The sequence below is a fragment of the Melospiza georgiana genome, chromosome 12 (assembly GCF_028018845.1).
Source record: "Melospiza georgiana isolate bMelGeo1 chromosome 12, bMelGeo1.pri, whole genome shotgun sequence".
Classification (NCBI taxonomy): domain Eukaryota; kingdom Metazoa; phylum Chordata; class Aves; order Passeriformes; family Passerellidae; genus Melospiza; species Melospiza georgiana.
The window spans coordinates 6,681,297-6,813,693 of record NC_080441.1 but is presented as its reverse complement, the minus strand read 5'-3'; the positions used below and the strand labels follow the sequence as shown (position 1 = coordinate 6,813,693).

General features: G+C 45.0%; 4 protein-coding genes across 8 annotated transcripts; 2 read left to right on the top strand and 2 right to left on the bottom strand.

Moving 5' to 3' along the window:
- Positions 1-7,528: 7,528 nt before the first annotated feature.
- On the bottom strand, positions 7,529-21,507 carry MOSPD1 (motile sperm domain containing 1). Its single transcript, XM_058032657.1, has 6 exons — positions 21,430-21,507; positions 16,239-16,495; positions 15,977-16,052; positions 13,044-13,270; positions 10,941-11,102; positions 7,529-8,596 (listed from the first exon to the last, which is right to left on the bottom strand). The coding sequence occupies exons 2-6, from the start codon at positions 16,390-16,392 to the stop codon at positions 8,565-8,567; spliced, it is 651 nt and encodes a 216-aa protein (XP_057888640.1). The 5' UTR covers positions 16,393-16,495; positions 21,430-21,507; the 3' UTR covers positions 7,529-8,564.
- A 20,450-nt stretch (positions 21,508-41,957) lies between these two features.
- On the top strand, positions 41,958-81,620 carry LOC131088498 (integrator complex subunit 6-like). 5 transcript variants are annotated; one of them, XR_009115114.1, is made up of 19 exons: positions 41,958-42,152; positions 42,236-42,313; positions 59,946-60,095; positions 60,550-60,639; positions 60,946-61,129; positions 61,926-62,054; positions 63,873-64,036; positions 65,089-65,241; positions 66,847-66,979; positions 72,763-72,857; positions 73,614-73,724; positions 75,383-75,598; positions 76,075-76,198; positions 76,729-76,871; positions 77,521-77,752; positions 78,362-78,754; positions 80,119-80,212; positions 80,634-80,935; positions 81,372-81,620. XR_009115114.1 is itself a non-coding variant. In XM_058032614.1 (18 exons), exons 1-18 carry the CDS (start codon positions 42,042-42,044, stop codon positions 80,731-80,733), a joined length of 2,700 nt encoding a protein of 899 aa, XP_057888597.1. In that variant the 5' UTR covers positions 41,958-42,041; the 3' UTR covers positions 80,734-81,620. The 5 variants fall into 5 exon arrangements, 3 of the variants coding, with proteins under 3 accessions (XP_057888597.1, XP_057888598.1, XP_057888601.1); XR_009115113.1 differs by having other exon boundaries at positions 80,634-81,010; XM_058032614.1 differs by having other exon boundaries at positions 80,634-81,620.
- A 9,818-nt stretch (positions 81,621-91,438) lies between these two features.
- MMGT1 (membrane magnesium transporter 1) lies at positions 91,439-96,052 on the bottom strand. Its single transcript, XM_058032647.1, has 4 exons — positions 95,971-96,052; positions 95,378-95,430; positions 94,469-94,572; positions 91,439-93,533 (listed from the first exon to the last, which is right to left on the bottom strand). Exons 1-4 carry the CDS (start codon positions 96,050-96,052, stop codon positions 93,371-93,373), a joined length of 402 nt encoding a protein of 133 aa, XP_057888630.1. The 3' UTR covers positions 91,439-93,370.
- Positions 96,053-97,093: 1,041 nt separating this feature from the next.
- On the top strand, positions 97,094-120,669 carry SLC9A6 (solute carrier family 9 member A6). Its single transcript, XM_058032845.1, has 16 exons — positions 97,094-97,370; positions 103,651-103,850; positions 104,189-104,266; positions 104,911-104,987; positions 105,911-106,023; positions 107,587-107,692; positions 110,437-110,578; positions 110,805-110,910; positions 111,137-111,225; positions 111,444-111,557; positions 113,146-113,257; positions 114,161-114,314; positions 114,652-114,682; positions 115,832-115,911; positions 116,575-116,680; positions 117,347-120,669. Exons 1-16 carry the CDS (start codon positions 97,109-97,111, stop codon positions 117,620-117,622), a joined length of 2,046 nt encoding a protein of 681 aa, XP_057888828.1. The 5' UTR covers positions 97,094-97,108; the 3' UTR covers positions 117,623-120,669.
- The last annotated feature ends 11,728 nt before the right edge of the window (positions 120,670-132,397 follow it).

The following is a 132,397-nucleotide window of genomic DNA, read 5'->3' as shown; positions in this document are numbered from 1 at the left end:
ATTGGCTCTTAATAAATTTTGTGTTCCAGTGGATGTCAGAAAATAACAAGTTGGTAAATTGTCAGATTTATATGTTGGATTTCATTCATGATCATGACTGCTGTTGTGACTAAATCTAAATTAGGTGTGGAACATTCTTCTGGGGTTTTGTATCTGGCATTTCTTTCTTTTTCTTCCCCATTTAGATTGTGTATAGGAGTGGTAGATGCTCTGTTAAAGGTCTTTTAATAGGGAAAAATAGTGACAATATTTGGAACAATGCATTAAATCTTGAGATTGTAGTATTTAGTACTTCAGAAATGCATTACTTTAAGTCAGTATTTGTCCTCATATATGACAGATACGGTGAGGAATCTTGAATACCTTTTTACAGCCTGAGGCCATCAAACATATTTAATCTGTATTTAATTTTCTGATGTTGCTTCCTCAAACAATGACATCAAGTCATTTCTGCTGTTGAAAACTTCAGATACTGATTGGAAGCCTGGAATCTGGTAATCTGAGATGCTTGAAAAGTTGATGTGTTGAGACATCCTGATCTCAACTCTGAAATTCCCCCACCAGGAGGAAGAATGTGCAGACCCCCCCATGGACAGCTGTCTGGGATTTGGCAGTGACAGCCTCACTGGGGTTGTGCAGCTGAACTCCCCCAGCTGAGTCCCTTTTTGTACATGTCTGTGCATCTGTGCTGTGTGGTTTCCAACCTCTGCAGAGAGGTTAAGAATGAAGCAAAATGTTTTATTTTTAAATGCTAAATCTTTGTAGTGTGTCATAAAGTGAGAAAAGTATGGAAACTTCCTCAAGTAGGAGAAAAACCTGCCCTGAACTCTGCTGTGAAAGATTCACATGGATGAAGCTTTGACTGACAGAATGAGAAAGGGATGACTCGGAGTGCAAAGACCTGGTGACCTGAGGGCCAGTGACCCATTTCTGTGTGTCCTTATTGTAGAGAGAAAATAGAATGTATTTAATAGTCTGACTCTGTTCTAGTTAACATACAACATGGTTTACTTCTGGTATCATTCCTCTTAAATTATTGTAATAATCACCCTGCAGGTTGCAGCCCGTGCCCAGCTGCCCTTTGTCCCTGGCAGAGGCACTCGGGAGTGCTGGGCTCTGTTTGCTCTCTCTGCTGAGGCAAAGTTTGGCTTTGCAGTTTCAGGTTTGTGCCAAAGAGTTGCTGTGCCACCACTCTAATGTGGTGACAGCAAGACTCTTTTTTTTTTTTTTTTTTAATCTTGCTTATTTCTTAAGAAGGAACCTCCTGGTGTCTCTTCCAGTCTTTGTTGGAAGACACATCAGTATAGGGGGGTTTAATAGCTGAGTGTGGGTCAACTTGTCTCTTTTCTGTTGAATATTTATGCTATTTTTCAAATAAGTGCCAATAAATGGAAAAATAAATGTGTTTTGCTGTTTCTGCACTTTTTTAGATAAGCATATTCTTGTTTTCTTCTGGGATTAAATGCTTTCTTTTAAAACCAGAATATCTGTTGTAATTTACTTCCACCCAGTCTAGTTAACATGCAAGCAGGTATGAATATCTGCAGCAGACTTACCTTGTTTTCCTCGTGCAATGCTGTCTTGCAGGTCTGTGACAACTCTAGGAATAAAGAAGAATAAACCTAAACACTTTTGAACACAAGTTACATGTGTCCCTAGTTTATACCTAGAGGAAGTTGTAGTGAAATAAAGAAGCTTCTGCCTGCAGGTGGGAAATACTGAAGGTCTTAACTCTTGGGAAGAAGTGGGGAGCTTTTATCTTTTGCTTTAATAGGGCATTTAACCATAGAATTGTGGGAAGGTTGGAAGAGATCTTAAAAACCATCTCATCCACCCCCTGCCAGGGGCAGGGACAACCAGACCAGATTGCTCCAAGCCCTGTCCAACCCAGCCTTGACCAGTTCCAGGGATGGGGGATCCACAGCCTCTCTGGGTCAATTAATGCTGTTTGAGGAGAGGGAAATGGTTATTTATCTGTATCTGCTCCTTTCCCTGCTTTTGAAAAACAGAAACTGCATTGAAATTGTGGGAAAGCATCTCAGTGTTTTATATCCATGTCACCAAGAAGCTGCAGTTCCACTCCCTGGAGTCCAGAGACACATACAGAGGTTTTTTCCACAGAAATGAAAAATTCTGGAATCAATTGTACTCCAGAATATGTATCTGGGAAATATACAGGGATGTTATACTATGCACATATTCAACCCTGTACTTGTCCATAACTCATACTTTTAATATTGCCTCTGTGTCTCTCTGCGATTCTGCCAAGATGGCACCTTCCAGAAATCACACTTGGGTTTGGCACTTGCTTGGTCTGGTAGAAAATTATCCTGCAGGATTTGTTGGCAGTTAAATCAGCTCTGGGGCTGCTGTGTCCTCCTTGACAAAGGATGGGTGTTTTCCTTCCTTCACCTTCTCCAGAGTGACACAGCTGCTGAGGGAACGCCGCTATCCGTGCCAGCGCTCAGGGGCTGTATTTTTGGAATGAACCCTTCAGTGGTTGCTGCATTTAGCAGAGGGATAGATACTTCCCTCTGGAAGAGGTACAAATGCCAGGAAAAATGAGCCTCTGCCTCAGATTGACTTGCAGGATCTGTGTGCTGCCAGCGAGGCAGGTGACCTCAATGCTCAGCTGAGCAGCTGCCCAAGGTCCTCCTAAGATCAGGGTAAGAACTCAATCCTAAATTCTTACTTCTCACCTTTTTTTTTTTTTTTTTCAGAAAACTTGCATGTAAATGATCACCAAGCCATAGAAACAAAACAAGTCTCCAAAGCCTGGTGAGACTGAGATATTTCCATTTATAGATGTGTGCTGTGGTTCCAGTATCAGTGCTGTTTGTGAGTCCAGCCCTGCTATTGTGCAATGATTTGCTGGTGAAGTGACTGGAGGGACCTCCAGCACTCCCTGAGCTTGAGAACAGCTTGTGCCTGCCTTAGCAGTCATCATTTCAGAAATGTTCACTTTATGCTGTTGTATTCTTGCATATGCTGGAGTCGTAACTCATTTACTTAAAATAGAGAGCTTCAGGAGTCATAATTAAACTGTGTGAGCTCTTCCTATCCTCTTTTAAGCAACCTTTCTCATCACCAACAGGCAGATGGAGTTTAAGTTGATCCCTCTTCTCCTGGAAGCAACAAGTTAAAATATTTGTACATGAAGCTGAATGTTTACAGCTACAGCACAGTAATTAAAACCTTACTGACACAGAGAGGAGTGCTTGGCAAGAATCCTTTTCAATAACTGGGTGTAAAAATTGTCACCTCGGGTTCATTTCCTTGGGAGTGATTGTTTTACCAGTACCAGTGGAGCCTTCCCTGGCATATCTGGTGGGAGCATCCTTGTTTATAAACTTGAGAGCAGCTGCCATCCAGCCCAGGCCTTGCTCAGGAGATTCTGTTCCTCTGGCATGGAGCACTCGAGGCAGACACCCTGCATCCCAGAGACCCAGACCCCACGCACGCTGAGACTGCTTCCACCACCGGGGCTTTGTGGTAGAGACACAAGAGAGAAGGTGAAAAAAATAAGCTGAGGCAGAATAACCTTGTTTGACTTGCAGGAGCTGGCTCGGGAGCAGAAATTTCAGAAGGGAGGAGGAGCATTCAAACCAAAACCCAAGGCAGCCTCCACACCCCTTAGCGCTGGCTCCCCTGTGTCTCTCAAGGAACTGGTGAGACATCCCCAGTGCCACAAAGATTCCTCAGACAAATCTGGCATTTATCAAATTTAAAACTCTTCTGTTTGTTTGGTTTCTTTATTTGCTTCTTAAGAGCCTTAGAAAATACTTGCTATTTTAAGACTTCTTTCCATGACAAATAATTGTATTTAAAATGTTTAGAATTTTGCTGGATGTCAACCCAGGTAGGAAGAGCTGCTCAAGAGGAAGCAGGTTTTGCTGCAGGGACTAATCTTTGGAAATGTGGCTCTCCTGGTTACTTTCTGTTCTTGTGTGGAGAAAAATCAAACCCATGATGTGCACAGCACACGTCAGGGTTTGTGGCACAGAAATCAGGTACCGTGTTGTCTCTCAAGCCAGTTTAAATACAGCTCGCACTGAAAGAGCTGCAAGAAGCTTCCTGCTAAAAATACATCAACATCCTTTCGTTTAAAGTGCATTCACTTCAGCAGTCGGTTTGGATTGTGGAGATTCCTGGCACATTCCTGAGGGAAAGGCGCTAATGGGTTTGGTGATGCTGATGGAACACGGGTTGTCTCCCTGCTGCAGTTCTGTCTCTTGATGGTGGCTTTTTGTTTGCTGAAGCAAATGTTCCTCTAATGCCTTCATGTTCATTCCTCAAGCCACTGAGTGTGCCGTTTTCTAGAGAACACTCTCATTTTGTTACTGTAAATTATATTTTGCTATTGAAAATGTTATGGTTATTTTTTTTTTTTTTACTGGAAACATGGATTTAAGTTCCATTACATGGTGCCTGTTACTCAGCTATACCTTAGGAGCCTTTTTCCTCACACTGAGGAGACACCCATAGCTGTAATCGTGGTTGTGCTCTTGCTTAAATTACTTCTTTGCAGTCTCTGTTGTTTTGAAGACCAATGTGGTCGTTTTGCCTGCATGTAATTCCATATTATATAGTCAGCGTGGTCACACAGCTTTGCAGATTTCCTAAAGCTGATGTGCATTAGCTGCAGCTCATTATCCAAAGCAAAGAGCTCGTTAGCGTTCAGTGCAGAGTTTCTAAAGAAGACAAAGATACACCAAAAGTGGGTGAATAAACCCCTTACTCGGCTTTACTGAGGTGCTGCGGGTGTCACCTGCCTGTGTTCATTCCTGCTCTCCCCTGGGGAGGATGAACTTGTTCTCCAGGCTCCTTCCACTGAGGTCCTTATCTGGAAGTGACTCCTGCTGCCTCTTGGGGTTCCCGATCCTCACCAGCTCCTGCGGGGCAGCAACGAGTGAGTGACGGCTGCTGGCATCAGTGAACGTCACTTTCCTTCAGTCTTAATTGAATTTCCTCATTATGCCTGCAGGAAAGAGACTCCAGCACTGTTACCTTTGGCTGTTTCTCCTCCAGCCCTGTGAGAAATGGTGCCTTCCCTACCCGGCAGCGAGCAGAGAGTGCCCCATTTCCCAGGGACACAGGAGGGAACCTGTTTTCCATGGCACTTGTCCCCTCTCTGGGCACACCGGTGGCAGGAGGGGCAGCCCTGCTCAGCCCTGCGTGCTGTGTAGGACATCACTGTTCCCTTCTCTCTGCCCAGAGGGGCTCATGCAAGGTCAGAGGGCAAAGCAGCTGAGCTGCTCCAGCCCAACAACTCAAAACCCACCTGGCACAGATGATTCAAGGTTTGGGGTTTCTTTAAGGCCTCCTGTACAAGAGGTTTTTTAAGACCTGATCCTTAAATTTGATGCTGCCCTGAGTGTGTTTGAAATGTGAGATTCACATTCCTGACAAAGGAAAGGGGCGTTGGAACTTGACATTTATAAGGAAAGCTCTTACAAGGAAAGCCAGGTATATTAAGTGTACATTGACAAATAAGGACTAAAATACAATGATTTATTGCCAAACATATTTGGCAGCCTCTTTCCAGTTTAGGCTTGTTGGTCATCAGATACTTGTACATACTAGCATAAGATAAAATAACACATGATTGGCTTTGACAGTTCTTAATTAGCTGATTGCAGGATTTCCCTGTTTTTATTTGTGTTGAAGGCACAGTTCTGTGCATGGGCTCCTCTTGGAGCTGCTGCAAACATCCCTGTGGAGCTTTTCAAGAGGAGCAGTGACAGCAACGTTCCATTGTCTTCCTGGGGCATGTTGAGCCATGTCAGCAGCAGCAGCAGCTCAGCTTTTCCCTTTGCAGAGGCTGATTTGGGGTTGATTTGTTCCCAGGTGGTGGCCCTGAACTGATTCCCTGGCAGCCCCTCTTGTCCCTGCTGCACCGGGTCTGCTGCAGTTTCAAGCACTCTGTGATTCACTCCTCCAGAGAAACACGATCAGCTCAGGATTTTCTGACCCAGACAAGTGCAGACACCTCGGGAGGATCATGTACCAAGCCAGGGGAGTGACGCTCGCTCCCCAAAGCGCTCCCACTTCCCTTGAGGCACCCGTGCCACGGCAGGCGTGGGTAAACAGCAGGATTGCTTCTGCTGGATGATCTCAAACCCTCCCAACTGTCTGCTGAGAACACTTGCCCATTGCAAGGAAATGACTGTTTGTTTGTGCTAGGAGTCAGGAATGGGAAATGACGTGAACACTTAACTGTTTTTCCTGGTGTTTCCAAGAGGTAGATTCAGTGTCTCGGGTCTTATTTCCAAAGGTGTTCAGTGTTTTCTGAAACTCTAGTATGTAAGTACAAGAGGTATGTGCATGGACATGAATATACATAAAATCAGGAAGTATCTTCAAAATCTTGTGTATCCACCTGGTAACATTTTACTGGTGCCCTGCTGTGATTGTGCTGTAACATAATTTGATATGTTCTCCCTCAGTGCTGAACTGAAACAGTCCCCAGGTCTTGTTTTCATAACTGGGATAAATCTGTGATTCTGCAGTGTGCTGCAACCTCCCTGAAGGAGAAAGAAGTCAGAATTCACACTTGTCATCCTTATTTCACCCAAGCACCAGTTTTATCTACATCTGCTGAATTACTCTGTGCATTTAATATTTTTTTTTCCTGTGTATTTTTCCTCTGTTGCCTTGACAAAGAAATGGTCCAATGTTTTTAGTCTTTTTTGTTGACAATAACTTTTTGTTCTGATTTCTTTGGTCAAGGTGTTTTTCTACACCAATCATTTCCCTTCAGATTTCTTGAAAATGACTGCTGGCACCTGTGTCCTGTGTTCTCCCCTGCCATGCAGGCACTGTCCTGCAGGATGAGGCAGCTGCAGGTGTCAGACCTGGTTACAGCCACTCAGTGACTCTGGGTTCCTACAGGTGAGATTGTCACTTCTGCAACTGCCTGGTAAAACATCATCCCAGCCCATTACCAGAATTCCAGGACACAGGGGAAAAAGGGTTTGTGTTGGGCTTTTTTGACCAGCTTGGGCACAAAACAAAATGTTGAGTCTGGCTGTTGGATGCTAAGATAAGGCACCAAGTGGCACTTGTATCTCCCCAACTTCTGCTCCACTCCCTCACCTTTCCCCAGGCAGCAGCAGGTTAAACCACCTGGGGAAAATCAGAATTCACAGTGAAGGTACTGAGGAGCAGTGAAGCTACAAGAACAGAGCCCTGCAGTGGCAGGAAAACACTGACCCAGCCAGAGCTCAGGGCTGTGCCTGCAGCAGGCTCTGGGACACAGCCTCCTAAACCAGCTGGGAAGTTTTTTTGGTTTTTGTCCTTAGTCAATGTTAATGTTTGACTCTATCATCTGATGCTGATCGATGGATGACACAATCTCGGCTCTTCTGAGAATCAAACTGGAGTAGCATTGTACAAGAAAAAATGTAGTGGTTAACAACTTTTTACAACTTTTTTCAACTTCTCTTTCTCCTTTTTTTTTTTTTTTAAGAAACACTTTTTTCATGGTTTTTTGTGTTTCCATGCATAAGCAGAAAAGTGACCCAAAACATGCGGGGGAAAGGTTTGATTTCCAAACTTTATTATTCATATCAGAGCATACTCTATAGACTTCTTACAAACAAAGATTTGTCTGTATGAATCCAATGCAGTAATAGCTGCCCTTTTAGAATTAACATCTCGACAATGAAATGTCAAATAAAGGGAAATACTTGTTGTATGAAACAAGATTAATGTTCACCTCAAATATGAAACTGGCATTTAAGCAGGAGTTTCTGATAGAAAAGAAGTTCCTGTGGTAGCTGTGGGGGGAGGGATGTAGAGAAATGCCTTTGCTATTTCACTTAGTTTGGTCTCTAAAATAGAGAAAATGATTAATTTTGTATTAGTATGAGTTCAGCTTCCATTAATGCCACTTCCATGCATCCCTAAGAAATGAAGGATCTGATTACAGAACTTGGTTTTATTGTCTAGTAATTGTGGTACAAAATGACTGTTGCAAGAAATTATTTCCCCAGGTAAGAAAATGAGCACTCAACGACATATTGGTAATGATGAAGTAAGAAATTTGAGAATTACTTCTTCACCTAAAATTCATGGTTTATTTCAGTTCCACTGATGGAATTTTTCATTTTTCTTCAATGATCAGTCACGACTCTCACCCCTTGGTATGTATATACAGAAGTGTTATGTGCCAGCCTCAGCAGGTACATCCACAAACCAAATGAGCGTTTTTACAGGAGACAGTTTGCTTTTATAGTGATCACGCACTGATGTGAACATAGACTAAAAATAACAAATGTTGTTTTAATAAGGATTTTTTACAGTAGGCATAGATATAAAAGTTTTTTTCAAATTATTTTCACAGGTATCACTGAACATTTCATAGCTGTCTGTTACAGAAGCACCACCAAGTGCTTTGAGTCTTTCATTTATTATACACAGTTAAAATATATTACACTTCTGAAGTATCTTAAATCACTGAACAGTTTTGCTAGCATCTTAATGAGCCAAATGGGAGTAAAAGGCAGTCCACATTCATGATGTGAATATACAGTAAGGTGTTTGACATCCTATGAACTCATTGCTCATGTTCTCAAAATAACCATGGTGATGAGACCTGAAAGACAAGAATTAAGAACTAAACACTTCTATTTCACTCAAAATAAAACATTTAAAATAAAGAGTTTACCCTGTCAAAGGCCAGAAAGTATGGTAGAAGTGCACAAATGCATGCAGAATTCATTTATACACACACTTAAATATTAGAAGTATTGCTCCAAATTTTGACATAGTCAAAAATCAACACTGACGTGTGGTGTATCTAATAACTGAATGTCAAAGAAGGTAGAAATACTCCAAACAATTATTGCCCTCTCTGCTGGAAAATCTTAGCACTGAACTTTTGACTGAGCTAACTGTAACACCAAACCCCATTCCTCATGGGGGCCAGTTATGGGCAGGGTCATTGGAATGCTGAATCATCAGTAAGGCAGATCAGTTGAAGGCTCCAAGGCTTTTTTCTGCTCTGTGAATAATAACTGATCAAAGACCAGTTTTAACAAAGATGTTAAGCTTCCTTGTCAATTTGCAGAGAGAGCTTTCAACAGACTCTTTGTTGTGACCTTTAGAGAGGGAGGAAAAAAAGGACTGCTCTGATAGAGGTTAAAAACTATTAAAACCAGATGAAAACAGGAAGCAGGGGCTAATAAACCTACCCACGACACACTGAAAAGTTCATTTTAATTATATGCTGATACAGGAAAAAGTACAAATCTGCAGGTTTTAGCCATGGGTTATATTGCACAAGGCGAGGTAGATGGAAGAACACAGGGGCTCCCTGAATTCCAGCTTTATGTAACATCAAAATAACAATTTATCAGTTCTTGAGCAATCTCACTTTCTTGCAGGCTGAGATGATGTCACTCTAACAGCTTTTCACTGCAGAAAGCTCAGCTAAAACCTACAGATCTCACCATGGATAAAGACATTTCTGAGACTGTTTTATCTCCTGCCACTCCACACTGATGGAACTTGGCTACTTTATGAAGATGGTGAAGGCAGAAGCACTGTCTTCCATTAGATCAGCAATTTATCCCTTAAAGAGGAACTACAGCTCAGCTATTTATCAAGGTCTCTACTGGTTCAGACAATCAGTGCTCCCACAGCTGCTGGATCCTTAGCTTGGATCAATTCCATCACCTCAGAGGAACAGCACAGGCTTCTGCAGAACAGCCTGCACCACTTGTACAGGGCCCTCAGACAATAAAGGGTTTAACTCACTTTTGTAAATCAGATACTTCTCAAATATCATAGACTCCTGTTGGTGTGGTATAACAGCCCTTTCCAATTAAATGCTCCACAATCCAGTTGGAGCAAAGTGGAACAAAGTGGTTTCAACTCCTCAAGAGCAATTGACTTTCTGCATGAGCAAGAGCTGCACACAAAAGAATCTGTCCATGAACACTAAAAGCACTGCCAGCAAAGAAGTCAAAACCTCTCAAAACTTCATAGGGAATCTAGAAACAAGTTCAGTTCTTGCAAAAGTATAAAGTCAAAAGGCTTAAAACTGACACCAGCAGAACCTGGAGTAATTTTCAAAAGCAGAGATAAAAACCAAGTGAGGATTACTGCAAGGTCCTGATCTGAGAATCCATCAGCATCAGCCTGGGCAAAGAGCCACAAGTGAGATTTCAAACCACTTCAGCAGATGGACCTTTGTGAGTCAGCAGAGTGCACATGAACCACCAGAACTTGCACCTTTCCCCACCACTACCTCACCTCTAGCTATCAGTTTGGAGCTGCCTAGCTCTTTTCCTTTAAATCCTCATTTCTGCCAGGTAGTGGGAGAGGAGAACTGAGTTTAGTGGGACTGTTCTTCAAATCTGAAACAGTTATAGAGAAATAGTCATAACAAATGAAATGTGCAACTCATCCATGCTAGCTAATGCAGGAGCAAGTTACAAATCAGGAAGAACTGGGGATGGTAGTGGTCTCAGACAGGGTTTACAACAACTTACTGCTACACATATCAACTCCTTATTAAACAGGCACTGAGAATCAAGTCTTGAAAAACAGCTCAGGGGGCTAGAGAGAAACACAATAACACATTCTACATTCTGCAAGAGATTAACTACTGCTATGCAGGGGTAAGAAACAGCACATTCCGTTCAGGTGTGTTGGCAGATGACTGTTACTGGCCCATCATCAAATAAAGCTGAAATTAGCATGTAGGGGCCTGTGTGCAATAGGTATCAACTCAAATCTGGTCTAAAACACTTAGAGTAACTAACTTACCCTGCTATCACCATGGCTACAAATTAAGATGTAAGATGAGATGCAAAACAAAACTAATGTGATGCTTTGTTTCCATCCAGTTTCCCAAGGCTGCTGGCAGAGACAGGTAAAGTTTTCCAAACTCAAAGATTTTGCAGGAAAATGTTTCTAAAATCCAAAGTACTCACCTAAAACATAAGCAGCTACTAACTTTTGATTCACACTTAAGTGGAGGTAGAGAGGCACCAGGGATTCCATTTCCCCCAATGTAGGTAGCATTAGTGCTGCAACACACACCACTCCAAGGAAGACTGTGAGTAAACTAGGTCCCGACGAGGCAGTTCTGTTTTCTGAAAAGCAACAAAGTCCCAATTGTAAAGAAGATCTAAATAATATAAATATTAAATATTCTGCAAAAATGCCTGCAGTACATGGGAGCTGAAATATCCTCAGATTTTCCTTTTTGCTCTGCAGTTTGCAGGGGGTGGAAGCCAAGTCTTAAACCCACTCTTCTGAACCTCCTGCATTCTGCAGTGGAGGAGGCTGCTCCCTGTTCTGATGCTGGAACTTGTTTTCACATGACTTCCCAAACCACTCCCTTGTGGAGGAACAGAGCCTGCCAGGCCCAGTTGCTATATATACACACTCAGGACAGCTGGATGGCTCAGCAATGCTGAGGTTTCCCTGTGCATCCTGACTCCCTTCCTTGATATGTTCCTTCAGTGATCAGTAATCCATCACTTAGAGCACCCAAAAGACCTGCAGAGGCAGGTAACTGCTCACACCTCCTGAACAAAACCTGCCTGCAGCAGGAGCACAGGTTCTTGGGCCAGATGAGCTCCCCTTCATTCTTGACAGGGTTCAAGGGCTATACCTGAGCCAGTCAGCTTAGATGCTACAAATCAGTAAAATTTGAATCTTACTTTAAAAAGTGTGAGAGTGAGCCACTCTGACAGTCCAGTATTACCAGAATAAGAAAATGCAAACCACAGACAATAAAGAGTCCTTCATAGTCTTTACTGTCCTGCACTTTAACAGCTGGAACCTACTCAAAGGCCCACTGTGTCATCTTTGAAAAGAGCTGTTAACATGTTAGCTGAATACCTCTAAACAAATCCTTATTACCACTGGAAAATAGCCAATGTTTTTATCAACTTCTATCCTCAGCAACCAGCAATATGTGCTCTATTTTAATTCCATAAATCTTATTTCCAGGTTGCAAAACTGCAGTTTCTTTGATAACTGCTGCTTCTTTTACTGCAATATACCACAGTCAATGAGGTTTCTAAGCAGAGAAACAGCATTTGGAATAAGACCAGTATGAGATTGTTCAGGGTGGCTTAGGCCTTCTGTCCTGGATCAACTATCACAGGAACATTTTGTTCTGTGAGCCCAGAGACCTTTGTAGGTTTGCTTTAACTGTGTATCCTACTAATATCTATTATGAAGGGATTTTTTAATAAAAGGTGTTTCACCAGCCAACAAACTCAGTATAAATAGTGAAACATTCACTTTAACAACATGAATACTCTCAAGGAGGTTCATCTATTTTCTGGAATTGGTTTTTGTTGTCCTGAAAAATATAACAGTGACAAGAACATTTCAGTATGAATCAGTAAAAGTAAGAAGAATGTAGACCATCAAGAATCAGTTCAGATTCATTTCAGGTACAACTTGACACTTTATATCCTATCCCTTCAATTTAACTGTCTGGCCCAGGTTTTCAAGACTGTTGATTCACTTCCTCAATGTGTGTATGAAACACACAGAGTTTTCAGCCACCAACTGTGCTCTTCTGTTCTTGTGGGACAGACAAAGCACAGGGCACAGAACAAGGAGCACTTTAGAAGATGTTCTGGCAATATTTCCTGCTCATCAGGAAATGGGGGATTAAGGGTTTGGAACAAACTCACAAGGGGCATATATTTTGAAAGAGCCCAAGGGAAAAAGTAACTAGCATCCTTTCACAGATAAATTCCCATTGTCTGTGTGAGAACTCCTGCTCCAGAGAACAGCGGATGCACTCTCCAAGGTATGACACACAAACACAGGGCAGCAAAGGGCCTTGATTGATCAAGACAGCATAAACAGAATAGCCACAGTTTGGGTTCCTGAATACAGTCATCCTCAAGTGATAAAGACAGCAGTCTTACAGGTAGGCAAAATGAATTATTTAAAAAAAAATATTTTAAAATGTATTTCTTTTTAATTTAAAAAATGTTTTTGAGTCTAGTCATTTGAGCTATTCAAAACTGATTCAGAACATAAGAGTGGAAAAAGATATCAGCTACCTGGTTGACACAAAGTCTGCTCAAAAAAGACACTTTCAGCCAGGTGTTCTTTTATTCGTTTTTCCTCCTCTTCCTTTTGTTGTTGCTGTTCCTTTGCAGATGGAAGCAGAGTAGCAATAATCTCCTTTTTCCCCAATGCTTTCCTCTGGCTCTGCTCAGACACTTGGAGACGGAATTTATCTATGACACCATAGTAAGAAGCCCGAACGTCTCTGTGACGAATCACACTGCAGGAAAACAACATTTTCAAACAGATGAACTGCTAAGAATCATGCCTATTGAGAATTACATTCTATATATCACAAAGTCTGCCCTCTGCCCCCCCTCCTTCAGATAAACTGGAATAATCCAGACCTCCTCCACCACTCAATGTTCTTGAAGACTTGATCTTACCTCCTCTCTTCCCTCCTTATGTTTACTTTAATTCCCAAACATAAATGCTCTTGGCCAGTTAAGTCTTTATCTCAAGCCATCTTTACCCCTGCTGCCAATTGATGAAAAATGAATTATCTGAAAGATGCCTCCTCCTCCTTTATCAAAGTTGTTTGATGCTGGCCAGTGATTTTAAAAGGACTGAGGGGACTGCAGTGGCCAGGGAAGGAAAGGAGTTGGGCAGGTGTTTGGCAAGCAACAGTCCAGCTTCTGGAGGAAACCAGGCTCAAAGCTTTACAATTCTACTTTCTCAGAAGCAAAACTCATTTTCCCTCTATAGACAAGAGTCAGTTAGGGATTTTCAAAATCAGAAACCCACCACTGAGAGCATGTTTGGAACCTATAAAAAGCACAGCTTTAAAATAGCACTGATCAACAGCAAAACAGACCTCTGAGCAGTGCTGTGCTCAACTGCCTCTTCTCTGCATTTGTGATTCATCATGAGAATACATATCTAGCTTTGAAAAGCTACAACATTTGGGTTTTGAAGTGATATCAGCTCTTAGGGTAAATAAGGATTTCAACTATTTTTCCAGATATTTTTTGTTAAAGGTTATTCTAAGTTTCCAAGATAACAGCAGTTGAAGAACATACATACAAAGAAGCAGGTAGTCATCTCATGAGGGGGAAAAAATGACTGTACCCTTAGAAACACAGAATAGGAGTCTTAAAATTGCTTCCAAAAACCAATGTTTGTGATACTGTATACATTAAAATGCTGCAGGAAATGGATTTTTGTTTTTCAGTCCTTTTTTAAAGGAACTATATCACATCAAGATATCTACAAGCATGAGCACGTAGCCAGTGCTTGCAACTGGTAAGTGGTTTGAATGGACTATTCACCACAGAAACAGAGACCAAGTCATCCCCTCAGCAAGAGGCTGCAGTGATGTTTTATGTCACTCCAGAGGCAAAGGACAGTGCCTATGACAGGCTTCCAGCAAGTGGAGTGTTGGCTGGGCAACTGCCTTCACTAAAACAAAAGGCTTTTTCCCCCCACAAGCCTAATTCATCCAGCTCTCAGCATATCAGCACAGCAGATCAACTCTGATTTCTTCCTTTAACACTTCCTTTTAAATTGGTGTTCCTACTCCTAGTGCCATGGTACCAACTACCAACCTAAACAGAATCTTTACATAACACTGTGCTAGGAGAACATGTATCTGCTGCCAAGCAAGGAGATATTTTCTGCAGACCCTTATAAACAGATACATTCTCCTGTTTCTTTTTAGAGATCATTGCATAATTGGAAGCTCTGTAGAATATCTGTTTATCTGGCAAATGGCCACACTTGCATAGTACTGCTCATATCCTAGCAGTAAACACTGTCCTTAGACAGCAACCACTGGAGTGGGATGGGGGGTTTTGCTGCACAGAAAAATCCCTTGGAACATGTGTCTGCCTTATTTTCCTTTATTTAATAAAACCCATTTGTTTCACCAAATGTAATCAAGCTTGTGTAAATGTCTTCTGAAGAATGGAATAGCTCACTGGTACACTGGTATATTCTGACCTGTTTAGTTCTATTTTTAGCATTGCTGCCCCTGTTTACTGAAACCTTCCAGTTTCATGTTCTAAACTTCCTTTCTATTTAGTGAGTCTTTGGAATTTTTCAAATTGCACCTAAAGAAAATAGTCTATAGAAATAAAGAGCCGTTCCCCAAGAACAGTTATTATTTATCGGACAAAGGGTTTCTGTATATGGCCATTTGTTAGACAGAGAGTCCAGGTGGTGTTTTACAGTTTGGAAAATGTCTATTCAAAAAGTTCAGTCTGCTCTTTTAGGTACTTCAGATTTTCTTCAGCTGTATCTGTACATTAGCAGAGAAATAATGTGGCAAATAGAATATAAAAAGAGTTGGTCTATTTTAGCTTTTACACCTACTCTGTTTCAGCAGCCTACAGACCCTGTACATCACTGTGGTCACTTAGGCAGCCTCCTTCTGTTCTGAGTTACTGGGCTGAGACCTGACAGGAGAGATAAAGGGCAGGCACAGAGATCTGAGAATGAGATGGGTGGTCAGGGTGAAAGGTAGGCAAAACTACCTTTATTTACATGGCCCAGGGAAATGTGCTCAGTAGAACTGCACACATTTCTATTTTACCAATCTGTAAAGAAATATTTCTCACAAACAAATCTCAGCCCTGGGGGTTTTGCTTTTCTTGTTATTTCTAACAAAAAGGTTCTCAGAGAAGGCTCATATTACTCTCACTCCTGGTTTACAAACTACATTACAAGATGCATTTACTGGCATTTTATTTATGCCCAAAGGCAAAATTAAAGAAGGATATATCTCCAGTATTGTAATACCTCTGCTCTAGAGGGACAGAACAGCAAAAATCAGAACCACAAGTATATACAGGAGATTAGGAAAACATATATTTCTCCAACTTATGTATTACAACATGCATGCTGTCATTTACAACCTCTTAAATAACAAAGGAAATTAAGGTAATAAAATGCTGTATATTAGGAAAAAACCCAACCAACTTCTACTTACATATCAACACAGCACTGAGGCTTCACTGCACCAGTAGCATCCACCACCGCATATTTATTAGGAGTTGTACAAAGAACTGCAAGGAAAAGGACAGGAGTGGTAACAAATCATGAACTAATACATCACCAGTTCAGCAACAGATACATGTAGATAGACATGTAGAGTTTGGTTTTGGCACAGATATGATTTTTACATTAATTATAATTGGACTGTTCAAGATCATCAACTAGCCCTTAAATAGAACTTAACCTAAGAAACCCACCTTTGAATTTTAAGGCAAACTCATAGGGGTTATATAGAGTCAACACCTGCTTGTGTGTTGACTGGTCATCTGCATAAAATATAAGTTCTGTAGGAAAAACAAAAACAGGAAGATTTCCTTCCACTAACTCTGGCTGTCTTTTTTGTTGCTGCATTGGCACTGAATCCTCCTTGTTGCTTCTTGTGTTCTTATGCTTTTGTATCCTCAGAGACTTCAGCTTTTGAATCGTTTAAGAATTCCAAAGCATTTTGGCAATTCTAAAGGAAAAAAAAGGGGAAAAAAAAGAGAAAAGGCAAGAAGATTATTTCCATAAGTCTGTACTAAACTGAGGCAATTAACAAAGGTGCAAAAATATAAAACATGATGCTTGACTATGAATCTACCTCTACTTAGGCTCCTTCAAAAATACTGAAATAGAAAAACAATATTTGCATTGGGCTTCCGTCTATTTAACAAATTGCTACAAAATAAATGGATAAACACCTCTCCAGTGTATCATGGCACATCTGGGGGCCCAGTCCATGACTAGGGCTGCTTATGCTGGGTCCCTGCAACACAAACCCAACAATGACAGCAGAAAGAAATCCCATCCTTGCCTCAGGACAGCAACACATCAGAACCACGAGGGCAGAAATGAGGAAATGCAAGGACACTGAGGCAGCAGGAGTCACTGTTTGGGCAGGAACCTTCCCATGGGGATGACCTCCCTGGATGAGGTATAACAGGTTAGGAATCTCCTCACCTAGGCACCCAGGTATGTCAAATCCCAGGGACTCAGAACAAAGGAATGGGGAACACCTTCACGTCTTGTTTAAACCAAACTCCCTGCTCCAACTGCATAGTTACAGGTAATGAATGGAAAAATAACTGGGATGAGTAACAGCAAACAGATTTGGGATTCACTGCTTTATTAAGACATGACAGGTTCTCTACCACCTCTACCCAAAGTACAATCATCACAATTCTCCCTCTGCCACCCCCCACAGTTCTGTTTTATTTTGAGTGACATTACAGAACTAAAACCAGAACCAATGACCCAACCAAGAAACAATCCCAAATGTAATTCATAAAATAAAATTAAGGCCAGACTCCTCAGCACACATACCATTGACTCAACACGTGACAGAGAGAACAAAGTCTTTCTCCTCCCCCAAGAAGGTAATATTTTACTGCAGCTTCTATAGATTAATTATCAAACTGAAGGTGTCCTTTGAGGTCTAACTTTATAGCAAAAAGCATTGAAATAACAAAAAGTTCCTACTAACTCATTAGATGTCATTTCCACTTCCCATAGAGCTTTTAAAAATAAGGTACATTTTACCTGTTCTCCAGCTCAATACACTGGATAGGTGCACCTTAAAGAATTTATCTTCTGACATTTCTAGCAGCAAATAGCCCAAACATTATGAACAATCAAAAACAAACACTTGTTTCCGCATTCTAAACATCACAACGATCACATTTCCAAGCACCAGATACATATTCCATACTTGAAACATGACACACATTCATGTGTTTACAAAGTACATCTGTCATACCATCAGGTTTACAGGTTCTGATTCTTATTCACAAACTAAGCTTTTAATTTTATTTATTTAGTTATTAAAATAGCAAATTATCGCTGTAGAATTCAAGTTCATGGATCTCACAGGAATGTCTTTCCCCATGATCCAGTTCCTTTTCAGAGCACAGGTTTGTTTCCACTTCACTGAAATGCTACTAATAATATTCTGAAAACAAATCCCCAATGACAGTGTTCCAAGCTGATGTTCTGTTACCTTATTAAGAAGAGTCTAGAAAAAGAAATGGCTCTCTAAGTGGCAATTTGGGTTCTGAGTGCTTCTTGGAATTACAGTGAATCCCTTTTGTTTCAGAAGAATCAACAAACTCTGGAATGACTTTGCACAGCAAGTGTCAGTATTATTTCTTGAACAGCTTCATGCACTATTGCAAAGTGAGTTTCCTTGTTCCAGTCAAACATATTAAGACTATATGAAAAGCTAATGTGGAAAAACTGCCAGCATGCAGGAATACAAAATACCTTTTGATGCTTGTCATAGGCAGAAGATGATTTATTTAAATTTATCATACCAAAGTTAGCTCAATGCAGTAAGAATATGTTGGAATCTTTGGTTCTCACATCTATCTACACTTTGCACACCATGTGTAACAGAAATACAGGCAAATTTTGACATTAACAAAAGGGATTTTTTTCAAATAAATGTTTTCAGCTACCATTAAACCAACAGCAAGCTACTGCTACACAACTTAATTGACTATGCTTAATAAAATCTTCAAGTATTATTTATAATAATCAGTATGATTTTGATGCTTTAGCTTTTTATTTAAACACTGCATGTTTCATTCCAATTCCTGGCTTCATCCCACATCTTCAGTTTCTTCAGCTCAGTCCATGGCAAGTGTTCAGTGTCCAAAACCCCACAATTCTCAGTATCATAGGAGGTATGGATCACTATGCCTACCAACAGGCTCATTTTTGTTAGACATCTGTGTAAAACACTGTGCAAACCTCCCAGGTTCCCAAAACCTGCATGTGGAAAGCCACCAATCTTAAAAAAGAATATCCCATTATTGCTTCCTTTTCCTATTTAACTTGGCTGGATGAGGAGCTACTTGCCCCAACTTACAAAAGTCATGTCTGGCAGGCCCATAGCAGACACATCTGCTGACACAGCAGTGTCATTCAGGGTATAAATTTCTGTATTCCTAAGCAAGCAAATCAGCATCCTTTTTTGGGACAACAGCTTTAGCTTAGAAGTCACCTTGCTGGGACATCTCACCAAGTGACAGCAGTAAAAGCACTTTTCCCAAAGACTGATGGATAAACCACACATGTGATAGGGAGATGTGATGGTTTAGTACTGATACTCTTGATAACAGCACACCCTTCCCATCAACGAGAAGTGGGCAACACTTTTACAGAGGAAGTTTGTACCACAAATACAACAAAAGTTCTATCACCACAACTTCTTTGCCCAAATTAACCCCACAGCAGCTCTAATGGTGAGAACAAGGTCATGTACCCCAGAGAGTTCATGAGCAGAAACCCAGCTGCTGCTCTTCTGCATCCCCACTGCACCACAACCACTGAATTTTGTGGTCAGCAGCCACCACGATTACTCGCAGCACATAAAGGTAAGCACAAGCAAATCTGTCCCAGCCCAGGATCTGCAGTGTCAGCCTGTGACCTGCACTGCACAGATGGGCTTCTCCCAGGATGGAATTCCCACAGCCAGGGCCAGCGTGCAGCACCTGAACAATGCCAGCTCACTTCCCAGTGCCCTTTGAAGTCCTGACAAACAATTGTCACTGGTATTTTTGCAGCACAATAGGGATCTTTCCTCCATGAAGTTACTAAATATATACTGCTGGTGTCACAATAGCACAGATCTGCCAGTGTTTCCTTTGAAATCCCTTTCTTCATAAATTTAACTTGACAGAGAAAAACACAAAGCGAAACGTAACTTCTCTCCAAGGTCAGAAATAACATCCATTGTGATTTGTTTTTACTTAACAAGTATCTGTTGAATAAATAAATCAACTGAGGAACTTTTTTGTTCCCATTTTAACTTCCAACAGCCTCATCACCATGGCTTCCCAGGGCATTTGTTGGTTGTTTTTCTTCATAACAACTGCAAATAACTCTACAGAATGTCATCAGGTAAACACTTCATTCAGAAGAAAACCTCTTTACAGTCATGCCTCCACACTGCTGCTTTAAAAGTTGCCTAACTACAGTGTAATCTACTTTTGTTCCATCTCATGATCTACCTCCTAAATCTACACAAGTCTTTCCACACTTTATACTCAGTAAAACTGATGTTTTTTGAGCATATATTTACCAAATAAATCACAAAGCCTTCAAAATTCCTTCCTATGCCAAGCTGAGCAATCACGTTAAGCTACATGCAAATGCAGCATGGGATCTGAAGCACACCATAAACATTTTGTTTCTCCAAAATGTTTTGAAGGCCTCAACGAGCACTTACGCAAATCAATGTTTAAACTACCTGCAATTATTTGGGAGCGTCACTCAATGATGAGAGCACAGAGCCAGCAGCCAGGATGGCTGGATTCCATTGTTGCTAACTCTGTCACTGACACTCCATGACCTTGAGCAAGTTGGTTAACCTCACCTCAATTTGCTGATCTATGAAGGTGCACACATTCTACAAAGTATTTCAGTAGGCGGAAGGTCCCCTCTGAACCTGCAGAACTGCTCTGATACTTTGCAAAACTGCTACTGTTTACCCCTCCACAGGATGATGAGAAATGTCACCAGTAACTGTGTCCAGGATGCTGTAAAATGAAATAGTCTCAGAGCATTAACTATTACCATGGATGACCACATGCATAAATCATGCTGACACTGACAACAAAATTTATTAGGACCACATTATTGTTTTAAATGCTGAAAAGGTGACTAACAAAAGGAAATACCCAAATACAACTAAGATGCATGAAAAGCAGTGAAAAATTAAGTTACAGCTGTGCATTGCTTCTGATCCATTCTGCTACAGGCTCGCAAGGATCCTAGAGAAGACATTCAAGGGCACATGCGCTTTAGTCTCTATTTCCCCACTTTAAGTTTGTGTTCAATGCACTAAACTGGCTGATTTTTAAACGTGTGTTGTGCTCATTAGCGCTGCGTGGCCCCAAACCGCCCCGGCTTAACAGAGGGGAGCACCCTGCCCTGGGAGAGGGACGGGAGCCAAGGCGTTCCGAGCCGTGCCTGCTGCCGGCAGGGCACGGCGGTAATTGCACACTCTTAATTGATCCTCTTTGTTCTCCAGCGAGGAGCGGCAGCGATACCGGCAGAGGCAGCTGCGCGATAACGGCGCCTCCCGCAGCCGGCCCGGCCCCGCCGCACCGCCCCCGGCCCGGCCCCGCTCCGCCGCCCCTCGGAGCGACCCCCGGCCCCGCCGCCAGCCCCGCACCGCCCGCAGCGAGCCCCGGCCCCGCGGGGCAGCGGCTCCAGGCCGGAACCTCGGAGCGCGGCCGCCGCCCCGCTCCCCGTCCCGGCCCCGCCGCGCTCCCGCAGGGCCTGCGGAGGGCAGGGGCGGTAGACCCGGCCCGCGGGGACGCGCGGCCTGGGACAGGCCAGGCCGGGCCGCGGGTGTCGCTCCGCTCGCCCGCCCCGTGCCCGCTGTCACCCCCCGGCCCGACTCACCCGCCCGGGGCCGCTGGTGCGGGCTGGCGCGGCGCCCCTTTGTCCGCCCGTCACTGCGGGCAGCGCTGGGGCTGCTGGGACCGACCGGCCGCCGCCGCGTCACCGCCCCGCCCGCCGCCCGCCCCCGCCGCCATGTCGGGGCTGCCCCGGCACGCCGGGCTCCGGCGGGCTCGGTATCGCGGCCTTCGGCGCTGCTCCGGCAGCACCGCCGGCTCCCCGGGCAGCGGCCAGCCCGGCGCCTCTCACCTGCGGAGGTGTTTTTAATGATACTGCGCCTCATGGCACGGCTCCCGGGGTCTGGCCCCGTCCCGGAGGGGCTTCTGCCCCTCTCCCGGCTCCCGTGTGTTCTGCCCTGCGGGCTCGCCCCGGTGCCGCCCATGGCGGGCAGGTCCCGCTGGAAGGATGGGCCGGTGTCACCCCCGGGCCGAGCCGGAGCGGGAGGGTTTGCGAGCGAGCACCCAGGCGTGACCGCCTGCTCAGCCAGCAGCACGGCTTAAACGGGACACGCTGTCCCTGTAAACACTTCCATGCTCGTGCCTTTGTTCTTTATTCCTCTTATTTACTTAATGTGCTTTCATTCAGCTAGGCACTTTGTGGACTTCAGCTCGTAGTGTGCATTATCCACTATATCATGTGAGTTATCCACTATACCATCTTCCTTTGCTTTCTTCCCCAACTTCCCCTCTGTATAATATAAACAAATTCATGTGTAATCACCACCCAGTATCACCCCAAACTTCAAGATCTTTAGTACAGCAAAATGTTTTTGTTGCAAGTCAAGTGGATAATTAAGGTTTATGTTGAGCCACCCAGTACAGGATTGCAAAATCTTTTACCCATTACCAAGCTTTACCCTTCAGTGAAATGAACACACGTCCGTGGTGAAATAAACACAGCAGCCATGAGTGTTTCACAATAACATCATTAAACAATCCAGAACGGGAAGTAACATATTTAAAATAATGGAAGACATTAAATAAAGAAATTCTAAGAAGTATATTTTCCAACTTAGGCAAGGTGTGTGTTACAGCACTCATTTTTTTTCTGCAGATCTAATGGTTCATTAAGAAGTTCAGTCTTTCAGCCACAAATTACATAATATTGTTAAATTATTATATAGAGAAATCATAATTTTTTCTTGAATTTCTGAAAATGTATGCAGTGAAAACTGGCAAAATATTTTCTTTCCTGATGAGCGTAAATCAGTTCAGATGTTTACATGTTTAAAAATAAACTGGAATTCTTGTTTTTAAAAAGATTATCAGACTTCAGCCTTTCAGGATTTCAGAAAATTATTAGGATTTTACTGAGTATTAATCCAATGGAGGGTGCTCCTCATTTTGGAAACCTGTCTCAGAAGAAGCAGCAGACATAAACATGCTTCAGAGATATTCAAATTAATAACAAACAGAATGATCAAATAAAAACATAAATGGCTAGACTTAAAAGCACAATAATTAGACAAATTGGTATTTTCCAGTTCATCCAGTTCATTTACAAAGTTCAGACTCTCTAAATGCAGATATTATGTCTGCCTCTGTAAGCTCCCCAGGACCCAACTTTTTTCAGTCACATTTGATAAGGCTTGCATCCACCTGTTGAAAACTGAGCTGGTCTCCTTCCTCTCTCACCCATGCTGTGAGTTACCTCAAAGCATTGGCTAGTCTTCTGTTACATAAAATATTGCCTCCTTATAGCATGAAACCTGACAGTGTGTGTGCAGAGATGAAATGCTCCTGAATGACTCTGTGGTGGTTTTGGTTGCTGTGGTGATTATCCATCTGTTTAAATACTTCTTATGGGAGATTCACAACTCATTTATCATGGGAAAGATTTACCTAAGTTGTCAGAAACACAGCATTATGCCTGACTCCTGTCATTTCTGACTTGATTAGTAAAATATTCCACTTTATCTGTCATGGCACAAGGACATGGTGCAGCATTTATAACAGAGGGTACCAGCCTGGGTTCTGTATTCAGCACTAGCCCAGAGGGCCTGGGACATGGGCACTGTGCAGCTGCAGAGGCTGACTGCACACACTTCTTGAGGAGTCTCCTTTATTGAATCCTCAGTCTGAAGAAGTCACACGGATTAAATTGTATTTTTACAAAATCTGATGTGAAAACAATGAGCAGATAGGAGAGAGCTAAACACTTTATATATCTGAATCTTACCTATGGCTCATAATGCATTTAATTCTTACTAATCAATATGCTTAATGTGATGTTTTGGGGTTTTTTTGACAGTTCCTCTCTCCATGGCACAATGTGGCAGATCCTCTTTGGCTTTGAATTAAGTCAGGAAAGGGAGTGGCATGTCTGACTTTCCGTTTGGCCTCATGTTGTCTTTCTGTAGAAAATTATTGGAGTTTTCTTTCTAATTACTAACAATTTACTTAAAAGTCTCCATAGCAATTTTTTTTTTTTACTTTTAAAGACTAGCAAAAGAAACAATACTGCATTTAAACTACCACCCTAAAGCAGCATACATGTTCTGACTTACAATAGATGCAAGAATTGTTTACCCTAAATTGTCTGAGCTGTTTGTGTAACTTTAATTCACCAGCAAAAAGTGTTTTGGTTTTTTTTGACTTGCTTATGTGGCAGGTTTTCAAATTTCCCCCCTCCAGTGGCAGTGAGCTGCATTTCCATTCCCTGTCACTGGGGACTTAAACGAACTTGTGTGTATTTTTTGTTTCAGTTGTTTGTTTTTATGACTAATGATGTGGACCTTGGGAGCCACATATCACAGCACCATTGAGGAAATATCTAGACTTCTGTTAAAATGTAATCCTTTCCAGGGCATGCCTCTACAGGAGAGTTAAAGACAGCTCGAAGCTCTCTCTGCCACGCTCTCCACTGGCTGGAGCCAAGCCAGTTCCATCTTAGGAATCTTTTAGCTCAAATCTCTGCCTGTGCTGCTGGGTCCCTGAGGTGTGCCTATGGACACAGTGAGCACAGCATGCCCGAGAGCCACATTTGCTGCAGAACAGATAAAATTATTTGAGGAAAATGCATCTTAAAGTGTTGCTGGCTTTAAAATACTCAGTGTAAACAAGGGCAGGTTTCATGCATGCTCAGTGAATAAGGCTAAGTGTAAGATCTAAGGGATCAAGTCCCCCTATCAGATCTCATACTGAGTGAATTTTGCCCAAAATGTGTTTGCATTACACCTCAGGCAGGCATCAGGGTTCACTTCCTTGTACTTGGTGTTTTATGGTTCTTCATGTGGGAGCTCCTGACGTACTGTGCTCCTAAGCTGTATGAAAGAAGCCATAATTGAGTCTTAGACACCGTGGTATTTATAATCATTTTGAAACCTCAGAGAGAACAAACACTTAGAGGTTTATAGACAGTCATCATCTTTATGAAGTGTAGGATCTATTTCTGCATTGTCTGCAGGACCCTGCTGAGAATCTCCATGTCCTGCTCATCAGAAAGCTGCAAACCCAGCATGGGCTCTACTTTTTTCCAAGGATGTGCGCATACATCTCTTATAAATAAGCAGTTATGGTTGTTTCATTAGACCTCTAATAACATCTCTATTTTATTTTCCTTTCAAAGATGTTTATTCAGTGTTGACACATATTTATAATATCATCTCAACAGTAAGAGTCTATCCTGTCAGATTTACAGCTATTATAAAATATGATGCTATCTGCATACAAATGGATGGTGGGAGCCCTACAGACATTTCTCCTATTATTACTGCCTAAGGAAGCAATAAAAATTTAACATTTACCATGGGGAAACACCTGCAGAGATTAAATTAAAACTAGATTATATGCTTATCAGTTATATGTTACAAAAGCAAACTCTTTAGAGATTAACATAAAAATCATTGTTATCAAAATCTTATTAAAAGCTTCAGTTAATACGCTCCATTTTGCACCTCCACTGCTCAAGCATTCTCTGTGTGTGACTTACTGAGTCTTTGTGCAGCTGTGGGGAGGGGAGGCAGGGCAGCCTCACAACAGCTTTGCTATCGCCTCAGCAAACGCCTGCCCTGATATTTGGATTTGCTGCTGAAAGCTGCTGCAGGTACCGTTTGTGCTTCCCCCTGTGCTCCTGGCTGCTCTCTGAAGGGCTCTCCACACTGCACGCTCTGTTTCTTGAGCATGGCGCCAAGGCAGGCTCCAGGCTTCCCCATGGGGTTCTGCTGGGAATTACTCTGGAGAGCTCTCGTCCTTCCTGCTGAACTCGTTCTTAATGTGGTCAGCAGGACCAAGACAAGGGATTTTCTAAGGCTAGAAGTCGAGGACAAGGAGCTGCTGTTGCTGCTAAGCAGATGGTCTTGTGTTTAGTTTGTGCAGCTTTTGACACGTTCCAAACATGATGCATAAAAGAGAGACCAGGAGGCAAATGGGCTGGAGCTGATCTCTGACCTGGAATTCAAAATGCTTCTGGATTTGGGCTTTGCTGCCACCAACGACTGAGAAGCTTAGAGAGCAGATAATCTACCTGCTCTGGCTCAAAGAGGACATGCAGATCCTACCTGTGCCTGATTTGCACACACACTGGTTAGGCTTTATTTCTCCATCTGGTATTACAGTGACCCTTTTACCTCCAGGAATTAGAAGCAACCTGCCTTGGCATGTTCCAAACTGTGCATGGGAGGGTATCACTCGTGAACAGCCTGAACTGCTTATGTGAAAGCCCAGGCGAAAACCCCCTTTGTGGAGAACCTGCCAAGTTTGGTGGATCTGGAGGAGGTCACTAAGAAGAAGTTAAGATCATTGTTTCTGTGATTGTAAAATAACCATGTAGTTTACCAAAGGCCAAACCCAAAAGAGGATTAGGGTGTGTTAGACCATGGTTTCCTCAAGACATTTATTCTAAACACAAAGATGATGTAGGGAATTTTTTGGTAATTTTTTCCAACCCCTCTGATGTGTTGGCACAGACTGTAACATTTATTTAAGTGAATGAGGAGTGTTGGGGGAATCAAACTTAAAAAAAAACCCCAACAACAACTTAGGTTTACAGAAATAGACAAAATAGTGCATAGACCTGTGGGGTGGGAATGCAGAGCCAAAGCATACCCAAAGAAAGGGAGATTGCTTTACAGGGAAGAAAAAATGTCTGTGCAACCATGGCCTAACATTTTAAGTAATAATGGTTTGCTGGCCCAGCTGATTTTTTTCTGAAATAGGTTAAGGAATGTTCAAACAAGTATATCCAGATCAGAGGGGTGGTAACCTATTGCTGGGCAATGCTCACCAGCCTCTGGGCAGACTGGGGGAGGACTGTGCTGTCAACAGAGCTGCATTTGGGAGGAGACACGTGTCCACAGCCTGACTCTCAGCCCTGTCACAGCCTCACCCAGGCCTGCTGTGTGTGCCTGCCTCTCAGAACAGCTGGAGTGTGCAGTCTGCCTTCCCTCCTGCCTGCAGGGACAGGCTGCACATTTGCATTTTTATAACAAGCTCTCCTTTGAGGGGAGGCAATGGCCAGATCCCATCGCTTCAGCCCAGCCACGGGTGCATCCCAGCTCTGTGCGGAAGCCTCAGTTCTGTCATTTTACTTGGGCAAATCACCATATTTAACTTGGAAAGGCTTGCTCATCCTCTCTTGCTCCACTTTCGGGCTCTGAGCAATGTGAATTATTGACAGGGGGATTTAAGGTTTCATTTTTCAAAACTGACGCACATTTTTGTATGTACACACCTATAGCCAAGATGTAGAAACTCCTTTACTGTAGTCTGAATTTTCCATCGTCATTATGCTAAATAATTCACTTCTGCTGCCACTAGAGGTATAACATCCACTTGAACAAATACCAAAGGAAACATTTAGTTGGAAATCTTGCCCATATTAATATTTCATTTTTCAAATAATGTTTTTGATCTTGGTTCTTTTGGAGGCCTCAGCCTACTTTGCCTATTCCTGTTGGGCAGCCTTTCTTTTATTGAACTACAGCTGGCTACTCCTGAGATGAAATGCCACTTTGTGATTAAAGGGTACAGAATTGAGTGCTCATTTAAACTGCATAAAAAGCTAAATTATAGTATCAGTCATTGTATCAATCATCTGTGACTACCTCATGTGCAGCTGTGTACCAACACATTTGTAAGTCTCATTCCACATCAATTCTGGTGCAAATTTACATTTATTCTGAAATGCAAACATAACAAAATTTATTTTAAATTACTTTGTTTTTTTTCCCCCCCATGTAATAACCAGCTCTCAGATATAATCTCCCTCTTGAAAGTCATGAAAATGGCAGTGGGGACAAGAGTAGCAATGAAGTTCCCAGATTTCTTTTGGCACTGGCAGGAGAATTGCTGCATAACCTGGGTTTTCACAGCAGATCTGCAGTGCCTACATGGGATGGCTCAGCTCAGGGGTGATGGCTTCTTGTAAGGGATCTAAACTACACCTGGTGGCAACCTATTCTTTGTCTGTCTGAAGTGTGTAACCCTTCTTTCAAAATGCTCTGCCGTGCTCAGAGCCAGGCTCTGGGTGCCGAGGGCCTCGGGGAGGTTCCTGTGGGCATTGCCCGCTGTGCCACCACCAGCAGCAGCTCTCCTGCTGCCTTCCCACTGCAGTCCCACGTGCTGCTTCCCACCTCCCCCTCAGCTGTGCCCCAGCAGCCCGGCCAGACGCCAGCCCCAGCTCGGGAAGGAGCGTGGGGACAGCGAGTGACGCCAGCTGAGCTGCAAACCTGTGTGGAGAGCAAGCCCCAAAACTGCCTCCTGCCCTGCCGTGTTCTCCCTGCTGGGCTGCACCCACCTCACCCCAGGGACGGCTGGGAGAAACAGAAACAGCGTCAGCAGTGCCACAGGGAGAGATCTCTTGCACCTGTTTTGTGAAGTTTAATTTGTTATTTGGATAAAATTGCAGCGCTCAGAAGGTGCAGGTGTGATGGTTAGACTGAAACGTGGGCTTTAATTTAGAATGCCCTGCACTGCAGCATGGTGTTCCCCCTGTTTATAGGCACTGTGCTACTTGTCACAGGAAAATTATTTTGGAGAAAAAATATAGAAACAAGACACCAGATGATCTCAGAAGTTTTCCTCTAAAATGAAATTTTGAGAAAGTTATTGATTGCTTGAAGCATTTAATTCCAGTCAAAGTGGGTTTTAGCTGGGAGAGGTGTTCCCAGCATAAATGAAACACAGATCCTCATAAAACTCCTGGCCTAGTGCAGTCTTTCCCCAATATAACTCTAATAGCACAGTTCAGTATAGAGCACATACATATTGCAGTTGGTATCTTATTTTTAGTTTCTTTGTATTTTTTGTAGTAATACTGATAAATTCACCAAAGTCTTCCTACACTCACAAGAAATATTTACTAAGAGAAACAATGAACAGTCGGGATACTTTGGATTATATTAGGATAAAAGTCGATAAAGCAATACCACTGAAATTATAGTGATGGGAGATAAAAATTAGATCCACTGAATTCAGTGAAAACAACAGCACTGCTGCCTGACCTTATTTCTGCCCTCTACACAGCCATTAGCAAGACTGTGCCATTTATTTACAGCTTCCTCCTGTTGCAGGCCCAATCTTAGGCAGTAAATTCAATTGCAGAAGTATTTTCACTGAAGCAGTTGCATTTAGAATAAAGTTACCAACATACTTTCTCCCAAAATTCAAGAAAATGTGTGGCAACCTTGTATGCTTTGTTTGCAATTTTGATAACTCTTCCCAGTGATACAGTTTAGAGTCAAGTTGACCTTTATGGGTTTCACAGCTGAGGCAACAGTTACATAAAAAGGATGAACGAGCAACAACAAAACAGGAAGGCTGGGATCGTGTAATCTGAACACCAGAACTGCCTGCACTTCCATTTTACTGTTTCAGTGAGGGAGGCAGCACTGGAGAGTGGTAAAGCTCACAACTTTGGGTAAGGAAACGGAAGTTCTGCTTTAATTTCTGCCTTTTATTCTCTGTATTGCCCTACGTCATTTAAACTGCAAATGTTACCTGATTTAGATTAAAAAGGTAGAAAGTGTACAATTAAAAAGAACAAATACCCAAACCAAACCTGTTACCGATAGTCAAAGAAAAGGGGGCACACAGCAAAGTGATTTTCAATGACAAAAGTGCCTTTGGCTCCTACAAATTAGACACTGATTTCTTCCTCAGTGAATGAGAATAAAACACTGACACCACATGAAACATGTTGGATGTGAATTGATTTATACAACTGTTAACAGTTGGGACTAATATCTGTCACTAAACTAAAATATTGGCAACTGCACCAGTAACAGGAGTGTCTCTGTTGCTCAGTCTCACTGGTTGGTTATGCTCCCTGCTTTAGTTTTTTGCTAAGATACAAAAGGCTCCATTTCCAAGCCAATTAATAATTTAATTATGACAAGAGATGTATGACATGCCCATAGCCATGGCTGGTAGAAGTGTTTCCATTTGTTATGATCCTAGGCCAGGTCCAGGCTCATCTGGAGATCTTCTTCCAGCATGGTGATACTTGGTTTTTATGGGACTTCCTTTCCTTTCTCTGCAGGATTCTGGGGCACACATCTGGGATGGCTTAAGGACTGGATAAAGTTTGGGTCCCCTTGGGGGAGCAGCAGAGAGTCCCTAGCCTCTGAGGGCAGAAATTCATGCTTTCTTCATTGAGTTTGCAAAAATTGACCTGTTTGTCCTTCTCTCCCAAGATTCAGAAAGGAAGGGACACTTTTGGAGAGGCAGCAGATTGGCCTCAATGCCACTCAAGCCAACAGAGTTTTTGTTCTGCTGCTGTATTTGAGGCCTGCCTACTTCTGATTTTAACTGTTCTTAAAATATTTCTGCACGAACAATGAGGAATATTAGCACACACAAATCTGCTGGGCTTGCTGAAACAGTTTGCTTATAGTTTCACTGACCCTGACAGCAACAACAATAGTGTTTCCAGGGGGAGAGCTGACTTTTTCTGTATGTTTGTTGTGCTAGTTCTTGGTTCAGAAATTTTTTCCACTATTGTCCGTTAAAATTTGTTTAATGGCCTGTGTGACACAGTGACTGATGCTGAAATCCTCTGATGTCTTTTGGAAATGCAGTAGAAGCAATTTCCAGCCCATGTCACAGGAAATTTACATATTCCAATGAATAAAAATTAAGATGAAAGCAGGATGTGTGGGAAGACCTGGTAGTGACAGAATCATTCCCAGCTGCTTTCTCGGTTGCAGAGTAATCACAAAACGAGGTTTTTAACCAAGCTTGTTTAATCCTCATCACTGGATTTTGGAGGGATGTGGCCACTGCCAGCTGTCTTGCTGAGTTATGTGTATATTCTGTACCACTGGAAAACTCATGATTAGGCTCTGGCCAGAAAACAAACCTCAGTGAGAAAGAACTGCCACCAAACCCCTGAAGTCCACTGTCTACAGGGTCCTATTTCTTAGATGAGCTGGCTTTGTTTTAATGGTGTTAGGGAAAAGCTCTGTTTGGAGGCAGAAGGCAGAGTGCAGCCCTGGCCTCTGAAATCAGATCACACTCCTTTGCCTATCTGCTGGGAAAGGAGCAGCTGAGGATAAAGCTTGCACACAGGCAGCTCTGTCTAGTGTTTCAAGGAAAGCTTTGGGGAAGATAAGATTCTCATTTTGTACTTTGACAAAGAGCTGCACTGACTGCAGGAGTCTCCATGTTACACTCACAGCAAGGGCAGCAGTTTTCCATGGTGCTGCTGAAGCACTGCCCCACCTCATTTTATTGCCCTCCCTGTTTGCCACATCACCAGCTCCAGGGAGCTGGGGGTGCTGTGGCTGTGCCAGTCCCAGAGCCTGGAAGCAAAATGTTCACGGGAGAGTTCTGAGTCTCTGCAAGCAATGGGAAGAGTCCAGACAGCCTTTGCTGCTTTTACTTGAAAATAGTAAACAAGTAAGAAAAATATTATGGTCATAGCTGGTATACAGTAAGGCTTTAAATTTGAGTTTACTTAACTTTCAAGTGTTCCACATATCCTATATTTGACCAGAGGTTTGCAAACGTGGCCCTGGGAGGGTTGCAGGGGTAATTGGCTGGCAGCCTAGGACTGTATTTAATTAGCAAGGAATGCACCGGCCCTAACTGCATTCCCTGCAGGAGCCACAACCCACATGGCTACAGGTGCTGTCCTGCTGGCTCCTCACCCCTGGGACTCTTCCTCAGGCAGGGGTGCTGCATGTTGCAGCTTGTGCTGCATTTGGAAAAGAACATATTTGGCTATCGCCATCAGGACATAGGTCTTTGTATTTTCTGTATTCTGCTCTGCCACGATATCAGGCAGTATCATCAGATTTATGATCTTGCTGCCCTCTGAGTACACAAACCCCTGGTTGCCACAACCTTGCTGGATTCACATTTTTTAATGCCTCTTTGATTAACCATTTTGATACAGCTGGGCCTGACTCTGACTATCATCAGCTGCTGATATTCCTGAGTTCATCTGGAGTTTCGAGTGATTGATACCTCAGAGAATTAAGCTCAAAGTGCACCAGGCGAGACTGCCTAGAGCTAAAATACCCACAGTCAAAGCCCATTAACTGAAACGTCTGTGTTTCACTGAAAGTGTCTTTGGAAAGCTGAGGCTAATTTTTCCTTTGTTACCACCGCTCTAAAGTGTTCTGCCTTGATACACTAAGATATAATGTACTGTTCTGTTTTTTTAAGCAGTCTGATGGCTAAATATTTTCTTTAGTGCTAATTTCTGAATTTAAAAAGTTAACTTCTATTTTTATGGTGATTTTAGTTTTATCAGCTGATTGTTCTCCTGAGACATGATTCAGGTAAGTTCCTGTTATGTGTATCAAAGGGTAATTTATGGTTTCAACACATTAAGTTATGTATTTTGCATCATAGTGATTCCTCCTCAAAACAGCAGGAACCTTGTCCTTGTAGAACTGTTTTTCTCTCTGCTTGTTTTCCTTCTGATCTATGCTGTTTTTTTCATAACTCCTTTTCAAACGTTTATTCCTTTAGCTTGTCTCTATCCATTTTCCTGCATTTTATTTTCTGTGTTCCTTAATGTGTGAGCACTGAGGAGACCTGAGCAAGTGCAGAAGGGAAGAGGCTTTGCGAGCACTTAGCTGGAAACCCCACGGCATTGTGCTGAGATACAAACCCCTGAGGGGCACAGTCCAGTCTCAGTGACTCCCTTCCCAGAGAACCCAAACCACCAGGGGTGCTGAGCAACTCAGGATCACCCTGCCTTAGTGTAAGTCTAACCACTTGCCTCTATTTTTCATTTTAACCTGCTCCTAAACTGAGAATACAAGTGCTGTGGAAACCTTGATCCACCAGCAGCTCATCACAGCTTTCCACTGTGCCACACTGTCACTAGGCTTTTGAGGTCTTCCCCCTTGAATTTTTAATTACATTTCTCATCAATATACATATATAAAGCCTGTACCCAGCACTGATTACCCACCATGTGCTTTTCCCTTCCTCCTTCTTTCCCTTTTCCCTTCCTCCTTGTCTGCTGCTTTCTTCTCTCCTCTGCTCTTCTGCTGGATGGTAAAAGAGGGAACAGGATGTGTGTGCTGGGAGGAAAGGGGAGATGGCACAGGGGGTGGCAGGAGGATGGGGCTGCTGGGGATAAGGGACAAGCTGCCTGTCCCTGGCTCGGTGGTGATGCAGAGTGTGTGTTGTGACATGGGAAAGGGCTGGCACAAACTCCCTGTTCACTTGGATTTTCCCTGCAAACACAGTGGGTTTAGCTGAATAGGGAATAATTGAAGTTTGAAAATGTTTGGATGAGAACTGGTGTTATTACAGTTGGTTTTTTAATAAAAGGGTGAGCATAATCGTAATTGGAAAATTTCGTCCTTTATATGAATGTTGAATATAAAATCTTTTATTGCAGATACTGTTTTGTAAAAATTAAACTGAGTGACTTCAGGGTGGAGTTTCTTGTTTTTCTGTTTGGTTGGTTGGTTTTCCTTGCTGTCTGAGGTAAATCATTACTTTCACTTGGCTATGGAGACCAGTTGTTTGGTTGTCTTTCTTTATTTTGTAGAACGTACTGAATTATTATTTGGGACTGACAAGCATTTTGATGAATAATGGGGGTAGCTACATTTTCTACCCTTTAAATATGAGATAAATGCTACAATTAAATACCAAAACATAGGATTGAAACTTTCTTTGGTTTAAGCTGAGCTAACACAATATTCTCTCTTTGCACAAGTATAAGTGTGGTTGCTCTAGGGAAAATGTGGGGAGGGTTGGATTGCAAAGCTCTGTCAGCAGCATCTCTGAGGGAGTCTGCTGGAAGTCAGAGTCAGGCAGGAGAATGCAGAGAACATTTCTGCTCTCAGTGATGTGCAAACCCGGCTCACAGAACAACAGGAACTGCCACGCTGCTTCCAGGAACAGCCAGCAGCGCTCAGGGAGGGAGGAAAAGGCCACACACCGAATCATCATGACTTGGTGCCTCCTCCCAGCTCGGGGGAAGGGTTTGAAAGCACAAAAGTTTCACCAAAGCTACGGTGTTTATTCGCTGTTGATCACACCGTCCCCCATGAATTTCTTTAATGCCTTTTAAAATCCATTTTCAGTCTCCACAACCTCCTGAGGCACTGAGTGCCACAATGCAATTATGGATGGTAGGAAGGAGTATTTCCTTTTGGGTGTGTCTGTTTTAAACCTGCTGCTAAATGCCTTTGTTGGATGCCCCCTCAGCTTTTGTACTGCAAGAGAAAGTGAACAATTACTCTGCATTTACCTTCTCCATTCGGTTTTACAGACTGCCATCATTTTCCTCTGCAGTCATCTTTTTTTTCCAACCTGAAGGGCCTTTGTCTATTTAATTTCTTCTTGCAGTGAAACTTCTGTATCTCAAAAAAGATAAATGTGAGCTTTTTATTACTCCTCTCTTTTTTTTCTCCATTCAGACAAAAGTGTCAAGGAAACCCTATACAGGAATGCCATGGTTAAAGGTTTCTTTGGTGATTCTTTGTGCCAAAATAATTAGCTTTTGGCTCTTGGAAATTACCAAAAGGTTCTGAAAGGGGGAGAAAATGTTGTTCTTGTAATCTCCTCCAGTCTGAGATTGTGTTCATGTACAAAACTAGGAAAGAGAATGCAGCAAATAAACAGAAGTGTCTGGGTTTGAAGTTCTCCTTTGTTGCCAAGAAACCTTCCAACTTAATATACAAAAATTGAGTGAGTGTGAGGAAGTGACAAAACTGGGACCTGAGAGTTCAGGAAGTTCAGTAATTCAGTCTGTACTGAGCAAGGTCGGCAGCACTACCAGGACACAGCATCTCCAGAGAGAGTGGGGCTGTTTTATTCTACTTAGGCCAGAATAAGCACAGTGTCTTCTATTATGTCTAAATCTGAAGGGACAGAGGAGTAAAAGAGAGCACATTTTTATTTGAAGTTTCTGTGCTCCTATCTGGCACAAATACTCCATCTGAGAGAGACAAATGCAAATGTCTCCAGATCTGAGCACAGCCATCTGCAGGGAGCACCTTGCTGTCCTTTCAGTCTGGCAAAGTCACAAAGCTCCTCCACCTTGTGCCCTTTTTTCCTACCTTGTCGCATTCGAGCTGACTCTTCAAGACTCTGTACACCTACTTCTTGCTTCCTGCTGTGTCTCAGTTCTTTGGATTTCCCATCTGCCGTGTGCTGCTGGCAGTGCTGCTGCCCTGCACTGTCTCCTCCTGCCATCTCTCCTTTCCATGCCCCTACACAGAGAGCTGCTCTCAAAAGATGAGCTTGTGTCCCTGCCTAAGGTCTTCCTGGAAAATTGTTTCTTACAAACAAGATACCAGATATATCAGGAGAGGAGCTTTCACTTCTTCTTCATCACTGTCTATCTAAAAAAATATATTTTTAAAAAGATATGTTTATAAAAATATATATTGAAGAATGAAAAGATCTTTGTTTCATTTTCCCATGCACTTGCTTTTTGCTGAGTTTCCTGCTAAGCTTCCAGTGCTGCTTGGGCCTTTCCATCCTGTCCCGCCTTGTGTTCTTGTTACCACCCACTCATTAGATCATGGCTGAAATTAGCTGGTGAGAACTACAGGGCAGGGCTGATATGATTTTGTTTTTTTTTTTAAATAGTGAAAACAACAAAATTAGCACTTTTTCAACTGGGGCAACCAAGGTAGGAAACCATGGAAAGTGCTGGTGAATGTCTGTAATAGAATCAGTGAGAGCTCACGTGGCACCTTGTGTTCCAAGCAGATCATTCTGTTTGCTTTTGTAACTCTCTTTAATGATAAATAGTCTTTAGGATTAAATATGGGATACCTTTGGGAGAAAAAAAATATTTTGTGAAAATTGCTTACAGTAAAATGCAATTATAATTAAACAATTAAATCATGATAAACATACTCCCTTCATGGAAGTGTTTGCTTTCAGTAAGATGATGATGATCTGTTAAGGATATGTTGGAAATATTAATATTCATCCCTAAATGATAATATTTCCTGTTTGGGACCAGTAAGTTACTTTGGGTGCCCTGAGCACAGAGTTAACATCCCATGGAGTGGTGTCCCATTAATATTTTGGAAACTGTCCCCAAATTTTTTTTAAGACACAAGGTGCCATGGCAGTGAGGGACAGTGGGTGCTCCCAGTGCAGTGAAATGATGGTGAGGGGTGAAAGGTGACTTGCTGAGCTGAAATCAGAGTGCTGGGGCTTCCAGCAGGGTCTGATCTGCTTTGGATCAGGCACAAGCATCATGTGGAGTGCAGTCAGGTTAGCTAAACTTTCTCTGTGGGAGATACTTTGAACTCTGCAAGGGAGAATTTCTGTTGCAGGCAAGCCATGTATATAGTAAAAAATCATAACTGTGTCCAGAAATGAAACAGCCAAGTGTGGCTTTTGCTTTATGATAAATCCTGTCAGTTCAGAGCAGGTCCCCAGCCCATGAGTATTCTTTGCCATAAAATAAATTCTGATAGGTAATAGATGGAACAGTGTGAACTTCTCACTTGGTGGCACAAATCTGTGTAGCACAGCCTGGTAAAACGACTCTCCCAACCAGTCCCTGTTGGCTCCAGTCTATTTAAACATATGTATTTTCAGGTTTCAGTTCTGGTAACGAAATGCTGCTTTTACGACTCTTCCTCACAGGAACCCAGGCAGAAGGATGTAGTTTTCCTCAGAAGTGGCAAGTTTTTAGTCTGTCTTTATATTTTACATTGTAGAATGTAATAAAATCCAAATCCTACCACTTGTGCATTAATTTAATTCATATTGTTGCTTTCCACATTGGTAATACTCTGGATTTTTTTTTCTGTTTCTTTTTTTCTTTTTTTTTTTTTTTTTAATGCTTTTCATCCCAAGATCCCAAGCTGATTTGGCCTGATTCCCAGGTACAGCTTAGCAACACTTAGCATAAGACCAGTAAAAGGAAGTAACAGGGAATTTCACGCAGTTCTTGGCTGGCTGTCAATCCAAATGCACCTACAGTGGGAGCATCCCCTGCCCGTGAGCCCCTGCTTCCCTGGCTCTGACTGCCTGATGCAGGGCTCCTGTCTCAGCCACAAATCCCTCTCTCTTACCCCACAGAACAAGCTCTGTTGTCTCCCAGTGTTTATCAGCAAGAGATGATAAATCTTTCCTAGGGGAGAACTTGGCAGGACATATGGCAGCTTGGGGCTGGGGCCATTAATCTGATGATGTTTGCTGCTGGATCACAAACATGCACCAGGCTGAAGCACACACTTTCGGTTTTGTGTCTCCCTGCATAGGTATGTGCACAATTTTAATTTTTTTCCTTATCTTTTGAGGTTTAGAGTAACACAATTCTCCAGTTTGCTAAACAGGAGAAGGTTTCAGTTTCCTTTTCAGCAGCCAGAACATTTTTCAAACTTTTATTCTGAGTGTTGTTTCTTCCTTGGCGAGACTCTTGGACTTTGAAACCTGTTCTCATATGGAAAGCCTTGCCTATCTGGAAATCTGTTCTGGCTTGCTTCACTGTTCAAAGTGCTGCTTCGTGGGTTCATTTCATGCCTTCTCGGAGACATTTTGTCAGAATTTTGCTTATCTACCAGTATTGCAAAACGATCCCCCATCTTAGGCAACCAATCACTTCCTCATCCCCTTCTCATTGGTCTTTTAAGCAAAATGGAAATTAAACTGTCTGCTGTTATGCAGGCTGTGGATCTGGCTTTCACCTTTGGACTCTGGGCAGTGTTAGCTGTGCTTGCATAAAAACTTTGCAGGAAGAGGAAACCTTGCTGAACTGTGCACAGCAAAGGGTTAACACATCTGAGGGAGAAGGGGAGAAAATCAGGATGGCTGGACTCTGCCCCTTTGCTAAGTGGCTGCTTTTTCTGAAGTACATGGAAGACAGATGAAAAACCTCAGAGTTGCCCTGAATTATCTTCCTGAGCATAGAGCTCTCTCTTTTTGTAGTTAAATATGACAGTTATAGTGCAGTATTTATGCACAGTCAATAAATCAGCAGAAAACGTGCTGCAGTCAGGGCATGTATCCATAGCCTGTTCTTTATATTTTAGCTGAAAATGGAATTCCTGAATTTGCTGAAGCTTGGAAAAAGAAATTCAGGTGCACATCTGCACCGGAGGCTTACACAAAGTCTGATGGCTCACAGTAGCCAGGGTTTGCTCCTCAGCTTCCATTACTGTCCTCCCATCTGCAAATCCACATTCCTGAAAAGCAGTGAAAAGGCAAATTTTGAATCAGGCTCCCAAACTCTTGAGTGGAATCATTGCAGAAAGGAGACAGAGCAAGTGAAAGGGGCAGAAATCTTTAAGGATGAGTTACAATTTTGTGGAAGTCTGTAGTGTAGTAACAAAATAGAAAAAAGGTCTTGCTGAGCAATATCCTGGAAAATACTGGTTTGGGGGTTTTGTTTGTGTTTGTCGGTTTGGGGGTTTTTTTTCTGTTTTGTTTTTCCAGAAGGGGCTGTGTGACACATTGGCAGAAGCAGCCTGGCCTTTTCTAGAGTGTGGCTTAAGAGCAGCTAACTGCTGACAGGGGAGAATATTTTGCCCTGATACAGCACACACAATATCACAGGACTTGAATTTGCTCAGCTTCTGCCATCTTGAATATAACTGTGAAGGAGCTGTTATTTAGAACAATTTCTTACCTTCCACACCCAGCTCCAGCTGCACACAAATTCTTTAAGTTAACAGCGGATTTCACCTTTATGAAAGGGACAGCACAGATCTATGATTGCCTAAGAGCTAAACCCTTCTAAATTCTCACTGTGGTACTGAAAAATAGACCTTGTGTGGTGCCAAATAAGTCCCTTAGATGTGGTGACAGCCTCTTTTTTTGTGTGTGATAGGGGTCATACGTCCCAGCTCCCAGCATGGATTAATCTGTATTTTTGCAGTGATTTAGCAGTGACCATTTCTGTTCTGGCTGGAAGTGTTTTAAATTAAGCAAAAAGTCATCAGGGCAGCTGTATTACGTGACCAAGACAGGGAGCCACAGCAGCAGAGGGAGGTTTGAAGGGTTTAGCTGTTGATCCAGATTTTAAGTAGATAATTTCTGCCTAATGTATCCAGTGTGCCCCAAATTCAGGTGGCTACTCAGTGCCAAAGCTGAGCGCCTTCAGTGTCTAAAGCAGCATGGCTTCTGTCTCACAGGTGTATTACTTGTTCAGGGCAGAAGGCAGCTAGGTGAGAAAAAAGTAAGGTGAAGCAATGTAAAAGTGTTAAGAAACAAACTGTTAGTGCTAAAATCCTGTTAGAGGCAACAGCTTAGATATTAAGCTGTGTTAGAACAAGAAACAGAAAAATAATACTTTATCAGCACAACAGGGAAAAATACCACTGATCTGTTTTGTTCAAAAATTGACTAGAATTAGCAATCCAGAATCCTGTTCCTTTTTATTATGGGATAGAATACCTACACAGAAGTTATTTCAAAATATTTAATTATAGGAGAGCTTAACCTGCTGTACCTGTTGTGATTAATTTCCCCATAAAAACAATTTCTTTAACTATTGCAGCTGAAGAAATGTAGTAGATGAGCATATTTTCAATTAAAAACCAAGAAAAGTTTAAACTTTATGGAGATGATAAACGTCCACTGCCACAGCTGACAGAAAGTCAGCACTGAAAAAATAAACTGTATGCAGGAGGAGTAAAAGCCACTCTAGCTGTATTCATGCATGTTAGCAACCACGGTGTCTGTAATCTCAGGAACAAAAAGTGTCTCATTAAACTAAATAAATGTCTTGCATTGTACCTAGAAGATTGCTAGACTTTAACTCTTGTGGAGTCCAGCTGGAGCAGGATCTAAAAACAAGATCCTTAAGAGAGAAAGAGGAAGAGTATGTGAAGCTTGCCTGCTGCTGCCCTTGGAAAGGTCAGCCTGTGAATTGGGAAACAAGAGTTTCATCTTGACCTTTAAATACTATGTTTGGATAGCAAAGAAGCAGCTTTTAGGTATCTGGTGGTCTGGAGTTATAAAAAAAAATGGTGAGGATATGAACTTGTAATTGTTTAGCATTTCATAGAGCCAGTCAGGGAGGCTGCAGGACACGGGCATTGGGCTGCCAGCTGGAATTGGCTGAGGTCAGCTGGAGGCAGAAGGAGTCTCTGAGCTCATCTGGCTGCCATGAGAGCAATGCATAGGTGGCCTCATCGAGTTCCCCGTGCCAGGACCTGGTGGTGTTAGGTGGCATCTTCTACCAATCCTTCAGTTTCCATTCAGGCCTTCGCAAATCCATTCCTGACCAGGAGTTATCTTTCCAGGCTAACATGCAGCAGTACAAAAATACAGTATCTGCATTTTTATCTTATCTATAGAGATTCAAATCCCATTTGTTTCAGTCTGGCTCCATTCATGTGCACTAATGACTTGCGTAAAAATATTTATCTGTTTATCCCTCCTGGTCTTTCTGCTATGATTGTTAAAATTCAGAAACCTTAATTGCAGATACACATGCACAACTTATGGAGGGCCTGGATAATGGAATGGAGTCTCCATGTTTGACAGGATTCTTTTTCAACTATTTAACTTACCTACTTTTGGTTCAATAGAATTAATTAATGAGATAATGTTATTTGAAAAATATCTGCAGAGGTTTTTTGAAAAGACAATAGTCTTTCTAAAGTCATTATGGAGATGTGGCAAGTCCTGTGTGCAGGTGTTGGGCTTTTTCTGGTGACAAAAGGGATGAGTACATGCCTGAATCAAATTAGCTTACATCTCTCGATTATTCTGAGCAAAATGGTATCTTTACCAATATTTGTATTTTGTAATGCTTTGTAATGGGGCATTAGAATTCACCTGTGATGTTGTGCAACAACAGTATTGTCCAAGTGCTTCACAAAAATGGAGTGAGAACTGAAACTGACTCTGCCTGCTGTTGAAATGAATGGCAAAAAAAAAAAACGGGGAAAAAGCCTTTGAATTTAAAAGCACTGGAAAATATTATCAGTTTCTTTATTAATTTAAAGTAAGATACATGCTGGCAGTGTTTCTTTTGTGTGTTTTGGATTTGCTCCTAGAAGAAAACAAGCATTCATGAGTGCACATAGTGCTAAATACTTCCTCAGCCTCCTTCCCCTTATCTGGTTGCTGTCGGTGGTGGCTGCCAGGCCTGTTGGAGCAGGACACCTTGAAGAGGAGGCTCAGGGAGGACTTTATTTCTCTCCAAAATTACCTGAAAGGAGGCTGTAACCAGGGGCAAGCTGGGCTCTTCTCCCAGCGGCAGGACAAGGGGACATGGCCTTGAGCTGTATGGCGAGGTTTGGGTGGGACATTAGGAGGAATTTCTTCACAGAAAGGGTGATTAGAACAGGCAGCCCGGGGAGGTGGTGGAGTCACCGTTCCTGGAGGTGTTTAAGGGAAAACTGAACGTGGCACTCGGTGCCATGGCCTGGCTGACAAAGTGGTGTTGGGCCATCAGCTGGACTTGATCTCAGAGAGACTTTCCAAGCCAATTGAGTCTGTGATCCCTCCTTTCAGAATTTTTGTTTTGAATTTTTCTGAGTGGTAGGAAATAGTGTAGGGTTTATGTATTTTCAGTTTTGCCACGATTAGTTTGTTGGCATCCTTCATTGATCCAGGTACACTGAGGTGCCCTGTCAGTGTGTGATGGCCAGATCCAGGCACTGCCTGTGGGAGATGTTACCTGACCCGGGAAAGGATCGCATATGGGGATTGGGGATTCAGTGCTTGAGTGAAACGTCTGGAGAGCAGGAACGGGGCCGATTATGTCACCGGGTGAGCTCTGAGCGGCTTCGCTCGGGTCCCCGGAACCCTCACACAGCTCCTGCATACTCCCCAGCCATGGAGGGCAGCGCGGGCCGAGGTGGGGCGGCGGCGCGGTGACTCAGCCGCGGGTACCGGGGGCACACGGCGGGATCGGGACGGGGACCGACCGCGAGGGGCCGGGCGGGGCGGCCCCTGAAGAGCGGGGCGGGGGACCCCGCAGAGGGGCGGGGCGGGCGCTGTGTGTGTGACAGGTGCGGCGCGCGCGCGCCCGCCGCCATCCCTCTCCCCCCCTTCCCTCCCCCCCGCCCCGCGCGCGCGCGCGCGCCGCCATGAATATGCAAATGTCGGTATAATTGCCAGCCAATGGCGTGCGCGCTGGTCACATGGTGCTGGTGGAGGCTCAGGGAAGAGAAGTTGAGTCCGGGCGAGCTCGGGCAGCGCCGCCAGAGCCGAGCGAGCCGCGGGCGAGCGCCGCGCCTCCTCCGCAGGGAGCCCGCCGGCCGGGGCTCTGCCTGGACCATGCCGATCCTCCTCTTCCTCATAGACACGTCCGCCTCCATGAACCAGCGGGCGTACCTGGGCACCAGCTACCTGGACATCGCCAAGGGCGCCGTGGAGATCTTCATGAAGGTTAGTGCGCGGCGCCGGGGGAGCCGCCGCCCCCCTCGCCCCCTTCGCCCCGCTCACGCCGCTTCTCTCCGCTCTCTCCGCAGCTGCGGGCCCGGGACCCCGCCAGCCGCGGCGACAGGTACATGCTGGTTACGTTCGACGAGCCGCCCTACTGCATTAAGGTAATGACCCCCCCGGCCGCCTCGGCCCCGCGGCTGGGCCGCCCTTGGCGCGGCGCGGCCCCGTCCGGCCCGGCGGCGGCAGCAGCAGCCTGTGAAGATGGCGGACATTTTGCTTTTGTATGGAGGAGAGAGGCTGAGGGCGCTGCTGAGATGGAGGAGGGGGGGGGAGGAGACGGGCGGGCCGTGATTCACCGCCCCGGCGCAACGAGGGGCGGCCGCGCTCCGCCCCCCGCGGGGCGGTGGCTCCGGCGGGGCCGTCACCGCGCTCGGGCCCCGCGCAGCCCGAGCCCCCCGGGACACGCGGGCAGGGTGGGGCGGGCCGGGGCCGGTTACCCCTCACGGCCGCGGGGCAGCGCGGGGGCCCGGCCCTGGCGCCGCTGTGGGTGTGGGACAGCACCCGCGGCTGTTTCCGCCTCTGCGACTGAAGGAGCCCCACTCCGTGTTGGGGCTCTGTGTCCCCCTGCCCCGCTCCTCCCGCCCCGTTCATCCTGCTGAGCACGGTAGCCTGCACCAGTTCCGTGGAAGGGGCTCGCAGCCGCTGCTCCCTGCAGGGTTGTGGTGAGCTGGATGTGGAGCCATCGAATCATCGAGGTTGGAAGACACCTTTTAGATCACCAAGTCCAGCCATCAACCCCGTACTGCTACTGTAATTCCTAAACCACTAAATCACATCATCCAGTGCCAGCCTCTTTAACACTGCCAGGGACAGCAACTCTGCCACCTCCCTAAACGGCCTGACCTCCTGAATGCTGAAAATTTTCTTTCTAATATTTGATCTGAATTCCCTCTGTCCCAGCTTAAGGCCATTTTCTCTGGTCCTTGCTGCAGGCACAGCAAAAGAGACCAGCCCCTCTCTCACTGCAGCCTCCTGTAAAGGAGTTGTAGAGAATGATGAGGTTTGCCCTGAGCCTCCTTGAGAGTAAACAAGTCTGCCCGGCTGGCTCCTCTTGTCCCTGTTGTCTGATTCCTTGAGTTTGAGGCAAGCACAGCCATGCCATTCTCCACTGCACCACGAGGTTTAGGCAGAAGTAAAAAAAACCCCATGGTGCTGCACCCCTTATACTGAAGGCTGCAGCTTGCTGATGGAGACGTCCTAACTGAAAACACTTAGGTAAAGTGTGTCACAGAAAGCATTGCTGGGGGACTTTTAGAATCCTCCTGAACAGTCCTGGATTAAAACTGTATTTACTCAGAGTAACGCACTACTTGTAATAACTGTTGACCCATGAAGTTAATGTACAAATACATTGTTGGTCATCCTCGAGAAAAAAGGAGAATACTCTAGATCTCCCAGCTAGAACTTCTTGAGATGTTTAAGAAGTAAGTGGGCTCACTGGTGCTGTGAGCTTATTCACTAATTCACATCTTTGATAATGAGGAAATGTAATTATCATGAGCTATGAATCTTGGCTCCTTTCATCAGTAATAAATTTACACAGCTTTCCGAAGTGACAAGTCACAGAGTAAGTATTTATTGTTTGGTATTGCACCTTTCATTTTCTAGAAGAAGGTGTGGAAATAATTTCTGTGAATTGAAATCATCCTTGACTTACAGAAAGTTACTGTCAAAAAACCTCCATCTGCCTAGGAGAGGTGTTTTTTAGACACACTGCACACACCATTTTCCCAATCCATGTTTGTGCCTGGATGCAAACCCTAAGTCTTTGTTATGCCAGTGTTAACTGGATTTCTTTTGTCCTAGATTTCTTCTAGTTTTGTGTCAAATATTTCACAAGTGTATCTTATCTTTGAGGAATGAACTTGCTCCCTGCAGTGACAGCAAGCACACTGGTGATTTAATGAAAAAATGACTTTGCTGCTGGAGCTCTGTGTGGTAATGCTACAGGTTATTACCACGTCTGTACTCAGATTTGCTGAGGAAGATCCTTGTGTTTAATAAGCATCTGTGTACATTCTGATGTGCTAATGAGCATCTGACTGTTGACAGTTTTAGTAAATAGTAATTGAAATAAATGGGGCTGTGATACCCATCATAGCATTCAGTCATATTTAATATACATTAAATAGCCGAGGGAAAGGAAAAGTACTGTGCTGCTTGTAACTTGCTAATGCTTCTTCTTAGAAATTTTTATTTCTGCCTTTAGCACACTGCTTTCTAAATTGGACCTTAAACAATCTTAAAATATTTTTTCAAAAATTAGTAACTTTTCTAGGAACAGGCTGCAGATTCAATAAATATCTGATTATAGTAATTATGATCACAAGTGCAGCTCAACTATTGCGTAAAGGCTTCATGGAATAATGAGTGTTACTGGGCTGTCATCATGTCTGTTCCTTGAGCAGAGAAAGCCTCACAGCAGTGATGACTCCCTGGTTGGAGACTTGTTCTCAAGACCTGCTCTGGTATTTATGATGTTCCCTCTGTTGTGTTTTTTAACAACCACAGTTGTGCCAGGAAAACTTCCTAGTCCAGGCCAGATTCTCTGTGTCTTAGAGAACATGCCTGTAAAAGATATAAAATCTGGCTTCTTTACTAATGCTGCTGCAGTTAAACACTTTATTTCTCTTGATTTAGAGAAAGTAAAAACAAACCTGGCAAGTGAATGCATTTTGCAGGCTTGCTTTCCAAGTATGTGCAGCAGTGGCTGCTTTATGCTCTTGTTTTTCTTGATGATTTATATTAATTAAATACATAGTCTCTCAGTTTACCAGTGAAGCACTTGAGGGAAATAATGTGGTGGAGTTAGGACCACCTAGAAAGCAGAGGAATTACAGGAACTTGAGCTTTGGAGCAGGGGTAGCTGAGATATGTGCCTTGGGTTGGTTTATTTCAGAATTTGTCTGTAGCATTTAAGTATTTAAAACCAACAGCACTGGTTCACTTTTGATGGACAAGAATATATCAAGAAAGTATTATGCACATGTATTGTATTGTGCTAACGGAAGAATCATGCTATTGCAGAAATGATTTGCCAAAATCTGTGAAAGCAAGGTGCTGTTTTTGAAACTGTCTTTTGTATAGATGGTTTGAAATAATTTACAGGACCTGTTGATTGTGTTTGGCTGCTTGTAGCTCTGTGCCATTTTTTAAACATGGAATTATTTAGTCTGTCAGTTTGCAGTGGGGCTCTGCAAAGAGCTGTGATTACAAATGTCCAAACAGGAGTCAGGATGTTGTCCTAGGAAGATGGGGATGGCAGGAATCTCAGCCCCACTCTGGCAGCAGATTCCTCTGGAACCTCGTCAGCTGTTTGGCTCCTATTTGTTATATAATGTATAGGTGGTGATTTGTGACAGTAATTGTGGTGCAACCATTTATAGCTCTTACTTTATTCCAAAATACTCTACAGAAGGAGACAAATATCTAAGAGCATGTTACGAAAAGTAATAACCTTGTAATTGTCAAGTGATGTGATCCTGTTTAGGTCAGTGGAAAAATACCTGTACATTCTGTTGGATGTTGGGTCAAACTCTCATTTCATGAACTAGGAGGTAAAATTAGTATGTTACTTCATGAAGTAAGGATGTTCAGCCTAATGTTTTTAGTGTATTTTTTAGATTGAGATTGTGATAGGGTGCTGTCAAGGGAGTCTGTCTAGTTAGTGCCATGTTAACATGGAAGTGAGCCAGTCTGTTCTGGTATTTGGGTATCTGATTTTGGGTGTTTGGCATGCATGGCAAGGTAATAAGATGTACAGTAAAGCACCTTTGTAAAAGGTGTCTATTATTACTGAAACACTAGTGCCTAAATTTAGTTACGGAAGGAATTTATTTACAGTGTGTATCCAGTTGGACAAGAAAAATGGCTTCAAGAGCAGCCTTGCTGCCTGGCAGGGTGTTTGATGTTCCTGGCCTTCTGGCTAAGAGAAGTTCATTGTCCTGTTGAGGGAACAGTTCCTGATGTGTCCTTGTTGTGAGGACTTTGTGTCCAGGGATTGCTGGAGCCCAGATCTTGCTCCATGCCAGCCCTGTTGTGTCCTGGTGCTGCAGCACCTCCAAGCCCTGTGTGCCACCCCACCCTTCTCACCCTTCCTGCAGGACGTGGCTGTTCTGGAGTGCCTGGGCAGGAGGGTGGCAGCGTGCCAGGCGTGGCACTGGCAGCTCTGCAAGCACTGCCCCAGCTCCCAGGGCAGCTCCTGGCATGGCCCTCATGGCCTTCTGTGGCTTTTTTCATAGATTTACCCAGTAGATGTTTTTCTGAAATCACATAAATTTCACCATCGTCTGTTGAATATAGATATTTCTCTGTACATAAGCACATGCTGTGGTGTAAGTGGGCAGAATCTTAAACCATTTTTTTTTTTGGTGAAGTAATGGTGCTAGAGTAAAAGTATGGAGAAAAGAGAACAGTCTTCTCACCTACCCTTTTCCCTGCAAGCTTTTCTTATTTTCCAGTGATGATGTTTCAGCAAGATCTATCTAGATTTGTCTGAAAATGGAGCTCATGCCAAAATCTTAGCCCAAAGAGTTTTTGAAAAGGAAAGCAAGGCTTAACTCTTCATTTATTTTTTCCATTCTCAATTTTTGTGAAACCTCACATCCTGCAGTTTGTGGTTTTCTTGTGGATTTGGGCTGTAACTGGCGAGTTCAGGCCCAGACCAAAAACACAATGGTGGCCTTATGTGAAGTTATTGATTAACTGGACTGCCCTGTTCCCTTGTGACTGATATCTGGCTGTTGGCAGTGATATGGCCTTTCCTCAGGGCTCAAGGAATATTATTTATTATCTGGTCACAGAAATATGACTTCTGTGTTATGTTCTTCTGAGACTCTATCGTCTGACCTTCGTAAATGATCTGGTCACAAGTCAGAGGACTGAGAGAACATAAGTTATATTCTGAATTACATATTTTCCTCCTTCTGTTGTGTTATACTGAATGCAAGAGTCAGCTGTGACTGCACTGCAGAAATAGTCTCCATGAGTTTGAGTGCAGAAATATGTAGCTGTCTAAGAAGGAGCTCAAATTACTTTATACAGTGTGTGTGAAGCACTGCACTGTTTGAGATGTGCAAACTGGGACTGATGGATAGGATGCCTTCCAGTTCCACTGCTGTTCCCTGCTAGCCTGAACATATGTTTCAGTGCTAAAGAGCTCCCTTGTGGAAACAGCTCTTCATGATGGACTCTGAGCAACCTCTTCTTTTTTCCCCTGAAATTCTGGAGTTCAATTGGGTTATTTTAGAGGCTGGAGCAGGAATTTATAGAGGCTTTTTTAAACATTTGTCAAAGAGTACTTATTGTATGTAAATAACCTGTTAATTTATGATATTGAAATAGTGCTTCAAAACAGGAAATTCATAAGGTCACACTTGAGGAAAGTAATTTTGCCGTCTTCTATTTCAGTGGCACAGAAGCTTCTGCAAGCATTTTTAAATTTTGCTTTCATGGAGAACCTGTGCTGCTGCAGAATGGAACTGATTGCCACTCACTCTGCACAGGGCAGAGGCAAATGAATAAGCTGTGCTGCTGAAAGAGAGATGTGAGATCTGTTTGTCTGTTTCTGGAAGAAATTGGATCAGAGCTCCTGACTCTGAGCTGCAGGGAGAAAGAGGAATCCAGCCATGAAACCTGTTGGGTTTGAGGCAGAGATCTGCAGGAATGCTGCCTGAGGGTGGTAGCAAATGCATTTTGTGTTTTTCCACTTTTGTGAATGGAGAAAACCTGAGGGATACCTAGTAAGCTTAACTGTAGCGGCTGCACAGAATAAGCCTGAGTTAAGTTTTTACAGGAACATTTAGACACTGAAAATCATTGGGTTTTACATGTAAAAGATCTGACTTTTGGCAGGCACGAGTTCTTGGTGGCCTTTGCTGTGGAAGGGCTGGTGTGAGCAGCTGGGAATACACTTGGAGGTTTACAAGCTGGCCCTGGGGTGTGCAGGCAGAATTTTTGGTGCAAGGCAGATAGCGGCTGCAGGGGCAAGAGGGAGCTGCTATCTGAGAGCTGAAACAGGGAAGGAGAGCTGAGCTCAGTGGGAGAGGCCTATCTTTGTCTCCAGATATGCTGTTAATGAGGAGCACACTTGGTGAACCCACTAGCCAGGCCTTGTTGGAAAGGGGGAAAAAGGTGCTGAATGTAGGACTGAGGGACTGGATGGAGGGTAAGCAGCACACACAGTGTCTGTTCTTGATAGCTAATTCAGTAATTCTGTACTTGTTCAGTGCAGAGAGATAACCATTCCTGTTCTACCACTACACACTTCTTGGGTCAGTTACAGCAGTATTTTTATTTCTGAGCACCAACATCTTCCATTGCCTGGGGAGTACTGCACACACCTCTCCTCTGTGTCTTCCACTGTGCTTGTTTGAGGCTTTGTTGTGAAATTTGTGTGTTTTCAGAGGCTGTCTTCCTGCAGAAATGACTGGCAGGTTAAAGCCAACAATTGCTTTTCCTCTGTTAAACACAATGACTTAAGGAAGAGAAACAGAAGTCAGTTGTTTAAGGAGCACTCATGCAGATAGGATTGTCTAATTTTTTTTTGTGGGCAAAAGAAAATCAACTCAATACTGTTTGAGAATAACCACCAAACAGTTTTTACACACTTCTTTCAATTTAACTGCTTTATCACTAAATCTGACCAAAGAATGTGTACAAAAAAGTTCCTTTTTTTAAATTAGGCATCTATTCTGAAATTGGATAAGTAAGGCCATAGCCAGAAGGTTCTTGTTGGTGCAGGTGGTAGGTTTGTATTTTACATACTGCAGTGCATGTGTCTTAGAATCTGAAAACATCTAAAAATGTATTTTAGTAAAATCTTGGGAATCATCAATTGGCATCCCTGCAGCTAGCAAGGAAGTATTGTAGTCCCTTTCAGCTTATAAAGGTACTAAATTGATTCCTGTAGAGAGTGTCCTTTAAAAAGCACATCCCCATTCCTGAGAAACATCATACTGGGTAGTGTCAAACATGTTAAAATGCTTTTAAACATGCATAAGCATGCTGCTTCACTTCTTTGTGTCCTGGTTGTGAGCTGTAGTAAGCAACCTCTTCCAGGAATTGGTGTAATGAGGACAGAACATTATAATGAGGAATTTTGTGAAAAGTAATGTACTTTTTGCTTTAAAAAAAACCAAAGCAGTAGTAATCAGGGTGATTCATTCTTCTAAAAGGTATAGAAGAATGTGCCTTCTGAAATTGAGGTATTTTGTAAAAAATCAAATTCATGCAAGAACTTAAAGGTGATGGCTAAAATTTTGAAAGGAATCAATTTAAATGGAAGGACAGTTCAGAAATTAACTTCTTGATAGATAGGAGGGACTGAACTCTGCTTAGCTGTCCTTTTTATTATTATGATTTTGAAGTAGTTAAATGCTGGAACTTGTGCTTTCACCTGCTGCCTGTCTTCACAGAAGGCCAGGTGTGTGTTGCTGGGTTAGTTCTTAATGAAAATATTTTAACTGCTTCTGCTCCTCCAGGAATCTGCAGAGTCAAAGCTTGCTTTTTCATGTGAGGTGGGTTTCTGCTTTGTGCTGTGCAATAGATGAGATGCCAGAGGCCTTGAATGGAAACCATTCATCTGTTGTTCAGAGCCACTATAGCAATTTATATTTTCATCTTGTTATTTGGTTCTGTATTTGGGCTTGGACACATTCAAAGATGTAAGCCCTTAAGACTACAGGATAAACTAGACAAAAGTAGATAGGTTTGCATTAAGAGGCTTTACTCATCCTCAGTGCAAAGGTCACTTTTATTTTAAAAATAGAAGCTTAAAATCAAACAGTTGAGTTGGATCTCCTGAGTTACATTTTTGTATATTTTTGTTCTGTAAGGAGGAAGGTGCTTTGTGAAGTTGGTGGTTCCTGGCACATGGAGTCTCTTTTGTGCTGTTAATATTTCAGTCTCACTTAGAAGTTGAAAAAAGACATTTTTGAAATACGTCTTTTTTGTTGGTATATGTATGTAAAAAGGCCTGGGCGTTGCACCCTGGCTGTGTGGTGTGGCTGTAAATATGCACACAGCACATGTGTGATACCTTGAGAAGGGGCATTCATTTTTTAACTTGATGAGAGCTGATGTGGTATTTGCTTGGCTCACATTTTAACAGTGGAAAAAGGTAATTAAGATTGCAGGCACTTCCACCTTGTTCACCCTTGCATATTTTATAACAACTCGCCAGGAGGAACTATGATTTGCAGCAGTGGTGCAACAATGATGTTTTGAGCTTGCTGTGATCTAGAAAAGATGTATCTTAGAGCTGTCTCCTGCAGTGTTCTCATGGCTCAGGCAGCTGGGATCCACGTTCTGTACCGTGTGACCTGGGCTCTGGAGCTCAGTGCAACTCCAAGGGCCCTGGCAGAAGGTTCCAGATGGCTTCAGCCTTAGAGATTCTCTTCACTGTCTGTATTTTGAATGCCTGTATCCTTGATTTTATTTAATAACACAGGCTAACAAAAAACCCCAAAACAAATAACAAAAAACCAAAAACCCCCACCAGAAATAAAAAAAACCAAGCAATGTGAAGAGCAGCTGGTGCCGTTCTGATTGTTACTTAAATAATTTTAAATGCAGATTGTTACTTAAATAATTCACTCTTGTAGGTTGACTCTTGGAATTTCTTTTTCTTTCTCAAACTTTATTTTTACAGCTCCCCTCGTAATAATGGAACTCTTAGGCTTTTACACCCCCCAAAAATATAGCAGGCAATAATTGAAAGGAATTTTTTTGCTTTGTATTTTTTCTGGCTAATTTCAGAATACTTAAAAAACACGTAGCAATCAATTTCAGCTGTAAGCAGCAGGTTTTAGCATCGAGGTTTTAAGAATGTACCAAGAGATTCATTCTTGTAAAGGGACTCTTATTGTGCAGATCAGAATCTGGAGTTGCCCATAGACTTGTATTGATCTGTATATTCACTCTGCAGAGCATTAAAAAAAACAAACTTTATTTTGGTGTAAGAACTGAGATTGACAAGGATCTCTGAAACTTGATCTGCTTATTGTCAGATAGGTAAACAAGTCTTGCTTTATTTTTAAATAGCTATTATTATTACTATTATTATTTTATGTCCCACGCAGTTATTATTCTTTCCTTGTGTATCTATGCAAATTTCAGCATAAGCAGCACTAAATTTATTGAATGTTATTCTAGACTAAAAAAAACTAACAGTTCAGAATGCCTTAATTTTACTTTTTAAAGATAAGGCAGTTGTTGGTTTGTCTGTGTTCTCACAGATGCTTTTAAAATCTTAAACGTGTGAAATAGTGTTTGGAAAAATAAGGATCTTGATAAGATGGATGTTGTGGAGCAATTAATTGGACAGAAAACAAAGATCTACAGTGTGGTTAAGCTGGTGTTGCTATGCTCTGCTTCTAAGTGAGTATAATGCATTAGCACTGGTCTTCATAGCTTGTTAATGGTTCAGCCAGTGAGTTTTGATTAAAAAAAAAAAAGTTAAGCTCTGCTTTGTGGGAGAATGTGCATCTGTTGAGGCAGAACACTTGGTGCCTTTAGCTGCTGCCAGGGCCCTGATGCTTCTCCCAGGCTGGGGTGGGATGGGAGGGCTGGATCTGGACCATGTGCCCTGCCCTGGCCTGGGGGAGCTTTCTCTAATCACAAGAGCTTAAGCCCAGGTGGCTACTTTTGGTCCAGATGACTCTTGCATTAAAAAGAAATCCAACCTTGCCATCATCTGAAATAAAAATCTGACCAATAGTAATGCTCCCAAGGCTATCAGTGTATTTTGGCTGTATAAGAGTGAAGTTATTTGCTAGGCTGGCTAATTGATATTTCATATATCAATTGATCAATATATCATATATCAATATTCATTGATATTTCCATGAGTGTATGGATTTAATGGTCATCTAAAGTATTTTCTTCAGCAGTGCCTTGAGCAGCATTTCAGACCTGAATTGAGGAAAGCTGGTGATTAGATGACTCTTTTAGATTCTTGAGTTTTGAAGTAAATTTGTAATACCTGTAGCACTTTGGTGTGGTGCTCTAGTTCTGCGATGTACTTTTGGAAGGAAGGAGGAAGGAATGTGGCATTTTGCAAAATAAATGTGAAACATACTGTGTTGCTTCAGCTCTGGGCTGTAAAGATAGAGTATCATCAGTAATGGTTTTCCACTTGATTTCCAGAAAAGTGCAGTGAGGGATCCCTTGTGTTGGTAGCAGCTACTCTGTAACCTCTTAGCTGCTGCCTTTGTTCCTTTGACTTCTGCAGCCATGCTGAGTGTAGGAAGGGACCAGCAGAAGGGCAGAGCTGGGGCTGATTGGCATTGAAAGCACATTTGATAGGCTGAAAGAGCAGCAGGCACTGTGAGAAGCTGAAAATCTTGGATTGAAACCTCCACATTTGTGCAGTTGCCCTCTCTGCAGTGTTTGGATAAGATGCACCTATGATGGTATTTCTGCAATGACTGCTATGCTGCTGAACAGGAGCATGGAGCCTCTTGTTATGCTTACTGTGCTAAGGCTGCAGACTGTGATTACTTCTGTGTTCCCTCTCCATTAAGCTGTCGTGTGAAATGTGGCTTGTTCTGGTTCAGCTCTGTGCTGAAGTATCCTGGCTTCTCGAGTGTTCCTCAGAAATAGGTGCTTTTTAGCTGGATAGTGTTTTTCTATTTAAATAAGAATGCTTTTTGGAACAGGGTGATCCCATGATCTCTTTGGTATTTGTACTTTCCTTTCTTCATGTGTTTCCTTTTTTCCTTGTACAAGAAAAAGTGCAGTGAGAGTAACTGTCAAAATACATGAAATACTGATGACCAAAAAGCTAAATCCAGAGATAGATTGAAGCAGGAGCAGCAGGTAATAAATAAAAAGGTAGTGTAGGCTTTTTTCTTTCTACTTGGCATTGATTATTATCCCTTGGTTCCAAGCACTTTCCAGCTTTGAGTTGTTCATACAGCTTCTGCATTTGGCATTCCTATAGCAGGTGCTGCTTCTCTCTAAATGCTGTTATTAACAAAAGGCCCCAGTACTTGTTTCATAACTGGAGATTGAGAACCTCTCTGCTTGTGTTTTGCAGGGGTGTTGTGCTTAAAGATTGAGTTGTTTGTAACACAAACATCTTGAATTCTTCTTGAAGGAAAAGCATTTCTATGTCTTATTTAATGGTGAAGTCACCTTGAAAGGACAGGGAATTGCATGGTGTAGTTTGACTGAGCTTTCTTTGGGTTTGGTTTTTTTATTTTAAGGTTTCATGGAGAAATACTTCTTTCTATACAAGATGAAATAGTTTTCTGTGTGGCTGACTGCCTGTAATAAAAACTGGCACTTACATGCTGTGCTAGGATGTAGTTAACAGTCACTAATGTGCTTTAGAAAACCAACTGGTTCAATCTGTCTCTAGAAATTATTCAGTCTGATGGGTGCAGGTACAGGAGAGTTCATCCTAGAAATGTGCAAGTGCAGGGATCTCCTGGCATCTCCCTCCACACTGCAGCCCTTCCTTGGAGTGCAAGGCCTGCATTGCTTTGAGGGGAGGTGAAACTGGAGGGTGCTGCACCTGAGGGGTGTCCAGGAGGGGCTGCAGTGTGGCTGTTGTGTCCCCAGGGACAGCTGGAGGGTGACACCTTCCCTGCACTGTAGTGTGGGTGAGGGCAGGAGAGATTCTGTGTTATCAAGGTCCATCGTGTGACCCAGAGAAAAAGGAAGAATTGTGGTACCTGGAGGTGGATGGAGATAGAGGGGTCTGCAGAGTGACAGCTTTCTGCTAAAAATCTGATGTCAGACTTTATCAGCTGTGTGGGATCAAAGGAATCATCTACTTTGGTGTCTTCTTTAAGATGTATTTTTTTCTAAAGATGTTTTAAAGCAGTTTATGCTTCTCTGGTCTCTTGGAGACGTTTTATGTATATTAAACTTGTGTGATATTTTATTTGGCTGGAATTTAGGTGCTTTTAAAAAACCTAAATTTTCAGAAAATGCCCACTGGATTTCAAGAGGGACTTTTGATAGATGGTTTTCAGTTTGAGTGTCCTACAAAAGCAGCAGAAATAACTTCACAGGAAGAAACAATTAACTTACTATTCACAATACGTAGCCTTAACACTCTGACCTGGTGCTCACTAGCTGTGATATGAGGAGGAGCAAGTGATGCTTCTGTAGACTCTTCACTGTACTTGACTGCTCTGTGGGATTGTTGAGGGAGTAATTTAAACCTGTGAATTGGTTACCTGCTCAAATACTCCTCAGATGAGAACTGAGGAGAGTCTGTGTTAGGCAGGTCCAGAGCAGCCAGCAGTGAGCCCTGCAGCTCCCTGCTCTCAGCACCACCCCAGTGATGAGCTCAGTTCACACTGTGTGCCAGTGTCCTGGAGCTGTGCTCATCTCAGGTACCAGAGGTGGCTGCTGTGCTGCTCTCCTGTGCCAAGAACAAAAAATAATTGATCTTGGGAGTCTCTTTGCTGTGTGCAGTGACAGGACTGGTGTGTTGCACAGGACAAACTAGAGAGTGGAAGTGCTGAAACGAGAAGAGTTCCGCAGCCAAAGGTACAGAAAAACTGAGAGCTCTGTTGCCTCAAAAATGGCATTCATAAGTATTTGGAGGGGAGTCAATGTCTGTAAGTGTCTCTTAGAGCTGTTTTCTGCCCCATTTGCACAGAAGAACGTTTGTGAGGATGAAATTAGTAGGTGATTGGTAGATCATATGATTCTGAATTATTTTAGGAAAATGAAAATGTTAAATAAAAATATATTTGGTGTTCATAATGCAGTCAGTACCTTTCTTCTCCTGTGTGCTATTTTTAGCTAGCAAATCTTCAAATAACGAATCAAACACATGGGGGTAGCATGGGCATTGGCAGCTCTGTAGTGACAAGCAGCCTTACCCTGTCCTTCATGGGCAGGGGACACAGGTGCCAGCACCTCTCCTTTCCCTGTTTGTGGCGGAACTGGGGTGACCAGGACAGTCTTGGCTTGCTAAAATTCCTCTGCCAAAGTTGTTGGCACTCAGGCAGGGAAGCTCAAGGCTGCATAGGAGGTTATTCCCTGCTGCAGAACCCACTGAGCAGTGCTGGGACTGGGTTCAGGAGATTCCAAAGAGGTGAAGATACTTGGGCATTTGGGAAGCAACCCCCTGAATTGTAGGGTGTACAAAAGCATAATTCACTTCTGTACAAAAGAAATACCTGCTTGACTTTGGCTCAGACATGAGCAGGTCTGAGTTGTGATCATGTGTACAGTCACCAGTGAACAGAGAGGTAATTTAAAAATGAATCATTGTGGTGATTTGGGAGGCAAAATGCTCTGCTGGTTTCACTGTCTTCCTGTGGTACTTGGAAATTCCATTACAGGAGTGGAATCAGATTTCAACAGCTGGATTTTTTTTCTTACCTTATTTTTTCCAAATGATTGCTGCTGACCAGCTAGGATGCCACAGGCATGTTGTGTTAAGGTATTCTTGTTTTCCTAAGATGGGTACATTTAATAATGGCTTGAATTATTGAGAAACTTAAATACTTTAAACAATTTGTAGTATCTGAAATGCATTTGTTCTTTCTAGGGAAACATTAGCAGAACTCTTAAAAATCTGTATCTTTGACTAACTATTGAGTATGTACTGTAACACAGGCTGTTGTGATTGGCATGCAGGATTGCAAATTGTCTTCTTGGAAGATTATTTTTAGAAATGTTGCAATTTTTGAATTAGATCTGAAAGCAATCCAGTGAACAATAAACTGTGCAGTTCAGTCTTATGGCATTGCTTATTAGAAGCTCTGAAGATGAAGACTTGCAGCCTCCACATCACCATGTCCCAGGATTTCCTGAAGCTGGTGAAACTGGGAACTGCTTTGGACCTGGAATTCTTGTGCTCTAATGCCCAGCCTTTGGCTCTGCCCCTTTTTTTTTGCAAGCTGACAAAACTGTGCCAAGAAATAGTTGGAAAGAATAAAAGAAAAAAGCATAGCACCAATCAAAGCCAGAACAAACCAACAATGAACCAGTAAAACACTACAGCAACACCAGTAAACCTGACAGACAAACCAGTGTAGCTGAGATTTCAAGATCTGTGTTACATGTATTCAAAACTTGGTACTGTTTTACTTGTACATCAATATTACCCCTTTTATGTGATAAAGGTGGGATGGTTTGTTTTTGTTTTTTAACTCCTGCTACAGCATTTTAAAAGATTTTCTTTCTTTCTCTTGCAGCTAAAATCTTCTGTTTCTCCAAAGTCTTTTTAAGCTACCAACCAATCTTTTTAAGCTGCCAAGATTTTCTTTTGCTGCTGAACTCTGTCCTTTTGATGTTCAGTTAGTCCTGATTCTGCTTGGTGTAAATAAGGCCTCCTTTTCCTCACTGGATTTTTCACCTTGCTGTTTGAATTCTCGTTAATCTGGGCCTTTCTCCTGCTGAAATAAGCTGGTTTGACCTTACGTGCTTCTTGAAGCAGCTGAAATACTTCTGGAGCTGTGTGGTGAAATATAGAGCAGGGCATGGATTTGGCTGAAAACTAAGTTAGCAGAGAAAAATGTTACTTTTGAAGTATGTGATTTCTTGTCAGTATGATTTGCTTGCCAAGGCCAAAGCCAGGAGCTGGAGGGTGGTGTGATGCTTCCAGATCTCTGGGTGCTTTGTAGGATGGTATCCAGAGCTTGCAGAAGGCCAAATGACAGTGCATTTTTGTCTGGTGTTGGCATAAGCAAAGAGAGTGAGATTTTTGGTTTTAGTACTTGTTTTTTCCTAGCTATATTTGAAAGTCTTCTGGTATGTGTTTAGAGTCTAAAATTATTTGTTCATATAAATTATCAAAGGAAAGGCCAGTAATATACTGGCAAGGTAAAGGCTGCTCAGATTGCTATTAATAAATTCTGGGCATAAAAGTGACTGAGTCGGAATGTAATATTGAAGATTAGAAGCAAATACTCTCACTGCTCAAATTGGTTCATAACAACTGAAATAACTAATATTCAGTTCTGACTTCTTATTACTGACCTGTGGAGGATTTGTAGTTTTGTGGAATATGTGTTTGCTCCTTTAAGGTTGTAGAGTTTTGGTTGGGGTTTTTTGGTCATTAGTGTTTATCCTGGCAAGTAAAGCCAGTGAGTTTTTTGTAAGCAATGCTAGTGGCAGTATTTTAAATTTAGGAAGGATTATTATTTAATCACATCAACGTGAACTCATTGTGCATCTGCTCAGTGTGGGGTACTTGACTCTGTTTTGCCCTAAGAATGTTCCTACTGTATCTATGGAAAGGGAAATATACAGACTCTTTGGGGCTGCAGTTTCTGTCCCTGAAATGCATGTTTCATTATATACATTGGCTTGAGTCTTTCTGGAGAAAAACATTTTACAGAAGTAGACTTTCTTGTCATTGATTTAAGTGGTTTTGATTCAAAAATCTTTTTTTTGAGAATGGAGTACATTACTACTAATCAGACTTTTAGTTAGAGCTGAGTATGGATATCTTGCATTTGCTGCTCTTGTTCTCATTATGAGAAGTTCTTCCATTTTACTCTGTTTATTTCAAAGGTACAGTTCTCCTTGACTTTATAAAGATCCTGTGAGAGCTGTAAGATGAGAAAGTTTCCTTGGACAGCCAACCATTGGTGATCAGCTGCTCCTTGTACCTTCAGCTTCCCAACTTCTGCCTGGGGAAATGGTACATGTTTTATTTTGCAGGCAGTTGACCACGCTGCAGCAAGATCAAACAGAGAGCTGGAAGCTGAGCAAACATTTTCACAATGGGAAAATAGCAGAATCTCCAAATACCAGTGAGGAAGACTCTTACTGTTTATTTTATAAAGAATACTCTTAAATTCATTGGAGTTCAAATCAAGAAATGTAGACTGGGAATAATGTTTCTTTTGTAAATGTTTTGTTCCCCCCTGTGCTTTAGTAACAACATAAGGCAAATGGTCTTTGCAGGAAAACACTTTCTGAACTCCAGCCTGGCTGTTCCCAAGAACACTGATGGACTCACTGATGGGTGTTTTTGCCAGACAAAAGGGAACAGTCTCACCTGCATTTATGGATCCATAGAGTTCAGACAAAACAATTTTGGTAACTGTTCACTTAAGATTGTTTAAGAGAAGCTTTTTTACGATAAGACAAATCATCCTGTTGAGATTTGGTGCTATTTCACTCTGGAAAAGTACCATTAACTAAGTCACTTTTATTCCAGAACAGTGACTCTCTGCTTGCATTTCATTTTTGCCTTGAGCTGACCACAGGCGTGGGAGGTTGCAGTGGCTCTGCTGATGAGATGCTGTATTTTAAGCTGTGGTTGTTTGTGAGTGTTGGTGTTCTATTGAGAATTACCTGGTTCTGTTGAGCTTCCAGGGCAGTTTAATCATAAAGCTGAAGCAGTCTTGGTGAAAGTCTGTTTTTTCTTCGTCCCATTGCAAAGTTTTCTCACTTGTATCCCTTGCATTCATCTCAAGCTTGAAGAACAGGTTAAGGGAGCTAAACTTGACCAAAATGCTTTTGTTGTATCATCTTATGATAATTCTCCATTCTGAAAAGAAATCCACCCAGCTTAGGCTTGTCAACTCAACAGAAGTGTTGATCATCACAAGTCCTTTCTGCTCAATTCTTCTATCTTTTACAGTTCTGAACATGTTTGTCCTAAGCTCATTCACAGAGCCCTCAGTGTGTGCTAAAGGTTGGCAATGGGCTGGAGCAGCTTAAAAAAGCCCAGGAAGATCCAGTCCTGGTGTTCTTGCACAACTTGGCACAGGCAGCAGGAGCTGCAGAGCCAGGGCACAGGGAGGAGAAGCTGCTTCACCTGGGGGTTGTGTTGCTCAGAGGCATCCCAGCAGCAGTCAGGCTTTCTGAAATGATCCTGTCCATGTCTGCAGAGCTGGGATTCCTGCTGGAGCACAGGGAATGTCTCTGGTGCCAGATGAGAGTGAGCCTGGGTGAAGAGCTGCTGCCTTGCTGCAGGAGTATGGAGAGTGTGCTGTAATAGCAAGGCTGAGAGTTATAGGAGGATCCAGGACTTTGAGCTTTTAGCTGAGGCATCTTAAAATCCTGTACCAATTCCCTGTGAGCTGGTCTTCTCTAAAATAGCTTCTCAACTGTGCAGCAAACCACTTTTAGGGGAAGGGTGTGTGAATCACACCTGTTGGGCCTGCTCACCAGAGGGTCCAGAGTCCAGATGAGGGTGATCCACCCTCATCACTTGCTCTTCCTTTCATCCCTAGGCTTTGTCAGCAATAACTTTTTTAAAGACCTCCAAAATTTTAAGCTGTTACCCTGAGATACTAAACAGTGATTTGATTCTTGATAGGGTGTTTGCAGCCACTCCTTTCTTTTGTTCCAGACTTAATTTAAGGAAGAAAAGACAAAAAGGAAATGGGTATATGCCAGAAGAGTCAGTGACATTATGGTGCTTTTATCTTGGTTTTACCTTTGCTGTTACTTTGGCAGCTGCATTTCTGATTTCCAAACTTGGCAATTTCTCCTAAAAAAGTATTTATGTGCTAAATCCAAATACTTCTATTAACAGCATCATCTCTACAACAGTTCTCATGGTGATGAAAAGTTTTCCCAGTACTTGGCAGTGTGTGTGTTTCTTGAGTCTCCCATTTAGGTGTAACCATGTTTCACATCAGGCTGTGCATACCTGGATTAGGTGTGTGCAGCATGAAAATGGTGCAGTGCATCCGTTAATCAGGAGCATAATTAATTTTTTGTTGGGAAGAGAGATAAATGCCAACTTGCAATTGATTGCAGTTTGCTGCTAGAATAACTAATAAGCTTTTTTGTTTTATGTAACAGGCTGGATGGAAGGAAAACCATGCAACATTCATGAATGAACTGAAAAACCTTCAGGCTTCAGGACTAACAACCCTTGGTCAGGCACTCAGGTCATCGTTTGACTTGTTAAATCTCAATAGATTAGTGTCTGGGATAGACAACTATGGACAGGTAACAAATCTATCTGTAGTCTTCTGTCTATATTTCTATGTTTTTTTAAAATAATAGTTGGTGAGGGATTTTGATGGTTCAAGTTCCTTTTTGCATTTAACTTTTTGTTAATGTTGCATAGTTCTGTGTAAGAGCTTGAAGTGGGAACTCAAGCTTTTTTGAATTTTTTAATAATAAGAATTTTTTCTTATTATGGCTACTGAAAAGACTCTGGAAAATGCTGGCATTTTTTTCCTTACTGAAGTACAGAGAAGCAGAGTATAAATGCCCCAAGTGTAAACACACAGAAGTGGCCCATCTTGTATAGTTCTATTGGTTCCACACATATTTACAAAATTACAGGATTATTTTGAAAGATTGCTTATCTTACTGTTTATTTTATAATGACAAAAATGCAAGCCTCTCATCCTGTGTGTTAAGGTTGCTCTTAGCATTCTTGTGCTTTTGTTTGTAGGGAAGGAATCCATTCTTTTTGGAGCCATCTATTTTGATTACCATCACAGATGGAAACAAACTGACAAATACAGCTGGAGTCCAAGAGGAGGTAAACTTTCATTAAGTTCTTTCAAGTTATGATTGTGCAGGTTGGGGCTATGCTGAGATGAATATTAATCAGTTTTTTCCTGCTAATTGTACTTTTTCATAGTTGACCTGCTTTTATAGAGAATAGAAACCAGCTATCCTGTCACTGCCCAGCTCCTAAATTCATAGTCTGTAAGGGTTTTGAGAACTTCAGATAAATTAGTGGGTTGCAGAAAATGGGGTCTTTTACAGATAAATGAATTTAGATATGATGTTTTTAGCTGGTTTGTCAAATACTGGAAAATGTTCTTCAATCTTTTTTTACCAGCTTCATCTTCCATTGAATTCCCCTTTGCCTGGAAGTGAACTAACCAAAGAGCCGTTCCGCTGGGATCAAAGGCTGTTTGCTCTGGTGCTGCGTCTGCCAGGGGCTGCATCTGCTGAGCCAGAGCAGCTTGGGAGTGTGCCTACTGATGAATCTGCCATCACACAGATGTGTGAGGTCACAGGAGGTAACTGCATGCTTTTTTGCTTTGCTTCACATTTGGCATTTTTTTCCTTTAATTCACCTTCACCTCTGTTTTGTCTGTCTCACTCTGTGTCCGTGTGAATCCATGTGGTGCTTTCTTGGATTTCAGTAGCACAGGAGAACTTTAAAATAAAGCAATATTCCTATTTCAGATCTAGAGGTGAGAGCATTTTCTAAATGCAGTAGGAGGTTTTGGAAAATTTCTTTGGTTATTCTGGATGTTGGCTTTGCTCATCATGAGGGGGCTTTGAAAAAATTTTTTTGTTATTTAAGTGTTGAATTGAGCAGGACTGCTATTAGTGAGATGATAATTCTGCTGCAGGGCTGATAAGCTAAATTTAATCTTAAAAAAATTAATTCTGGATCCTATTGCTTGATATGTTGATAAGACTTTTTTTTTAATTGGTGCTTGGGGAAGTTGTTGTGTGGGAGGAGGAGGTTTGGGTAGACAAAAGCAGATAGATTACATAGTCTTGGTGAAATCAGGCCTTTCTAAGGGCCTGTGTAAACTTGGCCTTGGTCCAGCCTGATGAAGCCTTAGTGGCCTCTTTTTAGTAACAAAATCTCAGCAGGTTGTGGGGTTTTGGTGCTTTTTCTTGGTTGTATTGCATTTGCAAAGTACTTTGCCTTTTGCATAAACTTGTACAAGGTTTATTGCTGTTATTTTGGATAAAATTGCAAGCCTTGGCAGTGTGACTTAGGTAATAAAAGATCTTCCTCAAGTAAGATTACTCAAAATTTGCTTTTCTCTTTCCCCATGTAATTTCTCTCTTGCACAGGTCGTTCGTACTGTGTCCGGACACAAAGAATGTTGAATCAGTGTTTAGAATCTTTAGTTCAAAAAGTCCAAAGTGGAGTTGTTATTAACTTTGAGAAGTCAGGACCAGACCCAGCTCCTATTGGAGAAGGTACAGTGATTATTGTTTTTTTACCTGTTCCTAATGTTTAAGACAAAATGTTTTGTTTGTGTGTAGATGTCCTTAAGTGTCTTCCATGTCCTTCCTGCCAGCTTTTCCCTGTAGTGTGCAGGATACACCTTTTACCAGTGTTAGTTTGATCCTTGCTAAGTTAAATGATGCCATATGTCTGCACATGCTTGTATGGATCATCTACTGCTGGCTGGCTCTGGGTCACTCTTTTTACCTGTTTGGGTGGCTGAGGAAAGGGAATGTTTGCAGGAAGCATTTAAGTTTGAATTAGAGTGTTGTCAGGACTGTACTTAAAATAATTAAATCTAGCAGTAGTGTGTTTAAACACTTAAACATCTCTAAAGCAATCTCAGTGCTTAATTTTCTGTAGATTTTCATTCTGCTAAATGATCACAGATCAGTAAATGCAGGTGAACGTTCTTAACTGCGAGGGTAAAACTGTGCAAAGAACAAAGAGTTACTTTGCTCCCTTGAGTCAAGTGCATAAGAGAAAAAGAGGAAAGTGCACTCCAAATGTGAAGCAATTCTTCAGATTTACAGAAGTTCATGGCTTAAAGGAAGAGGAGAGGGCTGACCAGTTTAGGATCCTGGAATATCAGAAAACATAATAGCTTTTAGCATCACCTGAACATTCTAGCAAAGCCAGCTTTATTCTTGCTTTCATTCTGGAATCAGCTTTTTCTATGTTTGTTTTCTCCTTTTGCTTATTTAAAGAAGGCTTTCCTGTAATGCTGTGCTGGACAGCAAAGCAGCAAATTCCCAAATGTCACTGGTGGCCCCAATGTTCTCTCCTGTGTAGCAGAATGGTGAAATTTGGGGGTTTTGTTACCTTCATTTCTGTCACATTTGGATGGTGATGGATTGTGGATATGAATGTATAAAAATGTCAAGCCTTTTCTTTCCTATGGAAATTGAGAAAATCCTAAACTAGAGAGAGATTGATAGGATGTACCCAAGCTGTAAAAATCACTGGTTTTATAATGCAGAGGAACCAAACTGATGTGTCACTGAGACATAGTTTCCACAGTATTACTGGCTAATTCTCTAAAGCAAGGAAAACTAGTAATGTAAAATCTTTTTAAAACAAGGAAGATTGGTTAAGTGGGTGATCTCTGCTGTGCTGTTTGCTTTGAAGAGCAGTCTTTGAGAACTGCTGGTTACATCTGTAGTGCTACAAAGTTCCTTATCCTCAGCATGCAGGAGTCTGTGCTGGTGGGCTGGCAGGGAATGCTGGCCTGTGCAGCCCCTAAACTCAGGCTGTGGGGTTTAAGTGATCTGTGGATTGTTTTAATTAAAAATATGGCAAAAGCTGCCTCCTGCAAGATGGATCCAACTTCTCCAAGGAACTTTGCTCCTCTTTGAGTTTCTATGTGTGGCAGCATCAGTCAGTGAGCCCTGCAGCCTGTGTAGAAATGAAAATGCCAATTCTCAGCCTTTCCAGGTGCAGCAGAAGCAGCAGCAGTGGCTTGGTGCTGCTGTGGGAGCTGTGTCAGACACTGATCTTAAGCAAATTCATTTTCCATAGTATGTGAGTAGGCCTTGCTGCACTCACTGTGTGATGGCTGTGCCACAGCAGCAGAAGGGAGATCAGGGCAAATATTGTAATGGTTTCTCAGATGATTCTGTGATACCCCTGGATGCATAGGTTATTTCAGCCTGTGATGTAAATATCTTTGTCTTTAGAACAAGAGTAATGAAATGCCTTACTGACTGCTAATACAGAAATTTTGCTAGCAGACAAATGCGTGCATGTAGCTTTTCATTTTCTTTTTTTATTTTGCTTTGTTTAAATTTTAGATGGACTTGTTGATTCATCCAGGCCCATCAATTCATTTGCTTCTCAGCCGTGGCATAGTTGTCATAAACTCATTTATGTACGGCCTAACCCTAAAACGGGTGTTCCTGTGGGGCACTGGCCAATCCCAGAATCTTTTTGGCCTGATCAGAATTCACCAACACTGGTAAGTAAAATAAAAACCGAAAAAAGGATTTTACACTAATAGTTGAATAGACTGGAAATACATAATGACAGTGTAGTTTTTACTTTCTCTGTTTATAATATGATGTGACTTTGCTTTAAAAGGTTAACAGAATGGTATTATCTAATGTGGATACTGTAACCTGTGCCATTTCTTGTATCCAGAAAGTTCACTTCCATGTGTGTGGTTAGTTAATTTGCTGAATGGTTTTAAAAGGTTAAAAAATTGAGCTCTAAGTTACTTCATGTAGCACAAATCATAGTGAGCCTATTAAATTTTAATCAAAGCTTTATAAAATTCATTAACATGGAAAAAGGAGTATGTGTTTTTGAAAGAAGATCAACCATGGGTTTTCTTCCTTACTATTACTTCATGTGTGGACTCTTTCACTAGCAGGAAGAATTAAAACTGAAACGGAAGAGCTACTCCCTGCAAGAAAATGAGGAGAAAGCAGTACTAATTTCTCCTTTTCTTACTGAGGTGTTCATACATTTGGCATGCCTTATTAGCCTATCTAAACATCTCCTTTTGTTAGGCATGTTCTGTTCCTGCACTTTGCAAGTGCACCAGGTACTGTCTGTCCATTCTCCTTGCTCCCACCTCCTGATTGAAGAGGGGAAAAAAAAAGAAAGAGATTTGTAGAGAGTTCTTTGAGAGATTCTTTGTGAATTGAGGGCCCTCTCCCATCTGTTTTTCTGTCAACTTGAAGATGGGAAGAAGAGTTGAAGTCTCCTTTAAGCCTGTGTTGTAGCTCAATTGACATGAAGGCTTTTAAATATAAAGATAAATAGTGGCATATTAACCATGTTTTTCTCTTGGTGGGAAGAGTGTGTGAGCATTTTTTTCAGTTAGAAAAATATTTATTTTAAATTCTGTTGTGGGAGCTTGTATTTTATTTTCTTCAAAGGAATACTTCGGAAACTGAATGTTTTAAGACTTATAGGATGGTGAAATACCCACTTATGGATGTTTTTAAGAGAATTGGTTTGTTTACCATAAATATGTGAAAACTGATACCCTTTTCCTCCTTTCAGCCTCCACGCACAGCTCACCCTGTGGTGAGGTTCTCCTGTGTGGATTGTGAGCCCATGGTCATAGACAAGCTTCCTTTTGACAAGTATGAGCTGGAGCCTTCACCCCTCACCCAGTACATCCTGGAACGAAAGTCTCCCCATACCTGCTGGCAGGTACTTGTCCTTTATTTGATTCTGGAAATGTAATGGGTTATCAGTACAGATTCTAGAAATATAATGGGTACTTCCATCTTTGCAAGCCTGGAGAATTGGGGTCTGGTTCAAACTCTGCAGCAGATGAGAAGAAACATGTCAAGGTTTCACTTACCTCCTTTCTAAGAGAATTATTAGGAGTCAGAATTGAGTGTTCCCTCCACAGGCTTTGTAATCTCATTTAATTCTCTTTCTAGGTCCATCTCATTTTGCTAAGAAATACGCCCCCCAGGTTCCATTTTTGGCTAAATTGAAACTCTCTGCAGGCTTTCATTTGCTTACAGGGAAAACCCAGCACTAGTTTCCATCATGTTCCCTAATGAACAGCTGCAAATCATTTTCACTAGATGCTTGAGGCTGCTAATGGGAATTGAATGGAAGCTGTTGATCCTGTTGACTAGATTGGCCTTGAAGAGGTCGAAGTTCTGTTGCTGAAATCCTTTGTCACGTGATACTTTTGTAATTTTTTAAATAAGTTTCTGTGTCCTCTCTAAAATCAGGCTCCCTTCTTGGTGGTGTGCTTTTAAATATTAGCCTAATGTGTACACCAGGAGTATGCTTAGTATGATACTTCAGCTGGAAAGGTGAATTTGGAGGTCTGTTTTTATATCCCAAATAAATGCTACAATTTAGTTGAAAATATGACATGCATATTCAAAAGAAAAATTCAAGTTACTTAAAAAAACCTAATTTCAAAAATGTCCTTTATATTCTGTTAGGGACATTATTTGCCTGAGTTACTAAAATTACTGCTATTTTTCAAAAACTGCTTTTCTTCTCCCAGCTACACATCAGACCTTTACAAATCAGAGAAATAGGCTCATTGTCATAGAAACCATGCAACAAACCCAGTTTCTTTTGCCCTGAAAAAACAGAGGAAAGCCACTTGCTATTTGCTGCAAGGTTTATTTTTTTCTAGGAAAACTATTTTTGACTTAGATGTGGGTTATTTTGCTTGCCTCAGTCAAGAAGATCTACCATTTTTATCCTGTTGAAATATTGTTTACATGTATTGCTTTTCAGGGTTAAAACCCTCATATATGTGCACTTAAAAAGATAAAGTCAATTTTAAGAATGTTGGCACTAGGCATAATCAAGACATTTCTTGAGTGGTTGTTTGTTTTGTTAAATTTCTATGCTTAAAAACGTTTTGCATTTCTTTTTATCAGTGTTGTAAACATGAGTTGTGCTATTTTTGAGTCAGAAGACTAATTTCAAATAGCTTGCTTATTTAACATTCCTTCAACAGATGTCCCTAACCTGTTTTAAATAATTCCAAAAACTCTTCAGGGCATCACTTCACAGTAGTTTGACTAAAGCAGTAAAGATCACTCTGTGAAGAGCATTTCCACACTTGCTGGGTGTTCACTAAATGTTGCATGTCTCAGTTCATGACTGGGGAGTGTAGGTCCATACTCACCCTGATGTGTTCAGATTCATCTGTGCTTGATAATTTACTGTCTTAATGCAGTTGGATTCAGATTGATTTGAATTTTTAAATGCTCCATGTTTACTGTTCTTCCCATTCTTCATTCTAATGCAGTGCTCTCTCTTATTCCTTGTCAGGTATTTGTGAGTAGCAGTGGAAAATACAGCGAGCTCGGCCACCCGTTTGGGTATTTAAAAGCAAGCACTACTTTAACCTGTGTAAACCTCTTTGTGATGCCTTACAACTACCCTGTTTTACTTCCATTGCTAGGTAGGTAACACCTCTGCATTGCACTGCCAGTGCAGCTGCTCCAGAGTAAAAGCAAAACAATAATGGTTGGTGTTCTGCCTTAGTTTGAGACGTTATAAAATAATGGAGATCAGAGAGTAGAGAATGTTGCAAACTCTTTTAACCTACTTTGGGAGGAGAGGATTTTCATACCCCCTCTCCCTTTTTTTCTCTCCAGCAGAGGAGGAGAGCTACCTGCTTCCAGTGCATGTTTGATGCTGTTCACCTCCTAGACACGTAGCCTCTTCCTTAACCTGGAGTAAGCTTCAACCTCCATTCTTTTCCCTCATTTAGGGTGTGGTGTATCCAGGTTTTGCAGTTGCTCTTGTAGCAGCTTATTTTTTACTGGAAGATGAGATGCAGTGTTTGTCACGGGTGTTGGGAAGAGGGAATTCCCTAATGCAGTTCAGAGCAGTAAGAAGGAATTGAGCAGTGAAACAGTCTGCATTTCTTTCCTGCCCAAAGGACCAGGTTTTGGTTTTGTTCTTTTTTTTTTTTTTTTTTTACTCCCACAATGAAATTATTTTCTATATTTTCTAAGGAAAGATAATATGAAAAAGTGCTGTGTGAGTAACTGGCATAAAGGTAATGGCAGAGAGGAGTTTCCAGAGTGCCACTAACCCTTTCAGTTGCAGACGCTGTTATGGCTTTTTTGTTCTAGATTTTGTGGATGTTTTTAGTGATACAGAAGAACAATGACCAAGAATTGAGTCTTATTGCTTACACAGGATTTTTCTATTCATTTTTAGGAGAAAATAAAAGATCAGAACACAATTCAGGAATGCTTTTTTGTAATCCTGGTCATAACCAAAAAAGAAGAAACTTGTGCTTGCTCATAATGTGTCTTTTATAGTTTTCTGTGTAGCCTGGTAATTGTCCCAAAGTATGCAAGGAGGATGAGAGTTTCAGTGACTTTGTGGTTCCTGAAATACTGCAGCAGACCCACTAGCTGAAAAGCCATCACTGATCCTAAGTTAACTTCCCTGTTCATTTTGATGTTGACATTTGCAGTTCTGCTGAGTCTTCCCTGGCAGCTCTTGTCTTCCCCCTGCCTCTTTTTTACAGGGGTGTAAATCTCTTCCTTCTCTTTGAGGAAAGGCACTTCTCAGTGTGTGTAGTGCTATTCTGCAGTTTACTCACCTGGTAATCCATTTCTTATATTTCTGAAGGCTCTTCAAAGGAAAATGCAGAGTTTCCACATTGCCTGAGTTGTAAAGTGGATGTTTTCTTGAGGTCATGAATCCCATGCATTCCATATTGTTCATACAAACACACAGTGTTACCTTCAGATCTCCTTCCAGGGCTCTGTTTGTCCTTGGTCTCTAAGGCATGGTAGGATTAAGTTCTGTGGAATATACCTTAAACACAAAAGTAGATCTGGGTCCTTTTCTGCTTGGCACAGAAGATGAGTGAGATGATAAGCAGCATGCCTGGTAAATTATTTGTAGATGATTTTAGCAGTACTGACTCTGTATTTGGCTCTGTAGGTAGGTGGAACACTCCCCCTGTTCTACCTTCATACACACCAGTAGTGGATACTGATGGTTCAGCAGAGGACTGATAGGAGTGTGTAAAACCAATTTTTCATTACTCTCATCCAGATTTAAAAGGATGTGGAGAAGTCCCAAGACCAGGAGAAGTCTGCTCCATTCAGCCCCTACCTCCCATATTGATCAGTGTGGTTCTGGTGGCTCCTGCCCTACTGGTAGAATACTGTGTTGGAGGACTGGTTGGGACAGTACCATGGATAATCTACCTCTGTTCCTTCTGGTGTCTCTGTCAAAGACAAAACCACTTTACAACTGTATATTTGTATGTATTATCAAATATGTTCAACCTTAGAAACAGATAGTAAGATGTTTAAAGTTTTTTTTGCTTGCATTTTTGTTTTCCTCCTGTATTACTGAGCAGGTGAAGTTTGAATTCTCTTTTTGAAAAATAATGTAAGACAGCCCTACAAACAGGTAAGGTAGGTAGGCATGAGGCAGCTTGCAGGTGATACTGGAGAAAACTGGAAGAAGTTGTACTGGTCCATGGCTGAAGGAGGTGAATTGTACCACATTCTATAGCTTTGGTGATTTTATGTCTTGGTTTCTGCAAGAGTGGATTGGGGAATGCTCTAACTCCTGCTGGTGTTTAACTCCAGGGCCTGCATTCAGAAGCTCTGTAAGGGAAAGGAGCCAGTTAACAGGAGTTGATAAAACAGTGGAGGCACACAGTCTGTTAATGGACTCATGCATTGTGCTGGGTTGGCTGACAAAAGCCCTGGTCTCTGGTCCATTCCCAGCCATGATGGACATGTGGGATGAGAGCTCCAGTTTGCTTTCAGACAGCTAGAGAGAGTCCTGATAGCTTGGTGGTGGTTTACTCCCAGAACTGAGGTGGGCTGCAGTTCCTTCTGTTCAGTGGGAGGCTGCTGAAGGCAGAGCTTTTCACAGGCAGATAGATGCTGATGTGCTTCAGTGCTCAGTGCTTGGCCCACAGATGATAGAATTTTCCTCTTGAAGGATTGTGCAAAGCTGTTGTTCTTCAGGTGCTGTTCTGTTTAAAAGCATTGTACAGCCAAGTTCATGAAGCAGAAGTTGAAGGAGGGGTTTTAGGGAGAGCTGAGTAAAGATGAGATATATTTCTAAATGCTTCTGCCTTGCCTAAGATGTTTCCTTGGTTCCTTTTAGCTGCATGGGTGGGAGGGCAAGCACTGCTGGGCAGTAGGAGTGACTGTGCATTGGGAGTGTCAGCAGAAGCAGCAGTGAAACAGCCATGCAGGAAATGCCTTGAGAAAGTGGTTAAATACCCTTTTCCTCTGGGTCTAAATATGCAGCAGGATGAGCATTTAGAAGATGTCTGCCTGTGAAGGACTGCAGCATGCAGTTTCCTTTGATGCTTTGACAGGCTCTGTGAGAGAAGCTGCAAGTTATGATTTTATATTTTGGAAACTAAGGGCTGTGTTCTCACCAGGGTGAACACAGCATGCTGTGGCTCTGGGAGGAGCAGCCAAATAGTTCTGATACATTTTGTATCAATGGGGAAACAGTGACACAACACCTTTCTTAGGTAGTGATGGATGCTGTTTTCCATTGCAGTGCTTTATTTTTGCTTAGATGGTTTGCAGGGAAGGATACTTTTTTCTGTGAATGTAAAATCATGAATCTACTACCTAGAATAGAGCATTAGTGCCTAATTAGGAGAATTACAGGAGTCAACAGGGAATGGTGGTGTACTTGCTCAGGTGGAATTTAATGTGAGTGGTGATTTAAAAAATAAAAACAAGTTTTAAGTTTTACTTTTGGTTACATGGTGCATGACTGTTGTAATTTAGACTCCAGCTGAACTACTTAAATTACCTGCTGACTCTCTTCTCTCTCACACTCTTCTTTTTAACTGTTCACTGATCTTTAAAGGTACATCCAGCCCCCTTCTGTAGTACTGAGTGTTAAAAGTGTGTATTGTGTCCTGTCACAATTTGTTTTGTACATTAATCTGAAGTAGATAAAGACTTTGCAATGCAATTTTCAGTTAACTAGTCTGTGTGATTTTACCTGATCCCTTGAGTTGGTGCTTGCAGCCTGTTCCTAATGGTTTTTAATACCATGTTCCCAATACTTTAACTGTGCTTTTAACTCCCTCTGAGTTCAGAAATAAAGAGAATTCTGCATCAAGTAGACTGCAGAAATTAGTATCTGAAAATAATTAGGTAGAAGTAAAACTAAATTGTGTAAGGGTTTTTTTCAATACTTTTGGATTTTTATCTGCAAAAATTTGGGGTTTAATCTGTGGAAGACATAGTTAACTGGATTATTTTTAGTTTGCTTATTTGTATAAATCATCATGTGCAGCTCAGGGCACAGGGGGAAAAGTGCCTTTCAAGTGCCTGTGTTGCAATCTGCTGACAGTGTGTGTCTCAAACTCTCAAGGTAGAGGCAGGTAAGATGCTGATGGTGAAGTTGTCTCTGAAACTTGTGGCTCTGCTCACCTCCCTTTTGAGAAGGTGGCAGTTCCTGCAGTGAGTTTGTGCTGTGGGGAGGCTGATTTTAAAAAGCTGAAGCTCTGCATAGGTTGGAGAATTTTTTCCTGGGATAGCAGAGATCAGGGAGGTGGTTTGCATTTGATGTCTGGGAGTAAAAGTGCTGTGGATTGGGAGCCCAGGTGGCTGAGCTGAGGGGTGCCTGTGCCATGTCACTGTGCCCATAGTGGTACAGCCCCACAGTGCAGCAAGTGAGACACTCATCAAATGCTGATATGGGGTTTAAGGTTCAAGCTGTACTCAACCAACCCAAGACTGTCAAATATTAGGACATACTATAATACTGAACATCTTGCTTTTTAAGTTTTTGGTTTTATGTTGAATTTTGAGAGGGACGTAGTTTAACTTGCATTTTGCTGCAAAAAGGAAATAGATCTGTGAAATAAGAATGGATGTTTCTTTTTTTTTGCCATATGTCATGATATCACCCCAGGTTCTTTTGGATAATAGTGCTAAGCTTGAAGTATATTGAGATTTTAAATGGAATTTTGATTTGCCCTCTCCAACTCCAGCCCACTTTCTTCAGGCCAGGGAAGAGAAGAAGTAGCATCTGTAGTATGGTTTTTCTATGTAATCCAGAATTGATTTGGATTGGAAAATACCTGTAATTGAGAGTGGTTTGTCTATGAGAACTTGGGAAGTAGTATCATAATATCTGTTCAATTTGTGCAGAGTACTGTGCAAGTCAAATTTTCTTCTCCAAATACATCTTCCTGAAAACTCAGTGTGGAGAAAACTATTTCTTTGCTACATCTGTCTTTTGCACACCCTCTTCTGTGCATCTCTGTCTCCTGCAGCTCTCCCCAGTTAATTTTTGAACATCCCTTTCTCCAGACCTGCAAATCCTTCCATTAGCCTCACTTTGCCAGCATGCTACAATCCTACTAAGAACCTTCATTTCAGTGGATAATTCATAATTGCAAATGGTAAATTGCAGGATGCTGTGTTTGGTGTAGAGTTCACAGTGTGCACAGCAAGTAGGCCCACGCTTCACCTCAGCCATTCCTGAAAGCCAGGTGCACACCTGGAGTGAGCCACTTCTAAAACACTACCCAAAGCAAGAAATGTCTGCTTGCCCCTCTCTTAAAGGACAGCAGTTTTTGTAGATAATTTCTCTCTCTTGTCTATACCTGTGGGAGACTTTGCTGCCCTGGCACGAGGCAGGTGTTGTGGCTGGAGGTAACCCCTTGTCTGCCAGGTGTAGCTGCTGCTGTTGGCAGCAAGTCCAGCAAAGCTGTCCAGAAGGATTCCCTGATTTGACTTGTTTTATTCTTTCCCTTTGATGCCAAAGAATATTTTTACTGGAGACCAGAATTCATCATACAGGTTGAACAGAAGAAAGCTGGTTTGAAAATGGAGCTGGAACCAAATTAATGTTGTTTGATTTAATCAGATCCAGGGACTCCCTGATGTGCAAGAGAGAGGCAAGGGAGGTGAAACTCTTTAACAGGTGGATCTGTTGCACCTTCCATGCTGCTGGTAGTTGTGTGCAGTGTTTAAGTCTGGTGTACCTTGTAAGTTTGCTTGTAATGGGAACTTGCTCTGGATTACCTACTGCAGCTAGGAGTGGGGATTCCCAATCCTTCACACCTCAGGTTAAGAGCAGTTTTTGGGGGGAAGCCCCATTGGGAGATGGGTGAGGGGAGAAAATGGGGGGAAACCTGGCACGTACGATGTTGGACAAAGCTAAAGGTCTGGGACTGTGTAAGTGACACCTTGTTTTGTTGTTTTCCTTTTGCAGATGACTTGTTTAAGGTTCACAAACTTAAGCCAAATCTGAAGTGGAGACAGGCTTTTGACAACTACTTAAAAACAATGCCTCCTTACTACTTACTGGTATGTTCCTCTTCTCATCTCATCCTCCGGGGTATAGTGGCTGCTGTGGCCAGAGTCCTTTGCATCATACCTCTTCCCAGTAAAGTTTTTTTACATAATTATGATGGCATTTTAGGTAGTTAACATTCTGCCTTTCAGAGGTATGTAGATTAGAGTAAATATTTTTAAGAATTAAAAAAATTTGTAGAAATACTGAGGAGGAGGAGGAGTAGCTATGTTAATATACTAAGTGTTTAATAAATGTGTTTTCTGATCATTAAATATTAAATTAATTTTAATCAGAAGTACTTCAGAACATTCAGAGAAGCCAAATTTGGCATTTTTGTAATGGATAAGGAAAATGCAGCTTAGGTTGTTTGTTAATGTGGGTGAAGTGCTACAGCTTGGGAAGCTGATATTGACTGGGCCAAATGAAGGGTGGAGGGAGGCACTGTGTCACCTTTTACGTGTAGCTTGGACAATGCACCTCAATATGGACTTGCATCATCCCGGCTATTCTGGACCTGAGCCTTGGAGTGGAAATTGCCAGTGGCACCACGCTCTGTGGTGTCTTGGTGATGTGGCATAATGTCCATTGTGAGCTAGTTAGACACCAAACTCATGTCACATGTTATCTAAATAGACTTGAATTTTAGTGGCCAAAAGTGGAAAAGCTAGAGCACTAATCTATGTGCCTTAGCTTCCTATAATTGAGCTTATAAATTTCTTTTTTAAATACTTATTCTCTTACTATTGTGTATTTTGTTTTCCTTATAGCCATTAAAGAAAGCCCTAAGGATGATGGGAGCTCCAAATCTGATATCAGATAATTTAGATTGTGGACTTAGTTACAGTGTTATCTCTTACCTTAAAAAACTCAGCCAACAGGTAGTATTGATGAAACCTTTGCAATTAGAAGTGCGTTGATGATTTAGTTTGTGGTAATCTCATTATAAAGCAGTTAATCCCTGTGGGAGTTCATATGGGTGTGCAGCATTTATTATCATTGAAGATTGGTGAGCATTTCCACTGCAAATATGGATGAATCCAGTATGGTTCTGTAGCCAGTGATTGTGCCTTCTGTAAGTGGTGGAGAGGAATGCAAATGAAACTTCTTCAGCTATACTTTAAATATTTGCTGGATTTTAAACTCCAAAGATAATCATTAATTGGATTTATGCCTGCTCTTGCCATTGTTCTTCACAGATGAAGTCAGAGGCTTGCTTTCAGTCTCATATTTATTTCCATGTGTCCTTTGGCAATGTGTATTTTCCAAAAAAAAAAGTACATTCTTGTCCATGGGGAGTAAAATCACAGTTCAAGCTTTATAGCTGAGCTTCCTGTTTCCTTCAGGTCAAAGTCTTTCTATGTGTTAAGTGTGACCTGGTGGGAAATAATCCTGTGTATCTTTTTCTCTTTGCCAAGACTGCCATCCCAGGTGTAAGGGCCTGGAAGTGTTTCCTCCTTAGCATGAGGAGCTCCTAAAACAGCAGTTCAGTATCTAGAAAGCAGTGGGCAAGCAGCCTTTAAAATTACAAAGCAAAAATCCTCCGCCTTAAAGAATGCACAAAACACATCCCAGAGCCTCTGAATGACTGAGCCTCTACTAGACATAAAACTTCCTGTGGTATTTTGGTAATCCAATGATATGCAAATTGCTATGATTTATCTGCACTGTGGAGTTGGAATGACTGGAGATGGCTGCTGTGGCTCTCACAGGCGTTCTCAGCACATGGAACAGTTTGAATGTGTGGAATGCATTACCACTCCTCTATAGGCACAGGCAATTCCAGAATTCTGCTGTGCTCCTGCTGTCCTTAAATTCAATTTCCCACAGATAATGAAGCAAACTGTGCAGAGGAGGAGATCTGGGGGAAGTGGCTTGCAATCGCAGTGGGTTCTGGGGTTTTGGTTGGTTGGGTGTTCTTTTTCTTTGGAGGTATTGCTAGTGGGTAAAAAAAACCTTAACTCTGAATACAGTTAGAAGTTAATACAGTAAAATTCTCTGTAACTGTAATAAGAAATCTGTGCTAATTGGAGAAGTGATACATTTTTAGAAATGTACTCATAAACCAGATTTCTATTGCAACATTTCTCCCTTATGTTGTTACAACCATACAGGGCAAACCTTAGTTCATAGGTTCAAAAATAAACTGAAATTTTATTACTGTATCTGAATAATACTGTTGTTTTAAATGCAATTTTATTATAACCTCAGGATCCTACCTTCCATTTTGTTTTTTCTTTCCATTTAAAGATGGTTCTTCAGGGACACAAGAGAGTCACAGACTTGCAGCAAAATCAGGGAATATTCACAGACCTCCTACTGGCATATAAATTTAGATACACTGGCTAAATATTTTTCCATATGCTAGCACATTAGGATTTCTTTATGCTTGAGGTCTAATCTATGTAATCCAGTGTATCCCTGGGTAGGTAGCAGGGAACTAAATTTGTAGTTTTATTCTGCTAATGTACTGTGTGTTTTGTACTGGAAATGTGCAATGCCTGCTGATTCTTTAACTCACGGTGTGATTCCATTTTAGACAAAAATAGAATCGGAACGGATAATAGGTTCAGTGGGTAAGAAAGTTCCACAAGAAATTGGAATAAAAGTGAAAAATCACTCCAGTGGCCTCTCCTTGGTACACAGTAGGGATTTTAAACAACTGCTGCAAGGGATCACTGGGGAATCTCCACTGAGACTGTCAGAAATGAATGTTAAAGAATTTGCTGGATTCCACATAGGACTTTTAAACAAGGTAAACAGCACTGTGATCTTGCATGACTAAGTAGTTAATCTCATCTGTTTTATATGTGTAACTTGTATGGATTTAGTGTAGAAGGAAGTACTTTTGCTGAACTGTGATGAGTACAGCGTAGACATAAAGAGGGAGAAAAGTAAATGCAATTTTTTTGCACTTGATTCTGGGACACTGTTTGAAAACCCATGGTAGTAAATGAAAATTACTGTGTTTTAAGTGCCAGTCTCTGCAAAAGACAGCTATTGTTGTTCATCCTCAAATTAATGTGCTTACTCTTAATGGAGCTGAAAGCACTAATGCTGAATAAGGTCGTGTTGAAAAGACAGCCACTGAGCTGCCTGTATCCAGTTATGAAGGTCTAAAGTTGCTTAACATCTTTTAAAAGTTAATGTTATTATAGTTCTTAGTGGAATTTCTCCATGCATGAGAACTGATGGATTAACTGAAAGTTACTGATTTTGTTACAAAACTAGGATTTGAAGCCACAGGCATTCAGAAATGCCTATGATATTCCTCGTCGCAGTCTTCTAGACCAGCTAACGAGAATGAGAACTAATCTTCTGAAAACACACAGGCTTATCTTGGGGCAGGATGAAGGTAAGGAATCACAGTTCTTCATTAACAGTTTGAAGAGAATACAGCTATTTTTGTTATTTCTTTAAGGTAGTGGATCTTGATGTGGGGGCAGAGGTTGCCATTGCATCTCTTGCTGAGTCAGACAATGTCCTTTTTTTGACTCTGAAGGGGAAGGAAGGATATCTTTGCCTTCTGTCATGCAAGATGTCATGCTGGCTTTGAAATTTAAAAATAAATTCCATGGGAGAGCTTTCATATTCACCAGGGTTCAGTAGAAATGTGTTATAAAGTGATGGGGGCTTAGGGCAGAGAGGAGCTTGCTCTGTTTTTTGTGAGGTGCTGGTGATCTAAAGATGTAGCTGTTGGCATAGAAATTAAGCTTGCTTATTTTTTATTCTTCTTATTAGGCTTATTTCCACAATTGTAGTCTTAGCTCATCCTCTGTAGTCAAAAGAAATAATCAGTTCAGGTTCTTAAATGCTAACATTTGAGGCATGAAGTTTGTATTGCCTTAATTTTAAGACTAAATTAAGAACTCTTTTCTGTTGCAGACTGTCTTCATAGTGTTCCTGTTGCTCAGATGGGAAATTACCAGGAATACCTGAAAATGATGCCTTCACCTCTTCGGGAAATTGACCCAGATCAACCAAAAAGACTCCATACATTTGGCAATCCATTTAAACAGGACAAGAAGGTAGGAAGGGCCTTGCTGCCTGCTGTTCCTTTGTATTTAATGCAACTTGAAATCATTTGTGTGTAGGGGGATAGAATATAAGAAAATAGTGTAGAAAATAATCTTACCCCAAGGAGTTACAGCTGGGCCAGTTATCAAAGATTAGGAACAGGCCTGACTTTAACAGGCCACAGCTGTAACCAGTGAGAGGAAGGGTGCTATAAAAGAGTGGGTTGGTTGGTTGAGAGGGGAACTGAGTCAGTTGGCTGCTTTGTGAAGAAGAAAGAGTCAGTGCTTTGAGGAGCTGCCCATGAGAAACACCAAGAAGGTGTGGAACTTACGTGATAAGGAGACAGCAGTATGGAACCCCTGCAATACGATGACAACATTTGTGCATAGAATTTCTACCCCACAGCAACAATATATTGCTAACCTTTGCAGCCTGTGGAAGGAGGGATATCTCCCATGTGGTCCAGGAGGAATGTGTATGGAATTTTGCTGCTTTACGGAGTGGCACTGGGCTCTCTCTGGTTACGTTGGGTGTCTCTGTTCTGAGAGCTGTCAAGTGCTCTGAAAGCCACTCGAGTCTGAATGCAGAGGGACTCAACTTGGTGGATTGGTGAAACAGTTGCTGCTTTGTACTGCTACTGATATTATTACTCCTTTCCAGGGTATGATGATAGATGAGGCCGATGAGTTTGTGGCCGGGCCCCAGAACAAGATCAAGCGTCCCGGGGAGCCGAACACGCCGGCGTCGCTGAAGCGGCGGCGCAGCCTGTCCCCGCTGCTGCGGCGCCCGCAGGCACCGCCCGTCGTCACCAACCACGTGGGGGGCAAGGGACCCCCCCCTGCTCCTGGCTCCCCCTCCTACCTGAGCCTCAAGGGGGTCGCAGCTAGTAAAGGTATGCTGGGCTCTGGTGCGGCAGCTCGGGTGGTGGGGGGATCTGGGGAGGAAGGGAAAAGGTTCTGCCAGCGCATCCGTGCGTTGCTGTTATGTGGGAGTGGGTTTCTTCTGTTGGCTTAGGTGAACAGGTTGCTGCTACAGCTAATGAAATCTGAAATTAAACTGTTTGGTGATAGAAAGTATCTCAGATCAGCTTTTAGTTTTTCTTTGTGTATTCTGTGGTGAAGAAGGAAAGTTAAAATACAGTTGTTTCCTTTCCCACAAATAGGAATTTTCATACCCACCTATTGCAGCAAATGGAGTCAGAAGAAAACTCTGTTAGCTGGGTTAGGGAAAGAGAAGGAACACGTGATTTTACTTAGGAGTCGTGACATTGCACTAAGAATACAGAACATGGTGACTTAACAGTAATGATAGGGCATGCAGCAGTTAGTCCAGTAGTTATTCCTTTGGTCACATCCACAGCTGAATAAAAGTATTGGAATGTTGTCCAGTGCTGTCAGATTGCTACACAGCACTTCAAACAAAAAGGATACAGAGCTCCTTCTCTTTGCTTCTTTTGATGCTGCACTTATGCACCAGTAAGATCTGTATTTTTCACTTGTAGATACCAGTAACAATGTTGTCCAAGATGGCAATGGAGAGAAGAAAGCAGAAAACTGTCAGTCAATGGAGAAGCAAATTGATGGCTTGCCTGTGCAAATGGCTCCTGTGGTTCCAGCTGCTGTGGGAGAGGATGAGATGTTACCCAATGATTTAGACTCCTTGCCTGTTGAGTTCAATTGCTTAAGTGAAGATGGGTTGGATCACAAACCTGGTACCAATGCACTTGTTCGAGGGCCTGTGAATTACAGTGTGAGTGGAGATGACCCAAAGCGGGCCATGGAGTCTACTTCTGAATCTGTGCCAAATTCCTTTAAAATAACACCTACCATGTTGGAGGGAAGCAATGCTGACATCAAAATCAAAGTGATGAAAGAGGTTCGCAAACCTGGAAGAAGTAAGTTACTTGGGTTTCTTTGTTTTAGTAGTATATATTATATGTGGTGTGAGAGAGAAGACTTTCCTGGAATGAAGGAGCTATTTTCAATATACACACAACTCAGATTTTGAGTAATTTCTGGTTGCTCATAAATGAGCAATGGAGGGGCAAAAAAGGAGGAGATGCTGGGCAGGTGAGTTGAAGTTTAGACTTGTGCTTGGAAGGTTGAGTGCCAAGGCACCTTGGTTTGCCCTTGAAGACAAGTTAACTGGTGTAAGAGGTGCCCTGTAAAAACAGCACCTTTCAGAGGTTTTGGTTTTGTTAAAAATGATCTAATAAGACTGAATACTCTGCCTTAGGCTTCTCCTGTGTACACAAAGTGTACTTGTTGCTCTGTGTCCATCAAAACTCCCTTTTGCAGGGCAAAGACACATCTCTGTAAGGCTGTGCAGCTTGGAATATGCTTGAAAAGGGATAGTAACAGTTTATAGCAGAGTGATTTTTTTTTTTTTAATTGTGAGACTAATTAGTGATGAAACACTAAAAGTTGCAAACTCTTAAGAGTCCAAGACTAAAAGTGACAGTTTGCAAAGTGGGCTCATCCAATTTTATACCAAATTCATGCCTAGTAAATGGTGATGCAGAGTGAAACTGTTCAGTGTGAGTCACCTGTCTTGCTGCAGAATTCAAGCTGTCATCAGAGAAAGAAGCTAAATTGTAGTGACTTGAATATGTAATTTGTTCAGAGGTCTCACCATTTGTGCTCCCTCTGCTTGCTGCATCACTGAGCAGACTCTTGATCACAGCACCATAAATGTATTCATACAGGGGTCAGTTATGGGAAATAATGAAACAATGCTGGTTTTAAATTTGTTGCCATTTTATTATGTCCAGTTTATTCTTTTGCAGTGGACATATTTACCTTGTACCAATGGAACAGTGTTGTGCTCACACTAAGAGTTGATAATTTGTCTTTCTAGAGATGTAATGGCAACCTGTGCTTGCAGAAACAATGGCTTCAGGGCCAGATCAGGGTTTGGTGGCCCTCTGTGTGTAACTGTGATCATGGAAATGGGAGGCTTCTGTCTACCAGCCTGCATTTGCTGAGAATAAATGTTCCTACCTGCTGCTTTTTAAAGAGAACCTTAATCTTTGGTGTCACATTTGAATTCCCAGATCATCAGTGTTACTTTAAGTTATTCTGTCACCTGTGTTCTGCTCTTAAAGCTAGTGCAGGTGTTTTTCTTGCCTTATGTGTTTTATCATACAGAGATACATGAAACTGAGCTTTGTTTTTCCTTCTTGCCTCTTGAGCTTTTATGCAATTTTATCTGCAACATTCATTTTTAATACTTGGTTGAATTTTTATCTCTTTTTTTTAGATTATGAAAAAATATTTTCTCTTCTTGAGGAGGTGCAAGGACCTATGGAAATTCAGAAGTATTTCATTGAATTTGCTATCAAGGAAGCAGCAAGGTTTGTATAGATAGAAATGACTCAGACTCGTAAATTTAGTATTGATTTAGATCATAGTAGTAAATAATAAACTATCTGTGCTAGTATTCTGATTTTCTCTTTTGACATATTTAAATTATAATTGTTTTAGTGGTCAAACTACTGTTACATTTTTATGTAGTGAATGACCTTAAAGATTAAATATGAATTACAGAGATAACAGGTTGTTCTTGAAGACCAACTCAAAGTATGAGTGGATTGGGGAGGGGCAGATGTAGTAAATTAAAATTTTTAGCCATTCTAATGCCAGAAATAAAGCAAGCTCTTCCCTACTGGAAACAGAGAGCCTCTGGGAATGTGATTTGTCATGGCTGAACATTCTTGAGTGTTCAACTGTATTTTTGGAAGAAGAAATTTATATTACTCTCCCTCTCTTCTGCAGGTTTAAAAAACGGGTCTTAATACAACACTTAGAGAGAATACTAGAGGAACTAGATTTCACCAGCCCACCCAACAGAGTTAATCATGTCAACAGCAGATAATAATGAACCAGCCAGACCAATGCGGACCAGGAACGAGTTTGCTGTGCCACAGAAGAGTGCAAGAGGACGAGGCTGCTGCCCTCACCATCTCGGCAGTCAAGTGATTTTACTGTCACAGTCTGAGAAGAAGCAGTGGAGCTTTAACTTTAAGAGCCTGATTCGGCAGAAGCTGGGCTATAACCTTAAGGATTTGCTATGAAAGGTGTGGCTTTTTCCTGTGGAGGGTGCTCTTTGCTCAACAGGCGGAAGAAAATAACCATTGCTGCCCCTCCTGCAGGTGATGAGAATTTACTCATTTGAACGCTGTCATTAGACATTTACGTGCTATAGGCAGCAGGTTGCACTAAAATGGGGCACTGTCAAATGCACACACTGTCTGCATCGTGGAGAGAGCCCGTGTGTTCCCAAAAAAACCCTCCCAGAAACACCTGCACTGGTAAAATTGCATGTTGCCACCACAGAGACAAGGGTCTTTTTCCCAAGAACTGCTAGCCATGCCTTTAAACTTGAGATTCAGTGTAGATTGAGAGTAAAGAAACTGCTATTGTGTTAATGAAAGCTAAAGACAGCCCTGTGACTGTTACCACCTGATGGTCACTAAACAATCTACCTCAGACTCTCTTCTGTTTTGTCTGCAGACATTATGAAAGTGCACCTGAGGCTTCCCAGGTCCCCGACTTCAGTTCTCTTTCATCCTGTGAGGAGGACGGAGATTCTTCAGGTGGCCTTGGCACACGCTGTGCTTTGGAAGCACTAAAAGGAAACGCTTTTAAAAAACGTGTATTTTAATGTTCATACAAAAGAGATTATTTTGAACAGTATTGTTACCAGATCACTAATTTGATATTTTAACTGTATAAATTTTTTGGAACATATGTATATATAAAATAAACCATTTTATTAATTTTTAAGAAGTGCTAATCTGAGGAGTCTGTAGCGGGCAGCACTGAGTTCCTCCAGTTGTCTGTTACCAGCAGACTGAGGATATTTTTGTAAAACCAGCTGAACCTGGTCTTTCACATCCTCAAACACAGCTTGTGGTGTTAGCTGCAGAATGTGTTTGTACCCTGGAGCAGCTGCCCAGGTGTCACTCAGCTTGGCCTCTGGGGTGCACATTTTTACTCACTTTTGAGGGCCCTAAGTTCCAGTTTACCAAATCCTTGGTTACCTGAGCTGGTATCCTCTCCTCTGTTCCTCTTAACTATTTTGTCCAAAGGCAATTCCATAGATGAGAGAACATACAAAGAAGACTGAAGCCACCTGTATTTAATTTTTTTTTTTCTCCTTAAAGCAGTACAGTACCAGTAATGTGCCAGTATGAAGTGGCTCTTGGGACGAGTGTGTATTTTCAGTTGTTTGCTCATAACCTCCTCTGATCCTCTAACAGCTTTCTTTAAAAGACAGGTTACAGTTGTGCTCGTGCTGACTTGTGCTCTTGGCCTAGTATTGGAAATATCCCAGGGATTCCAGTGGACTGGTCAGGCAGGGAAACAGATTCTCCTGGTGAACCTGTACTTCTCTGTTCCTGCTGGTATTTTTAGTACAAACCAGCCTGTGAGACATCTTTTCCATCTGCTCTCAAGCAGTGGCCTTGGTTTCCTTGGAAGATGCAGTTTGGCCATTGGAATGGCACCAGTGAAATCCAAGAAGGAAATGAAATTCAAGAAGGAAATGAAATACAGCAGCAGCAAATCTCTGTCACAGTGGATATGAATGAAGTGACATAGGAGAAGACATTACTAAAATATTCCCTGATTCTTAGAACTTTTATTCATCTGTGCAGATGAATAAAATTGAATATTTATTTGAAAACCCCACAAATACCTTGAAGTGATGCAAAGGAGGATTTACTCCTTCAAATTTCACATGGCAGCTGTTTGTCACTGTGAGGGACATCCCATGCCAAGTGTTGGACTCTTCTAAGGGATTTTATTTACAGAGGGTCAGATATACTGTGCATACCTCGTTGTAAAACAGCCTGGTTAAATGCATCAAGTTGCATGTAATGTGCTATTCTTGAAATAGTAGGTGATAAGAGGAGACAGATTTCTTCCATATTGTTAATGGCTGTTTCAGTTTTCATCACTGATTCCAGAGACACTCACTTGGTCATTGTGTGTCTGAGCAAGGGCCATATTTTTCACCAGTGACCTTGGCAGTGTGCAAATCTGCTCTTTGGTGGGATGCAGTTGGCTGCCAAATCAGCTGCAGGGAGCTGGAAACTTCCATGCACTCCTTTGGAATCTTGTCTCAGAAGCTACAAAATGTTCAAGTGCAAGCAGTGGGAATTTTCCCTGACCTCACCATTATTTTGTCTGAATAGATTGAATTTGAGTTAGAATATTAGAGCAGCAGAGACCATACAGTGAACTGGACATGAGTTTTCATAAAGAGGAAGGAAGGAAGATGTCCTCAGGGGTTGTCAGTGCAGAGATGAAGAAAAAGGAGCAATAGCAGCTGATGAAGAGCACACACAACCCTGAATTCCACATGGAAATGTTTCATTTAGGAGGCAGCACAACTGGTTTAAGAAGATTCTTAAAGGAGAGAATTCCTTGTGACCAGAGCCCAGTGCTGGATGTGGGTGGGACATGCCTTGGGCAGGCACAGTCCCCAGCTGTGCTGGCACTGCAGGGACAGCCAGGAGAGCTGTGCTGGTGTCAGGCCTGGCCTTTCCTGGGACAGAGCACAGCCCAGCAGCAGGAGCTGTGTCCCCAGGGCTGTGACCTGGGTGACAGCTGAGCCTCTCGCAGCAGGGGTGTCCCTCAGCAAGGGCTCAGGAGAGAGGATGGCTCCACTGATGCATCCTGGAATTGGAAGCCATTTGTGCTTTGCTCAAACTTATATTTTTGAGCTGTTGTTTATGTGAGGTTGAAATAATGTGGCACAGTTGAATGTTGGGAAGTAGGGGGGAAATGTAGCTCTATGCTTCCAGTACAGAGCACTGTAACAATCTGAACAAATTTAGCATTTGCCTTCCTTGGGTTGGAAGGGTTGTGAGGTGCTTTGGAGCCTGGATGCCTGTGCAAGTTCTGCTGCATCTGAGGATTTTCTGACCCTCTCTTAATTAGGCCTCCTCAGTGTATGTTACATTTATTTTTTCCCTTGTAGACATCAAGTGTTTTTCCTCCTAAGCCCTGCAGCTCCCAGGCTGGTCACTGTGGCAGGTGTCTGTTGGGTGCTGCTGTTCCCACTTTGGGGGTGCAGTGCATTAATTTTATTTATGTGTATTCTTGCCCAGGTTTAACCAGCATCAGAGAGTGATTGTCATCTTCCAAAATAGCAGCTGCAGAGCTGTTACTGTGCTGTGGTCAAGCAATTTTATGTCTCCCTTTGCAGGAAACTGTTAAAAAAAAAAAAAAACCTCAAACCTATTTTTTGGGTTTTTTTTTTTCCATCTGGTAATTTTCTTCCTCTAAACTGCCTGGCTGAAATGGCAGCAGCATAGGCTGTTGAGTTTTCATTTCTTTTGGTCTGTTCTTTAGTATCTACTAAGAAACTTCTGATGGAAAAATACAAGGAATGCATTACCTAACAGGAACAAATGGTTAAAAAAACCTGTAAAGCTCAATTACAGTGTTTCATACCAGCAACATGGCAACATCACACCTTTAGCAAATGGACTTGAGAGTGCTTGTCTTGAGAATGTGCAACCTAGTTAAGCAGAAAACAAGGCCAAAGACACTTGAGATCTGGCAGGCAGGAGGTTTGGCAGAGATCTGAAGGAAGGATGTTAGTCACTGGAATTAAAAGGAGCTGCTGCTTGCAGGTCTGCAAAAACAAGTTGAAGTCTATCCTAAGTGGAAAAGGAAGAAACTAGAGAAGAAGAATGCCTTGGGATTTAGCAAAAATCTTCTGGCCTGCAGGAATTGTTAAACTGTATTCTAAATCTGAATCTTGAGGTCATTTCAAGGAGAATGGACTAAACAAAAAATATTGAACTTTCCTGAAATTATCCATTCAGTTGAGCTGCAGCCTGGCTTGTTGTTTCATCCCTGGAAAACTGTTAGCTTGGCTTTGGCATTGGTGTTTTTCTTGTCTCAGTCTGTGATGTGGTGTTGTCTCTTGATAGTGGCTAAAGCAGTGTGCCAGGGGAGCCCTGTGGTTGTCCATGGAGCTGGAAATGCAGACAGGGGCTGGAAAAGGCAGGTGCAGCTTGTGTGCTGTGGGAGGTGGCTCAGTTTCACCCCTTCCATGTCAGAACCTTCTTATAAAAGTGCACAGGATGCTTTTCAGGGCTGGGAGTACAGATCTGATGCCTTGAGCAGCTGATTACTCAGAGTTCAGAGCATGGATGTGCCAAGGAAGGAGTTAAATTGTTGTACAGCCTCATGGTAGATGCTGGAGGATGTTTCCATAGGCAGTGGAAGAACTGAGCTGCACATGCCTTCACCCACACAGCTCTGCCTGGGATGGGGACTGCTGGCACCATGTAAGGAAAATTGCCCTTCACCAGGGGCTGGGAAGTGCTCAGAGCAGCTGCATATTTCTCCAGATTTTGAGCTCAAGATGAAGCTCTCAAACAATTTATATTGAAGTCCAGAAGAATAGTTTGGCCTGGGAAAGGTGGTGGAATGAAAACCTCAGATGAGATTTTTGCTGAAGATGTGATGTTTTTGAGAGCCTGGGGAAGTTTTATCTTCACATCTGCAGTGGGAATTGATGGCTATTTCCCAGTCCTGGGCCAAGTCCAGCTGCAGTGGAAGTAGCTGGATCCTTGGCACTTGTGTGTGCTTGCTGTCATCTCCATCACTGTCACTCCTCTGATGCAAACAGTCTTGCATAATGTCCCTTCAAATATCAGACACCTCTGGCAATTTGCTGAATCCCAGTGCTCCAGTTGCCACTGCTGAGCAGCTGGTAGGAGGGACAGAGCTTTTTGGGAATGATCCCCATGGCGTGTGCTCATTTACAAAGTACTTAGAGGAGAGCCCTGCAGGATGCTGAGCAGGAGGAGAGGGTTATAAAGCATTTTGGTAGTTGTCAGGGCAAAGCTCTTTTTGCATGGTCAGCCTGTTTCCTGTCTTTTACTCCAGAGTAGCTGTATATTTTAATGTTAAATTGTATTTGTAAATATTTAATATGTAGAATATATCAGAGAGGTGCTTTCTTTTGTAAAGGATGGAGTTGGGAGACCTCCCCCCTTGCTTCATCTTGCAGCTGTGACCATGTGCTTGTGCAGAGGTGGCCCTTGCAGAGAAGGATGCTGGGCTGTGCTCAGGTTTCCACAGGGAGGGACTGCTCTGGAACCACCCCAGGTCTTGGATCAGTGGCAATAGGCAAATGGAGCTGATTTTTGCTGGGTTTGTGGAAATGCCCTTGCTGTTCCTTGAGGTGGTGGTAGCAGTGTGAGCAGTTCCTGCTGAGGAGGCTGTTGGGTATTGGTGGTTTGAGCAGCCACAGGTCTGGTCAGGGCACGCTGCTCTAGTGGCTGCCTGATCCCTTGGCACTGGGTGTCTCAGGGATCAAGGGTGCTTTCCTAAGTAGGACAGAAATAAAAATGAGCCCTGTTCCCCAAGACTAGAAAGTGATTAAAAAAAAAGGCATTTTGCTGATTGCAGATGATTATAATGCAGCTGTTCGACAGTGACATCCCAGCCATGGAAAAATAACATTGATTCTTTGAGCTGTTTTCCAGTCTGCACAGCATATTAAAACCCTTCATGCACAGCTGGCACATTTAACTTTGATTATGTTGTTGAAGTGACTGATCTGAGAGCAGCCTGGATCCCAGTTGCTTGCAGAATTTGAAAATAAGATTGTTCCAATTCATCTGCAGTTGGTTATTTTGGAAGAGAGACAAGCTATCTTGAGCACTTTTAGGGCTGCTAATTAAAGTCTTATGGCTCTCCTCTGAGAGTGCCTTTAAAGATGGATGGAGGGACTTACCCAAGGTCATATAGTGTGTCACTAAAAAAGATGATTATAAAATCTGTGCCCTAATTTGGTCTTGCACACTTGAATTACTTCCCTGGTGCAGACAATCCCACCACAAACCAACTGGCTGCTGGGCTCTTGCACATGTCAGTGGGCTCCTTTCTCCCTGTGCTTTCCCACCTGCCAGCTGGATCTGGCATGGGAGCAGGGTGAGGTGGAGGCAGGACAGGCTCCCTGCACCACACAGAGGTGGCTGCAGTGGGTGCCTTTTGGCTGCAAGTGTGCTTCTGGGGCTGGAAAAAAGCAGGAGCTTGGAAAGGAAGGTAGGAGGAGTGCAGAGAAGCTGCCCAAGCCTTTTGGCACTTGTGGTGGTGCTGCCTCTTTGTTAAGAGTTTGGCTTCTGACCTGAGCTGCTCCAGCACCTTTCCTTTCCCAGCTCGGTGGAAGAACATTTTGAAATTCCACTGGCATCCCTGGGCTCAGGGCTCCTCCCTCTGCACACACAGAACTTAGAAGCTGCTCTCCAAAATGATCATTAGTGGAAAACGAGCCGGTGGGGGACTCGGGAGCTCGGGAAGAGGCTGTTTTAAGGCTGTTTTCAGTGTATCCCATCCATCAAACCCTCCCTCGGGGGTTCTGTCAGAGGGCAGGAGTGCAGGAGCTGGATGTGGGCCGGGCGTGCCGGGGCTCGGTGGGCTGGGAGGGCTCTCACCGAGCTGCGGCAGCGCCTGCGGCTCCAGCAGGTGAAACGGGGTCACAGCGACTCCTGGGAACCGCCTGCGAATCCCCGCAGGAAAGGCAGCTCTGGTGAGTCACGGCCCCGGCTGCCATGGGAAATGGTTGCTGGATAATAGGTTGAGTGGTGGTGGTGGCTTTGCTTCACGCCTCAGGACCCTGAGGAGGCTCTGACCTCGTGGGGCAGCCAAAAGCTGTTTTTGGTCTGGGTTCCAGGTGGCCAAAGGTGAATTCCTGCAAGTGTAGATACAGCAGGCCCTCCTTCCCAGGGTATGCCTTCCACCCCTGGACCTGGTGTACCCACTGTTGTAGGGAGAAGGGGTTGTGAAGGTAAGGAGATGAATAAAACAGCTTTTTCTATGACAGGAAAGCAGAAAGAGGTTGAAAACCTTTCCCTGTTATGTTCAGGCACGAGGTGGGAGCTCTGAGGGACTGAGCAGTGCTGAGTTTGGGAGGTTGGTGCTGTGCTCAGTGTGAGACTGATGTGGGGCCCTGCAAGGGGGTTTCTGCTGGTGGTGTGCTCTGCTCTGTCTGGAGCTCATCTGTCCTGACTCACTTCTTATTTCACTGCTCCTGTTTTGACTTGCACTTCATCTCTGTGGAGCATCCCATTGCTCTGCTCCTGGAGTGTGCTGGGGTTGAGCTTCAGGTCTGCCCCTTTCAAGCTCTGCAGCTGCTGCCTGAGCACAAGGAGCAAAGGCAGAGAATAAAGTGCCTTGAGACTCCCCTGCCCACTGCTGCCATGCTGGGAGACAGCTCAGGCTGTTCCCATGGTTGTTTGTCCTCCCTGCCAGCCCAAGGCAGCAGCATGGCCATGGCTGTGCTTGGCCACCAGCAGAGTGGGGTTTTTAACCAGCCCTGGTGCACCCTGTAGGATGTGTGGGGTATGTAGGATGTGTGGGTCCCTCCCATGGGAGATGAACATGAGCCTCACTCTGCTGTGGATTTCTCTTTGTGATCTGAAGCTGCTGTATTTAAACAGGCAGGGAAGGAGCAGCTGGCTCCAGCTTCAGAGTGGTGGTGGTGACTTTGGAATGGTGCCACCATCTCCAAGGTCCCTCAGCAGGGATCTGTGTGTGACAGGAGGCTGTAGAGCAGCATGGTGGCCTTGGGCAGGGAGGGGACATTATCTGACCTCTTCTGTCCCCTCCATGTGCTTTGCATTGTGCTGGGGAGGTGGGGGCTCACTGGGAGCTCCCCAGGCCTGTGGGTGCCTTGGAGGCTTCAGTCATGGCCATGGGAGTGACAGCCTGGAGTGGGTGTGGGGAGCAGGAGTGGAGTCCCTCTCTGGCCTGCCTGCCAAACTGGCTGCTCCAAAACTGCTCTGGGCTGTGTCCTGTTCTGTGCACTTCTGTGTCTGGGATGGGGAATAAATCACTGCTTCAGCCTTTGCTGTGCACAGAGGATCCTCCTCCTGCATCCTGCACTGGAGCAGGGACAAGGGATTCTGGAGCAGCCTGTGGCTCTGGGGACATCAGCACTGGCCTTTTGTGGCTGGTGCTGAACTGCTCTCAAATGCACAGCAGAAATACCCTGGGGGAGAAGGGGAATATTTTCTTCCCTTCTATTATTTCTTTTTTTTCTGAATTGAAAGTGAAATGCCCCTGCAGCACGGCCTGCCTCAGGCAGATCCTGGGGAAACTGGTTCAGCCAGCACCAGTCTGGGCAGGGAGGGCACTGCAGTGCTGGGTGCTGTGCCTGGCAGCACTGGGGTATGAACTGGGAATGAACATCCACATCTCTCTGTGTGTGGGGCTGTGGGTTCCCCAGGACCACTGGCATAGGGTGAGCCATTGATAATCCAAATGTCACCTTTTTTTTTTTTTTTTTTTCCATCTCCCTTCCTATTAGAATGGCCTGGGAAGCTGTGACACCACACAGCCTGGGTCCCTGCCAGGGAGCCCTGGGGCTTGTGTTCCTGCTCACACTGCCAGACTCCGGCTGCCTCGCTGCTCTGTGAACTCCCATTTGCCTTTCTTGGCTGGAAAAAGGATTAAGTTAGCAGGACAGGAAAATTAATTAGCTGCCATTTTAAGGATGTAGCTTTCATCGCAGTCCGGAGTGTTTGGAAATGGCATTGTGTCACTGGGACCAAGCTGGGGTTGATTAAAAGGCTTTTACCTGCTGCAGTATCAGATTTATTTCCGCCAGGGTTCTGCCCCTGGTGATTATGGCTTCAAGGTGAACCTCAAGGCCAAATCCAAGGAGTGTTTTGCCTTTGCTGTTAGTTCTGGCTGTGGAAAGCTGGTACCAAAGTCTTTTCTGCTTGTTTAACATTCCAAATAGCCTTGCTTTGCCCTTCCCCTCTGCAGGCAGCCTGCCAGTCTGGCACAGCATGGCTGGGACAGCAGGGAACTGCAGAGCTGCAGCTTCCCTGCCCGGCTGGGGGCTTCCCACTGGGAGCCTGGGGGCAGCACCGTGGCCCTGGATGCTCTGGGGGGAGCCACAGCCTTCCCAAATTGTCTGGTGGAAAACTGCTGCTGTTGGTGCAGGTGGCAAAAGGGAGCAGAAATGGTGCCACTCTTGGTGGGGGGCTGTACCCAGCTGGAGGCTGTCCCCACAGTCATGTCCTTGCTGGAGGTGTCAGAGATGGAGAAGGGCAGATCTGCTGCAGTGTGGTGAAGTGTGACAAAACCCGAACCACGAGAAGCGAGTGATAAGGAAGCCAAAAATCATTTTAGGGTTAGAAAGTAATAGTAATGCCCTGCTTTCCTCAGCAAGGGAGACTGTGGGTGCTCCAGAGCACCTGGAAGGGGCCATGATCTGCCAGCTTTCCCGAGAAAGCTGTGCTCCACTTTGGGCAGCAGTGGGGACACGGAGCACATGGGAGCAGACTGCAGCTTTGGCTCTGTCTGGGACACACAGAGGGGACACATCAGATGTGTGACCAGGAGGGATTTCCACACATGGTGCTGCAATTCAGCCCTCACTGACCTCTAGAATCAGTGCTTCTGCCAGCTGCACTCCCATTCCAGCCTCACACAGAAGGGTTGCACGAGTGACAAATCTCCAACACAAACCGTGGTCCCCATGCCCCCACCTGCAAGGGTGTAAATGATTCCTGCCCTCCTCAGCAATTCCCCACTGAGCTCTCATTGCAATAGTTCAAAAACCCAGCAAAATGAATGCAGATTAAAGCTGCTACTTCAGCAATGAATGGAAATTACCAGCACATATTTTTTATTTTACTATTTAATGTAGTAGAAATATCAGGGCTCGTAGCCAAAGCAATTGAAGATGTGACGGCTGTAAATGTGCATTGGGCGAGGCTGGAAACTCTCCAGTCTAATTCAAGAAACTCTTGGCTCCACTCTTGCTTTGCTTTTGAAGAAGAGAAGCTCATCTGTGAAGAAGCCCATGCTGCAAGGTAAGCACGAGGTGGCTTTGGGAGCTGGTGAAGGTGCCCCTTCCCCAAACAGTTTCATTGGTGTTTTCCCCTTGTGTGCTGGGCTGGGTGCAGAACTGCAGCAGCACAGAAAGCAGATGAGGGGTGAGTCTGCTGCTCTCTCTGGTGCAATCCTGATGGATGTTGTAGTTGAGCAAACTCCTCCAGTGCTTTGCTAACTTTTCAACCTCCCCCAGTGGAAAAGCAGAGCAAGGAGTGGAAAGTGATCTTGCTCAAGTGTAGGATTTTAACTATCACCCGCCCTGGGAGCAGCCTCAGTGTTTCCCCCAGTGACTGTTGCAACACCAGACCTTGCAGGAGCCTGTCCCTGTGGGCTGGCAGGGTACATTAGCACATGGCAGAAAAGCCTTTACTGTGGTTAAACTGAAGACAGAAAATATGTCAGCTCTGCCAGAGAGGATGACGAGGAGCCTCAAAGGCAAGCAGATCCCCAGGCTGGTAATATTTCCCTCCTCAGTGTTTTACTCAGCTACTTGCAGCTATTTTGATCCCCCCCTTCTGATCTTATCTCCCAGTAATGAACACCAGGCCAGACAGCACTCTCACACAGAGCTGCCATAATTAAGGCAATCACTTCATGTCAGTGCTGGGCAGTCACTTTTAAATAGTCACCCACCAGGGATTTGCTGCAGCAGGCTGCACGATGATCAGAAATAAACAAACAAACACTTTAAGGATATCAATTTTTATTTGACATTGTGAGATCAATAAGAAAAAATAATTTGTACAGCTTTGTGATAGAACTGCTGCTGCTGCAGAGTGAGGCTACTCCTCACCAGAAGGGCCCTGAGGCAGCCCCAGGGTGCTCCCAGCAGGACCTGCTCTGAGCAGCAGGTGATGTTCTCCCTGTCCCAGCAGCACCCCACACCTCAGGCAGGTCCTGCAGCCTTCCAGCAGCACAAATGAGGCTTCTCAGATGTTTTGTGTAAGCAGCTCTGCTCTAAGGCCCTCTGCAAGGGGCTCAGTGCAACCACGGCTGCAGAACCCATCTGTGACAGTGCTTACTGAGCTCCTGCTGTGCTTCTCCCTCCCTCTGCTAATTCTGCCTCTCCTCTGCCCCACGAGGTCACCTGGCCTTGTTCAGCCTCCCCTCAGTGCCAGCCCTGCTCCCCAAGGGAACAGCTCTGTCCCCAGTGAGGGATGACCCAGTACTATTTCTGAGGCCTTTGGTGCTGACACCAGCAAGAGGGGAACCAGGACACTTCAGGAACTCATCCTGCAGCTCAGATGCTTTCAGCTGGCAGAGGAACCCTTTTTAGTCAAACCCAGATGCTTTAGAGTGATTGTAGAGCAGCAGCCATGGATATTGCTCGAGCACAGGGGCACCCACTCCATAGGACGGGCAGAGCTAGAAAAAGAGACTTGGGTTTACACAGTATTTTTGCCAAGCTTTTTGCCTTTGACAGTTTTTAACAGTTTAAAAAAAACACCAAACACAACTCAACAGATGCCAGGACAAAAGGCTGAGTTCCCACTGTGTCAGTGAAACATCCTCCAACCAAGCCAAATTTTTGCTGGCCCCACCAGTATCTCACCCTACCCTCCCTCTGCTGCATCAGGGAGGTGAAAAACCAGACCAAGAGAGATTTTAGCATTGATTCAGCCCCTGAGGGGGGATAAGAATTTAGACATAAGTAAGAGTTAAGGACAGTATGATCAGTTCTAATACATGAAATCAAGACAGTAATATTAAATCAACGAGGGGCTCAGCTGGAAAAATCAAGGTGGAAGGCTCTGCTGGCAGAAAAGGGGTGGCTGTCCTGGGTTAGTGCCAGCAAACAGAGCAAGCTGCTGGACCCTACCCCTGGACAGTTCTTACTGATACTTAAATATGAAGATAACTTGGAGGTTGTACCTGGTGCCAATGCCATGTTCAGCACATACACAATGTTCAGCATTCCCCAGTTCACAGCTGGAGAATGTGGAGTGTGAGCTGCCTCCCCACACCAGCACCAATCACAGCCACAGCCCAGGCAGCCTGGGGCAACTCACATGAAACAAAGGAGGGCAACGAGGAAATTACATGGTAGTGAAAAACCAGGAAAAAAAGAATAACCCTTCACACAACTGTTTTTCAGCATTATAAAAAAAAAAATGAAAGCAATCTCTTTGAGTTCCCCTGCCACACCGTGCTGGTGTCCCACAGGCATTCTAGGATCAGGTGCTGCCCCTTTTTCTGCTGTTCAGTGATGAGTGCACACAGCATTTCTGAGGGGATCCATAGACTGTAGTGCAAGCAAACTGAGAAAATAAATACACTCAAACATTCCCTCCTGTCAAAGAACATTAATTGCAGGAAAAACTAGCTTGCTTTTTGTTTTAACTGTAGTTAAGTTAGCTGCAACTCGTTTTAATATCTGAAACTTTGAAGATGTGTTTCACAGCATAACTGTAGAATTTACACTGCATTGCCAATCCACAATTCAGTCATTCTCATTAACAGTGTACAAAGAAGGTCATTAGTTTATATATATATATTTATATATATATATATATTTTATAAAGTCTGGAAGATCAATATAAATACTGCTCCAGAAATTAAAAAAAGTGTTTACATCCCCGACTTGAATATTACATCTCAGTGTCCTGGGTTATTTATTGGTGTCATCTGGAAAAGTCTTAGCGGCGCAGAGGTTCAAGTTTTCGAAATTTCAGTGCCGAGCTGGATGACAAAGCATCTTGGTTTGAAGAAGAATTCACTGTGTCTGGGGACTGGAACAACACTCTACCACGATGATTAAATACATAAAAAGATGGATGGTTCCTTAATGTGTCAAATGTCCTTCAAAATAAATGCAAAAAGCCAAGGTTAACACTCTCTCAGAGCAGGGATTTTAGAGCAGTCAGTATGGGGCCTATTGACTTTGGAGTTTTCAATCCAAACTTGTGCTTGCTTTTAAGTTTCCTAAACTAAACTAGTGGGGAAATACACAGTTGTGAAAAAGCCCACAAGATGTCCACGTGACAAACTTCCCCTTCCTCCCTGCAGCCCAGAGGCAGCCTGTGGGTGCTGCTGCAGACACACCACGTGCCAGCCTTTGTTCAGCTGTCACTGGTGTCACCACCCTGATGGTGCTCAGCTTTCCACCCCACTGGGAGCCTCATATCTGAAATATCAATTATGTGACTTTTTCACTTCCCATGCTCCCCTGTGGTTTTGGAAATGGCCTGAGAGGCAATGTCTGCCCACCCAATTTCCTGTCAGAATCAGAGAATATTCTGAGCTGGAAGGGACCCACAAGGATCACTGAGTCCAACTCTGAAGTGAACAGCTCATAAAGCAGCTGAACCTACGACCTTGGCATGCTCTAACCAACTATCCTCTTCAAAATCTTGGCCCAAAATCCCTTATTTTCTGAAAGTCTTTCAGATGTCCTGCCTTGAATCTGCTGTGTGAGACTCCAGTGAGTCAGACTTGCAGTCTGAGACCGTCTCCTGACAGCAGGTGGTGATTCCTGAGCTCCACTTCCCACCTGCACATTTCATTCCTCTACCAAGTCTGCACAGCAGGATTTCACATGAGGAAAAGCAAGAAGTTTATCTGATTTCTACCTGTTACCTAACTCTCCCTAAAACTCAAGACACTGTTGGCTTTTGCAAGCGTGGCTGTTCCCCTGGGGTCACTGCCTATGGCATGCATTGAGCTAAAGATGAGTGATTTCAGTTTGGACAGAGAAGCAGATACCAGTGTGTACAAAAAGAAGAAGTAAAACATACTTATTTTTGAGTTCTGAAGTGGCATCCATGTCTTTAAACTCCCCTGCAATATGTGCTATCCCATAGCAGGTGACTGCAAAGGCCAGCAGAGTCTGCAGGACTATCTGCAACAGAGGGAGCACAGGGCAACACACACATCAGCAGCTGTTCTGCACATTTACCAAAAACCTCAGCTTTCACACAGCACCTCTGCTGCTTTTCATCCAGGGCCAGCAAACAGAGGTGGGCAATCCAGCAGTGGGGAACCTGAGGCACAGGAGAAATAAAATTCCCTCCTATTTGCAGAGCAGAGCTCCAGCTGCCCCTGCACAGGTCGGGGTTGCACCAAGTGAATTGACTCACATGGCTCCTCAGCACCAAACCCTGTGTTCTGTGCTCTCCAGGACCCAAATTCCTGCCAGGAACACGTGCCTGCCTCTCCTGGGCACCTGATCTCCCTGCCCTTCTGATTAAGCAGAGAGGGAACAGATAAGTGAAGTGGAAATTTGAAAAGCAAGCCAATAAAGTAAATAAAAGCCCCCTTCCTGAAGCAGGTTGTGCTGGGATCAAACAGCCACACTGGATAAACACGTGCCAGCCACCCAGAGCCAGGGGGTGCAGGATGTTTATGCTGCAAAGGAGGTCATGGATGAAAACCTCCCTGAGCTACATCCAGGGAATCCTGGACAAGATGCTCAAGGATTGTTTAAAAGACAGGGAGGTGTGGATCTGGGGTTTGGTTTCACTGACAATACAATACACTCAGGAAGTTGAGATGAAAGACATGGTTCTTTCTGGTAGTGGGAGCTCCAGTGAAAATGCAGCTTAAAAACTGCTTTATCCTTTATACTTGCCTAGCACATTAAGAGGAAGCAACTGAGAGACTAAACCACCCCACAGTCACACCTTTCACACATGGCAAAAACTTACATCTATGGGCAACGTTTCATCTTCCTTTTCTGTCAACCTCATGTAAGAACGATCTACAGAACAGAAACACAGGCACGCATCAAACACTCCGTGCATGCAAACAAATAGCCCGACAACAACAGGAACCCCCAGAGAAACGGCTGCAGAGCCACGGGCCAGCCTGACCTGCCCGGGCCGTCCCCGGTGCCGCTGCTCCGGAGCGCGGCTCATCCGCCCGCAGGCAGCCGGAGGGCAGCGGGACGGCAGAGGCCAGGCTGAAGCCGCGACCCGGCCGGGGCAGCTCCCCCTTCCCACCCTCCGTTCTCCCCTCCCTTCCCGGCTGCTGCGGGCCGAGCCCCGCGCTCCCCCCGGGGGCTCCGCTCTCCCCGCAGCCCGGCCCGGCCCAGCCCCGCTCTCCCCGCAGCCCGGCCCGGCCCAGCCCCGCTCTCCCCGCAGCCCGGCCCCAAGGGCAGGGCCGCCCCCGCGGGCGGGCTCGCCCCTCCGGACGATGATGATGATGCCGGCCCGGCCCGGCCCGGCCCCCGCCCCGGGAGCTCCCCGAGGGCCGCGCGGCGGTGCCGGTGCCCCGGGGCGCCCCCCCGGCGGTGACTCACGCTGCGCCGCCGAGAAGGCCGCGTGTGCCAGGGCGAACAGGCCGAGCCCCACCAGCCCCTTCCACACCGACCCCGCCGCCATCGCCGCCCGCCGCCGCCAGGGCGCCCCGGCGCGCGATGATGGCGTCACCCGGGCGGGGCGGGGCCAGGCCGCGCCCGAGCAGAGGGGGCGGGGCTTCAGCGCCAGGGGGCGGGGCCAGTCCGCCGCTTTCCCACGCGGGGCCATTGATGAAATGCCAGGGCGTGGGTGGATCCCGAGGTCCCGAGGACAAGGGGTCCATCGACCCCCCGAACAGGCCCCTTCTCTCCATCAGACCCCTTCCAGCCGAAAACAGAGCGTAGGGTCAGTGGTACCCAAGTTAATTCCCACTTTCCACGTGTTTAACCTCAAAGCTTGAGAAACCGGTGCAAGCAAGAACGGGGTGAAGGGATGCACACAACACGTGCTGGACGGACGGCCCTGGCCGAGCCAGGCTTGGGGCAAAGCGAGGAAACACCATGGTCCCATACGGCCAAGCATCCTGGGTCTTCCATGCCCCCAAGGCACAAAGGCAGTTCTTTGAGGAAATTTCCTACAAGTCACCTTTAAGTTGATCACTGGCATTCATTGCAACCCTTGACCCACCGGCTCCATGCATTCTCCCACTATTTCTTGGTAAAAATGCTGGGAAGTTTACCCTGACCCCCCTTCGTGGCTGACGGCGGCTCTTGGCACCAAACACACGCCTGGGCACGGTGTGAAGGCATGGAAGGGACACCCGTGTCCCCATGAGCCGGGGCGTGTCCTGCAGGACATCCCTCCCACGCACAAACAACACCCTGCCACAGATCTATTTGGGGATTTCTCTTTCCTCTTGCAAACCCCTTTGAGCTCTGATCGCCTTCCCCCTTCTCGCATCCCGTTCCCTGGGGCTCGTCCCAGTGCTCACGGCAGCCCCCGGCCCGCCTTTCCCTCCCGAACCCCGCCTCAGGAGCTCCCAGCGCCGCCCTCGCCCCCTCCCCGCTGTTCCCGCCGCCCCTCTCCCGCTCCGTCGCTGCCGGCCCGTCCCTATCCGGGCTCCCGGCGCTGCTCCCGCCCCCGGCGCCTGCGCCCAGAGCCGCTTCCTGGTGGCGGCGGGGCCGGGCCGGTGCCGGGGCGATGGCGGGGCCGGGGCCGGTGCTGGCGGCGGCCGCGGGGCTGTGGGCGCGGGGGGCGGCGGGCGCCGAGGTGGCGGCGGCGCGTCCCGGGGCGCTGGAGGAGGAGATCGTGTCCGAGAAGGCGGCGGAGGAGAGTCACCGCCAGGACAGCGCCAACCTGCTGGTTTTCATCCTGCTGCTCACCCTCACCATCCTCACCATCTGGCTCTTCAAGCACCGCCGCGCTCGCTTCCTCCACGAGACCGGGCTGGCCATGATCTACGGTGAGCGGTGCCCTCCTCACGCGTGCAGCCCGCGCTCCCTTCCCGGGACACCGGGCGGAGCTGCCCCGAGCGCCGGGAGCGCATCCCGGCCGGTGCCGGGCTTCCCGGGCATCCCGGAGCCGGCTATGGGGCTGGCTATGGGACTGGGCTGGCTATGGAGCTGGGCTGGCTGCGGGGCTGGCTATGGGGCTGGCTGCGGGGCTGGCTATGGGGCTGGGCTGGCTATAGGGCTGGGCTGGCTATGGGCTGGCTATGGGGCTGGGCTGGCTATGGGGCTGGGCTGGCTATGGGGCTGGCTATGGGACTGGCTATGGGGCTGGGCTGGCTATGGGGCTGGCTATGGGACTGGGCTGGCTATGGAGCTGGGCTGGCTGCGGGGCTGGGCTGGCTATAGGGCTGGGCTGGCTATGGGGCTGGCTATAGGGCTGGGCTGGCTGCGGGGCTGGCTATGGGGTTGGGCTGCCTATGGGGCTGGCTATGGGGCTGGGCTGGCTATGGGGCTGGCTATGGGGCTGGCTATGGGGCTGGCTATGGGGCTGGGCTGGCTATGGGGCTGGCTGCGGGGCCGGCAAGCCCCGAGTGGGACCAGCACAGCATCGTTCTCCCGGTCGGTGGGATCCCTCCCGTTCTCCCCTGGTGGCTCCCCCAGGGCTGGTTTGGGGCTGTTTGGGAACACGACACATCCTCTGTGTGTGCAGCGGTGTCACCGGCACAGCCCCGTGCTGCTGAGCCTTATCTGGGTGGTGCTGGAGGGAGGGTTGGTTGTTTTCCAAACCCGAGATATGGAGGGCTCTCGAAGGCTGAGTTACTCCCAAATCTCTGGCAGTGAGGAGCTGGTTGGGTTTTTCCAGACGGCCTCAGAGGGTGAAGCTGGCAGGGTCATGGGCTCCCACGTCACCAAGCACTGGCAGGTCACACTCACCTGCCCCAGGGTTGAGAGTGGGGACTTGGGGCAGCACACAGCAGCTGTTGTTTCAGTGGTCAGGAGCCTTGCATCCCGGGATGGTTGAGGCTCTGAGAAACCTGGTCCAGTGGAAGGTGTCCCTGCCAACAGGGGTTTGGAGCTGGATGATCATCAAAGTCCCCTTGTGACCCAAACCATTCTGTGAAACCACGTGCTGTGTTTCCAACATATGTTTAGAGCATCCAGATTTCCAGAAGCTGCCCAAGAAGAGTGGAGAGGCCATTTGGGGAATTCTCCCATGTTTGCCACGCTCAGGGGCTTGCAGAGCCAGCAGCCTTCTGTCCTGCTGCCTGGGGACCTGTGTGCACAGCCTTTAGAGTTCCTCCTCCTGCTATGACAGGACCTCTTGGAGAGGAGCCCATGTGTATCCCACTGGAAGCAGAGCAAGGCTGGGGGTCAGTGCAGTGGGGCTGTAGACATTTGGGTTTTAATGTGATTTCCTGATGTGACATGGCCTTGTGAAGTGGCCCGAACCAGGGTATGACAGGACCATGCATGGCTCTCCCTGGATTATCTGGCATGACTTTGAATCAACCAAAGCAGGACTGGGAGGTGTGCTGGGGACTGATTAATGTGGCCGTGGGTCTGTATCTAGGGATGATTTGTTGAATTTAGGGTTGAGAAGGCATCTCCTGCTGCGTGCTGTAGTTAGTGCCTGTCCTCTGTGTGGCCCTTGCTGCCTGGGGGTGATGTGTGACCCCACAGAGCCAGAATGGCTGAATCTCCCACCCGGCAGAAAGCTTTGATCCAGAGGCTGTGACTTGACCTGTTTGGGCCACTGGCTTTTGTGATCCCAAGTTTCAGTTAATTGGAAGTGTCCTTCCAAATGAAGGGGTGGAGGCCCTTGTATCATTGCACAGGCATGGAATGCTGCTCTGCTTTTCCGGGGGTACAAAATCTTGCCCTGCTTTTCCAGGGACACAAAATCCTGCTCTGCTTTTCCAGGGACACAAAATACTGCTTGGCTTTTCCAGGGGCAGAGAATACTGCTCTGCATTTTCACATTCCTTCCAGCCACTGCTCAGGGGGGTTCAGGTGTTTCTGGCCTCCTGCCCAGGGTGGGGATGGTCACCTCCTGGGACAGGAGCTGTGCTGTGGGAGGACATGATTCCAGCATGGAAGGTCTTCTCCCTCCTGCTGCCCCAGAGCTTTCACTTTCTATTCCTTTCATGCTTTCCCACTTGCCCTTTATCTTGTTCTTTTTCTCCTGGGCATTTCTCCCTCTTGATTATCCTCCCTGACGTACCCAAGTGCTCACTTTATTCTCAGAGCACAACCTGGGTTGTTTCAGTCTCCTGCTGATCCATAAAATGCACCTTTTCTGTCTGCTCTTCTGCAGACTGTGCTTAGGGAACTGCTGGTGAAATCAGTAATGTCACCTGTCTGATCATGCAGAAAATCCCAAGTTTTCCTCAGCGTCAAGGCTTTTGGCATTGCTTCTCAGGTAGTGGCAGGTGTCATAGGAAAAGGGATGTAATTCCCAAGGAGTGGTGACATGCTGTTGTTTTACTGTGACAACTTGAAATCTGCAGGGAATAAGGGAGGTATCCCTGTCCCTGGCTCCCTGTGATGCTTTTAGCCCCAAGGAAATTCACTGAAAATGTGCAAAACAGACCCTGAAATCTGAACAAGAGGAGCAATTTGCAAAAGCTTGTCTTTTTCTGTTTAAAAAACTCAGTAAGTAAGTCAAAACTTGTGCATATATCTCTTTTGGCAAAACACATCAGTTTCTTTGCTGTCTTTGTTTTTACTGGAAGTTGTAAGCTCTTGCTCCGGGTGGATTTCTGTCATGCACATCACACTGTCAGCTCAGAGCTGATGTTCAGGAGCTGGACACCAACTGGAGTAATTTCAGTTATAGACAATAGGTGCTTAGTAGCCCTTAAGCTTCATTTCAGTGTTTAAAATAAGGTTCCCACATCTGAGGTGCCCAGCATTTAGGATGATTAATTGAACAATTTTGTTTCAGTTCTTCTCAGAGTCTGATGGTGGATGTGCAGGAGCTTCTCTAAAAGTTTAGTTTCCTTGTGCTTGTTCCCACTTGACCTGTGAATCGTGTGTTTCTAAACTGCTTGCTGTCAGGATGTCTTCAGCTGTTACATTTTTCTTCCCTTTTGGTGTCCAGATTAATGCTCCCCTGGGGATCCTGTCTGCTTCCATTGTTGTTAAGTGCTGGGGTTGGTAATATATTAGTCTTCATTTAAAACATTACCTCGGAAATGTTCAACAGCACCTTAAAAAAAAAAACCCCATGGGCTTTTGTTCTTTTTAATGAAGTCGGGAGAAATGCAATGAAAATAATCTCTTGCACTTTGCATAAAAGAACTCAATTAATTTGCCGGCTTTGCCTTCAGCTCCTCAACTCCTTGCAGCTTTCAGCTGGCAGCTTCCTCAGTGCTGTGTTCCCTGTGCTCAGCTCAGCTCAGCTCCCTCCCAGGGCTCAGTTTTGTGAAGCTCCTGGCAGCAGAAGCCCGTCGATGCTGGCTCACAGGTTGCTGCTGGGGCAGCCCTGAGAGTGCCAGGAGAGTCTGAACCATTTCCTGAGAGCCTCTCAGAACCAGGAGCACCCACAGGGTCCCCTGGGCTTGCTCCAGGTGTCCTGAGCTCAGGACTGGGCTGGTGCCTGGAAAACCAGGTCGGGTTTGTGCCAGGTGCCTCCCGTGAGCATCGTTGGGTAGGGAGGGTTGGTCAGACCCACCATGGGGCAGGAGGGGCTGCTGGTGGGGCCGTTTGATGTGGGTGGGATAATTGGTGTGCAGCAGAGCAGCAGGATGCTTTCCCTGCAGGTAACTCTGCCAGTGTCTCTGTGGCAGGGTCACACTCAGTGCCCAGGAGCAATTTGTGCATTTGCGGGTGGGTTCTGTCCCCAGTGCAGCCTCCCAGGCAGCCTCTTCCTGAGCAAAACAAAAAGTATGATCTGGGCACTCCCAAACAGGGGTCTTTGGCAGATGTTGTAGGTTTATCTGTCACTTTTCCCTTACCCCATTCCTGGCCAGAGGGGGAATTTGGCCCTGTCTGGAGCTTGGCTGGCACACGGGGCCAGGAGCAGGTGCCTGGATAAGGAGATGGCAGAGGAGCAGGGGTGCTATCAGATGTAGAACTGGTTTGGGACAGGGATTAAGGGTGGAAGGGCAGTGACTCAGGATCCCTTCTGAATTCACAGCAGGGACTCCTGTCTGTCCCTCCTTCCTCTGTGGGGTCTCTCCTCTCACAGTGTTTAGCCTGGGTGTTAAATGGTTACTGGGTGGGTTTCCTTCCATCTGAGCAAGGGCAGGCAGCTGCCGGTTTCTGATTTCTGCATGAACCTCTGAAATAGTTTTTCTTTTAAGAAAAAACTTTTAAAAAGTCTCTCCAGGCAGTTCTCAAGGGCTGCAAAGCATAGTGCACCTTAATAACCATAAGCAGATGTAAATAACCCTTTGAAACTCCTTTTGACCCAGTGAAGGGTTTTGGTTGTTTCCCCTGGTATCTCTAGGATTGTCATCTGCTGGGTGAAAGGAAAATGGGGTGTTCTGTCCCACTGCTGTGGTGCCTTGCAGCCACTGCCACATGCTCCTGTGAATACATGCTGTGGCATCATGATGTGCTGACACGCTTGCTTTCATTCTATACTTTTATTTCTGGAGCACTGGAAGATCACAGGAGCAGGGACTAACAGAAAAGTAATCTAAAGAATTACTTTTGGTGTCCTCTGTAAGTGATGGTGGTGTAAAAGAGCGCTCAGCTGCTTTGCACAGTGTGATGGGCCCTGACCTCTCCTTGCTGGAGCTGGCAGTGCCCAGAGGGAGCTGTTCTGTGGCCCTTGGGGTGATAAGGGGAGGATAAAGTCCAGAGTGGTGAGCACTTGGTTGATGGTGCATGGCTTAAAAGCATCTGTAGCCTTTCAGCTCACCTGTGCTGCAAAGTGCTGTATTAGACCAGGGTTTGGGTCTGCCCAGTCCCTGAGCTGAGCTGTTCTAGGTCAGCAGTGGTGACTGTGTGCACCCACTCCTCTGCCTGTGCTCATGGCCTGGGTGTGTGCTCTGGTGGCCCTGCTGTGTGTGGCACCCCTGAGATGGGAGGTGGGAGCTTTTCTTTTCACCATCAGGAAAAATGGCAAATCTTATCCTGGAAAAGCTGTGGCCAAGGGAGGAGGAGTCCAAAAGTGTTTGGCTGATCAGGAGCTGGCTGCAGGAGGTGCTAAACGAGCTGTGGCCCCACAGTGTCCTGCCAGGCTCTGCCCTGAGAGTGGTGGCACAGGAAGAGTTGGGTGTTCCTGCCAGGGTTGTGCCCTGCCTGTAGGAGAGCAGAGCAAGGCTTTAATTAAGGCAGCAATCAGGAGCAGGAGTGTCCTGGGAGGCAAATGGAGAAGCCTTCAGAGCGCTGCGGTCTGGGTTCAGTTCCCACGTGGCTGAAAGCTTTTCATAAATGTGTGGTTCAGGGATGGGGTTGGGATCCAGGATTTCTGTGGCAGCTTGGGGCCGCCTCAGTCAAGGAGTTTCCAAACCCTTTTGTGCTGAAGGCTACATGGAAAGGTGTCTTGTGGGACACCCCTCTTCCCCAGCCTGCAGATGTCGAAACACTCTGCCAGCAGAGCACTCAACGCACTTGAATCTGGATTCGAGACCTCAGACAACAAAAGAAAAATGCTTTATAAATTGCTGACTTGCAAATTAACCCCAAAATTCCCCTCCTTAGCTGACCTGGAGGCAGACTTGCCTCATGGGGCTGCCCTGGGGCTGATGTTTGTGGTGCAAAGCTGAAGTTTGCAGGGGCAAGGAGTAGATCTAGGTGGTTCAGCCTGGATTGGGAAACAGTTTTATGTGTTTATATTTCAAAATGTGGTTTTATAAAGACAGGGAGGGCTGGGACGAGGCTGCATGGTGCTGCAGCCTCAGAGTGATCAGGGTGGTTGCTGGGTATCATCTTTAATCTCTGCCAAAGTGAAGGGTTTAATGGATCAATGTCAGGTTTCAATGTGTGCAAGGGGCACAGTTTGGGCACATGTGAGCAGCGCCTGGCCCAGCAGTGTGAGCTGCTTACCTTAAAAAACCCAAAGTGCCCTCAATGTTGGCTGCCCTGTAGTGAGGCTCTGACTGATTGCTGGGTGGTTCAAATCCTTCAGGACTTGTCCATGTCTGTGTTAGGAACTCTCCATGAGCACGGAGTGTTTGCCTGGCTCACAGGGGACAAGAATGATTCAGTTCAGTTATTGGGCTGTGGTTGTGCTCAGCAGCTGAGCAGGGGCCAGGATCCTGGTGCTGCATCCATGCTCAGAGAGGGATCTTCACTCTGGGGTGTGCTGTGGTTTGTCTCACAGAGCTGTGTCCCTCCCAGGTGTCCTGGTCGGCGTGGTCCTGCGCTACGGCATCCACGTCCCCAGCGACGTCAACAACGTCACCCTGAGCTGCCAGGTGCAGAGCAGCCCTGCCACGCTGCTGGTCAACGTCAGTGGCAAGTTCTATGAGTACACCCTGAAGGGGGAGATCAGTGCCCAGGAGCTCAACAATGTCCAGGATAACGAGATGCTGAGGAAGGTAAGGGAGGAGTGACTGGGGAGGTGAGCGGTGCTTCCCGCGCCCTCCATGGGGATGGGTCCTGCATGTGCTACATTAAATGGTTTTATTTTGGTTTTTTAACTTGTGATTGTGATGAGCAGTAATTTATGTGTTGAGCACAATGTAATGAAACTCTAGTTTTAGCTTATCTTCATTTAAGCTCTGGGATTTGTCTTCAGAAGATCCCAGACCCAACAGGTTTCACATGGTGGGAGTACAGTGCTTCCTCCATATATTACTTTCTTGTATTTTGTCTTGCAAAATTTTAACAAATCATTCTACCGTTGTTTTTTTTTCTTTTCTTTCTTTCCTAACAGGTGACTTTTGATCCTGAAGTGTTCTTCAACATTTTGCTTCCCCCCATTATATTTTATGCAGGCTACAGCTTGAAAAGGGTACGTGCCTTTACAGTGCTGATGTTTTTAGTTCCTCTGCCTCCAGAGAATTTTTAATACTTGTGAATGCTTTAATGCTTGCTCAGCAGGCTGAGGCTGTGGGGGTGGCTATGGTTTTACCCAGCAAATGTGGGATTGTGGGAAGCAGAGCTGAGAGTGCCCCTGTCATTCTTGTCTGCCCCTCTGCCCTGGGAAGGGTCAGTGACTTCAGCTCTTCCCAGCAGGGGTTTTTGGGGTCAGCCAGGCCATTTCAGCCATCCCAGCTTTCCAAGCACATGGGAGTGTGGGAAGGTTTTAGAAAGCAGCAGCTCTCTGAAATGCTGACTTGGAAGGAGAGGGGAATGATGCAGTTTAGCTTGCGGGAGAAGGAAGGAGGAATGCTGCTGGGTTAGGAAATCAGTTCCCAGGGCTTGGAATGGCACCTTATTAAACACCCAGCTTTGAGAACATGGCACATTCATGTTTATTAATGCTGCATTAACTCCTGGTCTGGCACTGGGCTGTGCTGGGCACCCTGTGCCTGTCCAGCTCATGGTGTCTGAGCTGGGTCCAAGTTGCTGTGGACACTGTGGGTGCTTGTGCAGGCTTGAAACAAATTGTTAGCAAAATATAATTCAGTTTTTGATTTTTTTTTCTCCTGCTAGAGGCACTTCTTTAGAAACTTGGGATCCATCCTGGCATATGCTTTCCTTGGCACTGCCATTTCCTGCCTGGTGATTGGGTGAGTAGATGGAGCTGGTCTGGTTCTTCCACAGGGGTTTCAGCTGTGCTTGGTAGAAGTGCTCTAAGCCTGGAGCTGAAGCTGCTAATCCCAGCCCTGAAAGGTCACACAGGCTCTGCTACTGCTGCTCAGCAGCAGCAAATAAAACTATTTACTGTGCAAACTTCTGCTGCGTGGGCAGGGTGGTTGCTGTCTAATTGTGAAGTGCTCTCTCAGCATCTGAACATCCCATGAGAACACTTGTTTATGGCAAGGAAAGTTTCACACTTCAGAGAAAATTGATAAATTTGATAAATCAGCAACTTCAAATTATTGGAAGCATAAGGCCTCCTAAACTTCAAGCACAAGAGTAGAGGGCAGGATTATAGAGGTGGGTGTCTAGTGAGCACAGATGTGTTTCAAATTGTTTATCCCTCAGTGCAGAGGCTGCTGGGTGGTTCCCACTCTGGACAGTAGCCCACAGGCTGACACAGGGTGTTCTCCACTGGAGTCCAGTGGATTCAAGCAAACTCAGCATCTGCATTATCTGCTCCTCACTGAAAGTTTTGGGCATTTCAGAGTCAGTCCAAAGTGACTTCACTGAACCGTGTTAATGTGCAGCACTGCAAAGTTATCTTGTGACCCCATAAGCATGGCTGCTGCTTTTCTTTAGGCATGTTGTGCTCCTGGAGGAGTTCTGGTCCCAGTTCCCTCCTGGCACCACGTTTGTGCTCCAGTTCAGAGGGTGCTTTGGTGTGTGTGGTCCAGCATTCACCTCCAAGGTCACTGCCCTGGGGTTTCACCAGGCTCTGTGCATCCCATGCAGTTCTTTGTTGTTCTGGCATTTGGATGGCTTTAATCTGATAAATGCAGGGAAAACAAGGCCAGGTGAATGTTGTTTTAGTGCCCTGCAGAGATGTGTAACTGCCTCTTGTGCTCCCCAGCTCCGTGGTGTACGGCTGCGTGGCGCTGATGAAAGTCACCGGGCAGCTCGGGGGAGATTTCTACTTCACTGACTGCCTCCTGTTTGGGGCCATCGTGTCAGCCACTGACCCAGGTGGGTTACAGGCTTTCCCTGCATTTTGGGCTGGTTTGACTTGTGGGGCAGCGGGGAAGAAAGTCTGAAACACCTGTGAGTTCCCTCATTCTGAATTTTGGAGCTTAATTTATTTGTGACATTCTTAGAGGTCAGATTTGTCTCTGTGCTTTTTGATTTTCTTCAGTTATGTACAATACAGTTTCAAAAACCTCTGCTTTCCTGAATCCTTATTTGTAGTAAAGTCCTAGGCAACTTCTCTGTTGACTTGGCTGGGGTTTGTCATTGTGTCTCTGCCACCCTGTGCCAGCAGCTGTTGCAGAACAAGATGTGTAATGTGAGGAAGGTTCAGTTGATAGTTTTTGTTAGTTTAGCTATTTTCTCTTGCTTCCAGTTTGGTTGGATTTTGACAGGGGCTAATCTGATTGAAATTAGATTAATGAGACACCTTAATGAGCAGTACTGAGGAGTAGTGACACCTTGGTTTACTCATGCACTTTATAAATCAAAACTGTGAAAAACATGCCTTGTCCAAATAATTGAAGTTAGTTCGTGGTAGCTGGCGTGTGGTAGCTGTTCACTTGCATGCTCTCATTTAATGCAAAAACACAGGGCCAGAAAAATGGCTCTGTTTGCTCCTGCCCTTTGCTGAGCAGGGCTGCAAATCTTCTAATGCTGAGAAATGCTGCAGATGAGCTGTCGGTGTCATGTCCCTTCTTTGGGCTTAAAATAGGAGCAAGAAGATTTCACAGGTAGAAATGGAGCATTTCCCTGTGCATAAATGGGTTAAACTCAGTGTGCCCTTGAGTGCTCTTTGAAAAGACTCACAGAAGTTGTTTGGAATTGGCTCAGCCCTCAGCCTGAACTGTGCCTGATGCACCATCCTGCTTGCTTTGGATGTTGTGATGTTTCTGTGAGGCTGACATGCAAAACCTGCTGCTTTCCATTATCTTCTTGGAGTTGCTGGATCACAGAAGAGCTTGAGGGAACTCTGATCTCTGCCATGTGGTCCTAAATCACAGAAACCCCCACATGGGGTTTGAGCTGATGCCTGGCTGTTTCCAGTCAGATCTGAAACGTTGTGTGTCTGTGCTGGCACTTAGAATGTGTTGAATCCAAGGATTTCTCTGAGAGTATCAGGAATGGAAAGGACAAGCAGTCATCATCCTGGACAAGCCTGATCCTTCTGGCCTTCTGCAGGTGCAGGAGGGCTCTCCCTGGTGCTCTGAGCTGAGAGCATCCCTGCAGCTGGGTGGCTCATGCCAGCCTGGTACTGTGGCCCAGCCCATGAGCTCAGACCCTGGGAAGCTCAGAGCAGAGTTTGTTTGTGTCTGCCTGCAAAAGATTCAATAGGCCAAGACGTGTTTTAGTGAAAGGAGGAGGGAAATGATGAATCAAATCCAAATCTGAAAGAGCAGAAGGAAGACTATCCAAGAGAGCACGAGGGGCAGCTGGCAGCATCGCAGCAGTGGCACAGATGTGCAGGAAGGCAGCTTTCTAAAAGGGACATTTAGTCTTTGATTACATCAAGATAACAGCACCTTTTTGAATGTCTCTCTATTTTTCTATTTTTCTGTTTGTCAGTGACTGTCCTTGCCATATTCCACGAGCTGCAGGTGGATGTGGAGCTCTATGCCCTTCTCTTTGGTGAAAGTGTCCTCAACGATGCCGTTGCCATCGTGCTGTCTTCGTAAGTGTCCCCTGCTTTTATGTACAATTGTTACCTGTGTTACATGTCAGCAGCTGGGGGGAGCCTCTTGGCCTTGCCCCTGTAAAATAGGAACAATGGGTGTTTGCAAGAGCATCTAAGTGTCCCAAAAAGCTGTGGTGACACCCTGATGCATGTCCTCATTGCTTACCACTGCTTGGGATTCCACATTGCCCTTACAACTTCCCCCTGCGTGATGGATGGGTTTGTTTTGCTTTTGTGGGAACTTTTTATACCCCTCTGAAACAGGAAAAGCACCAAGTCTCCTTTTCAGCCCCAAGATCCCACTGAAACCCCTTGCTGATGGCTTTGCTCCTGCCTGCATTGCTTCCCACCTGCAAACCCCTCTTTTGTTTGGGTGGAAATAGCTGGTGAAGCAGCTGTTTCCTTTCTCTCCCCACTTTGAGGAGTTAATGTTCTTACAGCTGGAGTTAATGCCCTTGCCTGAACACATGGGAAACTTGCTGCCTTTTTAAGGAATGTTTTATATTCTTTAATATTTTATGTCCTTTGCATGCAGGACATATTTTATCTGCATTTTCACTGTGTTGTCATCACTGCAATTTGTTCAGTAATATATAATACCTGCAATGGTGACAGCTTAACATATAGCTGAGACTAATGGAGAAAATATTTCTGGAATACTTGTCACTCCAGTGTGCTGCTTGTGTGGGTTTCACTGGAGGCAGCAGTAACACACTGAGCTGTGTGTTGTATTTACTGAATCGAGTGTTTCTGTTGGGGTTTCTGGAACTCTTTGTGTTGCTCACTCTGGCTTTTCTGCGGGATGTGTCACTGCTGGTGTGAGAGCAAACGCTGCACAGCCAGACTGGGTTTCAGAAGTGGTCATGAGAGAGGAGGGGATGGGGTCTTTCAGCCTGTGCTGGCAAAAAGAACTCATTATCTTCCCTATGGCAGGTTCTGGGTGGGAGTGGGTGGATTCAGCTTCAGAGGAATGGAATTCCTGGTGGATCTCGGCAGGGATTTGCCTCTTGCTCTGCTTCAGTGCCAGCTCTGGAGCTGTTGCTCTGATTTCCTGCTTTCCTCTCTCCACGAGCTGAGCTCAGGCCACCCCCTTCCCAAAACAGGATAATTTGCACCAAGGCAGCAGCTCTGGGTTCACTCAGCAGTTATTTTATTTTGCCCTAGCACTGCAGGCAGGGGATGATGGGGAGCCGGGCTCTTCAGAGGCTTGTGCCCAGTGTGGGTGCCCCAAGGCTCCTCTCCTGCTTTGAGCCCTGGGCAAATGTTTGTTCTGTGCTTAAGGAGCAGGATCTGTGCCTTTCTGTTCCTGTCTTGGCCTGGTGTGGCTTGGCGGCAGGAGCTTGTTGCAGGATGAAGAGGAATTGAACCCAGAACTGAAAGCTGGTGGGCAGTGAGGTGCCAGAGCTGCAGTTTGGGAGCAGAAGGGTAAATGCAGCTGCAGGATCCCAACCTGCTTCTTCCAAAGGGAGGATTTGCAGGGATTAAACACCACAGGAAGCCCCATGGGCAGCAAAAGGGGAAATAAAGGGCAGCTGGAAATAGTGTCTTATTGGCAATGCAAAAACAAAACCAGAAGGAGAACTGTAAGAGGTTAAAATGCAAAACCACAAAACCAACATTCAAGGAGTTGGTTATGGAGGGGAAGTGAAACAGAATAAAAACATGTTGGTGAATGAGGAGTATAAGATGGAATTGATGAAAATTAAAGCACAGAGAAATCTACAGCTTGCAGTGTAAAAGGCAATGCAGAAAAATGAGCTCTGTTAAAAGCAGGAAAGTTTAACAAATTACCTGTGTTGGAAAGGGGAGGTTTGTAATTTCTGTTGCAGAAAAATGTTGGTGTAGAGTTAGGGGAGAAAGCTGCAAGATGTGTGTGCAGGGCAGTGAGTGTCTGTTCTCAGCAGTTTTAACAGCAAACGTTTAAAGTTCACATCCAGGAGTTTTACCAGAGTGAGCCCAGGGATTGCTAACTAGGAAGTTAATGTTTCCAAGAAGTTTACAGCAAGGAAAGTGATGTAAGGAGATGATAAATGGGATTTAGGAGCTGGATTAGGGTCCCCCTGTATCTCAGCCTTTCCAGGTAGAACAGTGACTAATGCAAGGCTCAGCTCATCAGGAGTTAGGAAGGAGCAGACTGAGAGCACTGCAGGCCTGTTTGCCATCTCACCACAAAGGTCTGTTGAGGTCTGGTGGATGCAGGGAATGGTGCTGCTGCTGTGCATGGCACTGTCTGCCTTGGCTGCCCTGTGGAATTGCACTTTGGAGCTCAGAGCAGTGCAGACTAAATGCAGAGCATGTTAAATGTGGCAGAACAGGAGCAGTTACAGCTCTCCAGGGATGTTCACAGCAGCTGCCTTGCTGGAGAAATGGAGATTTCCCACTTGAATGCTTCGGGGTCCCACAGCACCTGGCATTAGAGAGAGCTGGTGCCAACCCCCCAGATACCACCATAAACACCACGTGTCACACAGGGCATGGGCTTTGGTCCCCTGCTCTCCAATGTCCAGAATAACTGCACATCCAGCCTGGGGGGTGGCTGATCCCAAACTCCCCAGGACAGGGAGGGAGTGCAGCCCCTGCACGCTGTGATCCCAGGGATTGCAGGGTGTTGTGCCTCCCTGGCTGCTCAGGCTCGGTGTTTGCAGCAGCTGTAGCACTTTGCAAGGCTTGGTGTAGCACTGTGAGGTGCCTCTCCCTCCAGACTGAGCAGATTTGTTCTTGTGCTTTCCCTCCTCCTGCAGCTCAATAGTTGCCTATCAGCCAGCGGGTGACAACAGCCACACGTTTGATGTCACGGCCATGTTCAAGTCCATCGGGATCTTCCTGGGGATATTCAGTGGATCTTTTGCAATGGGAGCAGCTACTGGAGTTGTGACAGCTTTAATATCCTTTTCAGTTTGGTTTTTTTCCCAAGTGTTTGCGTAACAGCTTATTTGTTTTTTGCTGCACTGCACTTCACCCAGATGTTTAATTTGTTTTCCCTAAATTAATGAAGGACGGTGCCATAACCTTTTTAGGGGCAGACTGTGTAGCTGTGGTGCACAGTTGGAATTTGATATTCTCATAGCCTGCATAATGTCTCTCCAAATTGTCCTTAACCATCTGCAACGTCACCAAGTTCACCAAACTTCGGGAGTTCCCCTTGCTGGAGACTGGCTTGTTCTTCCTCATGTCCTGGAGCACGTTCCTGCTGGCTGAGGCGTGTGGCTTTACAGGCAAGCTCCAGCACAGCCCTGCCCCTGCCATGGACATCTGCAGGCATGATGGGGCCACTGAGTTCTGCTTCCCTCAGTACTGATTGCAGCCAGGGCTCTCCCTCTGCCTGCAGAAGTTCAGTGATTCTGGGTTCTGGGGTTCCTGCATTCAGTTCCCTCCAGGCCTGGGGTGCAGCTCAGCTCCCTTTTCCTGACCAGGACTCTAATGTGATGCTCTGCTCCCCAGGTGTGGTGGCTGTGCTCTTCTGTGGGATCACACAGGCCCATTATACCTATAACAACTTATCTACAGAGTCACAACACAGAACTAAGCAGGTGAGAACTCCTCAGACCCCTTCAGCCTCTCTGAATTTCAAATTCAGGTTTTTTTTCCTACCCTCTAGCCAGAATTAGGTGCATCTGTCTTCTTACATCTGCATTTCACTAGGGTTGCTTCTGCAGAAGCATTTATTGCATGATGGATGGGCTAACATGCTTTTCTTGTTAAATCTATATTATGTCTAACTCACTTTTAATTTGTTTTTCTCTTCCAGTTGTTTGAGCTTCTGAATTTCTTGGCAGAAAACTTCATCTTCTCCTACATGGGACTTGCACTGTTCACCTTCCAGAACCATGTCTTCAACCCTACCTTTGTGGTGGGAGCCTTTGTATCCTTTGGAGCCCAATTTATAAGACAGAAAGAAAGGGAGAGGTGCCTCATTCCCAATTTCTGTTTTTCTTTCAAATGAGTGGGTTTGGTTTTTTTATTCAGTCAGTCTAGCTTTATTTTTAAAAGGGGATTTCTGCCATGTAGTGGTGCCTTTGCTGGTTATTTTAAGAGGATGGAGATTCTTTTTCCAGCTTTTCTGTTGGTTTTTTTTCCCCTGTCTTCTCTCCTCTTGTGGGCATCGGAATCAGCTGCTGCAGGGACTCATCGTTCAGTGTGACTGTGATGCCAGTGCCAGGCTTTGTCATGTGCCACCAGGAGGGGCTTTGCCAAGGGGGGCTGCCTGGTTTAGCCATTTATTTCCTCTTTTCTCCGCTAGTGCACTTGGTTAACCCTGAAAAAAAGCCTTTTTTTGGTCAAACAGCACAGTTACAGCCACAGTGGATGCCTCTGAATGATGTCATGAGAAAGGATTTCCTGTTCTGCAGGCTGATGCTAATGGGAACAAGGGCCCTGGTATGTCTCAGAAAAACAAGAGTTTTGAAGGAATTTTTTTTCACATCACAGGGAAGCCAGTTAGATGTGCAGAATTATTTTCACCCTTTGTCAGCACTGATGCAAGTTTATACTGGTAAACAAAACATTTTTGCCAGTGCTGGTCCACGGGTTTTCAGCAGGCTCAGCTGAATTTCCCTGCTCAGCTTTTATGGGGTTGCAGTGGGGCAGAAGGGGTGGAGAGCAGAGAAATGCCATTTGGGCTGTTAGATTGAAATTTTGTGCTGTGCCTCTTCAGTGGGAACTGGCTAACTCGCTGATGAAATAGCTCATTCATGAGAGAGATCATGAAATACGTCTCTTATGCAAATTGTGGTGTTCAGGAAAGAACATAAAAGCTAGAAGCATTTTCCATATTATTCAAGGCTGTGCTGAATACTGGCTCCAAGATTATTTTTGCCATCTGGGTGCTGGTATTAAAAGATACAGCTTCAAAGATAAAAAGCAATATGAAGGGGCTGGTGATTCTTGTATCTCGCAGGCTATGAAAACAGAAAGAGTATTAGATTTTTTTTTTTTTCCTTCTCAACTGCTGCTGCTTTCATTTTGCTGAATAATCTTTGGGAATGAGACTTGGCTTAAAGCTTCAGACCCAGCTGTGAAGTGTGGCATTCTGGGGAATGTCAGAGGGGTTGTCATAGCTGTGATAACTTGAGCCTCACAGAAGACAAATAATTCTTGGGGTGCAAAATGGACCCCAAGTGTGCTCTCTGGCAGCAGAGAGCACACTGTGGGGAATGGTGTTTTTTCTCTCCTCTCACTTGTCTAACATGTCCTTTCATCATTACCTGTGTTTATTTGTGCTTGTCTCTGTGTGATATTCTGAATTGCAGTGTGTGCTGTGTTTCAGTGAGGCAGTAGCCTGCTCTTCCCACAATGCTGTAACACTCAGGCTGGATTGTTTTCTTTGCAGCCACAGCACCAGTGTTTGTGCAGCTCCCGGCTCCCTTTGGGCATAGAGACTGGCTCTGTGTGCAGGTGGGATGTGATGGGAGACACAGGAAGAGCAATTTCCTTAACATGTGCAAATACAGCTTGCTATTTTCCTAGGAAGAGCTGCCAATATTTACCCATTGTCATTTTTACTGAATTTGGGGAGAAGAAATAAGATTGGAACGAATTTGCAGCATATGATGATGTTTGCTGGTACGTTACTGCATCCTTCCTCTTGACCACGTCAGGGTGGGAGCATGAGGGAAATCAGGTATTGGGGCTGATGGATGAGCTAATTCCCAAGAGTATTTTGCTTTCCCAGCCTGCTGTTAGATAATGAAGGGGTTTGTGGTGTATTCATGGTGGTTCCTTATGGTGAGAAGCTGGAAATATTCCTTATTCAACTCTAAATCTCTTATGGGCAATGTCTGGGGAGGGGAGCCTGGGCAGGAAGGGACTCAGTGGTCTGAGATGTAGGAATGAGTTCTGTTACTATGGGACACGAAATAACACAATGTGAGCATGCAGCTCTCTCAAGGTAAAAAGAGAGTTTTAATTTCTGACTCCAACATTTATAGATTTCTAAAAGTGACAGTGGATTGGAGGGTGACAGAGCCACCTCTCCAATGACACTGGACAAACAAACAGTCCATCAAATCTCTCCTGCTCCATAAAAGAATGCAAAACATTCAGTTATTTACATAAAGTGTGTAAGAAAGTTTGTTACAAAAATGTAAACATCAGAAGTTTCATCATGTTGAGATATTTGATGGTGCTGGGAGGTCGATTAGGGCATCGTTGATGATTTTCAGGATTTGGTGGTTTTTATGAAGGTTGAGGGCCATTGGTTGTTTCTGTATGTGGATATGAGGATGATTCTTTTAGAACAGCTTAAAAAATCAGGGTGACAGAGCTCCTCCTGTCCTGCTTCAAGCACCTGGCACGGAGCAGGAGGAGGGTTTGCCTTTCTGGGCTCGGAAAGAGGGGTGACAAAACCATCACTGTGGTGATGTCCCAGCATGAGGGGACAGCAGGATGCAAACCCCAGGTGGGGAGCTGGCCCTGGGGGCCATGGGGAGCTGTGCTGACCCAGCTGTGTGCTGTCCCCTCCCTCAGGGCTCCGTGGGGCCATGGCCTTTGCGCTGGCCATCCGCGACACGGCCACCTACGCGCGGCAGATGATGTTCAGCACCACCCTGCTCATCGTCTTCTTCACCGTCTGGGTGTTCGGCGGGGGCACCACGGCCATGCTGTCCTGCCTCAACATCCGGTCAGTGTGGGCTGCCCTGGCTCTGCACAACCTGCTCCCTGCTCAGGCTGCTGGGCTTGCAGAGAGAAGAGGCACATCCTGCATTGTCCTTCCCCTGATCCCTGCCCTGGTGTGCTGTGGGACTGTGTGCTTGTTCTCCCTGGCATGGTGTGTGACTGTGCCTGTTCTCCCTGGTGTGCTGTGTGACTGTGCTTGTTGGTGTGTGACTCTGTGTTTGTTCTCCCTGGTGTGCTGTGTGACTCTGTGCTTGTTGGTGTGTGACTGTGCTTGTTCTCCCGGGTGTGCTGTGTGACTGTGCTTGTTGGTGTGTGACTCTGTGCCTGTTCTCTCCTCGCAGGGTCGGTGTGGACGCGGATCAGGAGAACGTGGTGAGTGTGCTCTGCTGGGGTCACATCCTGACCCTGTGAATGCCTTGTCTGTGCTCTGCTTCCTTACAGCTGCAGGAGGTTTTAGCTCCCCCTGTGAAAGAGTTTGCAGTCACAGCTTTTCTGTGCTCTCTGGTTCTCATGAGCCTTGTTTTGACTCAGCTGGAAAGAAGGGCACAGAAGCAATGCTGGCCTGTTAAGTCAGTTCTCGTTGCTGCTCCAATAGATTCAGTCTCTCCCTTGCTGGGTTTGAAATAAATTTCAAAGTGAGCATGACATGGAGGCTCTGCCTCATCCCAGTGTCCAGGGCAGTACAGGGACCATTTACTGACTCATTTTTTGTAGCATCTGCCCACCTTTTACCCATGGGTACCCTCAGCCCCTGCTTACTACCCCTTTTCCTCTGGGTAGTTCTGTGGCAGCCCCAGAACCACTGACCACACTGAGATCAATGCTGGAGCCCCACACCCTGGGAGTTTTTCTCCCTGGTGGTTCCAGCTGTCTCATTCATGTGTCTGCAGCTGGCTGTGCTGTGGCTGTGGCTCTCCTTGGTTTCAGTGTGGATTCTGCACCTTGCAGATTCATTTTATTCAGAGCCATTTATTGGGCTGTTCACCTCCTGGAGAGAAAGCATCAAATGTGACAGGCAGCCCAGGGCCATAAATCTGTAAGCCAGATTTCTGTGAAATATGTAATTGTAATTCACAGTCCCCTCCAAACAGTTTTATATTTTTTTTCTCTGACTAAAAGGAAGCCTGGAGTTCCCATAACATACAATTATTTGCATGCAGCAGCGTCAGGCGAGATCTGATGGAGGTTGGATCTGTCAGTCACTATTAAATGTGATGTCTGGCTGCTGGCTCTGAGGCACTTTAAACCTTGGGGCCAGACACTGGAAGGCTCTAGCAGCAAAATGGTCACTCTGTGCTTTGTTACCACCTCCCTGAGGCAATTGAATGCTGCTAAATGCAGCCTGTTGTGGTGTGAGCATCCTTACACACCCAGCCAAAGGCTTCTTCTCAAGAGGCAATGGGGAAGTCTGTGTCTCTTTGTGTCCCCTGCGGATAATCCAGTGTCCCGTGGGTTCTCCTGGCCCTGATCCAGCTCGTGGCATGTTTTCCTGCCCCTGTTTACTGTTTTTCTCTCCCATAGGGTGTCCCAGAGAGCGAGAGGAGGAGCACGAAGGCTGAGAGCGCTTGGCTGTTCCGCATGTGGTACAACTTCGACCACAAGTATCCTTGGGCAGCATTGGAGTGTGCTGTCAGATCCCACTCCAGACACCTCTCCCTGGGACCATGAGCTCCTCCCTGTGCTGAGTCAGATCCCACTGCCAGACAGCTCTCACTGGGACCAGGAGTTCCTCCCTGCTTAGCAGGGAGCCAGTGTTTGCTTTCCCCTGACTTTGCTGTGTTTGGGTTTGCACCTACTCGTGTCTGGGGCTGCAAGAAATAACAATTTCCACCCTCTGTCAGTGAGAAGGCAGCAGCAGTTCTGTTCAAAGCTGGGCTCTCCAAGCTGGGCATCCTGGGGGTCCTTAATCCCAGGGGCAGGTGGGCAGGAAGGGATGGGGTTTTCACACTTGCAGTTCCCCTTGGTAGATCCATGCCTGTCCTCCCTTCCAGATGCTGTGCTGTGCATTAGTGGAGGAGTGATGTGAGGCTGAGGGGCACAGGATGGTGGGACAAGCAGTGCTGTTGAGCATCTTACCAGGACTGTGTCCTGCTGTCTTTGGTTGCATTCTCTTTGCACACCAGTACAACTTCTGTGCTTCCACACATTTGTGTTTCTTTTCTTTCTGTGATTTCCTCACAATGCCAAGTCCTTCAGTGCTGCCCTCCCAGCCCTTTACTCACCAACAAGCCCCGTTCCTCTTTTTTCCTTAACCATCTCTGTAGCTACCTAAAGCCTCTCCTGACACACAGTGGTCCCCCTCTGACCACCACTCTCCCAGGGTGCTGTGGCCCTGTTGCCCGGTGCCTGACGAGCCCACAGGCGTATGAGGTGAGTCCTTGAGTAGTCCTCTTGTAGCCACAATATTTTCTGAAAAATCCCTTTGCTAGGATATTTCCTCCTGAGAAGTCGAGAGGCCTCAGGAACAGAATGTAAACAACAATTATCTGCTGGTGTGGAATGCACCAGGTGCATCTGTGATTGGTCTCGTGTAGTTGTTTTTAATTAATGGCCAATCACAGTCCGGCTGTCTCGGACACTCTGGTCAGTCACAAGATTTTATTATCATTCCATTCCTTTCTATTCCTTTCAAGCCTTCTGATGAAATCCTTTCTTCTATTCTTTTAGTATAGTTTTAATATTATATATATATTAATTTATCAGCAAACCTAAAGTTTAGTTGTAAAAGCAAATATTTTATTATCATTCCATATATTATTTATATTATCATTCCATTCCTTTTCTTTCCTTGCTAGCCTTCTGACGAAATCTTTTCTTCTATTCTTTTAGTATAGTTTTAATATATAATTTTCTTTTAATATAATATATATCATAAAATAACAAATAAGCCTTCTGAAACATGGAGTCAGATTCTCATCTCTTCCCATGTCGGGGCTGCCTGCAAAATTCTACAGCCTCTCAGCTCCTCAGGAGCAAAGATCCTAACAAAAGGATTTTTCATAAAACACATCCGTGACCCTCCTTTTTTCCCCCCAGAACCAGGAGCAGCTGAAGGACGACGACTCCGACCTCATCCTCAACGACGGCGACATCAGCCTGACCTACGGCGACTCCGCGGTCAACGCCGACTCGGTGCCGTCCAGCGGCGCCTCCCGGCGCTTCGTGGGCAACAGCTCTGAGGACGCCCTGGACAGGGAGCTGGCCTTTGGGGACCACGAGCTGGTGATCCGGGGGACACGCCTGGTGCTGCCCATGGACGATTCGGAGCCGCCCTCAAACGTCCTGGACAGCGCCAGGCACGGTCCGGCCTAAGGTCGCTCGGTTTCATTGACAGTAATATCTGCATATATGATCAAGAAGTATGTACTACCTAAAGTCTAATGCATGTCTCAAAATGTCTAAGCTGTATAAATATTATTTATATGGTGTCAAAAGAATATAAATATTCTCTGCCAAGCACTTGTAAAGGACAAGCTGCAAATTTAAGTTAAAAACTGTGTTGACTGCACTATGTAGGGTGGAACTGTTTTAGCGTCAGAGTCTTTTGCACACAGTGAGCTTCGTTAATGTGTGGTGGTTTGATGAAGGGTTTAGTTCCCAGCGGGTGAGTAAAGGAGCTGTGACTCCCTGTTCATCCTTTGAACCTGGGAGAGGAGGGTAGGGAGTTGCTGGTGAGCAGTGGAAATTGCTTTCTAGTCTGATGAGGATTGTTGAGTTTCTTTTGGTCTCTGATCTTTGGATAGTCACATTTGAAATATCAGCAAAAAATCTGCTCACAGACCCTCTCGCCAGGCAGTGGATGGTGATAAACTTGTTTCACTGTGGGAACCTGGAGACTTTCTGCTTCTTAGTGACCCTCTGCCCAAGCCCTGCTCTAGTGGGCTCATGGCAGACCCCAGCCAAAGCTGGCAGCAAGGGCTGCGGGTGTGTGGCTGCAGGGATGGGAGCAGGAGAGAGGGATGGTTGGTGTCTGTAGTTGTGTTCAGGAGAAGGAGGCGATCCCACAGAAACTACACCAGGCGTGCACAGATTTTAGGTCTCAGTCCATCTTTCAGCTGTGGCTCAAGCAGCTTTCTCGAACCAGCCATCAAAATCCTCTTTTGGCAACTAAATTTCACCTTTGGGAGCGGCCGTGTGGCTGCGCGGGCGAGTCCCCGTGCTGCGGTCACAGATGTAGCCGAGGTGTGCAGAGCTGCACGTGGGGCTGTGGAGCAGCACAGCCCACCTCAGACTCCAGCTTTAAGGCTGCAGATCCACACGGTACCTGCGGAGCTCTCCAGAGGCATCCAGCTGGTACTGAAGGGGAGCCGTCCGTCCGTCTGTCCGTCCGTCCTCCCGCAGAGTCAGAAACCATTGCACTTTTTTTGGTAACTCCTTAGCATGCTGTGTGTCTGCAGTCCCCACCCGACTTTTCTCGTGTCTCTTATCATTTAATGACAAATGTTTGTGAGTTGATTTTTGGTTTTAATTTACGGTTTTTTATTTTTCAAGGAAGAGCACAGAACAATTTGCGATTTCACACTAGTGTTAAAGGATTTATTCTGTAGTTATGGGAGTGGCTAAAGGTGCAGTCAAACTGCTAACCCTGGCATCTTTTTTATCCTGGAAAGGGGGAATCATGGAAATTTACTGTATGTAGTTTTATTGTCTATTTTATCTACAGTTTTTCTATACGAACCTTTCAGGGTTACTGGTGCACTACAGGTCCATTCTGGAGTTAACCCTCTCCAGAGGGCTTAAACAGAGATATTTAAAATGAAACGACATGAAAGAGAGCCAGGTTAGTCGAGCACTCCCTGCTCCATTAGCTGTCTTTGGAACAAAGTCTGCATCTCTCAGGATCTGACCCTGAGACCTCAGAGCACTGTCCCCACAGCTGTTTTCCCCAGCACCACCTGAGAGTTGGAGGAGACAGAAAATCCTGAAGTTTCAAGTGTATATTATAGTTGAGAAAATAAATCTACACTATTTGTTTTTTTTTTTTTTTTTCATTTTCTCAGGTCTAAGTAACATTGCCTTAAATTTATGGATGTGAAACTATAATTATTTTGGCAGTTTATCCCCAAGAAAAGGCTTTCTTTTTCCTTCTGAACAAAATGTGTAAGTGTTGCCATAGGACTTCCCTAGAAGGGAGGTAATGCTCTGTTTATATTTGGATATATTTGGGGCATCTTCCTTGCACCTGTAAATGGCATCCCGCTGTTAACAAAGCTGTTGGATTAGCACTGGCCTTTGTTTCCTACTATGCAGGAATTCCATAAAATGAGTGTGCATTTTATATGATGTCTGTAACTTAACTTCATGTGTTTAAAAAAACAAAAAAAAAAAAGGAGAAAAAAAAAGTAGAAACCTGTTGATTTTAGGTTTACTGCATCACTTCTACATCCTGTTTTTTGTTTGTTCTGCCTTTTTGAAGAGGTATGATAAATAACTACCTCTTGTTTTTTCCTGTATAGCCTGACTATGAATTCAGTTTACAGAGTTGGAGGTGCAGGACAGTTCTGCTGCCCCGGGGCTCCCTCCCAGACATTCCCAGCTGAGGTGCAAATTTGCTTCGAGGTGGCCACAAGCTGAAGTTTTCTCATGGCTGTGGCAGCATTCCTCTCTTCCTGTGACCCTTTGACTTCAGTAATTTATCCACTCACTGTGAACTTGTGATCACATTACGCAGAAGCCTCAAATTTTTGACACCAATAATAGTTCAGTTACATGAAAAGAAAAAAGTTAACCAATGGTGATTTTATGGATTACATTATGATCCATAGATAATATAATCAGGGCTGTTTTGAATAGCCTTAGTCAATGAATTAATTTAGGCTTAAATTGAGTGATTTCATAAATGAATGGGATTCATCCTCAGCTGATTATTTCCTGTGCTGGGCTGCAGCAGAGGACACAGGAATGCCTGGTGTGCAGAGGCAGAGCCCTGATGCTTTGTGCTGCAGATGGAGCTGAGGGTACCTTGGAAAATCAGGGCCTGAGACCTTTGCCAAATAGATAAGACAGCCCTGAGGAGGCACTTCACAGCCCCCACGAGGATTTAGAGAAGGTGCCCTTCTTCTGTAAATTGAATTTCCATGGTTTTTGCACATGAAAAAGCATTGTAGGTAAAGTTATGATTTGTACTGGTACTGTCAGTTTGTGTGGTAATGGCATTAACCCCGTAGCTGTGGTGTTTGTGCAGCTGATCTGTGATAGCTGATGATCACTATTGGACCTTCTGTTTACACTGACTAAATCCTTTACTGTTGCGTTGTACTGTGAAAGAAGGATTATGGGCCTATAAAAGATGATTTTTTTTTTGGAATTGTGTGTACTGTTTCATTAATTCACACGGAAATAAATCTGTAGCAAAGTGACCGCGTGCCACTTGACCTTCTGAGAGCAGTTTGTTCATGGCCTTGGCAGCAGCCGGGGGTGCTGCACCCCGAGGGCTGCAGGGTGCACCCTGAGCCTCCAGCCCAGCTCCTGGGACCCTCCTGCAGGAGCAGGGCTGGGGAGCAGAGCCGGGCTGGTGCCAAAAGCTCCTCCAGGAGCAGCACATCCAGCTGGGATTGTGCTGCTCACTCCCATCCCTGGGGCAGGGAATGGCACAGAGGCATCATCATGGGATGATGGCAAAATCAGGATCCCTGAGCTTTCCCAGGCTTTTATATCCCTGGGACTGTTGAATTTGCACTTGGGCTCCTGGCTGGTGGTTCTGCCCTCTGACTCCCACCTGCACCATTTGGCAAGTTGTTCAAATGCTTTACAACCCTTCAGCATGGAGGGCACCTCAGAAATTTCAGGAATCTCTTTCTGAAGGCTTTGGTTTGCAAAGGACAACTTTAATCCCTTGGATGGTGTAAAACCACATTGTCTCAGCTCTGCCTGTACACCTATTTACCAGGCAGAGACACTGATAATTATTTACCACACTTTGTGCTGCTTTCCAGAGGGACTGTGGCCTTTGTGTGGGGTGCTGGATCCTGAGCTGTCCTGCTGGGCTGTCCCAAAACTGAGTCTGCTGCTCCCAAAAGCTGAGTGAGAGAGGAATGCTTAGCGTGGCCTGTGCTGCTGGATGTCACAGCAATGGGACAGGAGACAAAGGTGTTACAGGATACAAAGGTGTTATATTATTTTCTTGCTATGAACTGGTGCTAATTCTGTTGTGCACTCCCACCTCAGCATCCTGACTGCTGGAGTAAACACCATAATCCCACTGGATATGTGCTGTCCAGCCCAGATGGGGCTGGGCTCGGGCATGTAACTGAAGCAAACAAGGACATCATTTAGCAATTGAACAAATGCCTTTTGGCAGCCCTTCACCTTCCCAAACCCTCCCAAGAAGTGCAGCAGACCCCTTCAAACGTTTCCTTGAAACAAGGTGTGATTCAGGCCCCTCACCATTGGTGAGTGGCCCCCCCAGCACCCAAAATGTAGCTGGGATCCCCTGGGCTGTGTCCAGCCCCTCCAACCCGGGCAGCTGCAGCTGGGCACCCCTGGATGGGCTCCCTGTGCCAGGAGCTGCCATCTCATCTCAGCCATGCTCACTTGTTTGGGATAGGGGCTGCTCAGGGGCACAGCAAGCAGGGACAAGGCAGTTCCTGCATGGTCTGGGATGGGGACATTCCCTGCAGGCAGGTGCACAGAGCTGTCATTGCCGATCAGTCCCTGTTTATCAGTTCTGTTCAGTTTGAGCTGATGAGGGGCAGCTTTCAGTCAGTGCCATCTGTCCATCTTCATGTGGGGATCAGTAAAGAGCTGGGAAATGGGCCAGCATTGGGTATCTACAGCCTCAAAAAAATCACAGGGCTGTGTTTAGAGCAATCCTGTATTGCTGTGCTCAAAGCCACCAACAGTTCTGCATCCTTGGCTCTCCATTTCCACATCATGCTGGGGCAGCATTTATATGAGGTAAAATTTTAAAAAAGCAAGGCTTTGATTCTTCCTTATCTCATCATGGCCTTTAAGGAGCTCTGGTCCTTGCTGGGCCCTCTAGATGGCAATATTGGAAAGGACAGCAATTGCCCATCCCCACGGTGTCCCTGCAGATGGGGCCACCAGGGCCCAGCCCAGCCAGCTCCAGGGACCCTCCCATGCCCCGTGGGCTCAGCACCATCCAGCTGAGTCCTTATCAGCACAAAGGAGAGGAATCCTGCTGCAGCACCAATGCCCTGACACCCTGAGCCCCTGGCAGGAGCCACCACCCTCTCAAACCCTGGAGTGTGGAGGTGCTCACAGACATCTCCCCTGTGCCTTGTTTTAACCTTTAAGCCCAGCTGCTTCTTGGCCACTTCCTCCCCACTAAGCTTTCAGAATGAGGAGTTTAAGGCCACAAGCTGACTGCAGGATGAGTTTTAGGGGTGAGCTGCAGCCCTTGCTGGAGCTCCCCGTGTCTCACAGGTGTGTCTCACATCACCTGAGCTCTCCATGTCTCACAGGTGTGTGTCTCACCTCACCTGGGCACCAGGCCATTCCCAGCACTGGGCTTTGCTGACATCTGCAGCCAATTTGTGATCATCATGGCTGCTTGCACCGCTGCAGGAGGACTTTCTCTTGTCACAACTCCACACAAGGGTTTCTCACCAGATGTGGGGAGTTTTGTGGAGGGAACTTCTTGGTGAGATGCAAATGCCATCTGAGATGGCCTCTCAGATGCAATGAGCCCAAATATAATCTTACACCAGTAAATTAAAAAAAAATCTCTTTTGGCCACACATGTCTGTGATTGGAGAATAATTGGAAGAGGTAGTAATATAGAAATGGAGGAATGGTGTCCTTGCTGACAACCCTGACAAGATCTGCCAGGCTGGTGAGGGAGCCCAGGGACTGGGAGTGTTTGTGCACTCTCTGTGTCCAGTGCAGGGGCAGCAGCACTGCCCAGCACCAACTCTGTGTGTGCCCCCTGCTCCCCACCCAGCTGGGAGCAGTGTGGGTCTCATTTATCCCAAAGGCATTTCAGCACACCTGGTGCCTGCAGCCTCCTGGGGACACTGTCCCAGCCATGGCCAAGCAGGGAGTGCCACAGTGGCTCTGATGTCCCTGGAAGCTCCTGGACCTCGGAGAAGAGGAAAAGCAAAGCCTCAGGGTGCTGCAGAGGTGAGGTGTGGGGCTGAAGCTGGGACTGGAGAGCTCAGCTAGGGAAAGCAGAGTTCCAGCCTGTCACCACTCAGTGCTGCTCTCAGAACAGGGTTTGGGGACCAGGGGCTCTGGAGCACTTTCCTTTGGGACTTGCAGCCCTTAAACAGCCCCTCTTGGTGCTTTTGCTATCTCCAGCCCTCACTGTCCCTGCACTTGGAACCTGGGTCAGAGGCTACAAATCTGTTAATGAGTGCAGGAGTCCTGAAAGGTTCAGGGTTGTGGGGTAGCAAAGTTTGAATCTGTTTTCCAATATTTAGACATGTGTATACACAAAAGGATTGGGGCTTTATTAATTGTCCTTTAGTAGGAAATTCCACCAGCTGTGCCCCCCCAGGGGTGCCAGGGGTGCTCCAGCCCCAAGGAGCCCTTATATGGCTGCAATCTCTAAGCCTGCATGTTCCACACTGGTGTGGTCATGGCTGCTTTTAAGGATATGTGTGAACATTTCTCCCTTTCTTGTGTGCATAAGCTCCCAGGAATGTGGGAAAAGATTAAAAATGTGCATAAATTAAAGCTGTCAGTTCTGTACAGCGTGTCAGCCCTTCCACCTGCAGCAGGCAGGGCAGTTGTGCCAGATTACCCACATGGGTGCTGGGGCAGGGTAGGCACTGCAGGGCAAAGGATGCTCTGAGAAGAGGAAAACACCAACTGGCTGAGCATGGAAACACCTGGCAATGTAAATGTGCCTGGCTGAGACAGCAGCAAAGATTTTCCTTGTGCCCTTCCTGCTCTCAGCAATGTCTGAACCAAAATGTACCTTTTCTGGGTAATAGCTCCAGGGGTATGACCTTAAAACCAGCTAAGGACAGCGGGTCTCCACATCCTCACAGCATCCTCAGTCCCTGCAGAGCCTTGAAGTGTCTCCTGTGCACCCTTTGATGATGGATGGCTGAATCTGCTCTTCTGTGATTCAGCTCACTCTTAGAATTCCCACAGGTACAAGAGAAAAGAGAGCAAGAGATGCAGCATTGGTTGCCTTTCCCTTTTTTCAGGTAGTTAATATTAATCACTGATGCTTTGGATATGTTATGTGAATTCTCACAGGTTCTGAAGCTTTTGACATCTGCAATAAGAGGGAATTGGAAATGCCTGTGTATCTCAGTGACAGATGGGCCAGGTTTAATGCAAATTTCTTCCCTTCTCCATGTACTCTGCCATTAATTTTCAGCTTTGAAATAGCCCTGACCATCCTAAAGCTGTTTAGCTAAACGATGTCTGAGTGTCTGAGGTCACTATTTGCACTGGTGTCCATTTCTCAAAGTGCAAAACCAAGGATTCATCTATAGGCCAGCTCAGGTGATGCAGTTCTAAACTGCACAGGGCATGTCTGAAATGTTTTCCACCTGGGACCCCAGACCTGTGTCTGCAGCTCACACAAAAATGTCCAAATTCTTACAAAGGGCGAACAAATTTCCCTTGTGATTGGTTTGTGCTCTGCAGGGGCTGGAGCTCTGTTGCTGAGATATTTGCTGTGTTGTACCTCAGTTCTGCTGAGATGCCTAAGAGGGCTCAGGGCTATTGTCCTGCTAAAGAGAAGCCAGGCCTGTGGCACTGTGACATTCCAAACTCAGCTCCATCAGGGACTTGTTGCTTCAGCTGCAGTCTGATGGCAGAGCTGATTATGGACTGATGGTGCTCGTGACAAGGGTTGAGAGGAAAAAAATCCCTGGAAAAAATGGATCATCCTGGCTTTACAGATATTCAGTTTGAGATTCCATAGCTGGCATTTGGCCTCAGCAGTGCTGGCAAGACTGAGTTCCATGGCTGCAGGGAGAAGAGTCCAGCCGGGGCCAGGCTGGTGCTGGAGCAGTTCTGAGCACAGAGCTGGCTGGGCTGGCACGGGAGCTGGGGCAAAACCTCTGCTGTGGACACACCACCAGCAGAGAGGGATGCAGCAGCTCCTCAGGCTGGGAAAGGACGATCCAGTCTGGCTCAGGACACTGAGTGGAGCTGATGGTGCTGCTGAAGCCCTGGAGCACCACAGGCAGCACAGTTAATACCTGCGCTCCGCGGCCGCCCAGCCTCTGATGCAGCAGAACAAGTAAAGCTGAGGCCAGTGTGTAAATATTTATAGCCAGTTACCAGGTTTCACACTGGCCAATCCCTCTGCCCCTCCTGGCTCCTGCCGCTGGCTGTTTGTGGCTCTGGGTTGCCAAGGACACTGGCAGGGCAGGATCCTCTGCAGGGCTCTGAGTGACCCTTCCTGCAGCAGAGCTGCTCCTGCCTCTGCAGCACCCACTGCTCCCACCTGCACCTGCAGCTCTGGGGAGGCTCCAGCCCCTCCCAAACCAGCCCCCAAAAGGGCCTGACCAGCCCCAAATGGGAGCATTTTTCAAATTTCTTTACCTGACCAGCTCAGGTTTGCTCCAGGGAGGTGCAAAGGGAATGTGCAGCACCCTGAGCCCTTTTTGCCTCTGTCACCCCTCCTGGCAGGGAGCTGCTGTCCTGAGGGGCTGTTTCACCAAAATCTAAATAGTCTGTGCACAATTCTCGTGTTCTTCCTCAGATCCAGAATACCTAATGCCAAATATTTTTCCCTGCTGTTGGTTCAGTTTCTTCTTCTGTTCCCAACTCTCAGTTGAGCTGCTGAGGGAAAAAAAAAAAATCCCAATCTGATTTACTGAAGAGATTTATTTCAGTTTGGAAGTGGCAGGAAGACAGCTTCTCTGTAGCCATGCATATGTCTGAGATCTTTCTCTTGGGTCTCTCAGTTTGACTTCAAATCATTGTTAAATCAATTTTCTTCAGCAGAACTCAGCAAAGGAGTGAGTTCTGTCATTTTTACTTACGAGATGATTCCCAGAAAATTTGGTTAAACCAAAGGCAACACACCCATGCTCCCTTTGTGCCAGCTAAATTAAGCCAGTTGAAAATCCCATCTGACTGGAAGGAGAGCAAAAGTCCAGCACAGACAAATCTCCTTCACAGCTGGGTATCAAATCTAAAATCTTTTGTTGGAGAAAGCTGCCTGACAGCTATTTACTGCAGCTCCTTCAGCACACTGAGCTCAGGAAATTACATTCATAATTTCCTTAGTGCCAAATTGTTTGTAATTTTCCCATGACTATTTCTTTTTTTGTTTGTGAAACAAAGCCTCTGGAAATCTTGCACAAATTTACTTTTTGCCTAAGTATGAAGCTAACATGAAGTATATAGTTTAATGGGCTACCACTCCCTTGATTTGTTTGGCATAAAGAACAAGAACCACAACCTCGTTTGTGACTAAGTTTTCCATCAATAGCCTTATAATTTTAATGCAATCTGTTTTTTCAGCAAAGGGAAAATTGATCTGATAGAGAAAGTCACTGGCTCATCTGGCCAGTGCTGTTGGACACAAGGGAAAAGCAGAAAAAGTGGAGAGGTGTGACCTGGCTTTTCCACATCACCGTCAGTGCAGGTCTGAGCACAATTCCCAGTGCCTTTATGTAGAAGAAAAAAGACTTTGATTTCTGCAGAGGCACTTGGGTGTGGTGAGCTGGGCTGGTTTCAGTTCCAGCCCTGGGACAGAGCTCATCCAGAGCCTTGGACAAGTGGCTGCTTTCTCCCCTTTGCTCCCGGTGTGACCCTGGGCACCACGGGGGTGTTGAGGTTGGTACCTTGGAGCACACCAAATTTACCTGTGCACAGACCCAGGTGCCATTAACCATGACACTAAACTTGATTTTCACTGGAATTAATTGTGAGTCACAGAAAATCTTTTGTAGGAGGCAGCAGAGCAGTGGTTAAGGTTCCCCAGCTCCAGGCTTTGCACCCAGAGAGGGAAGGACACGCTGGTGGCAGGGGCTGGGGGTGACTCTGCCCCATCCCAGGGACTGCAGGCTGCTGTGGCAGCACAGGAGCTTTGGGTGAGTCCATTGCTGTGGTTCCAGCTCTGCTCTGGAACCAGAATCATCTTCACGGGGTACTGCTGAGTCTGAAAGCTTCTCCTCTTGCTACCTGTCTGCTGATGCAAAGCCTGCATTTTAAATTTTCATGTATATTGCCTACCTAGGAGGGGAGCAAAAAATGCTGTTATGACTTTGTGTGCCCACAGGACCCTGGGGGACACTGAGCACATCCCTCATGGTGGCCAGGCTGGCAGGTGAACAATCAGGGGTGCAGCCCTGAGCACCTCTGCTCCGTTCTGGAGTGTTCACAGCATTGCCAGCAGCCCTGGAGCCAGGCAGGTGTTGGTTGAAGGGCTGAAATTGTCACCCTCCCCAAGCCAAGGAAACACTTTGCACCATGATGGGCAATTTAATTTTGGTGCCCTGAGCTGCAGCAAACACTGTGAGCCCCAGCTCATCCTGTGCCTATTGTCTCTCATCTTCAGGAATGATCTAATCCAATTGCATGTGTTTCTTCATGGTTCTCAGCTTTTTAATTTATTTGAATTTAGCTGCAGACTCAGGCAAAATGAAATTTGTCATGCTTTGAATTTGAATTTCCTCTGCTAATTAAGCATGTATTTTACTTATGTTAGTCTGTGGGTACCTGGAATGATTTTTTTCTTAGACTAAAATCTAAAGCTAAAATTAATAAAGAAGCTTAATTTTGGTCTGATGCCTGGCAGCCATCTTTTTAAATCTGGAACATGAAACTCCTGGTGAGTCTCACACCAAGGAAAAAGACCAATGTTAGGGTAATTATGTACAGTAAAATAAAGATAAAAATAAAAATAAAGATACACATGTGTCTATAATATGCATCATCACAAATTCCTTTGCTCTGTTTGAAGGAAAACCTTATATTATATTGCTATTTCTTTCCTCACTGCTATTAGAAACCTTTCTTAAATCTCTCAGTAGGTATCCACCCAGGAATTGATAACTGATAAGGACCAAGAACCAAACCTCTTCTGAAATTTTATCTGTTTGACATACACAAATACTCAAATATTTGATGGATTCCTGTTATTGTTTAATGGCTGGCCAAGGTGTTTGCTGGAAGGGCCAAAGTCTGGAAACACTTAAACAAACTGCCTCAGCAGTTGTTGAAGTCAATGGAAATTTACTTGACTTCAGCAGAGGGTGGCTGAAAAGTCCTGGAGACAGCAGCAGCTGGGCAGGAGCAGAGCTGGTTTTTGGCCAGGCTCCCCACAGTCCAGTTTGTGGCTTTGCACAGACACGAGGTTGGTGTGTGGGGCTGCAGGGGCAGAGCTGGCACTCCCAGGGATGTGGGGCCACAAGCTGCCTGCTGCTCCCACATCCCTGCCTCTGATCCAGCAGGACAAACACCAGCACCCAGCACACGAATGTGGGTGGAAATGCTGAAGTTCAAACAACCACAGAGCAGAAAACCTCAAGCCCTACCCTTGGCAGAAGACCTGGTGTGTTTGAATAGCCCCTTGCAGGCTGCAGATAAATAGCTGTGCCTGCTGCCAACATTCCTTGAAAACTTAAATTGTTGCTGGAAAGACAGTTGGAAACCTCAGTTTCTCTTGCCTTTTCCAAATGTAGCCTTGAAACAGTCAACAGATGGGTCCATTCCTGCAGGGCTCTGGTGCATCATCTTTTATAAATGGGAGTCACCTTTGTAATTTTCCATGCACAGAAGGAGCAGCTTGTTCTGGGAGAAGCATTTTGGACTCTGCCAAAGGACACCAAGAGGGCTGACACGGCTGCTCCTCTTAATCTGATAGCTGAGCCATCTCTGCAGCTGCTTTTTAAAGGTGGGAACAATCTTTAGCTAGATCCCTGCTCCATGTGCACATTCTGGTGTCACTCAGGAAAATCTGAGTAGCAGTGATGTCACAACACAGCCACTGTAATTACTCATGGGCTTATTCACCAGCAGGCTCTCAGCAGGTGATTGTTCAGCTTTTGGAAATCTCCTTTGATCTCTTGATCCAGGTTTGCTGATGGTATCTTGGGGCTATGCTACATAAATACTCTGACACTAAATTGGGGAAAGCTGAGTAGTCTTGTGCATGTCACCTAATACAATCATAATCCTTTTTTTGTGATCTTACAGCAAGGTAAAACTTGCTGTTTTACCCACTAAATTAAAAGAATCACAGAATCATAAAGGCTGGAAAAAGCTTATCTCGAGTCCCACCATTAACCCAGCACTGCCAATCCCAGCTCTAAACCAGGTCTCTACATGATTTTTGAACTCTCCCAGTGGTTCCACCACTTTCCTGAGCAGACTGGTCCAATATTTGACCACACTGTGAGCAGAGAAATATTTCCTAATATCCAACCTAAACCTCTTGTGGTGCAACTTGAGGCCAGGACAACTTGGTCCTTTCCTGGTTTGTTCAACCAGTAATGAAGAAGAATCCACTGATGCCCCTCATGAATTTCACCCACACTCCCTTGCATGTGCATGATTTCCAAACCACGCTGACAGGAAGCATTGCAGCAGGAGCACAGAGATGTCTCTGTTTTGGCAGCCTGGCTGCTCCCACTGGGGATCGCAGCCCACAGTGTGTGGCCAGCAGGTTGTGATGCTCTCCTGTGCATCAGTTTGCAGAGCAGTGTTTGTGTTCAAACTCCATGGAAAAGGCTTTGCATCACTGATGTTTTAACCAGACCTTCCATAAGCCCTCCCTGACTTACTCCCAGAGAGGAATGACTCTGAAGTGTTTCAGCTTTTCCATTACTTTGCCTGCCTGGAGACTTTGTGCTGCTGCTGTGAGGTAATTTGCTGGTGTCAGGTGAGTTCCAGCTGCCTGCAGGGCTGAGGCTCCATCTGGCCACCAGTTATCCCCCAGGGCAGCAGGATGGTGGGATGGCTGAGGGTGTGGACATTGATGGATCTCTTTTCCTGTTTCTTTTCCTCTTTTTCCTCTCTTGAAATGGCTCACTGCAGGGCAAGGTGTGCACCTGGGGCTGAACAGAGACTTTGGAAAAGTCAGAGGACACATTGAGGAGGGAGCCACTGGGACCTCAGGGGATCAGCTTTCCAACATAATAGCTCTCCCTTCAGCTGGAAGGCCCTGTGTGAGCACGGATGCTTTATATTCCAGGGGGAAATGAAGCCATCCAAACAGGATAGATGATTCTACCCAGGCAGGGACATGGATGTCACAGGAGCAGCCAGCCTGGGGGGCTGCCTGTGCTGGGGAGGCTCCCTGCTCCCAGGGATGGTGAAAGCAGGTGGCTGTGTGCTGAAAGGAGGATGGAGCCTGTCCATTAGGGAGTTAACAGGGCAGTGACCCTGGGGAGGCAGTGTGGGTAGGGAGACAAGAGGGTTTGTGATGGTACCTTAAGCCCAAAATAGCTGCATCCCTCAGACTGCAGCTTGGAAGGGAAAATAACCTTTCCCAGCTGTTTTGCACAAAGAGGGGAGAGGGGATGATGATGGTAATGACTTTAACAAGGGAGATTGGTGATTATTTTCACCTGGAGCTGAGGGAAGGCCTGAGTGGTGCCCTGGCAGAGGAGGGCTCTGGAGGGTTTGTGTGTGGAGATTGTCTCTGCTGGAGTGAGGAGCTGCTGTGGCCATGGGGTCCCACCTCGGGCAGGTGAGTGGGGCAGCTCCATCTCACACAGGGTGATTGTCACCACTGCCAGGGTGACACCATGGATGGGATGTGTCACACCCTGCCTGGCACATGGGAGGCAGGACAGCCAAACCCACCCATGGGGAATGTGAAGGGCATCCTGTAGGGATTCACCCCAAGGTGCCCTGGCCTCCTTCCCCTGCCAAAACCAGGCCCCAGGTGTGGGAGGGTTCCCCCCTCTGTGGCTGCAGAGGGATTTAATGGAATCAGAGACCCAAAGGATGAATCAAAACACTCCCTTTTCTCCTTTGGTGCAGATGATCCCTGCTCTGGGTGAGCCCTTGGCTTTGGGGGTGTCCTGCCCTCAGGGTTTCTTGCAGAGCACTTGGCTGTGGAGCAGCCTCCCCACACCCTCTGCAAGCTCTCCCATCTCCAAATAAAGTTTCCTAGCAGATAGGTTTGAGTGAGTAATTCAACCAACTCGGTTTTAAGTGCTTCTGCTTATAGTTCATTTTGTTTGGATAACTAGTCAAGGATGTATTGGATCATTGGAGTCCTTCTTTTTAGATTTATTTCCTCTGTTTGCCAAAAAATCAATTTGCAGGGTAATTGATTATCTTCCTTAGCAAGCACTATGGGTAGTAGGAGATTGACTCAGAGTTGACTCAGTCCTTTGCAACGAGTTGTGTCATTCTTGCACTTTATTCTTGATTATTCTGGTGCTTTGGCAGAGATTTTTGTAGTGCTCTTCTGTATCTGTAATGTGGCAGTGCCCCAGTGCCTGCTCCTTGACTCTGGTTGTGTGCTGTCCTTGCTCTCTAAATCATCCAGTGCTCTTTTCCAAACACAATAAAGCTGCTGCTGTGATGAGTGCAGGCTTTGGAGGTCTTAAATTCTTCTCTGTCAGGTGTACAGGCCTGATTTAAGGTCTGGTCCTGCACACACTCACTTTCTGGCAGAAGTGCCATACTGAAGATGGGGTAAAGCACTTGCTCTGTGCCACGTGCCTTTGCAGACCTTTATTCTGCTTTTTTCTGGATGTGGCATTGTGCACATGGGACTGGATAGTGAATCCAACAGGGATCTAAGGGATGCAGCAATTGCAGGATGAGGCCTTGAGCTGCAATCCAATGAGAGCAATGAATGACTCCAATAGCAACCTGCTCTGCTGTAACCACCGAGAGCCACATGAAATAAATGAATTTATTATTTAGCTGCTGCTCTATTAAACTAGCAGACAGGCTGCCTAGGAGTTGCTTTTGATGATAGCTGGTGTTTAGGATTTGGACATGAATTCTCTAGTTTGTGTTGTATGTGGAAGGCATCTAATACTTCAAATAATTATTATAAAGTATCTAATACTTTAAATAAATATTAAATAAGAGGCTCCTGATGACAATTCCCTGCAGATGTGGGACGCTTGTCACGCTGCTGGTGGGCTGCAATGCCTGTTTTCAAGCACTTATCAGAGCACTTGTGCTTCTCCAGGATGCATCCTCTGGTTGGGATCTTCCAAGATGCAGCTGCAGAGGTGCAGG

What these genes read in the sequence shown, in the direction of transcription:
- LOC131088498 (XM_058032614.1), top strand. Translation starts at nt 42,042, where the DNA reads ATGCCGATCCTCCTCTTCCTCATAGACACGTCCGCCTCCATGAACCAG. An exon ending in GATGTGTGAGGTCACAGGAG is followed by an intron (nt 61,130 to 61,925) that starts GTAACTGCATGC and finishes TCTCTTGCACAG; the next exon opens with GTCGTTCGTACTGTGTCCGG. An exon ending in CATTTAAACAGGACAAGAAG is followed by an intron (nt 76,872 to 77,520) that starts GTAGGAAGGGCC and finishes ACTCCTTTCCAG; the next exon opens with GGTATGATGATAGATGAGGC.
- SLC9A6 (XM_058032845.1), top strand. Translation starts at nt 97,109, where the DNA reads ATGGCGGGGCCGGGGCCGGTGCTGGCGGCGGCCGCGGGGCTGTGGGCG. An exon ending in ATTTCCTGCCTGGTGATTGG is followed by an intron (nt 104,988 to 105,910) that starts GTGAGTAGATGG and finishes TGTGCTCCCCAG; the next exon opens with CTCCGTGGTGTACGGCTGCG. An exon ending in GCATATGATGATGTTTGCTG is followed by an intron (nt 113,258 to 114,160) that starts GTACGTTACTGC and finishes CCCCTCCCTCAG; the next exon opens with GGCTCCGTGGGGCCATGGCC.
- MOSPD1 (XM_058032657.1), bottom strand. Translation starts at nt 16,392, where the DNA reads ATGCAGCAACAAAAAAGACAGCCAGAGTTAGTGGAAGGAAATCTTCCT. An exon ending in CCTCAGTGCTGTGTTGATAT is followed by an intron (nt 13,271 to 15,976) that starts GTAAGTAGAAGT and finishes GTTTTCCTGCAG; the next exon opens with TGTGATTCGTCACAGAGACG. An exon ending in GCAGACTTTGTGTCAACCAG is followed by an intron (nt 11,103 to 13,043) that starts GTAGCTGATATC and finishes GTTGCTTTTCAG; the next exon opens with AAAACAGAACTGCCTCGTCG.
- MMGT1 (XM_058032647.1), bottom strand. Translation starts at nt 96,052, where the DNA reads ATGGCGGCGGGGTCGGTGTGGAAGGGGCTGGTGGGGCTCGGCCTGTTC. An exon ending in ATGAAACGTTGCCCATAGAT is followed by an intron (nt 94,573 to 95,377) that starts GTAAGTTTTTGC and finishes CCTCTGTTGCAG; the next exon opens with ATAGTCCTGCAGACTCTGCT. An exon ending in ACTTCAGAACTCAAAAATAA is followed by an intron (nt 93,534 to 94,468) that starts GTATGTTTTACT and finishes TTTATTTTGAAG; the next exon opens with GACATTTGACACATTAAGGA.